General features: G+C 43.4%; 5 protein-coding genes and 2 pseudogenes across 22 annotated transcripts in view; 2 read left to right on the plus strand and 5 right to left on the minus strand.

The window, feature by feature from the left end:
* LOC112631279 overlaps window positions 1–1,143 on the plus strand; it is a 1,629-nt pseudogene extending 486 nt beyond the window's left edge.
* Window positions 1,144–3,931: 2,788 nt separating this feature from the next.
* SNRPE (small nuclear ribonucleoprotein polypeptide E) lies at window positions 3,932–12,123 on the minus strand. 5 transcript variants are annotated; one of them, XM_025390471.1, is made up of 5 exons: window positions 11,965–12,103; window positions 11,482–11,522; window positions 9,943–10,005; window positions 8,561–8,639; window positions 3,936–4,157 (listed from the first exon to the last, which is right to left on the minus strand). In XM_025390471.1, the coding sequence occupies exons 1-5, from the start codon at window positions 11,978–11,980 to the stop codon at window positions 4,102–4,104; spliced, it is 255 nt and encodes an 84-aa protein (XP_025246256.1). In that variant the 5' UTR covers window positions 11,981–12,103; the 3' UTR covers window positions 3,936–4,101. The 5 variants fall into 5 exon arrangements, with proteins under 5 accessions (XP_025246232.1, XP_025246256.1, XP_025246261.1 ...); XM_025390476.1 differs by lacking the exon at window positions 11,965–12,103 and adding an exon at window positions 11,749–11,834; XM_025390464.1 differs by having other exon boundaries at window positions 3,947–4,157; window positions 11,482–11,508; window positions 11,995–12,123.
* An 8,021-nt stretch (window positions 12,124–20,144) lies between these two features.
* On the minus strand, window positions 20,145–80,082 carry ZC3H11A (zinc finger CCCH-type containing 11A). 11 transcript variants are annotated; one of them, XM_025378563.1, is made up of 20 exons: window positions 79,589–80,082; window positions 78,867–79,070; window positions 73,721–73,774; window positions 72,337–72,395; window positions 57,921–58,119; window positions 56,379–56,498; window positions 45,858–45,981; window positions 44,649–44,852; window positions 44,407–44,523; window positions 44,096–44,176; window positions 42,559–42,669; window positions 40,504–40,566; window positions 36,008–36,106; window positions 32,777–32,845; window positions 26,738–27,241; window positions 26,027–26,103; window positions 24,553–24,862; window positions 23,560–23,726; window positions 23,127–23,194; window positions 20,145–22,128 (listed from the first exon to the last, which is right to left on the minus strand). In XM_025378563.1, exons 5-20 carry the CDS (start codon window positions 57,972–57,974, stop codon window positions 21,870–21,872), a joined length of 2,427 nt encoding a protein of 808 aa, XP_025234348.1. In that variant the 5' UTR covers window positions 57,975–58,119; window positions 72,337–72,395; window positions 73,721–73,774; window positions 78,867–79,070; window positions 79,589–80,082; the 3' UTR covers window positions 20,145–21,869. The 11 variants fall into 11 exon arrangements, with proteins under 11 accessions (XP_025234348.1, XP_025234313.1, XP_025234305.1 ...); XM_025378528.1 differs by having other exon boundaries at window positions 24,547–24,862; XM_025378520.1 differs by having other exon boundaries at window positions 24,547–24,862; window positions 78,762–78,912; window positions 79,570–80,082.
* On the minus strand, window positions 56,379–78,768 carry ZBED6 (zinc finger BED-type containing 6). The gene is made up of 3 exons (XM_025378484.1): window positions 72,337–78,768; window positions 57,921–58,119; window positions 56,379–56,498 (listed from the first exon to the last, which is right to left on the minus strand). The coding sequence occupies exon 1, from the start codon at window positions 77,833–77,835 to the stop codon at window positions 74,902–74,904; it is 2,934 nt and encodes a 977-aa protein (XP_025234269.1). The 5' UTR covers window positions 77,836–78,768; the 3' UTR covers window positions 56,379–56,498; window positions 57,921–58,119; window positions 72,337–74,901.
* On the plus strand, window positions 68,884–70,047 carry LOC112631333 (annotated as a pseudogene).
* Window positions 80,083–100,956: 20,874 nt separating the features above from the next.
* Window positions 100,957–112,727, minus strand: LAX1 (lymphocyte transmembrane adaptor 1). 3 transcript variants are annotated; one of them, XM_025405039.1, is made up of 5 exons: window positions 107,468–107,528; window positions 106,260–106,369; window positions 105,689–105,799; window positions 105,021–105,100; window positions 100,957–103,214 (listed from the first exon to the last, which is right to left on the minus strand). In XM_025405039.1, exons 3-5 carry the CDS (start codon window positions 105,768–105,770, stop codon window positions 102,408–102,410), a joined length of 969 nt encoding a protein of 322 aa, XP_025260824.1. In that variant the 5' UTR covers window positions 105,771–105,799; window positions 106,260–106,369; window positions 107,468–107,528; the 3' UTR covers window positions 100,957–102,407. The 3 variants fall into 3 exon arrangements, with proteins under 3 accessions (XP_025260824.1, XP_025260816.1, XP_025260806.1); XM_025405031.1 differs by lacking the exon at window positions 107,468–107,528 and adding an exon at window positions 112,198–112,727 and having other exon boundaries at window positions 101,719–103,214; XM_025405021.1 differs by lacking the exon at window positions 107,468–107,528 and adding an exon at window positions 112,469–112,662 and having other exon boundaries at window positions 102,330–103,214.
* A 19,236-nt stretch (window positions 112,728–131,963) lies between these two features.
* ATP2B4 (ATPase plasma membrane Ca2+ transporting 4) overlaps window positions 131,964–142,793 on the minus strand; it is a 115,362-nt gene continuing 104,532 nt past the window's right edge. Inside the window, exons 22-23 of one of the 2 annotated variants that reach the window (XM_025380539.1) lie at window positions 142,618–142,725; window positions 131,964–136,420 (exon numbers count right to left, since the gene is read on the minus strand). In XM_025380539.1, the coding sequence (XP_025236324.1) occupies window positions 136,112–136,420; window positions 142,618–142,725 (417 nt within the window). In that variant the 3' untranslated portion in view covers window positions 131,964–136,111. The remainder of the gene's footprint in view (window positions 136,421–142,617; window positions 142,726–142,793) is intronic. The other variant, XM_025380547.1, reaches the window with a different exon arrangement.

Genomic DNA, 142,793 nt, shown 5'->3' on the forward strand with positions numbered 1-142,793 from the left:
CAGGAGCAGCTGAAGCTGGAGGCAGAGCTTGGCAACATGGAGGGGCTGCTGGAGGACTTCAAGAATAAGCATGAGGATGAGATCAGTAAGTGTACAGAGATGGACAATGAATTTGTCTTCAAGAAGTTTATGGATAAAGCTTACATGAACAATGTAGAGCTGGAGTCTTGCATGGAAGGGCTGACTGATGAGATCAACTTCATCAGGCAGCTGTATGAAAAGGAGATCCAGGAGCTGCAGTCCCAGATCTTGGACACATCTGTGGTTCTGTCTATGGACAACAGCCACTCCATGGACACAGACAGCATCATCACTGAGGTCAAGGACCAGCACAAGATTGCCAACCGCAGTTGGGCGGAGGCTGAAAACATATACCAGATCAAGTACGAGGAACTGCAGACACTGGCTGGGAAGCATGAGGATGATGTGTCGCACAAAGACGAAAATCTCGGAGATGAACCAGAATATCAGCCGGCTCCAGGCTGAGACTGAAAGCCTCAAAGGCCAGAAGACTTCCCTGGAGGCTGCCATCATGAACGCCAAGCATCATGGGGAGGCTCCATTAAGGACAGCAATGCAGCTGGGTGCAGTGGCTCACATCTGTTAATCCCAGTACTTTGGGAGGCCAAGGCAGATAGACTGATTGAGGCCAGGAGTTTCAGACCAGCCTGGGCAACATAGCGAAGTCCCCTCTCTACCAAAAATACAAAAATTAACTAGTCTTATAACCCAGTCTCAAAAAAATAAATATTTAAAACTAAATTTTTTTTTTTTTAAAAGACACCACCCCCCAAGCTGGCGTACCAGGAGCTGAGGAATGTCAAGCTGGCCCCGGACACAGAGGCTGCCACCTACATGAAGCTGCTGGAGGGCAACAAGAGCAGGCTGGAGTCTGGGATGTAGAACATAAGTATATATATAAAGACCACCAGTGGCTACTCAGGTACACTGAGCTTGGCCTATGGGGCCTCACAAGCCCTGGCCTCAGCTATGGCTAGGTTCCAGCTTTGACTCTGGCAGGGGCTCTAGCTCCTCTAGCCGCACCAGCTTCTCCAGGGTTCCTCCAGTGCTGTGGTTGTGAAGAAAATAGAGATGCAAGATGGGAAGCTGGTGTCCGAGTCCTCTGATGTCCTGTCCAAGTAAATGGCCATGGCAGCCCCTCCCAGCCCATCCCTTCCTGTGGATGCCCCAGAGCCAGTGGAAGAGGCCACTGTGCAAGGGAGCATAGGAAACAGGAGTGAACATAGCCTCGCCTAAGTGAGGCTCAGTCCTAGCCCTCAACCCAGTCATGGAGTTTATTGCCTGGGGTACCCCCCTGGCCCATGACTCCAGCTATAAAACAATTTGTTTTTGTTTTTGTTTTTTTCCAAAATAAAGCCTTAACTACCTCTGCCATTTAAAAAAAAAAATTGCCAGGCTTGGTGGTGTGTGCCTGTGGTCCCAGCTACTCAGGGGGCTGAAGTGGGAGAATTGCTTGAGCCCAGGAGGTCAAGATCACAGTCAACTATGATTGTGGCACTGCACTCCAGCCTGGGCAACACAGCAAGACTCTGTCTCAACAATAAAGTTCAAACAAGCATTTCCTCACAAAAGCATGCATCAGTAGATAGTTAAGGAAAATGCCTGTGTTACCCAGTTAACCTGTGATGCTACTAGGCTTACTTACCCCACCATGACACTTTCCGGCCCATAATGCCTTAATCCAAATTAGAGGTACACTCTCTAATCCTGAAACTGTTGACAAGTGTGATATGACAAGAGTTGGTACCCCAAAGCACAATATCCTATTATTTTCAAACTTTTCCTTCTCCCTACCTGCTACTAATTGACCACCAGGCCCACATCAGCACTTTTCTTTCAGAGCCTGATTCTCTATTCCTCCCACTCCCACTTCAAGAATGCTATGAGGGTTAGGGGTGTCTATCATGACCCCCTCGGCAACCAACAGCCGTTCTAGAAAAGCTGACATAACCCAGGGCTGCCAACAAGAGCAGCTTCCCAGCAGGATGTTTTAGTAACCTTAATGAGGCAGAGAGCAACGCCTCCCGTAAATTCTGGTTGGAAGAAACAATCTAGAGATGGTGGAAAAGTACAACTTAAAAAGCAAACACCACAGGCTCCAGTAGAGCAGGAAAGCAAGCAGGGATTTCTAAATACAGACCTCAATTGTAAGAGTTCGCTGTACCTTAATTCTCACTATCATCATTTGCTCTGTCAAAAATAGAACCTTCCATGTCTTGATCCATTCAGAATAAGCCACAGCAGGCACAGCTCTGCTTCCACAGGGCAGCCAGGTCAGAAAGGCCACACAGGGAAATGGAAAAGGCAGCCAGCAGGTTTTCTTAGAGATTATACTCCTCTGGGCTTTTATCCTTCTTCCCAGCTATTCTGGTGCCAAGAAGGCTGCAGGGAGGTCTTTGCTCTGCTCTGAAAAAGCTTCAACTCCATCTTTTCACCAGCAGGGCTGAAGCAGTCTCAGGGCTGTAACTCCCTCTGCTGCCCAATGTTTTCTTTGCATGTAGTGATCAGTTTAATTAATTTCAAACTCAAACGTTAAAAGAACTAATGCAGCCCTTTATTTCAAAATATAATAGAAAGAGCATGAGTTCAGACAGGAGGAATATAGATGGAATGCACGGTTCAAAGCTGTATACACTTCTGCATTCACCTACAAATCTCCTTTATCTCAGAAAGGATTTCTTTTATTCAGTTTCATGAACTGAAACTACAGTCTCCTTCACAGGCATGTAGAAAAGTAGGAGCCAGACTTCTTGGTCCTTCCTTATCCATCCTTAATAACAGCATTGCCTTTAGCAGAACTTAAGGCAGGCCTTATTCACCTTTCAAGATCCAATTTAAATAGTACTTAGGATGAGGCATTAAAACTACCTGTTTACCAGTCTGTTTCACTGTACTGATTCAACACTGTGTCTAGCTAACAGCATATGCTCACTATCTATCTAACAGAATTCTAACTAGAACCATGTGCAATATTGGGGGAAGGGAAACCTGCCCACGTAAGAATTCAACCAGAAATCACTGGGGGAAGAACCAAAATTCTTAAGAGATAAGAATAAGAGCCGGGCGCGGTGGCTCAAGCCTGTAATCCTAGCACTTTGGGAGGCCGAGACGGGCGGATCACAAGGTCAGGAGATCGAGACCATCCTGGCTAACACGGTGAAACCCCGTCTCTACTAAAAAGTACAAAAAACTAGCCGGGCGAGGTGGCGAGCGCCTGTAGTCCCAGCTACTCGGGAGGCTGAGCCAGGAGAATGGCGTAAACCCGGGAGGCGGAGCTTGCAGTGAGCAGAGATCCGGCCACTGCACTCCAGCCTGGGTGACAGAGCGAGACTCCGTCTCCAAAAAAAAAAAAAAAAAAAGAATAAGAGACAGGTGTGTTTCTCTAATATACCATTATTCTGCCTAACAATTTACCTACCAGCTGTGCTTGTGGTCCTTTTCAGATTACCAATCTCAGTCTCTTTCCTGTAAACTCTTAACTCATTTTTAAAGTACTTGAAAGGCACTTCATTCTTTGCCTATACCCAAATACTTCTCACATTCTGATCTTAGTGATAAAATTCACAAAGACCTCACAGTGACTCAGTTACAGTGTTGAGCAATACTGACCCAATTAAATAACGTACCCAACCTATTTAGGTTAGAAACTCTGGTATTCCAGCATCCAGAACCAGAAGTGATGAAGACAATTATTAGTGCAATAACCCCAATTTATTTTTGTGAACCCTCCCCTTCTCCACCTCCCAATACTGGAAGCTTACCTGTCAGGCAGAATTCCTAATCTGCCTCAAAATCTACAGGTCCAAGCTCTGCGAATACCAAGTGCTCAAGGCAACTGCCACCCTTCAGAAAACTAAAGTAAATACCAACAACGAACGGTGTTAGTGTGTAAAAAGTCTCTACTGATGAATAGGAAGAAGCAATGTAAATTTTTAAATACAAACAATCCCACAGCATTTATTGCCATCTTGTATAACACAAGGGTAATCAAAACAATATGAATAAATGTTCATATTAGACAAAGGACATCTAAAAACAAACTGTATTCTTCTCAACAATTTCTCACTTCATTGATCATTTCTAGTTGGAGACACTTTGTAGCAGAGTAATATTATCTCCTTTCAGCATGATCCGACCTGCAACACAAAAACAACAAAAGGCTATTAATAGCCACACACTCAGATGTTTTACTCTCAGAATTTTGTATCCAGTTTTTGAACAACATTTTGAAAATGCTTTCTTATAAAAACACGTAAACATTTCCAAGTGTCCATATAGTGAAATGTTTTCTGGCTCCATTAGAATACATTTACCTTTTCTACAAACTAACAAAGGTAGATGATATTTCATGACAAGCATCATTTCTATGAACTAAGTCAACTCAATAGGCCTCATACCACATTTCCCAATGCTGAGTTTGTAAAAGTTTGGAAATGAGTCGTATGTCAAGTTTGGGAAATATAGCATATTATAACTCCATTCTTAAAGCTGTTAGTATATTAAAGACTCCACCCTATCTCTACTAAAAATACAAAATTAGTTGGGCGTGGTGCCGTGTGCCTGTAATCCCAGCTACTTGCGAGGCTGAGGCAGGAGAATCGCTTGAACCTGGGAGGTGGTGGTTGCAGTGAGCTGAGATCGCACCATTGCACGCCAGCCTGGGCAACAAGAGCAAAACTCTGTCTCAAAAAAAAAAAAAACCAAAACTCCACCCTACAATAAACAAACCTGTTTAAGTTTTACCCAAACTTTCCTAAGGTTATTTAAGACGATACTTTTCTAAGAAATCTATAAACATCTTCAGGAACACTGGTGTTCACTGGCAGAACAGTTTGAGACATGTTGATCAACTCCAACAGCAATTAAACTGTTCTACTTTCCCAGGCTTCTGCAGGTATTAATAATATTCTATTCTACAGGATGAATACTACCATGAGAATTCAACAGTTGGTAAATAATTTATAAATAATATGACCTCGGTGAGGGTAAGCCTGCCCTTCCTGGCAAGACATCTTAAAATCTGAAAAATCCAGCTGGGTATGGTGGCTTATGCCTATAATCCCAGCACTTTGGGAGGCCAAGGTGGGCGGAATGCCTGAGCTTAGGAGTTTGAGACCAGCCTGGACAACACGGTGAAACCCCGTCTTCTACTAAAATATAAAAAATCAGCCAAGTGTGGCGGCATGCACCTGTAATCCCAGTTACTTAGGAGGCTGAGGCAGGAGAATCACTTGAACCCATGAGGTGGAGGTTGTAGTGAGCCGAGATTGTGCCATGGCACCCAAGCCTGGGAGACAAAGCAAGACTCCGTCTCCAAAAAAAATAAATAAATAAATCTAAAAAACCCAGGTTTTCATAAAAATAGTGTAAGCAGGAAGAAGCTAGCGAAACACCATACTGCTTCTCAGAATCTACTTTCCACATATCTAGTATAGGTTCATGAGAATCCTGAGGGTCTGAGAGACACCTGAAACCCACCACTGATAAAAGTATTAGTGAGCATTTAACAAATGAAGACAAAATGCCTAAATAAACCTCAAGTGAATGGGATGTTAACAGAAATGATTCAGTGTGTCTTGAAACCGTGAATACTAAGACCATTCATTAACTGGGTTAAGAAATACCGTTCATTGCCAGGCTTAGTGGCTCACACATGTAATCCCAGCATTTGGGAGGCCAAGGCAGGTGGACTGCCTGAGCTCAGAAGTTAGAGACCAGCCTGGGCAACACAGTGAAACCCCATCTCTACTAAAACACAAAAAATCAGCCAGGCGCGGTGGTGCACGCCTGTAGTCCCAGCTACTCGGGAGTCTGAGGCAGCAGAATTGCTTAAACCCAGGAGGCAGAGGTTGCAGTGAGCCAAGATCGCGTCATTTCATTCCAGCCTGGGCAACAGAGTGAGACTCCGTCTCCAAAAACAAAAGAAAGAAATACCATTCATTATTCAAGTATTTTTTAGTTTCTATTATGCGCCAGGCATAGAGTTAGGTACTGAGCACACTAGGGATCAAAAAAGGCATGATTCATGCACTTATGGTGAAGCATCTCATAACAGGAGAGACATTAATAAAATAATTTCAATAATAAATGTTTTACTACAAACTCAGGGAGCACATAACCCCGCCTCCCCCATCCCCAGCAAAATCAAATTAAACTCTGAACTTTTTAGAACAGGGCTTCCTAACCCCTGGGCCACAGACCAGTACCAGTTCTGGTCCCTGTTAGAAACCAGGTCACACAGCAAGTGAGCAGTGGGCAAGGTGGCAGAGCTTCATCTGTATTTACAGCCACTCCACATCACTAGTATTCCTGCCTGGGCTCTGCCTCCTGTCAGATCAGCGGAGGCCTTAGATTCTCATAGGAGCATGAAACCTATTGTGAACAGGGCATAGAGGGATCTAGGTTGCGCACTCCTTATGAGAACCTAATGCCTAATGATCTGTCACTGTCTCCCATCACCCCCAGATGGGACTGTCTAGTTGTGGGAAAATAAGCTCAGGGCTCACACTGATTCTACATGATGGTGAGTTGTATCACTATTTTATTAAATATTACAATGTAATAATAATAGAAATAAAGTGCACCATAAATGTAATGTGCTTGAATCATCCGAAAACCATCCCCCACACTCCGGTCCATAGAAAAACTGTCTTCCACAAAACTGGTCTCTGGTGCCAAAATGGTTGGAGACCACTGTCTTAAGAGAACTGATATTTGATCTGAGCTCTAAAGACACAAGGAATATCATATACAAAGATTAATGGTTGGGCAAATGCACAGACTCAAAGAACTGAAATAAGACAAGTGTTGCTAAAGCTCAGAAAGTAAGGCACAGTGATATGAGATGAGCAGAGGGAGATAAGACTAGATCATAAAGATCATTAGATTTGCAGAATCATTAGATTTTTTTTATCCTAAGAGCAACAGGAAGTCACTCAAGAATTTCAAGCAAAGGGATGACATGTTCAGATTGTTTTTAAAAGATGACTGAGGCCTGGAAAGCAAACTGGAGGTAGCTGCAGAGAAATCAATTAGTAAGCTGAATTGGAAACTGGTGCCATTCAATAAGGCGGGAAATAATAATACAATAGCTCTAAACAGTGTGAGTTGGAATTGAGTTTGCTTTCTGATATGCTGACTTTAAGAAGCCTTTGAAACATTCAAGTAGAAATGGTGAATAGGCCCAGACTTGGGAGTCCCAAATTTGGGAGTCAATATACATAGATGGTAATTGAAGCTGTACTCCAGTGCCTAGGCAGACAATACTGAATGACAGGAGGGCCTAGAACCAAGCCTGGAGCAACTCATTTAGTGACTGGGTCCCAAAGAATGAACATACAAGTCTGAAAAATAGCCAGAAATGAAAAATTAAAACCCAAGTATAATATCGTAGAGCCAAGGTGTGATACTGCAAAATATTTATTTGGTCTTCAATCCCATACAACTCCTAAAATCCTCAGAATCTCTAAGGTGTTGCCTTTTTGTATGCTAATGATTGACTGACCACCAGCAGCCCCTGCAAAGTTTCAGCATTGGAGCTGCTCACTGAAAGGACCAAGGCATTAGTGAGGTCAGACTTTCAGCCCCACCCTCCAACCCAGGGAGGAGAAGAGGAGCTGAAGGTTAAGCTGATCACCAATAGCCAATTTATTCAGTCAGGCCTACATAATGAAGCTTACATAAAAACTGAAAACAATGGGTTTCTGACAGCTCAACACATGGAGGTTCCCAGAGAGCAGTGATTCGCATCCCTTCCTATATGCCTTGCCCTGTGCATCTCTTCATCTGTATTCTTTGTAATATCCTTTATAATAAACCAGTAAATATAAGTGTTTCCCTGAGTTCTGTGAGCTGCTCTAGCAAATTAATTAAACCAAAGGAGGGGTTATGGGACCCAGTTTACAGCCAGTCAGTAAGAAGGACAGGTAAAACAATCTGGAGCTGACTATTGGCATCTGGTGGAGCATCGAGGGGCAGGGAAGGCAATCTTGGGGATTGAGCCCTCAACCTCTGGGAACTGACACTATCTCCAGGTAGATAGTGTTAGAACTGAACTGAACTTGACGACTCCAAGCTGACGTCCACTGCCGAACTGACTGCTTGCTTGGTGTGTGGGGAAATACGCCCACACATCTGGTCACAGAAGTCTTCTGTGTTAATTATTGTCAACTGAGGAAATAGAAAAATCTACTTGGGTTTTCCCCCCCACTCAGACAAGGGAACAAAGCGCTTTAAGGAGGGAGTGGCCAATGGTGCCAAATGCTGTTGAGAGTTTAATTAAAATGAGGATTAGTACTGATCATTAGATTTAACACCACTAGTCTTTGGTTCCCTTGGTGAGAGCTCTCTGGGCAGAGAAGCCAAAATGGAGTGTGGTGAGAAGTGAGTGGTAGAGAATAATTTCAAAAGTGTACTACTACTCTGAATAATAACTTCTCAAATGCAAAGTAAAATCAAACATGAACTGAGTTGCAGGTCACTGAATTCTGCAAGTGAACAAAACATTTCTACGATTCTGTAAGACCACTTATATCCTTACCCAGTTGTTTTCTTGACTTTGTTTTAGAATGAATCTCTTCTGCATCATCTAATACAAGGTTCATATATTCATCAAAACCCTAGAAAAATAAACAAACTGTCATCGTCAAAGAAAATCACATCCAACCCATTTTAAATGTGTATACCTATGCAGATACAAAATCCAACTAACTTCAAAGATTCACTCATCTCAAGCCCCGCACTCCACCTTCCACCCAAAGTCTTTTTTCTTTTTTTTGAGAAAGGATCTCACTTTGTCTCCCAGGCTAGAATGCAGTGGTGTGACCTCGGCTCACTGCAGCTCGACCTCCTGGGTTCAAGCAATTCTGCTGCCTCAGCCCCACCAAGTAACTGGGACTACAGGGCGCACCACCGTGCCCGGCTACTTTCTGTATTTCTGGTAGAAACAGGGTTTCATCATGTTGCCCAGGCTGGTCTCGAACTCCGGAGCCAAAGTGATTCATCATGCTCGGCCTCCCAAAGTGCTAGGATTACAGACGTGAGCCACCGTGCCCAGCAAAATATTTAAAAATTAGCTGGACATGGTGGTGCATGCCTATAGTCCCAGCTACTAGAGGCTGAGGTGGAAGAATCACTTGAGCCAAGGAGTTCAAGATTGTAGTGAGCTCTGACAGCACCTGGGTGACAAAGCAAGATCCCAACTTAAAAAAAAAAAATTACTTAAGGTAGCCTGCTATCCCTATTTAACCCCACTGAGCTCTATTCAGGTATCACCTAACCCACAACAAACAATTCCATTAGTCTCCACCCTTCCTAATTTCCTTTCTTTTGTCCCCTCTCTCCATACTAACATCGTTGCTCAAATATTTTTTTTTCAAATAATTTTTAAAAGTTAATTTTCAGCCAGGCATCGTGGCTCATGCCTGTAATCCCAAGACTTTGAGAGGCTGAGGTGGGAGAATCACCTGAGCCCAGGAGACCAGCCTGGACAACAATGTGAGACCTCGTCTCTATAAAAAATAAAAATTTAGCAGGCTGTGATGGTGCACACTTTTGGTCCTAGCTACTTGGAAGGCTGAGGCAGGAGGACTGCTTGAGCCCAGGAGGTCTCAACGAGCCATGACTGTGCCACTGCACTCCAGCCTAAGCAACAGAACAAGGCCCTTTCTCAAAAATAAAATACAAATTTTCTTCTCAACACAGACAGAGGAAAGAAAATGAATTAAAAGTTAATTTTCCCTGTCTATTAAAAATTACCCAATCCTTACCTATCAACAATGAAAAAAGGCTAAATAGCGGCCCCCAAAAAACTTTGCTTAGGTTGGATCTTTCACTTTTTATACACTGTTCTGGCTAGCCACTTTCTGAGAAATCTTTTTCTATGACCAAACTGCTATGAGATAAAATTGCCTGGATACTCACAATGATACAGCCTTCTATCCGCATATTCACTTGCTCATAGAGCCACACCTGAATCCGCGATCTCTGAAATAATCATAAAAGTAGAAACGTTAAAAAAAGAAAAATGGGGCCGGGCGCAGCGACTCATGCCTGTAATCCCAGCACTTGGGGAGGCCCAGGCAGGTGGATCACAAGGTCAAGAGATAGAGAGCATCCTGGCTAACATGGTGAAGCCCCATCTCTACTAAAAATACAAAAAAAATTAGCTGGACATGGTAGCACACGCCTGTAGTACCAGTTATCAGGAGGCTGAAGCAGGGGAATCACTTGAACCCGGGAGGCGGAAACTGCAGTGAGCCGAGATTGAGCCACTACACTCCAGCCTGGGCGACAGAGTAAGACTCCGTCTTAAAAAAAAAAGAAAAAAAAAGAAAAGAAAAAAAAGAAAAAGAAAAACAGGCCAGCTGCCTCGATTCACACCTGTAATTCCAGTACTTTGGGATGCCAAAGCAGAATAATTCGCTTTGTGGCCAGGTGTTCAAGATTAGCCTGTGCAACATTAAGCAAGATCTTGCCCCCTCCCCCGCCCCCCTCCCAAAATTGAAGTACACAAAACCTAACCATTTTGGTCAAACGACAAGAGAAATATGGCTCCTAAAAAAAACTGTAATGAATGTAAGTCAAGAGTTTTAACTAATTAGCCCATATCTAAGAATTATTCACCAGTAATAATAATCTCAAAGAGAATTTTCATTTAATAAGTTCTATATTGGAACTATATAACCTAATAATTTTCCTGTAATCTTGGGACTCAACATTTCTTACTGCTTCTGGTTTCAATCTATTTAAGAGTGAAAGTTTTTGACAGCATAGCACAAAGCAGCAATTTCTAATGACCAAGGGCTTATATCTTGCAGCAAAATCCAGTTCCAAAACAAAGCTTTCTCATGTCACACACCTAACAACCAGGACAGGAGCCCTCAATTCAGGTGGTTAAAAATTATTATCACCTGAAATTAATGTTTTTCAGTTGTGTTGTCACACTATAAAATTTAAGTTGCTAAAGTTCCCCCCAAAGGAAAGCAGCTGCCACCAAATTCCTCTGAAGCTACCCCTTCTTTCTTTTTCCGTCTTTAAGTTTTCCAACAGATATTAAACACATCACCTCTTGACATGGTTTAAGTTGGTTGGGTTTTTCTTCCAATGTGTTTCATCTTAAAGGGGAGAGGTTCCAACGTTCTAGGCATAATCACTACTAACAAAACTACTGATGCCCAAATACCATGCTCAAGTCTGCTGATAATACTTTTTGGAATTAAAAAGTATTTTTGATCTTGCAAAGTAATAATACAATTCTTTGCATGTTGGGAAGTGGCATGGATACACACCACTTCACCACATTAGTGCTTTCTCAGTACTCCTTCCCCTCGATTACCCTTCAATCTCCAGTCACATCTATTTTTAAATTCTAGAACACAGCGATCACTCAGGTTAACACAAAAAACTAAATCAGTTCATCTCTTATTTAAAAAATAGTTACGAAACAAGCAACTTACGTACATTTTGTAAGTATCTGAAGATGAGGTTCTGCACCACAGTGGCTAAGGAAAAAATACAAAAGCAGCATAGACTCTGCTTCCTGAAACAACTGGACGACCCTGTTTCCGTCTCACCTTGGTATACTGAACGCGAGGTCTGGTGCTTACGCAAACAAAAAGTGCCCAGCTGGGCATTCATTAGGGGTCTTCTAAAGATTAAAGAACATCCCTTCTACTTTCATTCCCCTGGAGTTTCCCGAAACCTTTAACTCCCGTTTTCACTCCGCACCTAAAGTTCTCTTCCCTCCTTTCGCCGCCTCCATTCCTGCATTCCCCCACGGCAGAGATCCACCCAAGACCACCTCCCCACCATCACGGTTCTTCAACTACCCGCGCTTTCTTCCAGTCTTGGTCGCCCCGGGGGCTCATGGGATGTGGATTCGTACTCCGCTACCCCAGGCCTGCTCTCAGTGTGCGCCTTCGCACCCCGTATTCTGGCCCGAACCTCCCAGTCCTGACATCCTGCGTAGGATACGATGGGCTGCACCATAACCTTCTGCACTTTCTGGCCCTGGCCACGGTACGCCATGGTGAAATTTCACAAAGAGCACAACCTCACGCTGCCTCTGAGAGCAATTTCCGGAATAAAGAACCGGAAGCGGAAGTATGTGAAGGTTACGCGGCGACATGGGCGTCTCCTAGGAAATGCCCCTCTAGCCACGAAGTCATGTTTCTCCGCTGCATGGCCTCCGAGGGAGGCCAAACTGAGGCGTCTGCGCTGTGGAAGATGGACCGGTCCTATAGCGCCACCTGGAGGCAGACGGGAGGAGGTGCCTTCGGTTGCCATGTCTCCAATTTCTTTTCTTTTCTTTTCTTTTTTTTTTTTTGAGGCGAAGTCTCGCTCTCTCGCCCAGGCTAGAGTGCAGTGGCGCGATCTCAGCTCACTGCAACGTCCGCCTCCCGGGTTCAAGCGATTCTCCTGCCTCAGCCTCCCGAGTAGCTGGGACTACAGGCGCGTGCCACCACGTCCTACTAATTTTTTGTATTGTTGGTAGAGACGGGGTTTCACCATGTTGGCCAGGATGGTCTCGATCTCCTGACCTCAAGATTCGCCCGCCTCGGCCTCCCAAAGTGCTGGGATTACAGGCGTGAGACACTGCGCCCAGCCCGTATCTCCATTTTCTGAGTTAGCTTAAAAAGCCAAAATCGTCCCACTGTGTATCTCTGTGTGTAAAGTGAGTTAATTTCGTGCCTTTCCTAAAAGTTTAGGCTTGATAACAGCGTTGTGGTGGACAGGGTAGGGCGGCAAGAAGCCCAAACTTCAGGCCTCCCGCCTCTGGCAGTCGGCCAGGGGCGGTCTGCATTCCAAAGCCAGACGGCTGGTTCGCTCCAGTTACGGATTCAGCTCAGCCACTTCGTGGACAAGTTTACTGTTCAGGTGGCAACTGAGGGTGGCGATCTACCATGAAGACGCTGAAATCTACATGCTGGGCGCAAATCCAGCTCTTTTAGAGTTGGGTGACAAAGGATAAATTACTCAGGCTCACCGTGTCTTGGCTTAGTTTTCAAAACGGAGATTAAAGTAAAGATTAACTTTACTCAGGGGGTTGAAGATTCAATGAAAGAATTGTCTATGTGTGCACACAGTTAGGCGTCAGCCAGTGTCAGAACATGTCCTTCCCTGGATAACACAGCTACTAAGTGGAGGAGCTGGAATTCGTAGTTGTGCCTGACCCCAAAGCCCAACTACCTTTCCATTGTGTCATAGCTTGTGGCCTGGCAGAGAGTTCATTTAATTGGCATACACGTTATAGAAGAGGAAACTGAAGTTTAGACTTTTGAAAGGACTTGCCTTAAGGGAACACGGATTAGGGCAAATGGCAGAATCAAAATTAGCTTTTCTGAGGGCTTCTGTTTAGTGGGGATAATAGTAATGACGACCTCAGAAAGGGTTTGAGTTGAAAGTGATTTTTAAACTACACAAAGCGGCCAGGCTCATGCATGTAATCCCAGCATTTTGGGAGGCCAAGGCAGGTGGGTCATCTGAGGTCGGGAGTTCGAGACTAGCCTGGGCAACATGGTGAAACCTTGTCTCTACTAAAAATACAAAAATTAGCCATGCATGGTAGCACACGCCTGTAATCCCAGCTACTGTGGGAGACTGAGACAGGAGAATCACTGTCTGCAAATCGCCGGGAGGCAGAGGTTGCAGTGAGCCGAGATCATGCCACTGCACTCCAGCCTTGGCGACAGAGCGAGACTCTGTCTCAAAAAAATGAATAAGAATAAATAAACTACACAAAGCTAGCAAATGCTTGGGATAACTATTTCCTTTAAAAAATTTCAGCCGGGGCTGGGCACAGTGGCTCATGCCTGTAAATCCCAGCACTTTGGGAGGCTGAGGCGGGCGGATCACAAGGTCAGGAGTTTGAGACCAGTCTGGCCAATATGGTGAAACCCCGTCTCTACTAAAAATACAAAAATTAGCCGGGCGTAGTGGCAGGCACCTGTAGTCCCATCTACTCAGGAGGCTGAGGCAGGAGAATTGCTTGAATCTGGGAGGCTGAGGTTGCAGTGAGCCAAGATCGCGCCACCTCACTCCAGCCTGGGTGACAGAGTGAGACTCCACCTCAAAAAAAAAAAAAAAAAATTCAGCCGGGTGCGCTAGCTCATGCCTGTAATCCCAGCATTTTGAGAGGCAGAGGCAGGAGACTTGTTTGAGCCCAGGAGTTCAACACCAGCCTGAGCAACATAATCAGACCTTGGCTCTACAAAAACATTTTAAAATTAGCCAAGCCTGATGGTGCATGCTTGTAATCCCAGCTACTCTGGAGGCTGACGTAGGAGAATCTCTTGAACCCAGGAGGCAGAGGTTGCAGTGAGCAGAGATCATGCCACTGCACTCCAGCCTGAGCAACAGAGCCAGGCCCTGTCAAAAAGAAAAAAAAAAGATTGCCTAGCTGGGTTTGGTGGCATGGCCTGTATTCCCAAGTACTAGGGGAGGCTGAGGTAGTAGGACTGCTTGAGCCTAGGAGTTCAAGAGTGCAGTGAGCTGTAATGGCACCTATAAATAGCCACTACAGTCCAGCCTGGGCAACATAGTGAGACCCAGTCTTTAAAAAATATTCCCCCATCCAAACCCAAAAGAGTGTCACGTTGTCTGACTTCAAGACAGCATGTTTATTTTTCCCCACTACCCTCCCCCCCCTTTTTTTTAGACAGGATCTTCTGATGTGGCACAGGCTGACATGCAGTGGTGCAATCTCGGCTCACTGCAACTTCCCCACCAGGGCTCAAGCGATCCTCCCACCTCAGTCTCTGGAATAGCTCGGACCACAGGTATGCACCACCACACCTGGCTAACTTTTTGTATTTTTAGTACAGACGGGGTTCTGCCATGTTGGCCAGGCTGGTCTTGAACTCCCGGCCTCAAGTGATCTTGCCTCGGCCTCCCAAAGTGCTAGGATTACACGTGTTAGCTGAACCCGGCCAGGATTACTTTTTAAAATCCAAGTACATGATGTCTTCTTATTTGTTCAAACTTTCCTTTGAATCTTTCAAAAGTTTTTGGCTTTCTTCATATAGACCTTGTGATTTCTTAAGTTCAACCTTAGATATTTCATCTCTCTTGTTCTTAAAAATTGTATCTTTTCCTCAATTGTATGCTCTAGTTGGTTTTTGGGGAAAAAAAGAATGATAAATGCAAGTACATAAAAATAAAATTTTGCGTGACTAAAAAGTGAAAACAAAGCCAAAACATCTGGGAAAAATATGTTTGCATTACATCTGAAAAATGACTAATTTTACTAATATGTAGAGTTCCTGAAAAAGAATGCTATTCTGGTTCTTTAATGATGTGTAAGAAATATTCCAAAACTTAGTAGCTTAAAACAACCACCATTTTGTTATAATTCATGACTTCATTGGTCAGGAATTTGGGCAGGTTCTCAGCTGGGTGATTCTTCTGCTCCACAAGACACATCTATGGCTTTGGTGTGTATCTTTGGAAAACTGGCCTTAGCTGGGTCCCTATCTCTATGTAGTCTCAGCTCTCACCACATGGTTTCTCTAGAAGGGTAGTATGCTTTCTTATATGGGGGATTAGGGGCCTAGCAAACCAAGGCTGAAGCTACCAGCACTTTTTTTTCTTTTTTTTTTTTGAGATGGAGTCTCACTCTGTCGCCAGGGTGGAGTGCAGTGGTGCAGTCTTGGCTCGCTGCAACCTCCGATTCCTGGCTTCAAGTGATTCTCCTGTCTCATCCTCCCGTAGTTGGGATTACAGGTACGCACCACCACGTCTAGCTGATTTTTGTATTTTTAGTAGAGACGGGGTTTCACCATGTTGGCCAGGATGGTCTTGATCGCCTGACCTCTTGATCCACCCGCCTTGGCCTCCCAAAGTGCTGGGATTACAGGTGTGAACTACCGCACCCGGCCGCTCTACCAGCACTTTTAAAAGCCACGCCTGGGCCGGGCACTGTAGCTCACTCTTGTAATCCCAGCACTTTGGGAGGCTGAGACCGGCGGATTACCTGAGGTCAGGAGTTCAAGACCAGCCTGGCCAACATGGCGAAACCCCATCTCTACTAAAAATACAAAAATTAACTGGGCATAGTGGCGGGCACCTGTAATCCCAGCTACTCAGGAGGCTGAGGCAGGAGAATTGCTTAAACCCAGGAGGCGGAGGTTGCAGTGAGTGGAGATCGCACCACTGCACTCCAGCCCGGGTGACAGAGCGAGACTCCATCTCAAAAAAAAAAAACAAAAAACAAAAAAAAACCCCAAAATTAAAATTGGCAATGGATGTGAGCAATCAGTTTGTAGCAAAGGAAATAGGAAAGTTCTTTAAACATGAAAAGACGCCCAGCTTCACTCATAAGAGAAAGGTTACAGTCAGAATGTCTGTCATAAAAGAAAAGAAAGAGAAAAGCAAACCAAACTACACTGAAGTGCTATCTCCCTTATTAGTTTGGCAATGATTAAAAAATAGTGGTACTGTTGCCGGGCGCGGTGGCTCAAGCCTGTAATCCCAGCACTTTGGGAGGCCGAGGCGGGTGGATCACGAGGTCAGGAGATCGAGACTATCCTGGCTAACATGGTGAAACCCCGTCTCTACTAAAAATACAAAAAACTAGCCGGGCGTGGTGGTGGGCGCCTGTAGTCTCAGCTACTTGGGAGGCTGAGGCGGGAGAATGGCGTGAACCTGGGAGGCGGAGCTTGCAGTGAGGAGATCACGCCACTGCACTCCAGCCTGGGAGACACAGCGAAACTCCGTCTCAAAAAAAAAAAAAAAAAAAATAGTGGTACTGTAAATTATTAAGCTCTATTTCTAGGTACTTATCCTCCATACAAACTTACATGTGTGGTATAATGTAATCATCACAACATTGTTTAAAATACCCAGATGGGAAGCAACCTAAATGTCTATCAATAGGGACTACTATAAATTACTGCATCTTCATAGGGTGTAATTCTATGCAACTGTTATTAAGATTAAAGTTCTCTGTGCCACGATATGAAATGATATCCAATATACATGATGAAAAAAAAGGAAGGTATAATGTGCTTGAGATTTACTTCAAAATAACTCAGGGGAGCCAGCAGGACCAGATCTCAGATAAGGCAAGCCTAAGGATTTAGCATAATTGTAGGAATCACAATCACTTGTACAAATACAAGCTTTGAAAAGTGAGTGCCTCCTTAAATTGTGCCTAAGTACCTTGCTTGCCTCACCCTCAGCCCAGCTAAGTAGGTCAGAATAGGGGGTGATGGATAGTTAGTATGGTAAAGAAGAAAGAGGATTGGCCATGAATCTGTAATTGTTGAAACTGGGTGACTATGTGGAGTTTATTATACTTTAATTCTAAATACATTTGAAATTTTAATAAAAAAGGCAGGGTTCAAAATGTCATGTGTTTTACGCATGACACTGTATGTAAGTGTATTGCCTTACATGTGGCTAAAGTATCTCTGGAAGAATACCTGAGATACAGATAATGGAAAGTAAGACGAAACATTTGTTTCCTTTTGTTATTACAACTACCCTTAAGGTATCTGCAAAGTGGGCTTGAGAACCACTGGCCCAAATAAACATACCCCTGAGAAAGGAGTCTGCCAAACCTCCCAAATATTTCAGAACATTCTTCCTCTCAGCTTGAAGTTTCTTTCATCCCAATCAGAAGCTTCACAACTTGCTGAATGGCTGTGATTAACTATTCTCTGCCATGCCATAGATTCAGACTCTGCAACATTTTTAGCAGTTAAATCCAACCAAATATAAATAACCGTAGTAACAGACCCTCTCAGTAAATATAAATCCAAAATTACTTTTCTTTTTTTCTTTTTTTTGGGATGGAGTCTTGCCCTGTTGCTCAGGCTGGAGTGCAGTGGTGTGATTGATCTTGGCATCTCGGTTCACTGCAACTTCCGCCTTCCAGGTTCACACAATTCTCCTGCATCAGTCTCCCAAGTAGCTAGGATTACAGGTGTGTGCCACCCCATCTGGCTATTTTTTTTTGTATTTTTAGTAAAGATGGGGTTTTGCCATGTTGGCCAGGCTGGTCTCAAACTTCTGACCTCAGGTGATCCAACCACCTTGGCCTCCCAAAGTGCTGAGATTACAGGCATGAGCCACCGCGCCCAGCCAAAATTACTTTTTTTAATGTAAAATTAAATTCTAGATTGCTGTTCTTATTTAGGGTCATCATTTATTTTTTGCTCACTTTATTGTACAGTGTTAAGAGAATGGTCAAGGATTTTAATTGTGCTCATGCCCCTTAACTAACATCATTTTGCAAATTCAAAATAAATTGCAGTTTGGAGTCTTAATTATTAATGCAGTTAAATGTCTGGGTTGTAGGAACTTTCAAAGATTTATTGAGCAGCTTCATAAAATCAAGATTTTAAAAACACTCTTGAAAAGATCTACTAATCGGCCGGGCGCGGTGGCTCAAGCCTGTAATCCCAGCACTTTGGGAGGCCGAGACGGGCGGATCACGAGGTCACGAGATCGAGACCATCCTGGCTAACACTGTGAAACCCCGTCTCTACTAAAAAATACAAAAAACTAGCCGGGCGTGGTGGCGGGCGCCTGTAGTCCCAGCTACTCCGGAGGCTGAGGCAGGAGAATGGCCTAAACCCGGGAGGCGGAGCTTGCAGTGAGCTGAGATCCGGCCACTGCACTCCAGCCTGGGCGACTGAGCAAGACTCCGTCTCAAAAAAAAAAAAAAAAAAAAAAGAAAAGATCTACTAATCAAACCCAATGGCACATAATATATAAACACACTGACCCTGAAACTACAGTGGGGGAATAGTCATCTTTAATGTCCTGTAGAATTTAGTGTCAAAATGAGTATGTGAATTAATGATACACAGTAAGTACTCAATAAATGTTAGCTAGTTTAGAAGTGTTACCTATTAAGCAGTTACAACTGGAGACCATGTATTTCCTGTTGCTACAGCCAAATTCAAAGCAATCAAATACTTTACAGAACTGCAGAACTGTTGGCTGGGCGTGGTGGCTCTGTAATCCCAGCACTTTGGGAGGCCAAGGCATATCACTTTAGGTCGGGGGTTCCAGACCAGGCTCGCCAACATGGTGAAATCTTGTCTCTACTAAAAATACAAAAATTAGCCAGGTGTGGTGGCACACCCCTGTAATTCCAACTACTGGGGTGGCTGAGGCAGGGGTTGCAGTGAGCCAAGATTGTGCCACTCACTGCATTCTAGCCTGGGCAACAGAGTGAGACTCTGTCTCAAAAAACATACCATGCAGAATTATTCTGGCAAAATAAAGCCACCATTTTAGAAAAGGATCATAGAACTCTGATCAATATATTAATAGATCAAGTTTTGTCACTGCAATTGTAATTATTAGTCTTATCTTTCAAATACTGATCAAGATGAAAACATACTATGTTCTGGCTTTAAAGAGGAACCAGAGATTTAGGGTTAAGGCCAGAACTTTAGGAATTATTATCTTGAGATAAAATATATGAAACATAAAACTATCTTATTTCTGTTATAACCAAACTGGAACATTTGGGCCCTTTTCTTACTGGTAAAATGAAAAACTATCAATCAAAACTAGTCTTTTGCTTTTTGTGAAAAGTTGATTCAACTTGTTGGGACGACTTTAGACTAACAGGAAAAATCTATGTTCTTTGGTAGCTAACAAACATATGCATTCCCACAATTTAAAAAATTGGCACACCTATTAAGAAACCTGGACTTTCATCAATTAAATTTCTTATCTGCCGCACTTTCATGCTTGAAAATTCTGTATCGTTGACTCTAAAGATCACGTTTATTCATTTATTTTTCATCAGCCTCTTGAGGCAGAGTAGGCCCAGAGAGACTCCCTAAGATCACTTTTAAACCCTCCCTCCTTTTAAAAACTTAATGGCATTGCTTGAGTTACAACACTAAGGAGTAAGTATCTGTGTCAGAAAAAAAAATCCTCACATTATAATAATATAAATTCTTACCTAAAGCACATGCAGCTAAAACTGAGCACACTTGTTAATTTGGCAATATATCCAGGTGAAAGATTTCTAAGCCAAATAATAACTGAAATTTGGGCACTTACATGAAAGGCCAATAACATTCTGATTGGGGTCTCTTGTCAAGGTGGATCCTAGGCTGATAGGATGATATGATCTAAGATTACTTAGCTCACAACATCAAGACTTTCCTACATCAGTTTTATTTAAAACACAAACAAGTATTTCTCTTTCTGTAAGGGCAAATGGTTCAAATAATGCGGAACACGAAACATTGACTAATACAAGTGCTTTAAATATGAAACAAAATTATTTTTTAAAAAAGCAAAAGAATAAAGAATATATACAAAAGGGACCTGGAATCTGTAAGCTGATTCCAAAAACGAAATAAGTAGAAAATTTGTGGTGCAACCTGAACATTCTACCCCTGCTTTGGAGAAGGGCTATCATACAACATTCAGTCAGCTGAAGATGGATTGGTAGAGGTGTGTCTATACATAAATTTCAAGTCATTTTTGCTTGTGCAGAATCATCCAAATCTTCCCAAGACTGAATGGGCAGTCCTGTGGCTTTCTTCCTTTTCCATATTCCCAACAAGGCTACATGAAGTTCAACTCTTGATGAGCCGCTTACAACAGCAGTTCCTTAGGAGCCAACATGACAGGTGGGTCAGATTTCCCTATGAGAAACAAAACTGGCCACCTACAGCAAAATATCAAAATGGGAAAGTCCTTCCTTCCTCCTCCTCCTCCTGATTATATACAACGTATCTCCTTTCAAGACTATTATTCCCATCATGCTTATTCCTTCACAAATCTAAACCTTGAGGTGATATGAAGGAAACCAACATCAAGAAAAGAAAACTCAATTCAGAAATGAAGAAAACTGGCAGGTATACAATACACCCCCAGAGCATCTCAATATCCCTGGCACAGTACAGTTCCATGTACTGCTACAGCCCATAGATAAACATTGGCAGCTTGAATAAGCTCATTTTTTCCCTCCGGTGGGTGAAGGCCACCAAATAAATACTGGGCAACAGGGGTTTGTTGGGAGAGTTAGAAATAAAAAATTTACCAGATTTTGTCCCTGTGATAATTCAATGCCAGTAAGGAGGCAAGTACTGAAGAAGAAAAGGGACAATTTTCATACTACAAAAGAATTTCCTCTAATCATGTCACCATTTCATATAATGAATCCAGGGAATCCCAGAAATAGAAAATTAGTTTCAGGGGACCCCCTGAGGCACTTTAAAGCCTTTTAAAAAATTACAGTAATAATAAATTAGATATTGCTCTTCAGAGGCTAATGGAGCAGCAGAAGCATCAAAATCAGGTCCAAAGAGTTATGCCCACATTACAGGCTTCCTGAGCTGCTCAGCCCTCTTTAAAGCTCAGCTGAATCTCTAAATACCTTTAAAAAGACATACAATTTAACACAGACTGGGTATTTTTGTTTAGTGGTAGCACAAAATTTGGTCCTTAATGGTAGCAGCTGTCTTCATCCATTTCAAAGTCAGGTAATATTAAGTACATCAAGACAATACATAAAGAACACAACAAAGGAGAAAAAAGCCAAAACTGACAAACACCTCAAGGAGTCACTAAGTTCGCTTGCACCCTTTCACTTGAAATCCCTCTCAGTCTCTTTTTTGTGGAGAGAAGGGTATGACAGAACTTTTTTCTCAGAAGATGATAAACAATGGCATCAAATGGACAAAATGGTTATAAAGTAACTTTAAAAATCTGACCCCAAGGAATCCAGGACACATACAGATAATTCAGAGGTATACTTCTGATTTGGGGCAAATTCTAGACTAAAGAAATGATCATCTCAGGTAAATGTTACAATAGATGAAACTAAGTCCAGCTTTTTGGCGATTTTTTTTTAAGTGTCCTCACTACCCCCTTCAGCTATCAATCATTTCTGATAGCTCAAGCAGAAGGTCATCTTCATCTTTCCCAGGATCCAGGTCAATCTCAGCTTCCAATTTGCCTCCTGAAATCTCCCATATTAGTTTCTCAAAATCATCCTCCACAGAGAGTGGGGGCTTTCCTGTTGAGGCAGAGCTGAGTCGGCGAGTTTTCATGCTCATTTGGGATGAGGAAGGGCCAGACACCTCTGGGGGTGAGGAATCTGAAGAGGACTGGGTTGGAGGCAGCACAAGACTGTAAGAAAAAAAAGATTATTAGAAAACTGCCCTTTTTTCAATAGTTGGCTGAATCACCTAGTCTCATGGACACAAAGAGTGAGCAAAAATTTGTTTCTAAGAACATACATAAAGAAACAATTCTTTTACTGATTTGGGATCAAGCATTTTTTTTTGCAGGGGGGGGCAGAGTCTCCCTTTGTCACCCAGGCTGGAGTGTAGTGGTACAATCGTGGCTCACTCCAGCCTCGACCTTCTTGGCTCAAGCGATCATTCTGCCTCCACCTCCCAAGTAGCCGGGTCTACAGGTGTGTGTCACCATGCCTGGATAATTTCTTTTTTATTAGAGACAAGACCTCACTACGTTGTCCAGGCTGGTCTTGAACTCCTGAGCTCAAGTGGTCCTCCACCCTCAGTCTCCCAAAGTGTTGGGATTACAGGCATGAGCCGCCCTGCCTGGCCAGCACCAAGCATTTCTATAACTCAAAGTAGGTGTTAAAGACATCTTTCAGAGGCTGGGCATGGTAGCTCATGCCTGTAATCTCAGCCCTTTGGGAGGCCAAGGAAGGTGGCTCACTTGAGGTCAGGACTTTGAGACCACCGAAGATAATGTGGCAAAACCCTGTCACTACTAAAAATACAAAAATTAGCTGGGCCTTGTGGCAGGCATCTGTAATCCCAGCTACTTGGGAGGCTGAGGCAGGAGAATTGTTTGAACCCAGGAAGTGGAGGTTGCAGTGAGCAGAGATTGTGCCACTGTACTCCAGTCTGGGTGACACAGTGAGACCCTGTCTCAAACAAAAAACCAAAAAACATCTTTTAGGTAATATAGCAAAATGTAAATAATGGCACCAAAGGAGAACAGCAACCCTAAATTTTCATACTTTCTTGCATTTAATTTGAAGTGCAGCAGATTTATTTGGATGTTGCTGAAGTTGTTTATCAGTGTTATTCTCTAGAGAGCCTAAACAGTAACAGGGGCCTGGAGTTTGTTTAGAAAGAATTACAAAGCATTACCTGTCTCTAGGATTTTCTGCTTCAGGCACAGTGACTGATTTGTCCTCAGAGACAAGCGGGACAACAGCCTGCAAAAGGAAGAGTCAGGTAATTCAGTGAGAGTTGGCTTTTTAATTTGAGCATATTCATTTTCTTTTGCTGCCTTCTTAGAATTGTGGCTGATTCTTGAAGCCTGTGAATCTAAGAATCGATAATCTAAAGGTTGAGTATATAAATAAGCAAAATATCTTGCCACCTAAAAATTAGCTTTTAAAAAATCCTGTCCTGCTACTTCACAAATATCAAACTGTGAGTATAAAATACAGTAATAACCCAAATTACAGAAATGCCAGGAAGCGATATACACAAGATATAGATAAGAGTGCTAGTAGACAGTCTTTCCTGCTTTCCCACCACACAGAATAAAGCACCACGAAGTGAATATACGTCTTACCACAGCTGCTTTTTTGGCTGGGGGTTCCTGTAGGACACTGCTGGAGCTGAGTGGCTTCACAGCGGCAATGACAGCAGGGTGCATCTCCACTGCCTTACGTTTTGGGGCCAATTTGGGGGATGACACAACTTTAACCACAGATGGCTTCACATTCACTTTGGGTTTAGCTACAAGGGGCAGAAAATATCTGATAAACAGCGAGAATAAACTCTTAAATGGAGAATAACTCAGAATAAAATATCAAAACTCCTTCAGTATTAGAAATATCACAAATAATTTATTTAAAAAGAGACTGAAAATGATCCAAAGGCAATTTGTGGTCACCATGGTGGTCACTATAGGTGGTCACCATGTAGATATAATACCACTTAAATTTGTTACCATTCCTCTATTCCTTTTTATTCAATACCAGAGGGAAGATGCACCATAGAAAGTTTTACACAAAGCTTTTTAAATAGCAATTTTATTTATTTATTTTTTTTTTTATTTTTTTTATTTTTTTTGAGACGGAGTCTCGCTCTGTCACCCAGGCTGGACTGCAGTGGCCGGATCTCAGCTCACTGCAAGCTCCGCCTCCCGGGTTCACGCCATTCTCCGGCCTCAGCCTCCCGAGTAGCTGGGACTACAGGCGCCCGCCACCTCGCCCGGCTAGTTTTTTTTGTATTTCTTAATAGAGACGGGGTTTCACCGTGTTAGCCAGGATGGTCTCGATCTCCTGACCTCGTGATCCACCCGTCTCGGCCTCCCAAAGTGCTGGGATTACAGGCTTGAGCCACCGCGCCCGGCCTAAATAGCAATTTTAAATTCTGAGAAAACAACTCATCTCGTTTTGCCTTTGTATAAAAATATCAGAAATATTACTGTCTACCTGTGGATATAAGGCAAATGAAATTCAACCCAGTTATTGCCAGGAAGTTACTGGCAACAACTGGGTTGAATTTGGTAATTTTGATAACCTGAAGCAATACATAGTATAGAAATACTTGCCTTTACCCCTTTTTTCCAAGGTCTGTGCTGCACATTTCACATTCAATACTGAGTCTCCAATCCCTGAGGTTTCTACCTCCACCTTCTGGGATGACTTTGTGGGAAGCCGCTTGGTCAGGTGCCGTGTGATTCCTGGCACAGCAGTGAGCACTGGTTTCTCTGCCACTTGGGTATTGCAAGAGGCCATATCTCCCCGAAGAGGTGTCAAGACTGATTTTTCCCTCTCCTGCTGTTTCTGCATGTGCTTCTCTCTCATGGTCTCACATCTCTTGACTTGAATTTTAGTGATGTCAACTCCTGTGGTCTCACCTGAAGCCTGTGGATAAATTTAAATGACAGAATTAAAATCTGATACCTCTAATAACCTCTATGATATAAGTACCAGGCTAACATCTAAGTTAAGCAGAGTCTCACATGATCCAGAATCTGAGAGAAAAGCTCTTTATTTGATGTCAAATAGACAATACCCTGTTAGAGATGAAAGATTAGAATTAGACATGTGTGGAATAATAAAAAAACCCAGATTCTACAGGCTGGAAAACCATGACTCTAAGTCAAATACTAATGATTCCTAAATAATCAAATACTTGCACAAAGATTTATGTACAAAGATATTATTTTATTTATGATTGTGTAAAACAAAATCTGAATGTCCAGGAAAAGACTTTATTTGTGTAATGGAGAATCATGTGGTCAGTAAAAACAAACTTCTTGAAGAATTATTAACATGATAAAGTTAAAGTAGGCTGTAAAATGATACACTGTAGAGTTCTCGATTATGTTCTAAATATGGGTTTAACATTAAACAAATTCACATGCATGCATATATAAACAAAAAGGTCGAAGAAGGCCAAGTGTGGTGGCTCATACATGTAATCCCAGCACTTTGGGAGGCCAAGGCAGGCGGGTCACTTGAAGCCAGAAGTTCGAGACCACTCTGGACAACAAGGCAAAACCCTGTCTCTACTAAAAATACAAAAATTAGCCAGACGTGGTGGTGCATGCCTTTGATCCCAGCTATATGGGAGGCAGAGGCACAAGAATCGCTTGAACCCAGGAGGCAAAGGTTGCAGTGAACCAAGATAATGCCACTGCACTCCAGCCTGGGCAACAGAGCAAGACTGAAAAATCTCGAAGAAATCCACGGAAAAGATAATGATGGTTACATCTGAGCTGTATATTTTTAGGGCTTGTTCATTTTTTAAAAAAATTAAATTTCCAACTTTTGTATGATGCATAGCATTAGAAAAAACTCAGTTTAAAAAATATTGATGGCCAATTAAACAAAAAACTTTAAAACAGCAGCAAATACTGATATACACAGAACTATAGGAAATTCTCATAAGAAATTATAAGTAAAAAGAAAGATTGTTTACCTAATATATGAGTGAATTATTGAGAAATTTACTGTAAGGTAAAACTACCAATTATCTAGCCTTTGTTTGCTATGAACAAAACCATACAATGATCTTAAATTTACCTCTTTAGCTTCTGTTCTAATACTGCTCTGAGAATCAACTTCATTTCCTTCCTGAAGGTTCTTCTCTTCTTTCATCCCTGTATTCACATTAAAGACATCATTAGTTATTTTATTTAAGCTGCAACTTCATGATAGATATGTTAAACAAAACTTTATTTAATGAAAGTAGTAAGACAGGACAAATAAAATTACAGTTAAAGTCCATTTGTGCTCCTAAAGTCTCAAAATACACATTAAAATAGCAAAGGTTGGCCAGGCATGGTAGGTCACATCTGTAATCCCAGCACTTTGGGAGACTGAAGTGAGCAGATCACACTTGAGGTGAGGAGTTTGAGACCAGCCTGGCCATGATGCAAACCCATCTCTATTAAAAATACAAAAATTAGCCAGATGTGGTGGCACATGCCTGTAGCTCCAGCTACTCGGGAGGCTGAGGCAAGAGAATCACTTGAACCCAGGAGGTGGAGGCTACAGTGAGCCAAGATCACGCCACTGCACTCCAGCCTGGGTGACAGAGTAAGACTGTCTCAAAAATAAAATAAAACAAAAGCAAAGGTCTACATAGCACTACTGAAAAACTTCATTTAATTCAGTGTTTTCAACGTTATCTGAGTAAAGAAAGGTTGTCAAAGAACTCCTAGGAAGATCCCATGGAACACCCCTCTAGAATATTATGTGGGGACGTGGTACTAGAGACCAAGTTCTCGTTACCTGTTCTTTTGGTGATTCGCAGCAGCCGCCTTGCCCCTGGAGTGGCCTCATGTTGAGACGGAGAGCTGGTGCTGCTCTCAGAGCTCTGCTGCACCCTCAGTGCCTTCTCCAGTTTAATTTCTTCTAGTGTCTTGATGTGCACCTCCTGCATAGACTTTGTTTTACCTGCAGGCTCCTCTGATTGTCCTTTGCTGGCAACAATGGGTGGCAAAACTACTGTTTTTTTAATTTCACTATCAGTCTTTAGCTTGATGCAAGTTGCATCCTTTTTGCTTTTTTGTCTCTCTGCTTCCTGCTGCCGATGTTTTTTTTCAGCCAGGACCTCAGAGAAGGTTTTGATACGGATAGTGGAGGAGCTTCTTGCTCCTGAAGTAGAATCATCAGTTTTTGAAGGTCCTTCTGTCTTGAGTTTAGTTTGCAATTCTCCACGTTTCTGACTGGCTCTTTCAAGAAGAATTTCTTCTAATGTCTTCACATGGATCTCACCAACTTTATTAACTTTCTCTGTTTTCATAGGAGAAAAACATGTCATTATACTTGAAGTTCACCTCTTATTGACTTATGATCTCTCTATTCTTGGATCAAGACAGTCCAATAGAGAGCTATCATTTAAGCAGTCAATTAAAAGGATCAAAAGGGTAACATTTATTTCTTTTCTTTTCTTTTTTTTGAGACAGAGTCTTGCTCTTTTACCCAGGCTGCAGTGCAGTGGTAATAATCTCGGCTCACTGCAACCTCTGCCACCCAGGGTTCAAGTGATTCTCCTGCCTCAGCCTCCCAAGTAGCTGGGACTACAGGTACCCGCCACCAAGCCCGGCTAATTGTTTCTATTTCAATTTTAGATTACTACAAGTTTCAGGCAGTGGTCCTCAAGGAAAACTCTTTGGAGGCAAAAATCGATTTGCATTTCTATTCAGAAGCTTATTCTTCAGAAACTGAAAGCCATTTACTAGTTGGATAAATTTGTCATTATAAACCTTAACAAAAATAGCAATAAATTATTCATTAACTTATGGCTATAAACATGTAATGAACACTGGGCTAGAAATACAATGGTAAGCAAAATAAAATCTCTGTTCACATGTAATTTACAGTCTAATAGATAAATAAACAAGCTATAGCAGAGTATGGTAATGATAACTGCTTTGATAAGGGAGGTATAATGCTATAAAAGGACACAGCAGGAACACCTACCCTTGTCTACAAGAAAGTGATATTAAATGATAAAGGATAAAAAGAAGGTAAAACAAGTGACGAGATAGAAGAAAAATACAAAAGGCCCAGAAATTGGCATGCCACTGAAGAGCTATTTTCAACGATACATTAATCATTCTGTATCTGTCTAAACTGAAGAGCAAATGTCACACTTCACAGATAGAACCATTCTCATTACCGAAGGGCTAAGAAAATAAATAATGAAAAGAGATAGTGCTATGAAATAAATAATTTGGAGATCATACACATATATATGTAATCACTGAATAACAGCTTTTAATGAACCCCCACCCCCACACCTAAAAAAAACATCCTTCCAAAATCTTTTTTTTTTTTTTTGGTAGAGATGAGGTCTTCCTATGTGCCCCAGGCTGGTCTCCAAACTCCAGGCTTCAAGCAATCCTTCTGCCTCAACCAACCAAAGTGCTGGGATTATAGGTGTGAGCCACCATACCCAGTCTGAAATCTTAAATATACTGTGTTCTGTCTCACTTTCTGAACTCTTAAGTATGCTATTCCCTCTACTTGGAGTATTCCCTGCTGATCTCATTTCTCTTGCTACCTGGTTTTTTTTTTTTTTTGAGACAGAGTTTTGCTCTGTTGCCCAGGCTGGAGAGCGCAGTGGTGTCGTCTTGACTCACCACAACCTCCACCTCCTGGGTTCAAGTGATTCTCTGCCTCAGCCTCCCAAGTAGCTGGGCCTAAAGGTACCCGCCACCATGCCTGGCTAATTTTTGTATTTTTTGTAGAGACAGGGTTTTGCCATGTTGGCCAGGCTGGTCTCAAACTCCTGGCCTCAAGAGATTTGCCTGCCTGGCCTCCCAAAGTGCTGGGATTACAGGCGTGAGCCACCACGCTGGGCCTGGTTAGTTTCAAATGAGTTCCACTTAAAACCTGATACCCTCCAATTTACTTTTTCTGATCACAGCACTGAACACTCAGTACACTGTAATTGCCTGTATCTTCAAGTTCTTTAATAAAAAATTGCAAGTTCTTTCAATCCAAGGTAGCAAACATTTCACAATTACCACTCCAAGAAAGTACAATATGAATGGTGACATGGAGGCCCTGTTTCCCTCCCCTACCAAAATTTCACTGAAATGACAAAACATTAAAAATAAATCCACACCAGCAATGAGAAATAAGGATGTCACTGGCAGAGCATACATCTTGAAGAATTTCTAAAACAGAAAGCAGATGTCTGAATTTACAGAAAAATGGAGAAAGAATAGTTAAAACCATAGGCGTGAGTTCTGCTCCTCCCAATAGAGCCAAAGGAAACTGCCAAACTTGGGTTAACTAGTATTAAAAGCAACAGTGGGATCTGACATAACCATTAGGGTAGAATTTAAGGACCACCTATACAACAGATGGGCGAGTCAAGACCTCCTCCTGAGAACTGCTCACTAAAAAGAGGCAAGTTTGCCCACGAAGAGCACATTATGATGTTGGGGCTGGAGAGAAGCAGAGCATGAAAATCCCAGGCTTTTGGCCGGGCGCGGTGGCTCAAGCCTGTAATCCCAGCACTTTGGGAGGCCGAGACGGGCGGATCACGAGGTCAGGAGATCAAGACCATCCTGGCTAACACGGTGAAACCCCGTCTCTACTAAAAAATACAAAAAACTAGCCGGGCGAGGTGGCAGGCGCCTGTAGTCCCAGCTACTCGGGAGGCTGAGGCAGGAGAATGGCGTAAACTCGGGCGGCGGAGCTTGCAGTGAGCTGAGATCCGGCCACTGCACTCCAGCTTGGGCGACAGAGCGAGACTCCGTCTCAAAAAAAAAAAAAAAAAAAAAAAAAAAAGAAAATCCCAGGCTTTCACAATACCAAGCAGAAAAAGGGGAGGGATAAAATAGCAAATCTGAAAAAGGAAAAAAGTTGTTTCCATCAGAAAATAGTCTTATTGCGGCAACTGTATGAGCCCCCAGACTTCCCATCTTCAGTCTACACAAGCTGCCTGTTAGTACACCCTCTCCACTTAGCCAGACGTTAATGAAGTCTCCCAATCAGGAAAGAGGACAACTTGGGGAAAGGGTCTTTAAAATCAAAGGAAACCCAAGCCAGGTACTTACAACTATAGAAAAACAATATGTAAGATAAACCAAAATAAATAAAAAGAAGTGGTTAAGAAGCCAAAATAATACACAAACTTTTTAAAATAAAAAAAGTGGTTAAGAAGCCAAAATAATACACAAACTTTTTAAAATAAAAATAAAGACTTGAATTAGAAATCCCAGAGCAGGCCAGGCACAGTGACTCACACTTGTAATCCCAGCGCTTTGGGAGGCCGAGGTGAGCGGATCACTTGAGGTCAGGAGTTGGAGACTAGCCTAGCCAACATGGTGAAACCCCATCTCTACTATAAATACAAAAGTTAGCCAGGCACGATTGTGCGTGCCTGTAACCCCAGTTACTTGGGAGGCTGACACAGGAGAATCACTTTAACCTGGGAGGCAGAGGTTGCAGTGAGCTGAGATCACGCTGTGCTCCAATCTGGAAAACAGACTGAGACTCTGTCTCCAAAAAAAAAAAAAAAAAAAAATTGGTGGGCACAATGGCTCACGCCTGTAATCCCAGCACTTTGGGAGCCCAAAGTGGACATATCACCTAAGGTTGGGAGTTCGAGACCAGCCTGACCAACATGAAGAGGCCCCGTCTTTACTAAGAATACAAAATTAGCCGGGCGTGGTAGCACATGCCTGTAATACCAGCTACTCGGAGGGCTGAGGCAGGAGAATCACTTGAACCTGGGAGGTAGAAGTTGCGGTGAGCCGAGATCGCACCATTGCACTCTAGCCTGGGCAACAAGAGCGAAACTCCATCTCAAAAAAAAAAAAAAAAAAAAAAAAAAAAAGAATTAGAAATCCCAGCTGAGAAAAAAGAAAAAAAAATAAGACAACAAAGAAAGTTATTGAAAAATAAAATTTTTCAAGTGCCAAAATAAATTCATGTGAAGGACTGGATAATAAAAAAAGATAAGGCTGGCCCCAAATCAGCCATCTAAAAAGGAATAGGCAAACTACATATAGCCTATATGGCAACCACCTAATTTTGTACATGAAATTTTGCTGGAACACACCAGCAGTCATTCATTTACATATTGCATACATATGCATATGGCTGCTTTCACTCTATGGGGTAGCTGCAATACTGTGGACTGCAAAGTTATTTATATCTGACCCTTTACAGAAAAAAATTGTCAATTCCTTATCTAAAAAACAAAGTTGAACAAAGCTCACAGAAGGTTAGCCAAAAACAAAGAAACAAAAAGTATAAAGAGACATGCAGGCATATGTCCCAAAGTTCCAACATCTATCTAATACAAATTTCACAAGAAAACAAAAAGAAATGTGCAGCGGTCATACTCAAAAGAAATTAATGTTTTCTAGAGCTAAAGAAGACAAATGTTTAGATTCAAAGGGCCCACTGAATCAGTATTTATGTATTTACTGAATCAGTATTTATGTATTTATCATAAATACTGATTTAGCAGAATGAACAAAAATGATGCATGTTTGATCCATAACAGTGAACCTGTAGCATACTAGGGAGAGATAAAACCCTAGAAATCTCTGAATAATTCAGGTTGCGTACAATAGAATAAGAATGTCCAACATCGGACTTCCTTGTTATGATGCTAATATAACTTTAACATCCAAATCAGATAAGGATGGGGGATAAAAAGTAACCTAAGGCGGCTAACACCATTCATAAATAGAGATGTAAAAATACAAAATTTTTAAAAGCCTCAAACTGAATCCAGCAAGGTATTAAAAAAAAAAGATGGAAGGTTGAATACATGGATGTTCATTTTATTATTCCTTAAATTGTACATATATATACTTATGTAGTTATATTTCATACTTTATAAAAAATTTAAAAATTATAACACAGGAAGAATATACAGAAAACCCCAATACCCAGATAACACCAAATTTTATTTATATTCTGGTGTATTTTTGAAGATTTTTTTAAAGGCGTATGTTTATATCTTTACAAAATTAGAATAATCTCATATATATGCATGATTCCCTAGAGAATAAGTTTCTATAAGAAGAAAATAAACTTAAAAAAAAAAAAGATTCTTATGTTGCCCTAAATCAGGAGGTCAAAAGTGGTATGTGCTCTTTTGTTATCTTTCTTCACTAATGCAATTTGATTTTTCCGTATCATCATTGTTCAGCATTTGACTTTTCATGACAGCAATTATTTTAGCACATAACTATCATAATTTTATCTAAACCCTTTTTGTTGTATATTTAAGTTGTTTCTAATTTTCTACTATTTAGCCAGGTGCGATGGCTCATGCCTATAATCCCAGGACTTTGGGAGGCTGAGGCAGGTGGATACCTGACGTCAGGAGTTTGAGACCAGCCTGACCAACATGGTGAAATCCCATCTCTACTAAAAATACAAATATTACGAGGCGTGGTGGCATACACCTGTAATCCTAGCTACTGGGGAGGCTGAGGTAGGAGAATCGCTTGAACACAGGAGGTGGAGGTTGCAGTGAGCTGAGACCTCGCCATTGCACTCCAGCCTGGGCAACAAGAGCAAAACTCTGTCTCAAAAATAAATAAATTAAATAAGTAAGTTCCTACTATTAATGCTATGATGAACAATCATTTTACCATCTCTAAGCACAAAAAAGGAATTGATCCCAGTTGAGTTTGAGTTGACTTGATCAATTACTTAAAAAACAAACAGAACTACAAAAAAAACCAAAAATCCAAAGCCCTTAACGAGCAACAGGTAAATGTGAGAAAAAGCAAAGGCTCTTACAGCAAAGAAAAAAATTATCAGAATCTGGTCTTAGGATTTACTTACCTGTTGCATCTTCATTATTTGGACCAGCTGACATGCCTAATCGCTCCTTAAGAGACTTGGAAACTTGAGCTGTGAAAAGAAAGATTTTAAAAAATCAAAAGTTGAACAGAAACTTTTTACAGCTTAAATGTAGGTTTGCTGGGCATGGTGGCACACACCTGTAATCCCAGAACTTTGGGAGGCCGAGGCAGGCTGATCACTTGAGGTCAGGGGTTCAAGGCCAGCCTGGCCAACATGATGAAACCCTGTCTCTACCAAAAAAAATACCAAAAAAAAAAAAAAAAAAATTAGCCAGGCATGGTGGCAGGTGCCTGCAATCCCAGCTACTCAGGAGGCTGAGACAGGAGAATCACTTGAACCTGAGAGGTGGAGGTTGCAGTGAGCTGAGATCATGCCACTGCACTCCAACCTGGGTGACAAGAGTGAGACTCTGTCTCAAAAAAAAAAAAAAAAAAAAAAAAATTTTTTTAAATCAAAAGTTAAACAGAAACTTTTTATAGGTTAAATACAGGTTTGTTGGGCATATTGGCACACATCTGTAATCTCAGCACTTTGGGAGGCCGAGGCGGGTGGATAACCTGAGGTCAGGAGTTTGAGACCAGCCTGGCCAACATGGTAAAACCACATCTCTACTAAAAATACAAAAATTACTCGAGCATGGTGGCGTGTGCTTGTAATTCTAGCTACTAGGGAGGCTGAGGCAGGAGAATCACTTGAACCCGGGAGGCAGAGGTTGCAGTGAGCCAAGATCGCGCCACTGTACTCCAGCCTGGGCCACAGAGAGGGACTCTGTATTTATTTATTTATTTATTTATTTTTATTTTTATTTTTTTTTGAGACGGAGTCTTGCTCGGTAGCCCGGGCTGGAGTGCAGTGGCCGGATCTCAGCTCACTGCAAGCTCCGCCTCCCGGGTTTACGCCATTCTCCTGCCTCAGCCTCCCAAGTAGCTGGGACTACAGGCGCCCGCCACCTCGCCCGGCTAGTTTTTTGTATTTTTAGTAGAGACGGGGTTTCACGGTGTTAGCCAGGATGGTCTCGATCTCCTGACCTCGTGATCCGCCCGTCTCGGCCTCCCAAAGTGCTGGGATTACAGGCTTGAGCCACCGCGCCCGGCCGGGACTCTGTATTTAAAAAAAAAAAAATTAAATTTTTCTTCTCCACAGAACAGATTTATGTCAACCACAGATTCCCTAGAGTACTCTGGAAAGCTTAAAACATGCCAGGCATGGTGGCTCACGCCTATAATCAAACACTTTGGGAGGCTGAGGTGGGCAGATCACCTGAGGTGAGGAGTTCAAGACCAGCCTGGCCAACTTGGTGAAACCCCATCTCTACTAAAAATACAAAAATTAGCCAGGTATGGTGGCACATGCCTGTAATCTCAGCTACTCTGGAGGCTGAGACAGGAGAATTGTCTGAACCCAGGAGGCAGAGGTTGGAGTGAGCTGAGATCGCGCTACTGCATTCCAGCCTGGGTGAGAGAGTGAGACTGTGTCTCAAAAATCAAAAATACCAAAAGAAACAAAGAAAAACTTACTTTATATCTGAAAAGCAAAAACTACTGAATTAAAGAAAATAATTTTGTTATTGTAGAGCCTTCTAAAATCTTATTGTCAGCGAAAGAATTTTTCCTCCAAGTAAATTTAAAATATGCTCCTTAGTTATGAAAATCTTCAATATGATCGATACACAAGGAAGAAAGGAATGTGGCAAAGAAAGCAACTTTAGCTTGCTCTGAGAATACAAGAAAACCTCCAAACAGGAACATCTACTCATCAAAGCCCCCTGGGCAAGGGGAAAAATTAAAGGAAGCTTCTTATTTCAAAGAAAGTTAAAACCAAACACAATGAGAAGAAAAAAAACACTTATTCTTTAATAATTTAATGCCAGTGTTTCACTGCAAGTCATAAAAGGGGAAAAAACATAAATCCAACCTTGGCTTTTTGTTCTCCTTCAACCAGAAAGAATTCTAATTCCCTGAGCGGCGCAATAGTACATTCCTATATTCCCAGCTACTTGGGAGGCTGAAGAAGGAGGATGGCTTGAGGCCAGAAATTTGAATCCAGCCTAGGCAACACAGCGAAATCTTGTCTTTAAACAAACAAAACAAAACAAAAAAATCTAACTCCCAGCCATCTCTTGATTTAGTCCACATGCCTCAAATAAACTTCCAAAATACCAAACCTATGCCACGACCTCGTCTTATCCAGATTATTTTAATAGCCTGCCAACTCATCTCCAGGCCAGTATGTTTGCCCCCTTCTAATCTGTCTCCATATTGCAGGCAAAGTAGTGGTTTTAAAATGCACATTTGAACCTTTGATCCTTGTTTATAACCTTTCTTTTTTTTTTGAGATGGAGTCTCACTCAGTCACCCAGGTTGGAGTGCAGTGGTGCGATCTCGGCTCACTGCAACCTCGCCACCCAGGTTCAAGCGATTCTCTTGCCTCCGAGTAGCTGGGATTACAGGTGCCTGCCACTGCGCCCAGCTCATTTTTGTAGTTTTTAGTAGAGACAGGGTTTCACCATCTTGGCCAGGCTGGTCTTGAACTCCTGACTTAGTGATCCACCCCCCTCGGTCTCCCAAAGTACTGGGATTACAGGCATGACCTACCATGCCCAGCCTGTTTATGACCTTTCAATGGGTTGTTAATATCTTAGAATAAGTCCAAACTTTCTAACATGGCTTAAAGACAACATTATGATCCAGTCACCATGCTCTTCAGCCCACTTCTATGTTTCAGCCATATGCAGTTCCTTGAGCATACCACTCTTAGCTCTGCCTTTGCAGGAGTTATTCTCTCTGCCTGAGACACAGCCCCTGGCTCTCGAACTTCATCTGGCTAATTGCTAACTCATGCCTTAGGTCCAAACTTTAATATAACTTCTTCTGTGAACCTTCCCCTAACAGATGGTAATAACAGGTGCCTCTCCTACATGTTACCATGAACACTGTGTACTTTTCTCTGTTACAAAATTTATCGCATTTCTAAGTATTCCTACCTGCCATTTATCCTATAAGCTCCTGAGGAGTGTGACGGTGTTTTTTTCAATGGTGTCTACCCAGAATCTAGCAGAGTAAGGATTAAATGTTTGTTGAGTGAATAATAAAACAAATACAAAATAACCCATTTACCTGAACAAAAGAATGACAAACTACAGCTGTTAGCATTACAAGAAACAAGTGTCACAATTACATACACACACAAAGTATAGAAGAACACAGGTACCTTTCTTTGGTGTTTTGTCAATGTTAGTTTCTGGAACTTCAACTTTCTTCCCTAGCCTCTGTGCCAGGCTACGCTTTAATGGAGGATCACTGTCACTGCCTATAAAGAGGGAGAACTTAGTTTAAGATTTCAAGTCAATCTTCAGCAAGGTCAAGAAATACAAACAAAAACAGACAACACAGCATAATTCTGTTAAGTGTTCTGCATACATATGGCATGTTTGTTCATCGGCTTCCTTAGAGCTCAATGTGAGAAACATAAAAATGTCCTAGAAAGAAGAGGTAGGAAGGCGAGGTGCAGTGGCTCAGGCCTGTAATCCCAGCACTTTGGGAGGTTAAGGCAGGAGGACCACTTAAGGCCAGGAGTTCGACACCAGCCTGGGCAGCACAGCAAGACCTTGTCTCTAAAAAAATTAAAATAAAAAATAGTCGGGCATGGTGGCACACACCTGTGGTCCCAGCTACTTAGAAGGCTGAAGCAGGAGGATCACTTGAGCCCAGGAGGTAGAAAGGCTACAGTGAGCTATGATCGTAATACTACACTCCAACCTGGGCGATACAGCAAGGCCCCATTCTCAAGAAAAGAAAAAAAAGAGACAAGGAAAAGAGCAAAAAATTAGAATGCACAAACATTTACCATATAAATTAACTGACTAAACTTACAAAGGAAAGGTCATAAACCCTGGTTGAGATTAAAGTTCAGAATTAGAAATGTGAAAAATCTTCATGTACAAAGAATCTGTTTTTTTTTTTTTTTGAGACAGGATCTCACTCTGTCACCCAGGCTGGAGTGCAGTGGTGCAGTCTCAGCTCACTGCAACCTCCACCTCCTGGGCTCAAGCAATCCTCCCAACTCAGCCTCCCAATTAGCTGGACTACAGGCACACGCCATGCCTGGTTAATTTTTGTATTTTTAGTAGAGACAAGGGTTTGCCATGTTGCCCAGGCTGGTCTTGAACTCCTGAGCTCAGGTGATCTGCCCACTTCAGCCTCCAAATGCTAGGATTACAGCACTATGCCAAGCCCCCCCAAAAAATCTTAACTGGTCAGCTGCTGAATTAAGTAAATGCATCCAGGATGAGGAAGACAGGTTAAGAATTATAAAATTTTAAGTTTTTTAGTATGAAGACTTTAAGAGCCACATAACCCCTTTCTCTCCAATTCTACAAAAGAAATCTAAGGTTCTGAAATATTCTGTATCTTACCCAAGTCATCAACTAGTTAGTGATACAGCCAAGACCTAAATCAAGTTTCCTAATTCTAGTTGCTATTTTTTTGAGACGGAGTCTCATTCTTTCGCCCAGGCTGTAGGGCAGTGGCACAATCTCAGCTCACTGCCACCTCTGCCTCCCAGGTTCAAGCGATTCTCCTGCCTCAGCCTCCCAAGTAGCTGGGATTACAGGCGCACGCCACCATGCCCGGCTGATTTTTATATTTTCAGTAGAGACCTTTTTGTAGTAGAGATGTTTGTATTTTCAGTAGTTTCACCATGTTGGTCAGGCCGGTCTTGAACTCCTGACCTTGGGATCCACCCACCTTGGCCTCTCAAAGTGCTGGGATTACAGGCATAAGCTACCACGTTCAGCCTTCTAGTTTTATTACACTGTTCAATACAAGTTGCTTAAAAGTCACCAGTTTTTAAAAATGGTTTTTTAGATTGCTTGACTGAACTTACATTGTTTGCAAGGTACCATTAAAAACTTCAAAAGACCCTACACAGAGTATGATTGTCTTTCTCCCCTCATTTATAATTTAAATAGAAAACAATCACAAAGTTTATATGTATGCTGATGTTAAAACAGCTCATTTCTATATTTTAAAAACTTTTATTATTTTTAGAGACAGGGTCTTGCTATATTGCCCAGGCTGGACTCAAACTCCTGGGCTCAAGGGATCCTCTAACCTCAGCTGCCCAAGTAGCTGGGACTACAGGCACGTACCACCATACCTGGCTTAGTATTATTTTTTTCTACCTAAAATGTCTAGATCAGCTTTATCCAAACTGAAAGTCTTATTAATTTGAAACCCTGGTTTGGTTTGTACTCTAAATACATGCTGAGACATTAAAATACTGCTCTTAGCTCTCCCCACCATCTTGGATCCTGTGGAGGCCTGCTGGGAACAGGACTTCTTAAAGGGAATATGTCTAGAAGGCTGTGGTCCAAGGGCACAGGTCTCCGGGAAAAAAGGGAGCACATAGTTTTTCTTAAAATTGAAGGTGTTTATGTCCCAGAAGAAACAGAATTCTATTTGGGCAAGAGATGTGCTTATGTATACAAACAAAGAACAACACAGTGACTCCTGGTGGCAAACCAAACAAAACCAAAGTAATCTGGAGAAAGGTAACTCAGGCCCATGGAAACAGTGGTGTGGTTCATGCCAAATTCCAAAGCAATCTTCCTGCTAATGCTATTGGACACAGAATCTGAGTGAACACCACAAGGGTTTAAACCAATGAAAAGTCAGTAAAAGTGGATTTGTGCTATTGTAAATAAATAAAAATAAAATACTGCTCTTTAAAACGTAGAACTGGTATTGTTTCTTGATTTACAGCTACAAGAGATTTCTAAAGACTGCCTCATTTCTGTCTCTTCTAAGCTCTTTTTGTAAATGACTGTATAACGTGTAAAGTATTCATTTGACTATAACCTTGGGCAAGTTATTTAACCCTTCCTGAGTTTGAGCTCAGTGCAGAAAATATTTACTGATATCAAGCGCCAAACATTGCGCATGGTTTACTCATGGTTGCCGAGGATTCAATGAGAATTTACATAATGCTCGTTGATATACAGCAAAGCCACAGCAAATATTAATTTCATTCATGGGCATTATCTCATCACTGAAAGTTTTTATTACTTAGAGCGTAAAGTGCATAACTCATTCAACAACACATTCCCATCTCTCACTGTCTGAAACTTCGAAATGTTACTAAGTTCAGAACAGTTCTGAAGATAGGGTAGTGAGAATTGCATCAAAGAAAACACAAAATAAAGGTAAGGTTTCCTTTTTAGGACATTTAAAATAGTATGAAGAAAATTCTGAAGTCAGAAAAAATTCTCAAAATAATTTTTTGAAAGCCAGGCACAGTGGCTCACACGTATAATCCCAGCACTTTGGGAGGCGGAGGTGGGTGGATCACCTGAGTTCATCGAGACCAGCCTGGCCAACATGGTGGAAACCCCATCTCTACTAAAACTACAAAAATTAGCCAGGGGTAGTGCCTGTAATCCCAGCTACTCAGGAGGCTGAGGCAGGAGAATCACTTGAAACTAGGAGGTGGAGGTTGCAGTGAGCTGAGATTGTGCCAGTGCACGCCAGAGTGGGCGACAGAGCAAGACTCTCGTTTCAAAAAATAATAATAATTTTTTGGAGTCAGACACATTAGGGTAGTTATACAACAATTTACTAATATGGTAAAGTACCTCCCCCCAAAAATAAAATAGCAGCCAAGCATGGTAGCTCATGCCTGTAATCGCAATACTTTGGGAGGCCAAGGCCGGCAGATCACTTGAGCCCAGGAGTTGGATACCAGCCTGGGCAACATGGTGAAACCCCATCGCTACAAAAATTACAAAAATTAGCCAGGTATAGTGGTGTATGCCTATGGTCCCAGTTACTTGGGAGGCTGGGGTGGGAGGATCACTTGAGCCCAGGAGATGGTGGTTGCAGTGAGCTGAGATTGCACCACTGCACTCAGTGTGCCTGGGTAACACAACAAGACTGTCTCTAAATAAATAAATAAGCAAGCACCAATAGACTCAAGGACTCAAATTTTATATATACATATTTTCTTCTTTCTTCTTAGGGATTCCTATATTCTAAGAGACACACATTATATTAACCAATGATTTTTTTCACCTCTAAAACACTCACATTTAAATATGTCCAGAGAAATAGAGGTGTTCTTTACCATTTTAAAAATCTAGTTCCTGGCCGGGCGCGGTGGCTCAAGCCTGTAATCCCAGCACTTTGGGAGGCCAAGACGGGCGGATCACGAGGTCAGGAGATCGAGACCATCCTGGCTAACACGGTGAAACCCCGTCTCTACTAAAAAATACAAAAAACTAGCCGGGTGCGGTGGCGGGCGCCTGTAGTCCCAGCTACTCGGGAGGCTGAGGCAGGAGAATGGCGTGAACCCGGGAGGCGGAGCTTGCAGTGAGCCGAGATCCGGCCATTGCACTCCAGCCTGGGCGGCAGAGTGAGACTCCTTCTCAAAAAAAAAAAAAAATAAAAAATAAAAAATAAAAATAAAAATCTAGTTCCGTTCACAATGCTGGTCATGGTCATAATCTAATTCAACTGCAACACTTCAAATCTCTATAACTTCAATAAAAGGTACAAAGCACTCATGAAAACATGAGGAATTTATAAGTGCTTTCAGCCAATACAGGCGCACCAATAACAATGATGTGATGTGTTTAAAGAGAGTTTGGAGAAGCTATCATGTTAATGCACAAACAAGCAGAAAAGAAAAGATAGGCACAAAACTTATCATACCTGCTGAAAATTTTCGTTTCCCCAGTCTCTCAGTAAGACTCAATCTAACCAAGGGTTCTTCTCCTGAAATGGCAAAAGCAGAATTTCTCTATCCTTAGTCAATTTTTCTGTATTCAGTAACTACTAATAGGTACAAAGTATGTTCTGATATTAGCATGAACCCACCCAGAAAAGTCTCTTGAAAATCAGGTCTCAGTCTCAAGGAAGCCCACTACATTAAAAAAAAAACAAAAAACCCAGAACCTATTAATAACAAACAGCCAAACATACAGCCCAAACAGAAGCAACAGCACAGTACTAATTATTATTATTATTATTTTTGATAATAATAATAGAGTCTCGCTCTGTCACTCAGGCTGGAGTGCAGTGGTGCCACCTTGGCTCACTGCAACCTCCACCTCCTGGGTTCAAGCAATTCTCCTGTCTCAGCCTCCCGAGTAGCTGGGACTATGGCACACACTACCACGCCTGGCTTTTTTTTTTTTTTTTTTTGAGACAGAGTCTCACTCTGTCGCCCAGGCTAGAGTGCAGTGGCCCAATCTCAGCTCACTGCAATCTCTACTTCCCGGGTTCAAGCGATTCTCCTGCCTCAGCCTCCTGACTAGCTGGGATTACAGGCGTGCACCACCATGCCCGGCTAAATTTTGTATTTTTAGTAGAGACAGGGATTCACCATGTTAGTCAGGCTGGTCTCGAATTTCCGACCTTGTGATCCGTCCACCTCGGCCTCCCAAAGTGCTGGGATTACAGGCATGAGCCACCACACCCTGTCTAATTTTTGTATTTTTAGTAGAGACGGGGTTTCACCATGTTGGCCAGGCTGGTCTTGAACTCCTGGCCTCAAGCAATCTGCCCACCTTGGCCTCCCAAAGTGCTGGGATTATACATGTAAGCCACTGCACCTGGCCTAGCATAGTACTAATTAGTAATAGCAGTCGAGTATAAGACAGATTGTATTCTCAACCAATTGGTTATAAAACTGAAACTATACTTTTGCTTATGCACTTTGATACATTAAATGAAACTGTACTCTACTCCAATGTTAACTCTCCAATATAACTCTCTTTGATCACCTCAGGAAGAAGTGAGCTCTCTTCTAATTCTTTGTTGTTTGAATTGCACAAACACTTGAATGTATCTATAATTCCTTATTAGACTTAAAATTATTAAATGAAAATACTTTATTACAGGCTGGGTGTGGTGGCTAAAACCTATAATCCCAGCAATTTCGGAGGCCGAGGCGGGCAGATCATTTGAGGTCAGCAGTTCAAGACCAATGTGGCCAACATGGTGAAACCCCATTTCCACCAAAAATACAAAAATTAACCGGGTGTGGTGGCGGGTGCCTATAATCCCAGCTGCTGGGGAGGCTGAGGCAGGAGAATCACTTGAAACCGGGAGGCGGAGGTTGCAATGAGTGGAGGTCGCACCATTGCACTCCAGCCTGGGCGACAGAGCAAGACTCCATTAAAAAAAAAAAAAAAAGAAAAATTAATGGCCGGGCACGGTGGCTCACGCCTGTAATCCCAGCACTTTGGGAGGCCAAGGTGGGCAGATCACCTGAGGTCGGGAGTTTGAGACCAGTCAGACCAACATGGAGAAACCCGGTCTCTGCTAAAAATACACAAAACTCAGCCGGGCGCATGCCAATAATCCCAACTACTCGGGAGGCTGAGGCAGGAAAATCGCTTGAACCCAGAAGACGGAGGTTGCGGTGAGCCAAGATTGTGCCATTGCACTCCAGCCTAGGAAACTCAAAAAAATAAATAAATAAAAAACTTTATTATAGTTCTTTAGTCACACAGGAAGCCAATAAATGTATTGAGTGGGTATCAACAGTAAATGGAAAAATAAATGTGAGGGCTGCTTGAAGGTTGAAGAATTTCAACCTTTTAAATATTAGAGTTGAATGTACCAACTTTTCATCTTTATATCTCATCAACATACTAACAAATTCCTGAAAATTCATCAAAGGTAAAAGATACTCAAGGATTTTACATTCCCAATTATATAAAAGTAGAGGCTTGACAACTCTAAGACCTACCTATACCTTACCTTGTTTGGTGGAGAGAGTTACTGTCCTCACCACAGTCCTGACATTTTCTTTTTCAGGACCTGGAATGGGCTCAGGGTGAAGTAAAAGACTGGAAACTCCTGAAGAACCCTCTGAATAAGGCAAGTCAAAGAACAGCAAATAATTTATGGAAAATAATGCTACTGCAAGTCAAAAGATTTGTTTTTGTAACTAGTTAAGTCCAATACAGACTGATATTATGACTATAAGCCAATCAGCCTTTCTGTATCTGTTTGCCTACAGTCAAACGGGGTAGTGGTGAGGGGAGCCTTGGGCAAGATGTGAAAACAAAATATAAAATTATTTTGAGTGACTTAGGCACCCAAACTACTTTTATTTACCAATAAGGCTAATATTATTCTAAAATTAACCTCAGAGGTATACTAGCCATCAGGTGTATCAATCCAACCTATTCTTTTCAAATTTAATCATCTGAAAACACAACTCCAAGGTTCCTATAAAGCAAGCCTTAAAACAAGGTTCTTAGAACCATTTCTCTCTATATATACACTTCAAACTATAAATTTTAGGGCTGGAAGCTTGGGGCGGTGGATTACCTGAGGTTGGGAGTTTGAGATCAGCCTAACCAACATGGAGAAACCCTCTCTTTACCAAAAATACAAAATTACCCGGGTGTGGTGGTGCATGCCTGTAATCCCAGCTACTCAGGAGGCTGAGGCAGGAGAAGAGCTTGAACCGGGAGGTGGAGGTTGTGGTGAGCAAAGACTGCGCCACTGCACTCCAGCCTGGGCAACAAAAGTAAAACTCTGTCTCAAAAAAAAAAAAAAAAAAATTGGGGGTTGGAAATACAGATCAGTCAGGCTGACGTAAGCTCCAGAAGAAAATCACAGCAGCTCTTCAGGAATAACTCTTCTACTAGAAAATGAAGTTTTTCCTTTTTTCTTTTTTTTTGAGACAGTCTTGCTCTGTTGCCAGGCTAGAATACAGTGGTGCAGTCTCAGCTCACTGCAACCTCCACCTCATGGGTTCAAGTGATTCTCCTGCCTCAGCCTCCCGAGTAGCTGGGACTACAGGCGCATGCCACCACACGTGGTTAATTTTTTGTATTTCAGTAGAGACAGGGTTTCGCCATATTCGTCAGGATGGTCTGGATCTCCTGACCTCATGATTCGCCCTCCTCAGCCTCCCAAAGTACTGGGATTACAGGCGTGAACCACCACGCCCAGGCTTTCCTCTCTTAATATAACTTCTTTTTAACCACTATAAGAACTTACAGAATTAATATAGTTCTTATATGATGTTCTTTAGAGCTATATTTTTCAAGATATACAGGTTCTTTCAGATTCTTTATTGTACCCAGCTCTGAATCATTAGGGACTGAAACACAGCTGCAGTGAATTAAAAGCAACCACAATTTAAATAAGTTTGTGTTTTACTTCAAACAGGCCATGGAAATGAAAATCTATTTTCTCATTTTGGCTGTTGTTTCTAGAAGCGTCCTTAGTATTCTTCCCTAGCAACATAAAACTATCCATGCCAAAACTTGTGATGACTTACCACCTTGCTTCTTAGATTTTTCCTTCATTTTCTTTGACTTAATTTCCTCAAGAGTTTTTATTCCAAAATTCAAACATTCACCTGAAAATCCAAATAGAAATTTTATGAGGAACTAGAGCCTTTTCATCTTTGTGTTTTATCTGAATATAGCAGGCATTTATTTTTTGAATAAATGATCAACAGAAACTAAGTATAGGTATGTATGTGTGTAGCATGGGAAAAGGAAGAGGGAAGCCAATTATTGTGAACTAAATTTCAAAGTTAGTTTCAACAGTGCTGTAAGATTTGGCACCAATATAGCCTCTTCTTACCTTGCTTTATGTTGACTGCAGGTTTCCGGACAGAAGTCACTCGTAATCCATTGTGAACTTCAGGACTTGGTTGCAGGGTAGGTGTTTTGGTTTCATCACCTTCCTCAGAAAACTGATCTGTATGCCAACATTTAAGGCAAATTCACAATTAAAAATAAGCCTATAGCTTTAATCCTGATTCTGCCCAATTTACTATGTGACCCTATTTATTTGCCTTAAAGAAGGAGCCACACAGAACTTACCATCATCATCTTCATCATCATCTGCAGCATTAATTACAACTGGTGGATGCGTGGGACTAGGAACATTTTCGGAACTTTCTACTTTCATAACGCTCCGCAGCTGAGGGGAAGGATTGGACTGCACAGACAATTTGTTCTGCTGAACTGAAAGTTGGCTAGCCTTCACTTCCTCTTCTGGTGACTCAGGCACAGTGGGCAACACAGCTAAACGCACAAAATCAGTCACAAATTAAAAACAGAAGATACAACCCCAATTTACCAAAAATTCCTGACCCCCTATAAAAAGTATGGTGTATTTATCTTATGAGCAGTTACATCTTTTCACTAAATTTCCTCATTTAAGTTCTAAAGTCCTAGGGAGGGAAAAAATGTGCTTTTAGCTAATTAACTCTCCACTGTACATAAACACAAAGTGGGCACTCAAAACAGAATAAACAGAAGACTAGAAGAAGCATAGTACCTGTTCACAAATTCTAGACCTTTAATTTTAATAGTGTAATTCTAGGCTTTTTGCTCAGCAAAGTAGCTTTTAAGACCAAGCATATGACACTTATTTGAACCAAACCAGAAAGGAGTAGGTCTACTTTTTTCCCTTAAATTGAGGTAAAAAGATGTAGCCATCAAATTTTAATCACGTAGCAAATGTGGCTTTTAAATCGCCAATTCCACTTATAAATTATTTTAAAATGGATTTTGGGAATAACTACTAGCTTTTTAGTTTTACTTTATAGTCTAGAGTAGGGTTGGCAAATATTTTTTGCAAAGAGCCAGTTTTTAGGCTTTGTAGGCCATACGGTTTCTGTCTCAACTACTCAATTCTACAGCACTAGCACAAAACTAGTAATAGAAAACATGTAAATGGGCAAGGCTGCATTCCAATAAAACTTATTTTACAAAACAGGCAGAGGACCAGTTTTGCCAACCTTTGGCCTAGAAAATCAAATTTATTTTGAAAATGTTTATGGGTCTGATAAGAATGTGAAAAATGAAGTAAGTATAATAACTTAAATGGCATGCCAAGATATAATGGTTCTATGGCCATGGATAAATCATTTAACCTTAATAAGATTCAGTTCACTCTGTAAAGTGGAAATAATTCTGCTGTTTCACAAGACTGAAAGGAGCCAACGTCTGAAAAGTACTGTTGTACAGTGTGCATAATAGCTGTTCATTTGATAGTATTCTTTTAAAATTAAAAACTGATCTCACTTTTGCTTGGAGGTAGGAAAAGGCCATCAACATATCGTCCTCTATTGTGATGGAAAGCGCAGTTTAATTTTTGACATCCCGTTGGCTGATTTTCCCAATAACAAGGAATTTCACTGCGTTTTTTCTGTAAGAGGGAAAAACACATTGCTTTGAAATAAAACAGTGATACATATATTAAAGTGGTAGTTTGTTTTCCAGGCAAAGTTCATACAGGGTTCAAAAATCCGAGGCATGTGAGATGAGATGATTTTTACAAGGAAGAGAGGTTGCTGAAAATAACATAACTTAGGCATGATGGAGAGCTGAAAAGAGCAGGAGAGTAGTTTATGTTATTCTTTCCCTTTTTACCCTCATCCTGGAACCCCTAAAATGTCTACACTTAAAGAAGCAGGATGATACAGTAGTTTAAGTTTATGAAATCAAAGATAATAGGATCTGAATCTCTATTATGCTACTTATTGGTCAGATAGCCTTGGACAATTTATGCCTCTAAGCCTCACTTTCCTTAGCTATAACGGGAATAAATGGTTTCTTATGAAGAGTACATAAAATAAAGCACTAAGCACATAGTTCAAACTCAATAAACTGCAGTTATTACTTGAAGCTGAGAGTTCAAGGCTTTGAGAAAATTCTTCCCATTCATGAATTCTCCAAGTAAGGCACATGTAACAGCACACTAAGGATGTTAGGTATCCTTCCCAAGTCACCTTACTTTTATAAACAAAAATTGGGAGAAAAAAAAGAATACCTGTACATCTAGAATAAACTGCCGGATCACAGGATATATGTCCAAGAAAAATATATACATTAGTTTTCCAAAAGCTGTGTATAAGCAATGTTCACAGCAATATTATTTTCAATAGCTCTATACTTTTGCAAACCCACGTGTACATCAACACCAGAATGGATAAAGAAACCGTAAAGTATTCATACAACAGAATGTCATCTAGTAATGAGAAGGAATAAACCATTGCTATACTCAATGCCACACATGTGGAATGAAAGAAGCCAGACACAAGAGTGCATACTATATGATTCCGTTTATGAAAAGATCAAAACAGTCAAAACTTCTCCACGGTAGGGTAGGGATGGTGATCAGCTTTGGGGATGTGGTTAGTAACAAGGGGATGAAGGGGAAGATAGATTACTGCTAATACTCTATTTCTTGAACTAGGTGCTGATCAAGTAAGTATATTCACTTTATGAAAATTCTTCAAGTTGTAAGATTACGATTTGTGCACTTTTCTATATACATTTTAATAGTTCAAAAAAGGGGATAAAAAGATATAAGAAGTACTCCGAAAAAGTAACTAACCTCCGATGAACTGCATTATGTTGAATCTCTAATCATCATAAACAGCCTAAGGTTTAAAATTCCAGGAAAAAACACTAGCATTGAAATGTAAGAATATGGAGAAGAGAAACAGAGAAACAATAACCATTACAAAAAGATGCTTAAATGTATCAAAAAGGGCAAATTCCAAAATCTACTATATTGAGAGACTGATAAAATTCAATAATACACTGTTTTTAGGGATGTGGAAGAATCAGGCAGTCTCAAACATATAATGGAAATGTAAATTAGCTCCACATCTCTGAAAGGTGATTTGGCAAAATCAGTTTTTTAAAAATATGTTCTAAGTTTATGTCATATGCATAATTACCTATTAACATTTTTTAAAAGTGTAGGTTACTGTGGGCACACTGCTCCGCAAGGAGCAGTAAAAATAAATAAAGTAAAACTAAAAGTACAGCAAATATTACTTTCAAAGAACTAGACAGAATTTCTTAGTCCTCTGTCACACCCAAAAGATAGACGTAATAGCTACCACTGTTTTTTAGACAGGAAAACAACAATTATTCAATTCTCTCTTTCTCAAGGCAGAACCTAAAGCCAATCTTCCTTGTTCCTAAGCCTGCCTTTGCTTAAATTTTACATCTTTCCTGGAAGCAATTTTCAAATTACTGAATGACTTCTGTAACAGTATCTTCTATATACAGAAGTCACATGACATTTATCTGATCTGTTTAATACATTTACTAGATTTTGTTTCTAATTGAAAAGTAATATATGTGCAACGAAGACAACTTGGAAAATGGAAATAAATGCCAATTATGCTATTACCCAAAGAGAATCACTTATTTTGGTATGAATTCTTTTTACTTGTAAAAAAAAAAAAAAAACACAAGTGACTATATGCATACTAAAAAGAAAGGTATTCCATGTAATTCTGTACATTTTTCCTTAGTAATATCCTCCACATGCCAGGTGTGGTGGCTCACACCTGTAATCCCAACACTTTGGGAGGCCAAGGTGGGTGGATCACCTGAGATCAGGAGTTCAAGACCAGCCGGACCAATATGGTGAAACCCCGTCTCTACTAAAAAATACAAAAATTAGCTAGGCATGGTGGAGGGTGCCTGAAGCCCCAGCTAGGCAGGAGGCTGAGACAGGAGAATCACTTGAACCCGGGAAGTGGAGGTTTCAGTGAGCCAAGATAGAGCCATTGCACTCCAGCCTGGGAGACAGAGTGAAACTCCGTTTCAAAAAAAAAACCAATAAAAAAAAAATCCTCCACAATATTATTTCTCCTACATAATTATGTCTTCACATTTTTAACAGTAATACAGCACATGATCCAAAGTTAAAACAAGTTGATTCTCATTATTTGCAGTAGTTATGCTCTATAAAGTCACTAGGAACACTGAATTAGTAAATACTAAACCATTTTTCCTAAGGGAAATAGAGTTGGGTTCCTGTGAGCCTCTGGTCACATTTTCATCAACTAATCAATACATAACTTGGTTTTGGGTGCATTTAATATTGTTCATTCATTAATACGAAACTCAAGACCAATAGCACTATAACTCACACTTGAACAAAGCTTATCTAACATCTATTTTCTTTTTTTTTTTTTTTGAGATGGAGTCTCGTTCTGTCGCCCAGGTTGGAATGCAGTGGCACAATCTCGGCTCACTGAAACTTCCACCTCCCAGGTTCAAGCAATTCTTCTGCTTCAGCCTCCCCAGTAGCTGGGATTATAGGCACATGCCACCATGCCCAGCTAATTTTTTTGTATTTTTAGTAGAGACAGGGTTTCACTATGTTGGCCAGGCTGGTCTCGAACTCCTGACCTCATGATCTGCCTGCCTCGGCCTCCCAAAATACTAGGATTACAGGCGTAAGCCACCGCGTCTGGCCTAACAATCTGTTTTCTCTGTGAGACACATCACAGCTTTCTTCTACTCAGGAACACTACAAAGCACTTCAGCAATAGGCCCAGGAGCCATTTTAAGCAGCACCACCACCACCAACCAAAAGCCGTGGAACCAAATAGACCATCAAAAGGACACTTGTTTACAGTATCAGAAGAAGGCAGAGCTCTGTTCCACCTCACCTGGAAATGTGACTCAATTTGTGAACCAATGTGACACATGTCAGATGACTCAAATTTTTTGCTGCTCTGAACATGTCTACGAATGACCAAGTACTGATTTGGGGGTTATAAATTTTAGCAAGTAGGCAAATTTGCAAATATGGAACCAATGAATAATGAAAATGAACTGCACGCAGAAGCGGTACACAATAAAAAGACTCCTTCTCATCCCTGTCACCTTCCCATAGTCACTGTTGTTAAGTTTCACCTTTATACTTCCAGAGATTTTTAAAATTCATATGCAAGTGAAAAACAAATATAAACTGTTTTCCCTCTTTTTTTTTTTTTAATTTTGAGATGGGAGTCTCACTGTATAGCCCAGGCTGGAGTACAGTGGTGTAATCTCGACTCACTGCAATCTCTGCCTCCTGGGTTCAAGTGATTCTCCTGCCTCAACCTCCTGAGTGCTGGGACGACGGGGTGTGCCAACACACCCGGCTAATTTTTGCAATTTTAGTAGAGATGGGGTTTCACTGTGTTGGCCAAGTGGTCTCAAACTCCTGACGTCAGGTCATCCAGCCACCTCAGCCTCCCAAAGTGCTGGGATTACAGGCATGAGCCACAGCACCAGGCTTCCCTCTCCTTTTTTAACCCATCTTGCTCTTCACCTTAGGTTTTCCACTTGACAATATATCCTAATTATTTCCATATCAATAAGTTCGTTGCCCCTTTAAAATTTTTTGTTAACAGCTACCTGGCACTCCACTGTATGAATGTAGCAAAACTTTATTTTAGAAGAAGGACAGTTAGGTTATTTCCAGTATTTTACTATTACAAATTACTACAATAAGTAATTCTGCACACATCTTATTTTGCAGGTAAATACCTATGTGTAAAAAGTATAAGCATTTAGTTCTTTCAAGCAATATAGCCAATAAGCCTCTGTGCAGAAAAGAGTTAACATAGCAACTCTGAGACTACTATCTTAGAAATGCCTGCTTGCAAGGCTTGTTCTTGGCTAGCATCTGGGAACTTGGCTTTTAGATGCTCCAAGCTAATTGGTAAGTGGGGGAGGGAGAAGGCTCAGTATGTCTAGACTGTTTGTGCAAACGATATGGTTAATGCTGAACATCTGCCTTCCTTTTGGGAGTCTGGAATTTGGGTACATGTTTGGTAAAGGGTGCTTACTTGGCCAGCACCAGTGAAAATCCTGGATGTTGAGTCTCTAATGGATTTCCCTGGGCAGGAACACCACACATGCACTGCTGCATTTTCATGACTCACAGAAGAGTGTGCTCTGGGTCACCCCTAAAGTGAGTGGGCATAAAAAAACAGGCACATGGATTCTTCCAGATTCCTCCAGTGTCTTTTTCCCTTATGATCTGACAGTGTGTCTTCACTCTATTGCTGTAATAAATCTTAACTCTGAATACATTCTAGAGAATCTCTAAAATGAAGAGGTGCTCCTGGAGACACTGACATACCCTCCGTAGGAGTTGTGCCAATATACGCTCCATTAACAATGTTACAACAAGACTTTTCATGTTGTAACATAAAATATAAAAGCTGCAGAGTACTCCTTTATCAATTTATTTGATATCTGCTGCTATTTGCAAGACAGGTAGCTTAGAATGTAGTTAAGAGACAAGAAATATGAAACCAGACTGGAGTAGCTGACCCCAGGCATATGAACAATATATTTAGTCTCACCCCAACAATTCAGTCCAAAGTTGTTAGATGGGGCTGAGGGAGACAGGCATTCAGATGGGAGGAGGGAAAGACATGGTGGCCCAGAGCAGGGTACTGGAGTCTGACTGAGAATAGGAAGGTATCCACATGACCATGTGGAACTGGCATAGGGTGTTGGAACCCATGGAGAGTTAAGAGGACATGTGCATGAGAAGGTACCCTGACAAGTGTTGAGCCTGAGCAGGGTTAGCAATGTTTCTGTGCAGAAGAGATCCCAATGTAGGATGAAGAATATATACTCATGTAGGGTCAGTTTAGAATGGCATCAAAGACCAAGTGGGGTGAGGAAGGCAGGGTACTCCCAAGGGAACCTCGTACAGAGCTGGAATATGTGCGCAGGGTCAGGACAGCATCTCACATGGGAGAGCCGCTCAGCACAAAGTATCACAGCCCAAGGGTGTGAAAACAGTATCCATTGTAGGGATCGGGTTGGGGGTCAAAAGTAGGATGCCGGGCTCCAAGGAGGGTGAGAAAGAGGTCCCTACGGTGAAGGAAACAGGGAGGCTTAGCACAGGGCACTGGAGTTGAAACATGGTGAGAAAGGTGTCCCTGTGGAGAAGCTTTGTGTGTCATGCCAGAGCCTGAGAGGAAGGAAAAGGCTGTGACACAGTATTGGTTTTCATACTAGGAGACTGATCAAATAAATAAAAGTATTATGAACAATGAAAACCAAGTTTCTCACTTCTGGAGAAGAGTTACAGGTATGGAAAAGGAGAAGCCTACACTAAGTCCTGTGGTAGTGATGAACTGGAAGCACCTATATGAACTATAATTTTTAATACTAAGTATCTATTATTGAATACATAGGGCTGGGCATGGGGGCTCATGCCTGTAAACACAGCACTTTGGGAGGCTGAGGCGGGTGGATCATGAGGTCATTAGATGGAGACCATCCTGGCTAACACGGTGAAACCCCATCTCTACTAAAAGTACAAAAAATTAGCCGGGCGTGGTGGCAGGCACCTGTAATCCCAGCTACTCGGGAGGCTGAGACAGGAGAATGGTGTGAACCCAGGAGGTGGAGCTTGCAGTGAGCCGAGATCGCGTCACTGCACTCCAGCCTGGGCGACAGAGCGAGACTCCGTCTCAAAAAAACAAAACAAAACAAAACAAAAAACAAAAAAAAGTTCTGATGTAAACGTCTGTTAAGTGTATACATTTATATATTCCTTAGCTCTGTCCACTGAGACGACCTGAAAGTGATGACACTCTAGGAGCAGCCCAAATCTTAACTTCTATATACCATTCTTCACTAAAAGAAACCAGGGCACCTTGGATAAATGGCTGAATCCAGGGCTGAAGTAGGAAAAATACAGGATGAGCCTGGAAAATCTTGGCTAGGCCAAAAAGCAGAGATGCTCAAAGAATGATAGAAACATCAAAAGGACACAAAAATCAGCTTGAAAGGCTCCTACTGGCCAAATCTGGGTCAATCTGAGCATAAAGTCAGTAATGATAGTAACAAGAGTATGACACACTGGTTAAAATAGAAAACCACATATATCAGTCCATTTTTACACTGCTATAAAGAATTACCTGAGACTGGGTAATTTATTAAAAAAAAAAAAAAAAGGTTTAACTAACTCACAGCTCTGCATGGCTGGGGAGGGCTCACGAAACTTACAACTATGGCAGGAGGTGAAGAGGACACAAGGCACAAACAAGGCTTACAAAGCAGCAGGAGAGTGCAAGTAAAGGGAGTCCCACACTTTTAAACCATCAGATCTCATGAGAACTCACTCATTATCACAAGAATAGCATGGGGGAAACCACCTCCATGATCCAATCACCTCCCATCAGGTCCCTCCCTTAACACATGGGGATTACAACACAGGTGAGATTGAGGTGGGGATACAGAGCCAAACCGTATCATCACAAGTTTGCATTAACTCACATAAATAATGGGGAAAAAGCTGAAGTCTGATGAGAAATGGGGTAAAGGGTCAAAAAGTACCTCTCCACAAAATATTTATGGGAGGCTGAGGCGGGTGGATCACTTGAGGCCAACAATTCGAGACAAGCCTGGCCAACACGGCGAAACCTCGTGTCTACTAAAAAATACAAAAAATCAGGCCAGGCGAGGTGGCTCATGCCTGTAATCCCAACACTTCGGGAGGCCAAGGCGGGCGGATCACAAGGTCAAGATATTGAGACCTTCCTGGCCAACATGGTGAAACCCCGCCTCTACTAAAAATACAAACATTAGCTGGATGTGGTAGTCCCAGCTACTTGGGAGGCTGAGGCAGGAGAATCGCTTGAACCTGGGAAGCAGAGGTTGCAGTGAGCTGAGACCATGCCACTGCACTCCAGCCTGGCGACAGAGCAAGACTCCGTTTCAAAACAAAACAAAACAAAACAAAAAACCCCCAAAATACAAAAAAATTAGATGGGTGTGGTAATGCAGGCCCACTGTCCCAGCTACTCGAGAGGCTGAGGCACAAGAATCACATGAACTCAGGAGGCAGAGGTCGCAGTGAGCTGAGATCACACCACTGCACTCCAGCCTGGGCAACAGCATGAGACTCTGTCTCAAAATAAATATATATATATAATTTGTGATAGTCCTACTAAAGATACATAATCTTAATTTAATAATGAGGGGGAATACAAACAAACCCAAATTGAAGAACATTCTTAAAAACAATTTCCCTATAGCTACCATAAGTGTTAAGGCCAATGAAACACAAGGCAGGACTGAGCGACTGCTGTCAACAGAAGCAGACAAAAAGAGTCACGACAACTATGCGCAACACTTGAATGTGGACTTGCTCTTTTTTTTTTTGAGATGGAGTCTCGCCCTGTCACCCAGGCTGGAGTGGAGTGGTGCAATCTCGGCTCAATGCAACCTCTGCCTCCCAGGTTCAAGCGATTCTCCTGCCTCAGCCTCCTGAGTAGCTGGGATTACAGGCGCCGGCCACCACACACAGCTAATTTTTGTATTTTTAGTAGAGATGGGCTTTCACCATGTTGGTCAGGCTGGTCTCGATCTCCTGATCTCATGATTCGCCCGCCTCAGACTACCAAAGTGCTGGGATTACAGGCATCAGCCACTGTGCCCAGCCTGGACTTGCTCTTTCTAAAATAAAAGATATTATTGTGAAAACTGGCAAACTTTGAGTGAGATCAAAGGATTAAATAGCGGTAATATTTCAATGTTAATCTTTTTCAAAAAATTATTGGGGTTGGCTGGGTGCAGTGACTCATGCCTACAATACCAAAACTTTGGGAGGCCGAGGTCAAGTGGATCACCAGAGGTCAGGAGTTCGAGACCAGCCTGACCAACATGGCAACACCCCATCTCTACTAAAAATACAGAATTAGCCAGGCATGGTGGTGCATGCCTGTAATTCCAGCTACTAGGGAGGCTGAGGCAGGAGAATTGCTTGAACTAGGGAGGCTGAGGTTGCACTGAGCCAAGATCATACTATTGCACTCCAGCCTGGGCAACAAGAGCAAAACTCCGTCTCAAAAAAAAAAAAAAAAAATTGGAGTCAGCTGGGCACGGTGGCTCATGCTTGCAATCCCAGCACTTTGGGAGGCTGAAGTGGGTACATGACCTGAAGTCAGGAGTTCGAGCCCAGCCTGGCCAACATAGTAAAACCCCGTCTCTACTAAAAATACAAAAATTAGCCAGCCATGGTGGCAGGTGCCTGTAATCCCAGCTACTCAGGAGGCCGAGGCAGAAGAATCGCTTGAACTTGGGAGGCGGAGGTTGCAGTGAGCGGAGATCATGCCATTGCACTCCAACCTGGGCTGCAAGAGTGAAACTCTGCCTCAAAAAAAAAAAAAAAAAAAAAATGTGGGAGTCTTGCTCTGTTGCCCAGGCTGGAGTGCAATGGTGCAGCCCTCACTGCAGCCTTGAACTCTTGGGCTCAAGTATCCTCCCACCTCAGACTCCCGAAAAGGTGGGACTACAAGCACTAGCCAACATGCTCAGCCTAGTTTTCTAATTTTGATAGCTGTATTATGATTATGTAGGAGAATGTCCTACTTGCTTGTAGGAAACACTAATCAAGTATTTGGAGGTAACAGAGAATGTCAGTAATTTACTCCTACACGGCTTTAAACATTTTTATACTGTATTGACAACTTTCCTCTAAGTATGCAATTTTTTAAAAATAAAAAGAAATTAACAGATACTCTCCAAATATGCATATGTATTTTTAAAGCTTAGATAGTACCAAACTATCCTCCAGAAAAATTATATCAATTTATGCTTATATCATTTAGACATTAAGTGAACATTAGTAATGTTGGGAATTTCACTGGATCATTAAAAAAAATAAAAATTGGCTAGACACGATGGCTCACGTCTGTAATCCCAGGACTTTGGGAGGCAGAGGCGTAAGGATAGCTTGAGCCTGGGAGTTTGAGACCAGACTGGGCAACATAGCGAAATCCCGTATCTATAACAAAATATATAAAATTCTTAAGTTTTTTATATACACACACACACGTGTATATATGTATATACACACGCATATGTATGCGTACATATACATATATATACAGATACATATATATACACACACGTGTATATACACATGTATATATGCACATATACACACATATATTCATATACACATACACATATTCACATATGTGTATATATACATATGTATATGTGTGTATATACGTGTGTGTGTATATACACACGTGTTTGTGTGTATATATATACACATATATATATTTTTTTTTCTTTTTTTTTTTTTTTTTTTTTTTTTTTGAGACGGAGTCTCGCTCTGTCTCCCGGGCTGGAGTTGCAGTGGCCGGATCTCAGCTCACTGCAAGCTCCGCCTCCCGGGTTCACGCCATTCTCCTGCCTCAGCCTCCCGAGTAGCTGGGACTACAGGCGCCGCCACCTCGCCCGGCTAGTTTTTTGTATTTTTTTAGTAGAGACGGGGTTTCACCATGTTCACCAGGATGGTCTCGATCTCCTGACCTCGTGATCCACCCGTCTCGGCCTCCCAAAGTGCTGGGATTACAGGCTTGAGCCACCGCGCCCGGCCACACATATATATTTTTTGAGATGGAATGTTGCTCTGTCACCAGGCTGGAGCGCAGTGGTGCAATCTCAGCTCACTGGAACCTCCAACTCCCTGGTTCAACTGATTCTCCTGCCTCAGCCTCTAAGTAGCTGGAATTATAGACACACGCCACCACACCCAGCTAATCTTTGTATTTTTAGTAGAGATGGGGTTTCACCGTGTTGGCTAGGATAGTCTTCATCTCCTGACCTCGTTCTGCCCACCTCGGCCTCCCAAAGTGCTGGAATTACAGGCATGAGCCACCGCACCCAGCCTTAATATATTTTTTAGAAGTCACTTTTGTCCCTATGTTTTTTATTGGCCCACCAGGTCCCCAGACTACTTATTAACAGAAATCAAAAACTTACATCAATCTCCATGTGCCGAAACCTGCACACCTGTCGAAAACAGCGCCCTTCTTGCCATAATGTGCAAACAGTTTCATTTCCTAGTGCAGCTTCACAGTGACGGAATGGGCAGCTGTCGCCCTGTAAACAGAGAACACAGAAAAAAACTGTAGCACTGAAATACACCCTAGGTAAAATACCCATAACAAGAGCTCCTGGAATTTAGATAAGCATAAATGAGTAAGAAAGGATAGGTAAGGTAGAAAACAATGGAGATGGAATGACAGGAACAAACTGAGAGCAACAAATTTATTCTTTCCTATAACCTATTTCTTGACAGTACCCTTCATTTGATCTGGCATGAGTGACACAAGCTGAGACAAAGGGTTGAAAAAGACAAGTAGGAGTGTTAGATACTCTTTAAAAATATATTTTACAGTTCATCTTCAAAACTGACATACTGATTTGTGTAACTCTAGCTTGTGATGTAAATCAGAAAGTAAACAGAATTTAAATATAATTAACATATATACAATATAACTGTGCTTCACTGCATACTTTATGCAATGTAATATCTGAAATAAAATGCTACTGTTGTGCAAACTGCTATAGGTAAGATAAAATTATCATAGCTTTGCTCAAAACTCATCGTTTAAAACATAGTATCACCGGGCATGGTGGCTCATGCCTGTAATTCCAGAACTGTGGGAGACCGAGGCGGGCAGATCACGAGGTCAGGAGTTTGAGACAAGCCTGGCCAACACAGTGAAATCCCATCTTGACTAAAACTACAAAAAGTAGCTGGGCGTGGTGGCAGGCGCCAGTAATCCCAGCTACTTGGGAGGCTGAGACAGGAGAATGGCTTGAACCCGGGAGGCAGAGGTTGCAGTGAGCCAAGATTGTGCCACTGCACTCCAGCCTGGGTGGAGAAGCAGACTCGGTCTCAAAAAAAAAAACAAAAAAAATCAAGATGACTGAAGAACAAACTTTTGTAACATATACATTTATAGAATTAGTCATAAAATCACAGAAAGCAATAGGTATACGTAAACAGAGCTGCAAAAGAATCAAGCAGAAAAACAGAAGTTTTGACAAAGATAAACAGAAGTTTTGTCAAAGATGGCTCTATATTCTCAGTACTCAGCAGGAAATCTGGGAGAAGATAGAAGTCAAATTCAACCCATGACAGTTTCTGGAAGTACAACACAATTCACTCACTCATTTAATATAAAGTATATAAAATCAGTTAGTAAGGCATAGGTCAAAGTGCCCCCATTTCCAAAGCCACCCTGAACAGATTAACTGTGAACACTGAATGATGACTGCATGCCACGCGCCTTTTCACTTTTGTAGAAGATGGGAAAATTAGTTATATATAAAATGAAGAGAAAAAAACAATGAATTATTCTAAATACATTATCCTTTAAAAAACTGACAGCCAATAATAAACAGCTGGGCAAAAAATATATATATACTAAAAACAACTTAAAATGTTGGGAAAATCTTATCCAATTCTATTAAGCAAATTGTAGAAAGAACTAATTTAAAGATGTCAATTCTTACTTTGGTACATGTAGAATAGAAAAAAAAATAGCAGTCTTCTCCTTGATTAGGCATGCTGGGTAGATTCTTAGATCAGAAGTGGCTTCTTGAAACAAGCCACTGCTTCCTCAAAGCAAGGACCAGGCTCCAAGTCCTCGTGAAATGAGTTTAATCTTCCAAATGACAACTCAATCACAGAAACTGTCTTTAAACTGTAAACCTAAAATGAGGAGACAATGAATGAAAATATTTCAGGTAAATTCTTCCTCCTTCAAATCACCATGGCTAATGAGATCACATTGCTAGAATCAAATTTTATTAATACAAACTTGCTTATACAGAGCCTTGTAAACACACTGATTGTGAATACTGTACATTCCCATCTGCAACGTAAAATTTTGGCTAGAAAGGCCATGCTGTTCTTTTATATTCTCTATGATGCTTATTACACGATTACAGCATTGTAAATAAGCATTGTTAACTAAAGATCTACATTTTATTTTTAACTCTTTTTAGAGACAGTGTTTCACTCTGTTGCCCAGGTTGGAGTGCAATGATGTGATCATAGCTCACTGCAACACTGAACTCCTGGGCTCAAGGGATTCTCCCACCTCAGCCTCCCCCAAGTATCTAGGACTATAGGCACATGCCACTACGCCCACCTAATTTTTTAAAAAAATTTTTTTGTAAAGACAGGATCTTGCTATGTTGTTCAGTCTGGTCTTGAACCCCTGCCTCAAGCAATCCTCCTCCCTTGGCCTCCCAAAATGCTGGGAATACATCTGTGAGCCATCCCGCCCAGCCTGATCTACATTATACATATATGTATAATTTGAAAGTCTCAAAACACTACATACATTTTAGATTATTAATGGGACTTAGGTTACTAACACAAGATACTTGCTAACAAAATGTATCAAAGTAGAATGTTTCATCTAAATGAAAAAGTTCAAATATTTTCACAAGCATTTTTATTTCAAAAGTATATAATCATAACTAGGTGAGAAAACCCTGTTTAGCTAGAATAACTGACGAAACAATTACTTCTGAAAGCATTTACAGATCTAGCTTACATTAATGAAGATGACTAGAGCTGTACACCAATTACAAACAAGAAGCAAAAGAAGTCTTCGGGGCTTTCCATAATAGTAAGTCCACAAAACAACAAATATTTTCTCCCCTAGTCCACGGCATACCCTGATCTCCACACTAAAACGTCCAAGCAAGCTTCTGCAAAAGCATATAACAAGAGCACATACAAGAATATGGAAGGGGTTTCCACAAACTTATATACACCATAAGATCAGGTTTCAGAAACAGTGATCTACAACTTGAAATCAATTAGTCAAATTCAATCATATCTCCCACTAATAATTCTTAATGCAAGAATGGTATGCCATGATGAAAAGGCGCCTTGATGTTAACAACCCAGATTAGGAGTAACAGTCTGATACTAAACACGTACCCAAATGTTTAAAGTTTACATACCCTTGGACAAACAATTCAATTTCTAGAATTTATTATAAGGTAAAAGTATTAAAGGTAACAATGCACAAGAAATGTTATCACAATCTTTTTTTTTTTTTTTTTTGAGATGGAGTCTTGCTGTGTCGCCCGGGCTGGAGTGCAGTGGCCGGATCTCAGCTCACTGCAAGCTCCGCCTCCTGGGTTTACGCCATTCTCCTGCCTCAGCCTCCCGAGTAGCTGGGACTACAGGCGCCCGCCACCTCGCCCGGCTAGTTTTTTGTATTTTTAGTAGAGACGGGGTTTCACCGTGTTAGCCAGGATGGTCTCGATCTCCTGACCTCGTGATCCGCCCGTCTCGGCCTCCTAAAGTGCTGGGATTACAGGCTTGAGCCACCGCGCCCGGCCCACAATCTTCTTTTAATAATGAAATAGGCCAGGTGCAGTGGCTCATGCCTATAATCCCAGTACTCTGGGAGGCCGAGGTGGGCAGATCACTTGAGTCCGGAGTTTGAGACCAACCAGCCTGGACAACATGACAAAACCCCACCTCTTAAAAAACAGAAAAAAATTTAGCTGGCTGTGGTGGCGCACACCTGTGATCCCAGTTACTTGGGGGAGCTGAGGCACAAGAATCACTTGAACCCAGGAGGCAGAGGTTGCAGTGAGCCAAGATTGCACCATCGCACTCCAGTTTGGGCAACAGAGCGAGACACTGTCTCAAAAAAAAAAGGAAAGGAAAAAAATAATGAAATAATATCTAGAAACCTAACTGTTCAAAAACTGGAGACTGTTTTTAAAAATTATGATATATGGCCAGGCACGGTGGCTCATGCCTATAATCCCAGCACTTTGGGAGGTAGAAGTTGGTGGATCACTTGAGGTGAGGAGTTTGAGAACAGCCTGGGCAACATGGTGAAACCCCATCTCTACTAAAAATACAAAAATTAGCCAGGTGTGGTGGCACACACCTGTAGTCCCAGCTACTCAGAAGCTTGAGGCAGGGAAACTTCTTGAACCTGGGAGGTGGAGGTTGCAGTGAGCCGAGATCACGCACTGCACTCCAGCCTGGGCAACAGAGTGAGACTCCATTTCAAAAATAAATAATAATAAAAAAAATTACAGTATATTCACATAATGTGACAATATACAGCCATTAGAGTTTCATACCAGAAAGTGAATGCTGCCGTAAAAAAACAAAAACAAAAAAATCTAAAAATATGTAAGTAGCTTTGTTATTGGGTCACAGGTAGAGGCTGGAAGACTTTTGAGGTGCTTGATAAAAGGCCGAGAAGAAACTGCTGCTAAAGCATGTGAGCATTAAAGGTGCTTAAGGTACTTATGGTGAGGTTTCAGTCAGAAATGAGGATCGAGTTATTGGAAAGTGGAGGACAGGCTTTTTTTTTTTTTTTTTTAGATGGAGTCTTGCTCTGTTACCCAGGCTGGAGTGCAATGGCGCCATCTTGGCTCACTGCAACCTCCGCCTCCCAGGTTCAAGCAATTCTCCTGCCTGTCTCCCAAGTAGCTGAAATTACAGGCTTGCACCACCACGTATGGCTAATTTTTTTTTTTTTTTTTTTTTTTTTTGAGACGGAGTCTTGCTCTGTTGCCCAGGCTGGAGTACAGTGGCCGGATCTCAGCTCACTGCAAGCTCCGCCTCCCGGATTCAGGCCATTCTCCTGCCTCAGCCTCCCGAGTAGCTGGGACTACAGGCGCCCGCCGCCTCACCCGGCTAGTTTTTTGTATTTTTTAGTAGAGACGGGGTTTCACCATTTTAGCCAGGATGGTCTCGATCTCCTGACCTCGTGATCCGCCCGTCTCGGCCTCCCAAAGTGCTGGGATTACAGGCTTGAGCCACCGCGCCCGGCCTAATTTTTGTATTTTTAGTAGAGACAGGGTTTCACCATGTTGGCCAGGCTGGTCTCAAACTTCTGACCTCAGGTGATCCACCCACCTCGGCCTCCCAAAGTGCTGGGATTACAGGTGTGAACCACTGTGCCCGGCAGGAAAGGTTATTCTTGTTATAAAGTGACAGAGAACTTAGAATTGTGTTCTGTTGCGCAGAAGGCAGAACTTGGAAGCAATGAACTTGGGTTTTAGCTGAGGAGATTTCTAAGCAAAGTGTGGAAGGAACAGACTGGGCTTTTCCTGCTGCTTATAGTGAAATGCAAGGAGAGAAATATATTGAGGCAAGAACTATCAAGCAAAAAGGAATAAAGAATCTGAACTTGAAAATTTAGAAAATTCTCACTCTATCCATATTGCAAAAAAAAACAAGAATGTATGCTCTGTAGAGAAAAGGGTACGGGTGGGCAACAGTTTGTTGGAGATTAGGTGTGTGACTAGATTCAGGCAACCATCTTAGCAAAAAATGTTGCCAGCTCAAAACGAAAGACAGACATCTACAGAGGGGACGTGATGAGAAGATACACAAGGAGAAGATGACCATGTGGCTGGAGTGATGCATCTACAAACCAAGGAATGCCAAGGATTGCCAACAAACACCAGAAGCCAGAAGGGGTAAGGAAGGATCATTCCTCTACAGGCTTCAGAGGGAGAATGGCCCTGCTGAAATCGTTTTGGACATCTCACCTTCAGAATTGTGAGACAACAAACTTCTGTAGCTACCCAGTTTGTGATACTTTGTTATGGAAGTCCTAGGAACTAATACAGATTACAAGCATAGTCAAATGACCTTTGACAAAGGAGCAAAGGATAGTCTTTTCAACATGTTACTGGAACAAATGGATACCCACATATAAAAAAATAATTCTAGACACAGACTTTACACTTTTCACAAAAATAAAATGGATAACAACTTAAATATAAAAGAAAACCAATAAATTGGATTTCAATAAAAACCATTAAAATTTAGCCGGGCATGGTGACGAATGCCTGTAATCCCAGCTACTGGAGAAGCTGAGGCAAGAGAATCACCTGAATACAGGAGGCGGAGGTTGCAGTGAGCCGAGATCACGCCACTGCACTCCAGCCTGCGCAACAAGAGCGAAACTCCATCTGAAAAAAACAAAAACCCCATTAAATTGGAGTTCACTAAAATTAAAAAAGGTCTGCTCTGTGAAAGGTCTGTTAAGAAGCTTTAAGAAGGAAACAAGGAAAAAGTCATAGGCTGGGAGAAAATATTTGCAAAACATAAGTGATAAGGTCTGATACACAAAATATATAACCCTTGAAACTCGAAAATAAGAAAACAACCCCCCAATTCAAAAAGGCAAAAGATCTGAACAGGTACCTCACCAAAGAAGGTATACAGATGGAAAATAAGCATTTGAAACCTTGCCCAACATCATACGTCATTAGGGACTGCAAATTCCTTTTCTAATGGCTAAAGTCCATTCAGGCACAGTGGCTCACACCTGTAATCCCAGCACTTTGGGAGGCCGAGGCAGGTGGGTCATCTGAGGTCAGGAGTTCAAGATGGGCTTGGCAAACATGGTGAGACTCCGTCTCTACTAAAAATACAAAAATTAGCTGGCCATGGTAGCACACACCTGTAATCCCAGCTACTCAGGATGCAGAGACAGGAGAATCATTTGAACCTGGGAGGCAGAGGCTGCAGTGAGCCAAGATTGTGCCACTATACTCCAGCCTGGACAACAGAGTGAGACTCTGTCTCAAAAAATAATAATAATAAAAAATAAAAATGGCTAAAATCCAAAATACCAAAAGCACTAAATGCTGGTGAGGATGGGAAGCAACAAGACAGAAGTCTGAAAAATCACAAAACATGGAATAGTATGCAGCCAATGAAAAGGAACAAAATCATGTCCTTTGCAGGGACATGAATGGAGCCAGAGGCTATTATCCTTAGCAAACTAACGCAGAAACAGGAAACCAAATACAGCATGTTCTCACTTGTAAGTGGGAGCTAAATGCTGAGAACACATGGACATAGAGGGGAACAACAAATGCTGGAGCCTATCAGAAGGCAGAAGGCGGGAGGAGGAAGAGGACCAGGAAAAATAACTAATGGATACGAGGCTTAAAACCTGGGTGATGAAATAATCTGTACAACAAACCCTCACGACATACATTTACCTGTGTAACACCTGCACATCCTGCACATGCACCCCTGAATTTAAAATAAAAGTTAAGGCCCAGTGTGGTGGCTCACACTTGTAATCCCAACACCTTGGGAGGCCAAGGTGGGTGGATCACTTGAGGTCAGTAGTTCAAGACCAGCCTGGCCAACAAGGTGAAACCGCATCTCTACCAAAAAATACAAAAATTAGCCAGGCATGGTGGCACACAACTGTAGTCCCAGCAAGTCAGGAGGCTGAGGTGGGAGAATCACTTGAACACAGGAGATGGAGGTTGCAATGAACCAAGAACACACTACTGCACTCCAGCCTGGGTGACAGTGAGATCTGTCCAAAAAAAAAAAAAGGCTATCTGAATAATTTGCAGACGTATATGCAACAAAGGAAAAAGTTTAATAATAATAAAAAGTCATTTGAGGTCAGGAGTTCAAGACCAGCCTGGCCAACATGGCGAAACCCCGTCTCTACTGAAAATGCAAAAAATTAGCCAGGCGTGGTAGCCCACACCTGTAGTCCCAGCTACTCGGGAGGCTGAGGCACAAGAACCGCTTGAACCCAGGGGGCAGAGGTTGCAGTGAGCCACCATCTTGCCACTGCACTCCAGACTAAGCAACAGAGCAAGATTCTGTCTCCAAAAAAAAAAAAAAAAAAAAAAAGTTATGAAGGGGAATAAAAGGCTTAGAGGTCAATTTCACTCATGATATCAACATTCCAAAGAACATATTTGAAACTGTTACCGGTTTCAGAAAGACCAGCAACAAAGTAACTGAAACAATAAAATGGTAGCTATGAAATGCAAAGACACAGCAGAATTTACAATTTTTTGGCAATGAATTTTATTTATTTATTTATTTTTTTGGAGATGGAGTTTCAAGTTTTGCTCTTGTTGCCCAGGCTGAAGTACAATGGCACGATCTCAGCTGACTGCAACCTCTGCCTCCTGGGTTCAAGCAATTCTCCTGCCTCAGCCTTCCAAGTAGCTGGAATTACAGGTGCCCACCACCACACCTGGCTAATTTTTTTTCTTTTTTTGAGACAGAGTTTCACTCTTCTACCCAGGCTGCTGGAGCGCAGTGGTGCAACCTCGGCTCACTGCAACCTCCACCTTCTGGTTTCAAGCGATTCTCTTGCCTCAGCCTCCCAAGTTGATGGGATTACAGGTGCCTACCACCACACCCTGATAATTTATTTTTGTATTTTTAGTAGAGATAGGGTTTCACCAAGGTGGCCAGGCTGGTCTGGAACTCCTGACCTCAGGTGATCCACCGGCCTCAGCCTCTCAAAGTGCTGGGATTACAGGCGTGAGCCATCTGGTCCACAACTAATTTTCAAATCAGCTTCTGCAAAGAGCCCCAAAGTTGGGCGGAGTGTGGAGAAATGGAATCCTGAGTAGATAACACTCCCTTACTAATGTTTCAACAGATAAAAACTCCTTCATAAGATCTAAGAGCTGGCCGGGTGTAGTGGCTCACAACTGTAATCCCAGCACTTTGGGAGGCCAAGGTGGGCAGACCACAAGGTCAAGAGCTCAAGACCATCCTGGCTGACCCAGTGAAACCCTGTCTCTACTAAAAATACAAAAAATTAGCCGGGCGCCTGCGGTCCCAGCTACTCGGGAGGCTGAGGCAGGAGAATGGCGTAAACCCCAGAGGTGGAGGTTGCAGTGAGCTGAGATCGTGCCACTGCACTCCAGCCTTGCCTGGGCAAGACTCCATCTCAAAAAAAAAAAAAAAAAAACCAGATCTAAGAGCTACAATGTAAAACAAGAAAAAGTAAGAGATAAAGAAAAAAAGAAAAGTTTCTTTATATATCATCTTCATACACTAAGCTTCTGTAACTTTCACTAGGGAAGAAACAAATATAATTGCTACTCAAGAAAACGGCAAGGCGAGGTGCAGTGGCTCTTGCCTATAACCATAGCACTTTGAGAGGCCAAGGCAAGAGGATCACTAGAGGCCAGGAGTTCAAGAACAGGGCAACAGAGACCTCATCTCTAAAAAAAACAAAAACAAAAAAATCCACTCCAGCTTTTAAATGATGCTCCAATTACTTTATAATAAATACCATCCCATGCAAAAACACAAAACAAAGATGCACATTCATACATTTCTTAAGTTTAAAAGGAAAAAAAAAGTATCCAGGTTGCCAAGAAAAACCCAGTTACTTTTTTTTTTTTTTTTGAGACAAAGTTTCGCTTTGTTGCCCAAGCTGGAGTGCAGTGGCATGATCTTGACTTACTGCAACCTCCACCTCCTGGGTTCAAGCAATTCTCCCGCCTCAGCCTCCTGAGTAGCTGGAATTACAAGCACCTGCCACTACACCTGGCTAATTTTTGTATTTTTAGTAGAGACAGGGTTTCACCATGTTGGCCAGATTGGTCTCGAACTCCTGACCTCAAGTGATCTGCCCGCCTCAGCCTCACAAAGTGCTAGGATTACAGGCATGAGCCACCACACCCAGTTAACCTGGTTACTTTTCAACAGAAAATAACTGCTTGAAAATATGAAGCCAAGAAAAATAACAGGACCTTCTCAACCCACTCTCTAGAAGTTAATGTAGGAAAAAGGAGATATTATTTTAAAATCCTCATGCGCTCAGCAAGTTTTAAAGGATATAGCATTGCTACAAATGAACATACCACTATGAAAAAGGAGTGGGGCTGGGTGCAGTGGCTCAGTAATCCCAGCAACCTGGGATTTCAGAGACGGGCAGATCACGAGGTCAGGAGTTCGAGACCAGTCTGGCCAAAATGGTAAAACACCGTGTCTACTAAAAATATAAAAAATTAGCCGGGCGCGGTGGTGTGCGCCTATTGTCCCAGTTACTCGGGAGGCTGAGGCAAAAGAATCATTTGAACCCTGGAGGTAGAGGTTGCAGTGAACCGAGATCACGCCACTGCACTCCAGCCTGGGAGACAGAGCGAGACTCCGTCTCAAAAAAAAAAAAAAAAAGAGTAAGAAAAAAACAAAGCTTAAAAAATAAGAAAACTCAGGCTGGGTGTGGTGGCTCATGCCTGTAATTCCAGCTACTTGGGAGGCTGAGGCAGGAGAATCACCTGAACCCGGGAGGTGGAAGTTGCAGTGAGCCAAGATTGTGCCATTGCACTCCAGCCTGAGCAACAAGGGAGAAACGCCTTCTCAAAAAAGTAAATAAAATAATAGTAATAATGAAGAAGAAAAAGATGACGACTGCGATGACGACGACGAAGATGAAGACTCAAATTTCTAGCCCCTACCTTCAAAAATAGATTTCAGTAGAGGAAAGAACAGAATACACACTGATGAAAAACATAGTAACTGAATTACAAGAGATTACTGACAGGACATCTCCACGAATCCAAAGCAAAAATGCCAACGTATGTCACTAAGAGGGAAATTGTATATGAAATGAAAATAATTCCAGAAAACTCAATTTCTATAAATAGAAATTCAAAAAAGGAATGGAATTTGTAGAGATTACGAAAGAAACAATATAAGAACATTTCCCTAAATTTGATGGACTTGAGTCTTCACATTAAAGGGGCTCATCAAATGCCAGGCAGAACTTTTCTTTAAAGACATCTCTGCTATACATAGACATGGTGAAATTTTTGAATTCCAATGGTAAAGACAAAATCATACAAACTTCCAGGAAAAATCAGATTGACAACAAAGAAAATCAGACTTGACATTATTAGACTTCTCATCTGAATCTCTACATGCCAAAAGACAAAATGCTATTCATCCAGAATTTAAAGGAGACTATGACCTTTAAGTTTAAAATTTCAAATTACATTTCACAGATAGCTCTATACCACCTATGTACTCATACTTTTGAAAAATAAGAAAGTATTCTAAGAAAAAGAATTTACAAAAATGTACTCAATGAAAGTAGGAAAAAAAAAAACAGGCCAGGCACGGTGGCTCACACCTGTAATGCCAGCACTTTGGGAGGTCGAGACAGGAGGACTGCTTGAACCCAGAAGTTCAAGACCAGCCTGGGCAACATAGTGAGACCCAGTTTCTACAATAAATTTAAAAATTAGCCAGGTATGGCGGCATATGTCTTTACTCCCAGCTACTTGGGAGGCTGAGGCAGAAGGACTGCTTGAGCCCAAGAGGTCGAGGCTGCAGTGAGTTGTGACTGCACCACTGCACTCTGGTCTAGGCAATAGGGCAAGACCCTCTTTCGAAAAATAAATAAATACGCCTGGGCAACATAGTGAGACCATGTCTCCCTCCCAAAAGAAAAAATTTAGCTGGGCGTGGTCCATGCATCTGTGGTCCTAGCTACTCAGGAGGCTGAGCTGGAAGGATTACCTGAGCCCAGGAGTTTAAGACTGCAGTGAGCTATGATCACATCACTGCACTTCAGCAAGACTCTATCTCTTAAAAAAAAAAAAAAAAGCAAGACAAAACAAAACTTTGTGCCACATACATTACAAACTCAAAAAACAGTCATAATATTTTTACCAATAGCCAGGCATAGTGAGTCACGTTTGTAATCCCAGCTACTCAGGGAGCTGATGCTGGAGGAAGACTTGAAGGAGTTTGACGCTGCACTGAGCTATGATCACATCACTGTATTCCAGCCTGGGCAACAGAGCAAGACACTGTCTCTAAATAAATAAAAATTTTAAAAATGTTTAAAACAGCTGCTTTGGACATCTGATTTATGATAGATAAAAAATCCTAAATAAAGCATTAGCAAATTGAACTAGCTGTATATTAAAATAGTAACATGGTCAGGTATGGTAGCTCATGCCTGTAATCCCATAGCTTTGGGAGGATTACTGACTTGAGGCTAGGAGTTTGATACCAGCCTGGGCAACACAGTGAGATCCCATCTCTAAATAAAAATTAAAATAAAATAAATAAAAATAACACTACATAATCAAACAGGTTTATTCTGGGACTAGGAATGGGTTAACATTAGGAAACTCATTATATTTAATAGAGTAAAAGGGGTAAAAAACAAAAAACAAAATTCTGTAGTAATTTTTGAAAGACTTCAAAAAAGAAAAAATGGTTAAAAAGTGAAGAAAAGTATTTGAAGTTGTCTTTTTTAAACTATTAAAATAGCTTTAAAAAAAAAAAAAGGCCGGGCGCGGTGGCTCAAGCCTGTAATCCCAGCACTTTGGGAGGCCGAGACGGGCGGATCACGAGGTCAGGAGATCGAGACCATCCTGGCTAACATGGTGAAACCCCGTCTCTATTAAGAAATACAAAAAACTAGCCGGGCGAGGTGGCGGGCGTCTGTAGTCCCAGCTACTCGGGAGGCTGAGGCCGGAGAATGGCGTGAACCCGGGAGGCGGAGCTTGCAGTGAGCTGAGATCCGGCCACTGCACTCCAGCCCGGGCGACAGAGCGAGACTCCGTCTCAAAAAAAAAAAAAAAAAAAAAAAAAAACACAGAAAGGAACCTGAAGTACAATATCCACTCAATAAAAACTTGGTAAACTATAAGGTACTTCCCAGCATAAATGCACATAATCACCAGAAATCATCAGCATATGCAATATGGTAAAACACTAGAGGTAAACTAACTCAAGATAAATGAAAAAAGGACACCCATTCAACTGTCTTCACCATCTTTCAACACTGTTCCTGATGTTCTAGTATATGCATTAAGAAAAAAAGGTGTTAGGCCGGGCACAGTGGCTCATGCCTATAATCCCAGCACTTTGGGAAGCCCAGGCGGGCTGATCACTTGAGCCCAGGAGTTTGAGACCAACCTGGCCAACATGGTGAAACCTAATCTCTACTAAAAAATACAAAAATTAGCTGGGCATGATGGCAGATGCCTGTAATCCCAGCTACTCAGGAGGCTGAGGCAGGAGAATCACTTAAACCCGGAAGGCAGAGGCTGCAGTGAGCTGAGATCACGCCACTGCACTCCAGCCTGGTGACAGAGCGAGACAAAAAAAAAAAAAAGAAAGAAAAAAAGGTGTTTGGGTTTCTTCACAGCTGCTCAAGATGAACTGATTCTTCAGGAAAGTGAAATTAAAGCTCCGCCGCCCAGCCTGAATGACCGCATTGGCATGGTGGACAGCAGGGCAGAATCCACTGACAAGAAGATTTCTAGATTGGATACTGAGCTAGTGAAGTGTAAGGACCAGATTAAGATGAGAGGGGGTCCTGCAAAGAATACCGTTACGCAGAAAGCCTTGCGAGTTTTAAAACAAAAGCGGATGTATGAGCAGCAGCAGGAGAATCGCACCCAACAGTCATTCAACATGGAACAAGTCAATTACACCATCCAGTCATTGAAGGATACCAAGACCACAGCTGATGCAATGAAACTGGGAGCAGGGGAAATGAAGGCATACAAGTAAGTGAAAACTGACCAGATTGAGAATTTACAAGACCAGGTAGTGGACATGATGGAAGATGCAAATGAAATCCAAGAAGCACTGAGTCGCAGTTATGGTGGCCCAGAATTCAATGAAGATGACCTAGAAGCAGAAGTTGGATACACACTGGGTGATAAGCTTGTGGCTGACAAAGACAGTTCTATTTAGATGAGGCAGTATCTGCACCTGCAATTCCAGAAGGTGTTTCCACTGACACAAAAAACCAACGATGGAGTTCTGGTGGATGAATTTGGATTGCCACAGATCCCTGCTTCATACATTTGCATTATTTAAGTACATCATGTAAAACAAACACATATTATGGGACCATGAAATACTGATCTTTCGAAACTTACCATAAGAGATATGTTTCTGTCCTTTCTTTGAAGGAAAGTTTAATTACATTACTCTTCTATTTTTTTCCTTTGAGACTCATTGCTTGGGAAATGCTTTCTTTGTACTAAAACTTGATTCTGGCCAGGCACGGTGGCTCACGCCTGTAATCCCAGCACTCTGAAAGGCTGAGGCAGGCAGATCACGAGGTCAGAAGTTCGAGACCAACCTGGCCAACATGGTGAAACCCCATCTCTACTAAAAATACAAAAAATTAGCCGAGCGTGGTGGCGGGCACCTGTAGTCCCAGCTACTCAGGAGGCTGAAGCAGCCGGGAGGCAGAGGTTGCAGTGAGCCAAGATCGCCCCAACAGCCTGGGTAACAGAGCGAGACTCTGTCTCAAAAAAAAAAAAAAAAAAAAAAAATTCACTACTGTATCAGAAGTGGGTATTCTGATTCTGTGATTTCCTCAATACTACATCTTGAAATCAGTAATGAATATTTCTTGATATCTGATGAATAGGACATTTACTCAATCTTTTCCAAAGGAAAAAAAGGCATAAATTACAAACATATATTAAAAAGATGAGACAGGCCGGGCACAATGGCTCACGCCTGTAATCCCAGCATTTTAGGAGGCTGAGGTGGGCGGATCACCTGAGGTCAGGAGTTTGAGACCAGCCTGGCCAATATGATGAAACCCCATCGCTACTAAAAATACAAAAATTAGCTGGGCATGGTGGCATGTGCCTGTAATCTCAGCTATTTGGAAGGCTGAGACAGGAGAATCACTTGAACCCAGGAAGCAGAGGTTCCAACGAACCGAGATAGCACCATTGCACTCCAGTCTGGGCAACAAGAGCAACACTCCATCTCAAAAAAAAAAAAAAAAAAAAAAAGATGAGGCAAAAAAAAAAAAAAAATCCAGAACCTGCAGATTACGTGCTTGCAAACTAGAAAATCTATCAACTAAAACAAACTGAAAATAATAAAAATATAAGATCTACAAGAAGCAGTAAATATCCTTCATACCAGCAATAATCATTCAGATGATGACACAGTACCATTCACAGTAAAAAGATATACAGGAAGAGACAATTCACAATAAAAAGATATACAAGAAGAAAATGAAGAAGTATGCAAGACTCACATTAAATTAAAAACAAAACCAAAAAACTATGAAACTACTAAGGCACAGAAGACCTGGAGAATGAATAAATAGAGTAAAGGATTAAACAAATTACTTCTCCCCAAAACAATGCACACATCGAATGTAGTTCAAGACAAAATCCCAATGAGAGTTTATTACTGGAACTTAATTATAAAATCATCTAGAATCGTTATTTAAAAAGGAATGGGAGGCCAGGCGTGGTGGCTCACGCCTTTAATCCCAACACTTTGGTTGGCCAAGGCAGGAAGACTGCTTGAACCTAGGAGTTTGAGACTGGCCTGGGCAACACAAGGAGACTCCATCTCTATAAAAAGTTTTAAAAAGTAGCCAGGTACAGTGGTGCGCACCTGTAGTCCCAGCTACTCAGGAGGCTTCAGCAATAGGATCTCTTGAGCCCAGGAGTTCGACATTGCAGTGAGCTATGATCATGCCACTGCACTCCAGCCTCGGTGACAAGAGCACAAGACCCTGTTTCAAAACGAAACAAAATAACCCAGTGCTTTTCTCCAAGAAGATGGAATTACAGGAGGATTTCACTTTGGCTATACTGTTTTTACCTTTTTTACAATGTACATATATTATCAAAACAAAGAAAGAAAAAATATGGGCCAGGGGCAGTGGCTCAGGCCTGTAATCCCAGCACTTTGGGAGGCTGAGGCTGGTGGATCACCCGAGGTCAGGAATTCCAGATCAGCCTGGCCCAACATGGTGGAACTTCATCTCCACTAACAATACAAAAATTAGTTGAGTGTAGTGGTGCGTGCCTATAATCCCAGCTACTCAGGAGGCTGAGGCAGGAGAACTGCTTGAACCCAGGAGGAGGAGGTTGCAGTGAGCCAAGATTGCGCCATTGCACTCCAGCCTGGGGGACAAGAGTAAAACTCCGTCTCCAAAAAAAAAAAAAAAGAAAGAAAAAAATATGTTTCCATTCAAAAACTAAAAGTTTGTAAACAATTATGTACAAGCAAAAATATCTGAACAATGACCTTTTAATTTCTTACTGATCCATGAAAATTATGCCTTAAATGACAAGAATGTTCACTCCTTTCATGACAAAAATGCCTGCTTCCCCCACTTACATTAGCTGGTTGTTCTCACAGGAACGTCTGTGTCTTCACTGACTTCCAATCTATTACGCCTGTAGGTCGAACCAACACTCAATCCATGAATTAATAATAATGAGGCAGAAAAAATTTTCCTCTTCACACTGCCAAGAAAACCTCTCAGCCACAATTCAAACACAGCATGTGTTTTTAAAACATCTCCCAACTACTGGGAGATAAAGTCCATTCAAATAACCTTTGTCAGACTGGAGACAGCTAGGGTTAGTTATCTCCTCAAAAACAAAAACAAAAAAAGAGTTCATTTAAAGATGAACTTGAGAGTCAAAGGATCATGAAAAAAAAAATCCATCTTCCATAGCTGAACAATGTAATTTAAAAAAAAAACAAAAAAAAACCATCAGTTTTTCAGTAAGATCCAATTTCTGGTCTTCAAGATTTCTTCACCTATTAAGAAAAAAACAGAAACCTTCCCCCATCTTTATTATCTGTATAATAAAAGCATACTTGTATGTAAAAATATAGTGTTTTATGTATATAATATACGTACAGATATATACTAACTGGCTTATACACACACACACATATATACACAAATGTATAGAAATATAACATTTGGGTAAGTTTCCCCTTTTAAAATGCACTATAAAAGACTTTAGATTTGGGTTCATTATAAAAATAAAGAACTTACTCTTATACCAAAGTATCATGAACTTATTGTTACACTAAATTTTGCCCAGCCCACAAAATAAAGACGAAGGTAAATCCTTACACATATATCAATATGTGTAATATGGATGTATGTATATAAATCCATCATCATCATCAGGGAGTGTTTAACCAAAAAAGATAGAAACGTATGGTAATAGAGTAACTACAGAGTGGTGCAGCAAGGTGTAGAAGGCAGAGCAGCATTATAGCCATTCTAAACTGGCACTGTCAAAACACAGAAAGCTTTATCTAAGGGAAAATTTATTTCTTATTTTGTATCAACACCAGTGTCACTGGTTTGCCATTAAATAGTGGCCCTGGAAAGGCTTGCTTACGCAGCCTAGGTCCAAATTCTTTACTACTAATGGCTACACCTAAAGACTTTGTAAGTATATATTTACTCCAGTTAGTAAAAGGGTAAACTTTTGGAGTTGAGATTTCACTTCACAATGGCGTATTTACCATTTAAGAATTTCAAAAAAAAAAAAAAAAAAAAATCAAAAACAAAAACAAAAACCCTTATTTTGATACATAGAAATGAGTTCTAAACTTTGAAACCAGCCCAGTAACAAAGCAATTTTGATTCTCATGTAATAAATACTACATAATTTCTAGGCTAAATCTTGCCAAATACTATCCAAGACAAAACTAAAGTCAAAACTTAAAAAAAAAGTGGACACCTTTTACTCACACTTAATACTAGTCAATTTTCCAGGAATTTTTTGGGCAGGGAATATCCCCAAATCTAAAATGAAAAAAAGGAAAAATTGGGATCTCACATTAGTTATTCAGTCTGAAACTTTTAATAGACTTTTACTAAAGTCATCATTTTCTGGCCTCCTACTCAATCACAGAAACATACTTTCAGAGTAAAAAGGGATCTTAAAATGAGATCAATTCACTCATTTCACCAATGATTCCTAACACATAAAAATACCGACCTGTTAGTTTTCATTAAGAATTCAATGGCCGAAACAACCGCACAGTTAATACAGTATTATGGGTCATTAAGTATGTTTTTAAAAAGATTACCTAAAATTACAGAAACAATTTTGGGGAAATATCTACTGGGTTTTTCCAAGCATGTTCAAAGGGCTCTCATTACAATTCCCATTCAATCTTTTCCAATTCTTGCAAACGTTTTAGTCTGTTTTTACCCATAAATCATTTGAAAGTACCTACACCATCCTTGTTATTTTTATAATATTTTGTAAAGGTTAAAACAGGTATTTCAAAGACTAAAAGTATATTTTCCTAATTGTTTTCTAATATTTCCCTTTTATGTAAGATCCAATTCTAAATATAAAGGGTAACACTATCATACTCGACAATTTGAAATTATAAAGCTGACCAGTATGAGGAGGCAATTAGAAATTTCCAAATATAAAACAATTTCACGGGTTTTCTTTTTGCCAAGTTGTAATTAAGCATCAGGGTTTTTAAGGAAACAGAAAAACAGAGGCAGGAGGAATGCCAGCCTAGAGTACTTCTTTCTCATTTCGTTGGTTTCAGAGCAATACAATTTCCCATGGTGGGGGAAATTTTACTTAAAACCAATTACTAGTTCAATCTACCAGGCAGAAAGCCTAAGGCCTTTCAATGCTGCACTATATTTTTTTTAATTAAAAATATCTTTTCTCTCTCATTGGTATAAGCAAAATTTTCAAGTGCTAGCGACAATGAGTTATAGCTATGAAATTTTTAATCTTCATTTTATCAAAATTATATTGCCTCTGAGGAATTTTCAGCCCTTTTGTGATTTCAGGTTTCCCCAGATGTGTTTATAAAGATAATGATTATATTTAACAACTATAGCTATTAAGATACAGTAACACAGCAAAAAGTTGCCCATTTTAAACGGAGAAAAAGAAATTAAGGCAGTATTTCTTTTTCATTGCTTTGAACAACTTCATTCTCAGGATCCCAGCTCAGAACCAATGTAGAATAATCGTAGTTAACATTTTTCAAGTTCATTTTCAGAAACATTAGTTGTTCTATATTGTCAAAGTCCAGGCTCATGATCTGTTTTGGATGAAAGTGGCTATTTTTAGTAAAGATACATTCAGATTGCCAACTACACATGGGGCAACTTAGATACTGGATGGCAACCTGGGTCAAAGCTGGCCATATGCTTATCTTCCTCTGCCAGTAAATTAAAGGATCATCACCTCCTGAGAGTTCTGAATACTTCTCTTTGAAGTACTCATCCACAACTGCTACAGCAGAAGGGAACATGAAGCTTTTGCTTCCAAGGGCACAACTGTCTACAGCTGAGCTATCGACAGAACCTGAATTGGAGGTGCCTTCTTTTAGAGATGAGGTAAATGAATCAGTTCCTACTGTAACTGAGGGACAAGAAACTTCTGAAGTTGGAATTTGGCAGATCTCTGGTGAAGATTCCATATAATTACAGACCTCTTCTGCAAGGAACTGCTTATAAGTTTCTAAATCAGCACCTTGAGGAAAAAAGTCTTCCAAACTGTTTTTAAAGCAAGGGTCTAACAAAGTAGCCAAGATACAGGGCTTGGATTTAAGCATGGCACTTAGTAGGGTATCCGTTTCAAGTTTCAGAGATAAACTATCCACCAGATTGAGGGCCTGAGTAATACCTCTGACTTGAAAATCTTCTCTGAGTTTCTGCAAGGAAAGGAGTAGATGATGGATTAGGGGTAGCACCTGATTCAATCCTGCGGTCTTCACGCTCACTTTCTGGGTAGCCTCCTCAAATGGTGTAAGAATATCACAAACATAAGTCATTAGAGTCCACTGAAGGGAGGTGAGCACAACTCCACTGGCTCTACCAAGACTATGGTGAACTGAGTAGCAATGCTCCAAGAGCCACTTTAACATATAAAAAGTAGAAATCCAATGGCCAGTTTCATCCTGCTTCAAATTCTTCCATGGAAGTTGGTGATCATTTTGGAACTCTTGCAGTATCTGACGGGCCTTGACCGAATGACTAAAATGATGACAGGTTTTCCTAGCAGCCACTAACATATTCTCAATGCTTTTGTGCTCACAGAAAAAGTCCTGAATGACCATATTTAAACAATGCAGGAAGCATGGCACATGGGTAAAACCACCATCTTTGATTGCATGTACCACATTAGAGGAATTGTCAGAAACAATGAAGCTAGGGATAAGGAAATTTGGAGAAAGCCACAGACCAATCTGGTCATTTAATTCTTGTAAAATATTGGTTATCAAACAGTCTTTAGCCAAACCTGTAACACAAAGCACTGCCCACTTTCTAAAATCGGGGATCCTGCCATTATTGAGAAAAGATGCAGTTTCCAAAGAAACCCAGTGTACAGTCACAATAAAATAGTCAGTGGATGGGTCATGGGTCCATATGTCAACAGTCAGGTGTATTTTTTGGCTTTGAACATTCTCTAAAGTTAAGAAAATTTTTTCTCTGACACAATCATATAACTGAGGTACAGCCTTAGTGAAAAAGTAAGTCTCTGATGGCAACCTATAATCAGGGGCCACAATCTGCATGAACCTCTGAAAGGCTGGTGTTGAGAAGTAGTTGTAAGGATGCATATCCTCCACAATCATTTGGATAATTGCTTGACTTATTTGACTTGAGACTGGATTTCCACATGTTGTTTCTCTATCCTGCGCATGCATCAGAGTGCCTTGCTCTGCAACGGGAATAGGACTTTCAGATCTATTTTCAACCTCTAACATAGGTTCATCTGAATCAGAGTCACTAAGGTCCTCAGCTGTTAAATCTTGGCTGCCTGTAGACTTTTCTCCATGCAAGGCATCACTCAAGAGATCACTTCTCTCAGTCTCAGCTTCATCTAATCCATTTGCAACAGCACCACTGTCTTTGTTGGCAACAGCCCAATGGATAGGATGTGTGGCTTGCAAGTGTCGTTGAAGTGTTGAAGTCCCTAAGTGGGACCCTGGCCTACCCCGGCTCACACTTCTTTTACATATATTACACACAGCTCTTGAGATGTGCTGAGGATCAGTGTAAAAAAAATTCCAAACGGCAGATGTCTTGGCTCTAGTTCCAGGAATTAAAGCATGCTTGACAATGTTACTTTTGATGAGAAATCTCCCTCTTTCTGCCCTTAGGGCATCAGATGCTGATTTATCATGCTTCTTACCCATTCTATTATCATCTAATGGATCAGTAGGAATATATTCAAAGCTTCCATTGCTTCCAGAAGAGGGAGATAAAGATACATCCAAGGTAAAGTCCTCCTCTCCACTAGTAACTCCAAACTTGTTGGCCCTGGTCCAATGAGGTGAATGCCTTGCTTGCAGATGTCGCTGAAGAGTAGATGTACCAAGATGGCTACCTGGTTTACCCCTGCTGACGCTTTTCTCACAGAGGTTACAAATAGCCCGCCAGGTGTACTGGGGGTCAACATGAAAGAAGTGCCACACAATGGAGGTCTTGGCTCTAGTACTAGGCAGATAGATCTGTTTTTCTATATTGCTCTCAAAAAGACTTTCTTCATCCTGCTCAGCGTCATTGGAAGCTAACAAAGCAGGGGCATCTGCAACAGGCCTCCCAGATCCCAAATCCTTACTAAACTTCTTGGCAAGAATCAATTTTTTTCGACGCCTTTTCCCCTTAATTCGCAAACCCTTCTTTCTTTTCTTTTTAGCAGGCTGTTTGGCCTCTTTATTCACTCCTTCCGCTACCATCTTTTCCTCTACCACATCTTCTTCATCTGTATTAGAATTAATAGGAACACATCCCAGAATCCCAGAATCACTAAAAGTGCTGCATCTTCTGCCAGGAGAGAGTGAGGAAACTGGTACACTTAAAGTACATACACTCATTCTCTTTATGTCTCCACAATTCGTACCAGAATCCGTTAGAGGGTTTATAACTCAAGCAGAAATACAGCTGTCCCTCTCTACTTGCATTACCTTTTCTCCAATTTCTATGGGGAATCAAATTCCCACTGGACCAATAACTTCCAAGCCCGGTTATTTTTGGAAGAAAAGTGGCAGCAATGGAGAACATTCCCGAACTCTTTCTTAGAGGGCTTTAAGGTCCCTTCCAATTTTCTAAGTTCTGAATTCAAATAGTCCAGTGTCCTCATGTTACAGAAGTTAAGAACTGAGTCCCCCTTTCCCAGAGTCACAGAGTTGGTTAGTAGCAGCTAGTAGCCAGGTCTTCCAAATCCCAGATCCATGGTCTTTCTGCTTCATCAAGAACTATATCTGCTTGAAATGCCTTCGCCTTTTAAAATATATATTTTTATGATGCCTCATGATAGCGACATCAATTTCCCTTAATTCTGAAATTAACTATTTTCAGGAAATCTCTTTTAAACAAAAACATAGTGCATCATTCAACATTCATCATTTAGGACTGTGATTTGCCAATACAACCCAAAAAGTCAATTCTGGAAAGCCAACACAGACTCCGCATACTGGTCACAGCAAATGCTAGTTGAGCCCTTTCAGTTCTAACTAAAAGTAATACAACCTTTTAAAAATGTAACTGGCTGGAAAAAAATGCTTTGAGAATAAAATTTTAAAACAAGGTTAAATGCTGCATTTTCAAAGTACTATTTGTATCAAGAGTTAATTCAAGTTTAGTTTTCAGATATTTTTAGACTGGAGAAGCTTTTACAGCCTATAAGTAACTCACAAGTTGGACGCTATAGGGATAGCAAAAAGTGAAATATGAACTTTAAACCACTTCCATTTCTTTTCGCTTGATCCCTCCCCTTCCCCCAATACCTACATACATTTACCCTAAAAAGCATCGCTATCTCTAGTTCCACAGCCTCCTTCTCAAGGTCCAGAACCAAGGCCTGGAAGATGTCAACAATATAGGCCTTCCCCATAGGAATCCGCACCGATTATGGGAGTTTAGGGGTGTTCTTCATTACGGTTTCACCAATCCTACAAGGAGAACGGAAGTGTCCCTGTTGCTCTTGACTCCGACGCTGAGGGCCAGGGGTGGGAGTGTAATGAGGGTGGGGAATGGGTGTAGGATACCGGAATAAGGTCGGTGGCTTTCTGTATGTGGAGTTTGAGACAAGCTCCAAAGTAGTGGGACCCTGGAGAGGAATGAGAGTAGGTAAATTCAGCGCCCGGCACTCTGTCTGATTGATTTAGGCAGTGAGGGTCCGCTCAACTCGAGAAACTGTTGCCCTGAAGAAAGCAATCTAGTGTCAGTTCTCTCTTCGGATTCGGGGGAACAGTCGGCTTTCGGGGGCTGCTCCGGGCTCCCCCAGATTAGCGAACACCGGATGTGGGGGAGGGGAGAAAGGTTGGCAGGGAAAGGAGCAGGCGCCGTGGGGGTGGGGTGAAGGGGGGTGGGGGTGGGGAGGATGGGAAAAGTGAGCTGGAGCCTGGGGCTCCCAGCCCGCCCCGGCGAGGGCCGCGGCCGGGAGGTGGGGGGGAGGGGTCGTTACGGCGAAGCTGGAGGATCCGCTCTGACTTCCCGGGATAGGCCGCGACCCAGGGGCGAGGGGAGGCCGCTGCCACTCCCCTCGCCCTCTCCCCCACCTCCCCGGCCCCAAGCCACCCGGGAATCAAAAAAACGGGTCTAGTTACCAGAGAACAGAAACTTTACCGAACCGATGACACTATCCCCGACTCCCGCTTGCTGCCACGTCTTTCTTCTTGCTTGGCCGCTGCCGTCCGTCGTCCTCCCAGCAGCAGCACCAGCAGAAAACCAAGACTGCCAGCGTCAAAGATGGCGCCCGGCTACAGGCTCCGCTCTAAGGCCCGGCCGGTAAAAGTGCCAGCACGACGCAGGGCGCGAGGGTTCTGGAAGATGTAGTTCTTCTATGAGGCGATGCCTAAGATGGCTGCTCCGGGTCACAGGGTCACGTGACGGGGGAGGCGCTGGGTCGGGGAGTCCCTTCCCTTCAAAGGAATGCCTTGAAGCTGGCTTTCATAACGTTTTGTGTTTGTTTTTAAATCAAATGAGGTAATAAGCGGGAGGGCCGCTGGAACTGAGACTACCATTCAGTAAACGCTCAATTTATTCTTACCAAAGTGTTTTCTTAATGAGTAAATCTCCCAAACCATGTATATATTTAATTTAGTAATAAACTGTACTTTTCCTAAGCATGCAATGTAGAAGGATTTGTTAGTTTATTTTTACTTGAAGAAGTGAGATTGAGCTTTGGGGACGTTTCTTTGATTTCTTAAAGCAAATCTGTATATTGGAAAAGTAATTCAAGCTCATGACAAAATTCAGGAGGGTTAGTTGGAGGTCGCAATCAGCAGTCTCATCCCCGCTTCATTATTAACATTGTCCCTTATTTTCCCTTTTGAATGCTTTTACCTTTTCCCCCTGGTTATAAAAGTAATACACGTGGCGGGGCGCGGTGGCTCACGACAGTAATTCCAGCACTTTGGGAGGCCTAGGCAGGGGGATCACAAAGTCAAGAGATCAAAATCATCCTGGCCAACGTGGTGAAACCTCGTCTCTACCAAAAATACAAAAATTAGCTAGGCGTGGTGGCACACGCCTGTAGTCCCAGCTACTCGGGAGGCTGAGGCAGGAGAATCGCTTGAACCCGGGAGGCAGAGGTTGCAGTGAGCTGAAATCGCACAACTGCACTCCAACCTGGTGACACAGTAAGACTCCATCTCAAAAAAAAAAAAAAAAAAAAGGTAATACACGTGTTTTTTTAGAAACTTAATACATAAATATATAGAGTAGAAAGTTAAAATCTCTATTAATCTCATTCTTGAGAAATAGCTCTCATTAACTTACCATATATCCTTTCTGGCTTTTACACTGAAAATATCCTTAAATATATTACATGTATAATAGAAGCCAAAGGTCCCCCTGGAGTAGTGGCTCAGCAGAACTCTAATTAGGTGGCAACATTTTACCTAACTTGGGTAAAGGATATAATGCTACTAAGAAAGAAACACTTGATGATAAAGCAAATGGGACTTCAGGCACCTTTTATTTCCTGGTGTGCTTGTTCTTCCAGCTGCCAGCTTGGTGTTGCTCAAGTCCCAGGCAGCCCAAGACTGGGAATTTATCAGAGCAGAGGGGTCCTGAGCCTCCTCATATCTGGGCTTTTATCTCCGTTCAAAGAAAGAACCACAACTTTAGAATCTTAGCTCCAATCTCTGCCTTACGTGACAATGCTCTGGCATTGCCATGTCAACAGACCTAATAAGCAAGTTCCTGGTAGCCAATTTCTTTTTTTCTTTCTTTTTCTTTTTCTTTTGTTTTGGTCTTTATTTTTTTGGTCTGTGACTCTTACTGGTAACCAATTTCTGTCTGTGCCACAACACCTAGGGTTTTTAAAATTTACCAGAGGGCTCTCCACATAGCTTAAGGGTTTTCCAACCTAGGGCTTTCCAAGATGCAGTCCTGGCCTGACTAGTATTTCATTAAACCTAACGTGTCATTGATTGTAAGATACACTTTTATTTTACAAGCCTCTAAGTGGAAGAAAAAAACCACCAATTGCCAATTAAACTGACAGGCCGGCTGGGCAGGGTGGCTCACTCCTCTAATCCCAGCACTTTGGGAGGTTGAGGCGGGCAAATCACAAGGTCAGGAGTTCAAGACTAGCCTGGCAAACATGGTGAAACCCCACCTCTACTAAAAATACAAAAATTAGCCCAGCACGGTGGCACACATCTGTAATACCAGCTTCTTGGAGGCTGAGGCGAGAGAATTGCTTGAACCTGGGAGGTAGAGGTTGCAGTGAGCCGAGATCACACCATTGCACTCCAGCCTAGGTGACAGGCTAGGAAAGGATGTATACCTTAGAATGAATGAAAATATGAACAGGCTAAAACTCTACATTTTGTTTTGCAATTTGCTTTTTTCACTTTACAGTATATCTTGAATGTATTTTAATGGTCATCAGCACTTAGAGGCCTACTATATTCTTTTTTATTTTTATTTTTTGAGACGGAGTTTCGCTCTTGTTGCCTAAACTGGAGTGCAATGGCACAATCTCGGCTCACCGTAACCTCCGCCTTCCGGATTCAAGCTATTCTTCTGCCTCAGCCTCCTGAGTAGCTGGGATTACAGCCATGCGCCACCATGCCGGGCTAATTTTGTATTTTTAGTAGAGACGGGGTTTCTCCATGTTGGCCAGGCTAGTCTCCTGACCTCAGGTAATCCACCCGCCTCGGCCTACATTCTTTTTAATAGCTCCCATCCCGCTCTCTGTAAGCCTCTTTTTACAATTTATTTCACCAGTCCCTTATTGATAGAAACAATCATGTCACATTTTCCATTAATATCTCTCAAGGGGGGAAACAAAAATAATATGGTAATAAGGACATTGAAGAGGACAAGCTGGGCAGGGTGACTCACGCCTGTAATCTCAGAGCTTTGGGAGGCCCAGGCCAGCAGATCACTAGAGGTCAGGAGTTGAAGATCAGCCTGGCCAACATGGCGAAACCCTGTCTCTACTAAAAACACAAAATTAGCTGGGTATGGTGGCACCCACCTGTAATCCCAGCTACTCAGGAGGCTGAGGCAGGAGAATCACCTGAACCCAGGAGGCAGAGGTTGCAGTGAGCCAAGATTGCGCCACTGCACTCCAACCTGGGCAACAGAGAGAGACCCCGTCTCACCAAAAAAAAAAAAAAGAGGGCAGAAGAAAAAGCCTGAGGCTGTTGGAGAGAGAGAAAACTAGTTGGGAAACCCTCTAAGAGTCAGGAGAGTGCACATGCCAACCTTCCCCACCCCCCATATATACGCACAGTATTCTCAGGGGTGTGTGTATGTAACAAACACTTGTATGTTACAAGTGGGGGTGAAGTATCTAAACCAAGAACACAATGCCAGATTCCCGCTACTCATACTGCACTTCAAATTCTAAATGGATTTTAAACAGTCTCTAGACCTCTTCGGTGAGTGACAAAACCTTTTGGGACATTCAGTGTGTTTTTGCTTTGAGAGCAAAAGTTCGGGAAAAAAATGCAAAATTACTGAGACAAAATTAGGTTCAGGAGAATCTTTATTTAGACTAGAAAAGGAAATCAGAACAAATTACACATAAAAAAAAAAAAACACCGCGCGGTGCCTCATGCCTGTAATCCCAGCACTTTGGGAGGCCCAGGCCAGTGGATCACTTGAGTCCAGGAATTCAAGACCAGTCTGGACAACATGGTAAAACCCCATCTCTACTAAAAATACAATAAATAAATAAATAAATAGCGGACATGGTGGCACGTGCCTGTAATCCCAGCTGCTCAGGAAGCTGAAGTTTAAGGACTGCTTGAGCCCGGGAGGTGGAGGTTGCAGTAAACCGAGATCGTGCCACTGTACTCCTGCCTGGGCAACAGGGCAAGATCGTGTCTCAAAAAAAAAAAAAAAAGAATACTTTGTGCCTGGTGTGGTGGCTCATGCCTATAATCCCAGTGATTTGGGAGACTGAGATCAGAAGATCACTTGAGTCCAGGAGTTTGATACCAGTCTGTGCAAGATAGTGAGACCTCATGTCTGCAAAAATATAAATAAAACTTTGTTCCAGAGACATTAAAAACTAAAAAAAAAAGTCATGATATTTTTACCAATAACTGGGTATGGTGGCGCACACCTGAAATCTCTGCTACTCAGGAGACTACGGTGGGAGGTTACAGTGAGCTCTGATCACAACACTACACTCCAGCCTGGGTGACAGAGTGACACTGTCTTTTAAACAAATAAATAAATTTATGTATCACTATAATCCTCTACAATACTTTTTTTCTCTATATGAGGCTGCACACTCTTTGATTGCCTCTTCATATGACAACAATTTTGTAATATCTTCTGTAAAGAGAATGAAAAGAGGCCAGGAATGGTGGCTCATGCCTTTAATCCCAGCACTTTGGGAGGCCAAGGTGGATGGATCACCTGAGATCAGGAGTTCAAGACTAGCCCGGCCCATATGGCAAAACCCCATGTCTACTAAAAATACAAAAATTATCTGGATGTCATGGTGCGCACCTGTAATCCCAGCTATTTGGGAGGCTGAGGCGGCAGAATCGCTTGAACCTGGGAGGTGGAGATTGCAGTGAGCTGAGATTGTACCACTGCACTTCAGCCTGGGCGACAGAGTGAGACTCAGTCCAAAAAAAAAGAAAATAGATATATATATGATTATTGTCAAATTTGGTACAGCTTCTGTCAACTTTCTTATATATATATATAAGCACTAAGACTTTATTGAATTATTATTGAATTATTTAATACCCTCTTTACCAGGCAAGAGCTACCATTTTTACTAAATCTATTATTTATTGCTATGTAACAAATCACCCCAAAATGTAGTGGCTTAACCAACAAACATTTGTTATTTCACATGTCTGTAGGTCAGGAATTCAGAAGCAGTTTTGCTGGGTGGTTCTGGCTCAGAGTTTCTAATGAGTTTGCAATCAAGTTGGTCAGGAATGCAGTCATCTGAAGGCTTGACTGGGGCTGGAAGATACATTTCCAAGTCAACTCATATAGCTGTTAACAGGAGAGGAGACCTCAGTTTCTCACCCTGAGGGCCTCCCTGTAGGGATGCTCACAATATAGGCAACAAGCTTCCTCTAGAGTGCATGACGAGAGAAATATACTAAGACAGACACTGTAAGCTGCAATGCCTTTTACCTAGCCTTGGAAATTACATACCACCATTTCTTCTGTATTCTATTGATTACACAGATTAACACTGGCATAATGTGGGAGGGGACTAAGCAAGGGCATGATAACAGGAGCCAGAGATCATTGAGGTCTTTCTTGGAGGCTTGCTACCACACCAGCTGTTGGTGATAACTGACTCTTCCATTTAAAGTTTTAGATGTGGCCGGGCACAGTGGCTCACGCCTGTAATCCCAGCACTTTGGGAGGCCGAGGCAGGCAGATCACCTGATCAGAAATTCAAGACCAGCCTGCCAAACATAGTGAAACCCCGTCTCTACTAAAAATACAAAAATTAGCTGGGCATGGTGTTGTGCGCCTGTAATCCCAGCTACCTAGGAGGCTGAGGCAGGAGAATCACTGGAACCTGGGAGGCAGAGACTGCAGCGAGCCAAGATCACACCTCTGCACTCCAGCCTGGGCAACAGAGCAAGGCTCCATCTCAAAAACACGTAAATTTAAAAACTAAATAAAATTTTAGATGTGTGGCCAGGTGCAATGGCTCACACCTGGATTCCCAGCACTTTGGGAGGCCAAAGCACGTGGATCACCTGAGGTCAAGAGTTCAAGACCAGCCTGGCCAACATGGTGAAACCCCTCTCTACTAAAAATACAAAAATCAGCCGGGTGTGGTGGCATGCACCTGTAGTCCCAGCTACTTGGGAGGGTGAGGCAGGAGAATCGCTTGAACCCGGGAGGCAGAGGTTGCAGTAAGCCCAAGTCACACCACTGCACTCCAGCCTGGGTGACAGAGCGAGACTCCGTCTCAAAAAAAAAAAAAAAAAAAAAAAAATTTAGACGTAGGAAGAATATTCCACAGACTAGCTTCTGATGCCATATGATTCAAACCTTGTCTCTCCTCAGTGATTTACATTCTTCCAGTGCCAGATGCTGTAGGGCAGGTTTAAAACAAAATGTGACCTCTGGCCCTACAACTTTGGGTCATAATGCTAGGTGAGTCACTACAGTGGGCAATAGGGGTATTCTTGAAAACTGTTTCGGCCGGGTGCGGTGGCTCAAGCCTGTAATCCCAGCACTTTGGGAGGCCGAGACGGGCGGATCACGAGGTCAGGAGATCGAGACCATCCTGGCTAACACGGTGAAACCCCGTCTCTACTAAAAAATACAAAAAACTAGCCGGGCGAGGTGTCGGGCGCCTGTAGTCCCAGCTACTTGGGAGGCTGAGGCAGGAGAATGGCGTGAACCCGGGAGGTGGAGCTTGCAGTGAGCTGAGATCGGCCACAGCACTCCAGCCTGGGTGACAGACCCAGACTCCGTCTCAAAAAAAAAAAAAAGAAAAAAAGAAAACTGTTTCTAGCCCCATAAAAGTGACTATAAATTACATAAATATAACCCAAAATAATTGCATCCCAACCCCCTTTTAGCCAGATCCCAAAATGCCCAATAAGAGGAAAGTACTAGAAAGAACAGCTGAGTGAAAAGAAACAGGGCTTTTAACCATTGCCATTAAAATCTTACTTTTGCAAGTTTTAGAATGACTGCATTGTTAAGGCGCTGCCCAGAGCCTTGAAGGGAGCTTGTGAAAGAAAGGGTACCTGAAGGTTAAGCTTCATTATTTGCATATCAGGTCTTCTCTCTTTGGGTGGTGGTAGGATGTGTTGACTCTCATATAATCTGGATTCAAATCCTGACCTAGCATTCACCCTGAGGCTCTAATCAACCCTGCGGGCTTCACAAACTGAGGGTAGCCCTGTGTTTGTACTACCCGGCATGAGAGATCGGAGTGGGTGAGGAACTACCATGTGAGTAGCTAGTCCCTTCCCCCACAGTGTTCATCGCTACTATCCATCAGCTTGCTTTTTTGTTGTTGTTACTGTTGTTGTTTTGAGACAGAGTTTCGCTTTTCTTGCCCAGGCTGGAGCGCAATAGCGCACTCTCAGCTCACTGCAACCTCCGCCTCGTGGGTACAAGCGATTCTCCTGCCTCAGCCTCCCGAGTAGTTGAGATTATAGGCGCCTGCCAATACACCCGGCTAATTTTTTTGTATTTTTAGTAGAGATGGGGTTCTCCATCTTGGTCACCATGTTGGCCAGGCTGGTCTTGAACTCCTGACCTCAGGTGATCCACCCACGTCCATCTCCCAAAGTGCTGGGATTACAGGTGTGAGCTGCCGCGCCCAGTGTCATCTTGCCTCTTTTTATCCCTGCCTTTGGGTCTCAGCTGTCTGACTTGTGTGAGAAGATAGTGACTAACAGAGCATTCTAGCAAGAAGCTTTAGACAGGAGTCACAAATAACCTACTAACTACGGATGACACAATGTAAGCTTCTTTCTCTGACTGTGGGATCTGAAAACCAACCCTTCTAGGCCTGCCTTCCCCTTCCAATGCTTCCAGTGCATCCTTTTGCTGTTTTATTTCCTCATAGAGGATTTTTTGTTTGGTCCTCAAATAACATTGTTTCATTCAATGTCATTTCATTAAAATGATGATGAGAAAAAAATAAATCAATTCCTGGCCGAGTACACTGTCTGTGTGAAGTTTACACATTTCCCTCGTGTCTGTGTGAGTTTTCTCCAGGTACTCCAGTTTCCTCCCACATCCCAAAGATGTGCAAGTTAGGTGGACTGGTGTGTCTAAATGATCCCAGTCTTTGTGAGCCTGGATGTGTGTGAGTGTACCCTGTGATGGAACAGCAGCCTGCCCAGGTTTGGTTTCTGCTCTTCTCCCTGAGCTGCTGGGATAAGCTGCAGCCACCAAGACCCTGAACTGGAATAATTGTGTACATCATTAGCTTGTTCTTACTAATTCTTTTTTTTTTTTTTTTAAGACAGAGTCTTGCTCTGTTACCCAGGCTGGAGTGCGGTGACACAGTCTCAGCTCACTCAACCTCTACCTCCTGGGTTCAAGCGTTTCTCCTGCCTCAGCCTCCTGAGTAGCTGGGATTATGCGTGCCCACCACCATGCCCAGCTAATTTTTATAGTTTTAGTAAAGATGGGTGTGATGGTTAATACTAAGCGTCAACTTGATTGGATTGAAGGATGCAAACTATTGATCCTGGGCGTGTCTGTGAAGGTGTTGCCAAAGGAGATTAACATTTGAGTCAGTGGGCTGGGAAAGGCAGACCCACCCTTAATCTGGGTGGGCCCAATCTAATCTGCTGCTAGCGTGGCTAGAATATAAGCAAGCAGAAAAATGTGAAAAGAGAGACTGACCTAGCCTCTCAGCCTATACTTTTCTCCCATGCTGGATGCTTCCTGCCCTCAAATATCGGACTTTTTTGTTTTGGGGCTTCAGTTTTGGGACTCAGACTGGTTCTCCTTGCTCTTCAGCCTGCGAGCCTGTTGTGGGACCTTGTGATGGTGTGAGTTAATACTCAATAAACTCCCCTTTATATGTGTAGCTATTCCATTAGTTCTGTCCCTCTAGAGAACCCTGACTAATACAACGGCGTGTCACCATGTTGGCCAAGGCTGGTCTCAAACTCCTGACCTCAAGTGATCCACTGGCCTGAGCCTCCCAAAGTACTGGGATTACAGGCATGAGCCACTGCTCCCAGCCTACTGACCTTTCTTAAATGTATCTATAACTCACATTTATTTCAATGTTAAATATTGAATGTTTAATGTTCAATGTTTTGGTCTTTATTTAGAAGTTTGAGCCTGGACAACACAGCAAGACCCTGTCTTTAAATAAACAAAAAAATACAAAATTTAGTGGGGCATGATGATGCACACCTGTCACCTCAGATATTTGGGAGGGTGAGGCAAGATGATCACTTGAGCCCAGGAATTTGAGGGTGCAATCAGCTATGATCATGATACTACACTCCAGCGTTGGTGACAGAGTGAGACTCCATCTCTAAAAAAATTAAAATTAAAAGAAATATGTTTGAGGACATTTCTATGACCAGAAGTATGCTGTAGGAACTCAAATTTTGTTTATATCAGTTAGCCTATAGTAAAACTGGTTTTGCTATCACTGTTTCACTTAAAGTTGAAGTTGAAGTTTCCAAGAACATATTGATAATATTAAATGAGAACCTTACTGTGGTGGTGGTGGTGGTGGTAGTGGTTGTTGTTGTTGTTTTGATACAGAGTCTTGCTCTGTCACCCAGGCTGGAATGCAGTGGCGTGATCTTGGCTTACTCCAACCTCCTCCCAGGTTCAAGCGATTCTCCTGCCTCAGCCTCTCAAGTAGCTGGGATTACAGGCCCCTGCAACCACGCCTGGCTAATTTTTGTATATTTAGTAGAGATGAGGTTTCACCATGTTGGCCAGGCTGGTTTTGAACTCCTGACCTCAAGTGATCTGCCCACCTCAGTCTCCCAAAGTGCTGGGATTACAGGCGTGAGCCAGTCACTGAGCCCGGTCTGTATTTAGTTTTTTTTTGAGATGGAGTTTCGCTCTTGTTGCCCAGGCTGGAGTGCAATGGCAGGATCTCAGCTCACCACAACCTCTGCCTCCCAGGTTCAAGCAATCCTCCTGCTTTGGCCTCCCAAGTAGCTGGGATTACAGGCATGAGCCACCATGCCCGGCTAATTTTGTATTTTTAGTAGAGACGGGTTCTCCATCTTGGTCAGGCTGGTTTTGAACACCTGACCTCAGGTGATCCACCTGCCTTAGCCTTCCAAAGTGCTGGGATTACAGGCGTGAACCACAGCTGAGGCAGCTGGCGTGACCCCAGGCTGTGGCAGCTGGACCATTTGAGGTCAGGAATTTGAGACCATCCTGGCCAACATGATGAAACCCCGTCTCTACTAAAAAAAAAAAAAAAAAAAAAATTAACTGGGCTTGGTGGCATGTGCCTGTAGTCCCAGCTACTCAGGAGGCTGAGGCAGGGGAATCACTTGAATCCGGGAGGCAGAGGTTGCAGTGAGCTGAGATGGAGCACTGCACTCCAGCCTGGATGACAGAGCAAAACTCTATCTCAAAGAAAAAAACAAAAAAAGAGGTAATGCAGTCCCTGTGTTGCTTCATCTTCTGATTTTTCAGGAAAAGCTAAGAATTCAGATTTTTAGTGAAAGTTTCTGATTTGTAAATTTAGCAGCTAATTCAAACAGAACAACAAAATAATCATTTTATGGGCATATGCACCGTTTACTTCAGTTCTAGCCGGCTTAGAAAGGAGGAGGTGGTCATTGGAAACTGGTGTTTCAGGAAGTACTTCCTGAAGCAGGTGAGATTTGAGCTTAACCTTAACCTGGGCAGAGGTGAGAGGTAAGTGAAGAGGAGTGTATTAGTGTCTTCACACTGCTGATAAAGGCATACCTGAGACTGGGCACTTTAAAAGAAAGAAAGAGGTTTATTGGACTTACATTTCCAATACAAGGCAATTGTGGCTGGGGGGCCTCACAATCACGGCAGAAGGTGAAAGGCATGTCTCACATGGCCAGAGACAAGAGAAGAGAGCTTGTGCAGGGAAACTCCCCTTCTTAAAACTATCAGATCCCTTTAAAACTTTGCTATTACGAGAACATCACAGGAAAGACCTGCCCCCATGATTCAATTACCTCCTACAGAGTTCTCCCACAACACGTGGAAATACAAGATGAGATTTGGGTTGGATGATTCAATTACCTCCTACAGAGTCCTCCCACAACATGTGGAAATACAAGATGAGATTAGGGTTGGACACAGCCAAACCATTTCAAGGAAGAAAGAAATTATATCGGCGGGGCGTGGTGGCTCACGCCTGTAATCCCAGCACTTTGGGAGGCCGAGGTGGGCGGATCACAAGGTCAGGAGTTCAAGACCAGCCTGGCCAATATGGTGAAATCCCATCTCTACTAAAAATACAAAAATTAGCCAGGGGTGGTGGTGGACGCCTGTAGTCCCAGCTACTCAGGAGGCTGAGGCAGGAGAATCGCTTGAACCCGGGAGGTGGAGGTTGTAGTGAGCCAAGATCGGGCCACTGCACTCCAGCCTGGGAGAAAGAGTGAGACACCGTCTCAAAAAAAAAAAAAAAAAGAAAGAAATCATATTACAGAGATCAGAGATCCCTGAAGGGATGATGGAGAAGAGCTCACAGGTTACAGAAAGAGAGGACATTGTAAAAGTAGGTTGGAGTTAGATTGTAGAGGGTTTTGAATGTTGAGAAGGCATCGGAATCATACTCCATTGGCAACAGGAATTCCTGGAAGACTTTGAACTGGAGACAAAATGGTAGAAGATGTGACATTAGCAAAGTTGTGTTTCAGAAAGGCTGAACTAGTGGTGATGTTAGGCAGAAGTGACAGCAATAGTCAGTGAAAACATCAATGAGTGGTCCCTCTTGGTCCTATCTGTTATCCCCTTTTTCTTTTACAGTTTAATTTATCCCTCTCTAGTTGTTCCCCAAAGCCTAGTAACATACATGCATCCTATTCTATTATGCTCAATCTTTCCTTTCCCTCTGGCACTGCTAATTTCTTATCTTATCTTCCTGCCAATTTCCTTGACTGCTTTGTTGGCTCTCATACACTCTTTAATCTGTTTCATTTGGGTCTACGTTCTCATGGATTCCCTGAAATTACTGTGGTAAGGTCATTAGTTTTAAATTGAATAAATCCTTTTCGGTTTTTATTTTTCTTCATGTTATTAGCATTTATTGACAGTTTATTATGTGCCAGCACTGTTAATAGCTTTATTTACATTATCTAATTTAATCCACACAATAACTTTATAAAATAGGTGTTATGATTGTTAACCCCTTTTTACAAATGTTTATAAACTTCTAGTGACCTCTTAAAAGTGTCATTACTGATAAGTGGCAAAGGCAAGTTTTAAACCCAGGTCTGTCCAACTACAAAGCAATATGCAAAAGTTTGACCTCATCCACCATTTTCTTTAAATTCCCCTTCCTTCTTTTAAAAGACAAAATTCTTTCATTCTTTTTTTTTTTTTTTTTTTTTTTTTGAGACAGAGCATCACTCTGTCACCCAGGCTGGAGTTCAGTGGCATGATCTCAGCTCACTACAGTCTCCATCTCCCAGATTCAAGTGATTCTCATGCCTCAGCCCCCGAATAGATGGGACCACAAGGGCCCGCCATCGCACCTGGTTAATTTTTGTATGTTTTGTAGAGACAGGGTTTTGCTGTGTTGGCTAGGCTGGTCTCAAACTCCTGGCCTCAAGTAATCTGCCTGCCTCAGCCTCCCAAAGTGCTGGGATTACAGGTGTGAGCCACTGTGCCTGGCCAAGACAAAATTCTATCCTGTTTTTTTTCCCCAAACTCTCTGGCTGCTCATTCTCTAGTTCCTTGGCAGTTTCCTCTTTCTCCCCTCATTTAACTGTGTGTTGTTGTTGTTGTTGTTGTTGTTGAGACAGGATCTTGCTCTGTTGCCTAGGCTGGGGTGCAGTGGCGTGATCTCAGCTCACTGCAGCCTCAACCTCTTGCACTCAAGTGATCCTCCCACTTCAGCCTCCTGAGTAGCTGGGACTACAGGTGCACACCACCATGTCTGGCTAATTTTTGTATTTTTTTGTAGAGATGGGGTTACACCATGTTGCTCAGGCTTTTCTCAAACCCCTGGCCTCAAGCGATCCACCTGCTTTGGCCTCCCAAAGTGCTGGGATTACAAGGGTGAGCTACCGTGCCTGGCCCTTTGAAACATTTTCTAAGTCAAAGCAAGCAAGCAAGCAGGAGAGGCTATATTAATATCAGATAAATTGACTTCAGAACAAGGAATATTAGCAGCAATAAAGAGGGGCGTTAAATAATGACAAAGGAGTCAATTCACCAATAAGGCATTAGCAATCCGAAATATGCATGCAACTAACAATAGAGCTTCAAAACCCATGAAGGCTTTACGTAGGGATAACTGAAAGGAAAAACAGAGAAATCCGCAATTATATTTGAATCCATCAGCACTCTTCTCTGAAAAATTGATGGAACAAGTAGATGGAACATCGGTAAGGATATAGATGACCTGAACAACAAACACTGTCAACCAACTTGAGTTCACTGATGTGTTCAAAGCATTTTGCTCAACAGCAGTTGAATACACATTCTTTTCATGTGAAATCCCACAACAAACTTGAAGAATTATGTCTTGACCTGAGATTGTCAAGAATGGGCTTCCCCCTCTTACAGAGTCAGAGTTTTCCAGGACACCTCGGGCAAACTCAAACTTTGTCAGAGATTCTCTGCTTCTGAATACAGCTTACTTATGGACCTAGCATTTATTTAGCCGTGGAGACCTCCCCTGATGTGTCTGCCTGGTGTCTCCCTAAGCACTGATGGCTTTACATGGCTGGTTTCTGCTTTGATGTTTGCTATCAGCTACAGGGAAGAAACATCTTCCTTAAATGAATGCCATATCTGATACATAATATAAATCAGTTTATCTGCGGTGGCTCATACCTGTAATCCCAGCACTTTCAGAGGCTGACTCGAGCGAATTACATGAGGCCAGGAGTTTGAGACCAGCCTGGCCAACATGATAAAACCCCATCTCTACTACAAATACAAAGTGAGCTCGGTGTGGTGGCAGGCACCTGTAATCCCAGCTACCTGGGAGGCTGAGATGGGAGAATCGCTTGAACCTGGGAGGTGGAGGTTGCAGTGAGATGAGATTGCACCATTGCACTCCAGACTGGGCAAAGAGAGCGAGACCCTGTCTCAAAAAAAAAAAAAAAAGAAATTAATTTATCAAGAAACCAGCAAATGTTTCAGGCCCAACAGCCTTTTTTCCCACTTCCTCATTTCTTCTTTTTCTTGTTTGTTTGTTTTTTTTTTTTTTTTTGAGATGGAGTCTCGCTCTGTCGCCCAGGCTGGAGTGCAGTGGTGCAATCTCAGCTCACTGCAACCTCCACCTCCCAGGTTCAAGTGATTCTCCTGCCTTAGCCTCCCAAGTAGCTGGGACTACAGGCGCCTGCTGCCATCATGCCCAGCTATTTTTTTTGTATTTCTAGTAGAGACGGGGTTTCACTGTGTTTGCCAGGATGGTCTCGATCTCCTGACCTTGTGGTCCATCTGGCTTGGCCTCCCAAAGTGCTGGGGTTACAGGCGTGAACCACTGTCCCCGGCCCTTGTTTCTTCTTTAGAAACCTAGATTTGTGTGCATGCCTACGTATGCTCGTATCTTTTTACTTCTCTGAATCTTACAACAGGGCTTCAGATATTATCACGTTCTTCTATCATCAGGCATGGTAAATTACGTCATTGTAGTAGATAAAATAATGCCCCCCCTCAACAAAGATGTTCACATCCTAATCCTTGAAACCTGTGACTATGTTACGATGCATGGTAAAAAGGATTTTGTAAGACCAGGCGCAGTGGCTCACGCCTGTAATCCTGGACTTTGGGAGGCCTAGGCGGGCTGCTCATCTGAGGTCAGGAGCTCGATACCAGCTTGGCCAACATGGTGAAACTCTGTCTCCACTAAAAATAAAAAGTTAGCCGGGCATGGTGGCACATGCCTGTAATCCCAGCTACTTGGGAGGCTAAGGTGGGAGAATCCCTTGAACCCGGGAGGTGGAGGTTGCAGTGAGCTGAGATCACACCACTGCACTCCAGCCTGAGTGAGCTTCCATATTAAAAAAAAAAAAAAAAAGGACTTTGTAGATATGAATAAAGGTCTTGAGATGAGGAGATTATCCTGGATATCAGAGTGGACCCAATGTAATTAGAAGGGTCCTTACAAGAAGAGAGTAAGAGAGTGAGTGTCAAAAAGGAGGTGTCATAACAGAAGCAGAGGTTGGACTGTGTGCTCTGAAGATGGAAGGGACCGTAAGCCATGGAATGCAGGCACCCTCTAGAAGCTGGTAAAGGCAAGAAAATGGATTCTCCTCTGGAACCTTCAGAAGGGAACTAAGTTCCCTAAGAACTTAGTTTTAGCTCCATTGAACTCATTTTCAGACTTCTGACTTCCAAAACTGTAAGCTAATAAGTTTGTGGGGTTTTTTGTTTGTTTGTTTGAGATGGAGTCTTGCTCTGTTGCCCAGGCTGGAGTGCAGTGGTGTGATTTCAGTTCACTGCAACCTATGCCTTTCAGGTTCAAGTCATTCTCCTGCCTCAGCCTCCCAAGTAGCTGGGATTCTAGGCATGCGTCACCACGCCAAACTAATTTTTTTATTTTTAGTAGAGATGGGGTTTTACCATGTTGGGCAGGCTGGTCTCAAACTCCTGACCTCAAGTGATCTGCCTGCCTCGGCCTCCCAAAGGGCTGGATTACAGGCATGAGTCACTGCGCCTGGCCAATTTGTACTGTTTTAAGCCACCAAGTTTGGGCAATTTATTACAGCAGCAGTAGAAAACTAATTACAGCAGTCAAATTTATCCATCTTTCTTTTTTTTTTTTTTTTTTGAGACAGAGTCTTACTCTGTCACCCAGGATGTAGTGCATGGTGAGATCATGGCTCACTGCAACTTCTACCTCCCCAGATCAAGTGATCCTTCCACCTCAGCCTCCAGAGTATCTGGGACCACAGGTGCCTACCACCAGGCCCAGAAATTTTTTGTAGAGATGAGGTTTCGCCATGTTGCCCAGGCTGGTCTCAAACTCCTGGACCAAGGTGATCCTTCAGCCTTGGTCTCCCAAAGTACTGGGATTACAGGAGTGAGCCATCGCACCTGGCCCCATCTTTCTTTTTATAGTTGTCTAGGTTTGAGTACTTGTATACAAAGACCTTTACCACTCTGAGATTATGAAACTTTTTCCCCAGTCTCTTTTTGGAACTGCCATGGTTTTAGATTGTATTACTTTAATATATTTACTAATTAAAGGAATTAGTACACATCTTGCACTGATAGCGTAACAAAAAGGACACACGGTTGGCAAAATTATTGTCCATTTGACCTTTGGACTGGGGCCTGTCTTTCCCTGCAGGAGTCTGCTAGCATAGGTGGCGATGGCTGTTTACTGTCTATGCAGCTGACATTCAAGACTGCAAAACTTAGGCTTGGGGCACAGTGTTCTTGGGAGAGTGAAGGAAAGAGAGCAGGAACTCTTTTTGTGAGAAAGGATGTGTTTTCCTCAGTTGGAGTAGAGAGGTGGGACGTCCACATTCCTGAGAAAAGACTCAGATAAGTACATAAGCCTGAGGGCTGGCTACATAATGTGTGGGGCCCACTGCAAAATGAAAATGTGGAAACACTTGTTCACAAAATAGAAAAAAAATACTGTCGACTGGGCATGGGGGCTCACGCCTGTAATCCCAGCACTGTGGGAGGCTAAGGCCAGCAGATCACCTGAGGTCAGGCATTTGAGACCAGCCCGACCAACATGGAGAAACCCCACCTCTACTAAAAATACAAACATTAGCTGGACGTGGTGGCACATGCCTGTAATCCCAACTACTCAAGAGGCTGAGGCAGGAGAACCGCTTGAACCCAGGAGGCAGAGGTTGCAGTGAGCCGAAATCGCGCCATTGCTCTCCAGTCTGGGTGACAGAGCAAGACTCCTCTCAAAAAAAAACAACAACAAAAAACCATACTGTTAAAGGTGTTAAAGTATAAAGCTTTGCCCTTTCTTCTAGTCCAAACTTGTTCAACCCACAGCCTGCAGGCTGCATGCAGCCCAGGACAGCTTTGAAAGTAGCCCAACACAAATTCAAATTCATATTAACTTTCTTAAAACATGGGATTTTTTGGAGTTTTTTTTTTTTTTTTTTTCCAACTTATCAGCTATCATTGGTGTTAGTATATTTTATGTGTAGCCCAAGACAATTCTTCTTATTTCAATGTGGCCCAGGGAAGCCAAAAGATTGGACATCCCTATATCTAGTCTTTCTTGACGTGGCATTTTAAATTTACTATTTAATGCCATTCTTAGTAAAGAAAATTAATTCTTTTTTTTTTTTTTGAGACGGAGTTTCCCTCTTGTTGCCCAGGCTAGAGTGCAATGGCGAGATCTTGGCTCACTGCAACCTCCGCCTCCTGGGTTCAAGCAATTCTCCTGCCTCAGTCTCCTCAGTAGCTGGGATTACAGGTGCATGCCACCACACCAAGCTAATTTTTGTGTTTTTAGTAGAGACGGAGTTTCACCTTGTTGGTCAGGCTGGTCTCGAACTCCTGACCTCAGGTGATCCACCCGCCTCAGCCTCCCAAAGTGCTGGGGTTACAGGCATGAGCCACCACGCCCAGTCAAGAAAATTAACATTTAACATAGTTAGCATGACTTCATCTTTATATTGTGCAATGCCGGCTTTATGGTTTATTTATTTATTTATTTATTTATTTGAGACAGTTTCACTCTTGTTACCAAGGCTAGAGTGCAATGGAGCAATCTCGGTTCACTGCAATCTCCACCTCCTGGGTTCAAGCAATTCTCCTGCCTCAGCCTCCCAAGGAGCTGAGATTACAGGTGCTCGCGACAAAGCCCGGCTAATTTTTGTGTTTTTAGTAGAGATGGGGTTTTACCATGTTGTCCAGACTGGTCTTGAACTCCTGACCTCAGGTGATCTGCCTCTGCCTCCCAAAGTGCTGGGATTACAGGCATGAGTCACAGTGCCCGGCCTAATGCCAGCTTCTTTTTTTACTTATTTTTTTATTGAGATAGAGTCTTGCTCTGTCTCCCAGGCTAGAGTGCAGTGGCACAATCTCACTGAAACCTCTGCCTCCCAGGTTCAAGTGATTCTCCTGCCTCAGCCTCCCGAGTAGCTGGGATTACAGGTGTGCACCACCACACCTGGTTGATTTTTCTATTTTTAGTAGAGATTATTTTTAGTAAACTAAAAATTTTCTATTTTTAGTTTAACCATGCTGGCCAGGCTGGTCTCAAACTCCTGACCTCAAGTGATCTGCCTGCCTCGGCCTCCCAAAGTGCTGGGATTACAGGCATGAGACAGCACGCCTGGCCTTTCATGGTTATTTCTTGATCATATGCTAAACAAGGGGCAGACTATTCATTAGTTTACTGGGAAAGGGGTGAAGATTTCCCAAAACTAAAGGTTCATCTTCCTTTCAGACCATAGAAGGTAACTTCTAGACACTGCCGTGGATTTGTAAACTGTCATGGTGCCGGTAGGAGTGTCTTTTAGCATGCTAATACATTCTAATGAGCATATAATGAGCAGTGAGGTTGACTAGGGGTCACTCTCATCGCCATCTTGGTTTTGATAGGTTTTGACTGGCTTCTTTATCACATTCTGTTTTATCAGTGAGGTCTTTGTGACCTGTATCTTGTGCTGACCTCCTATCTCATTCTGTGACTAAGAATGCCTAACCTTCCGGGAATGCAGCCCAGCAGGTCTCAGCCTCTTTTTACCCAGCTGCCATTCAAGATGGAGTCGCTCTGGTTCCAATGCCTCTGACATACCCACTCTGAATCATGCTGAACTTCCATGAAATGCGGGTCTGCTAGAATTCTCTACTCATAAGGCACTGCAAACCTATATATAAATGGGAGGCAGTGAATGATGGACATGCATATTATGAGTATCTTCTCTTCCCATGTGCATTCTCCATTGTCCCAACAGACTTCATTTACAAAACACGAGTTCAAAGATAAGAATTTCTTTTTTTTTTTTTTGAGACGGAGTCTCGCTCTGTCGCCCAGGCTGGAGTGCAGTGGCCGGATCTCAGCTCACTGCAAGCTCCGCCTCCCGGGTTTACGACATTCTCCTGCCTCAGCCTCCCGAGTAGCTGGGACTACAGGCGCCCGCCACCTCGCCCGGCTAGTTTTTTGTAATTTTTAGTAGAGACGGGGTTTCACCATGATAGCCAGGATGGTCTCGATCTCCTGACCTCGTGATCCGCCCGTCTCGGCCTCCCAAAGTGCTGGGATTACAGGCTTGAGCCACTGCGCCCGGCCAACAAAGGTAAGAATTTCAAGATGGCAACAGCACAACATTAAACCAAGTGCAGGGCCCTTCTGAGTGCCAGGCCCCATGCAACTGCTCGGCCAGCGTGCCCAGGAAGCTGGCCCTGCATGGGAAATCGCGCTCTTGTGAAGGGCTCCAGGTTCCTTTCATTTCTCCTGGAGAGTCAAAGAAGCACTGGAGATAAAAAGAAAAGGTTAGAGTTTTCTGGCTATGTTGTCATATTCTTCTGAAATGATCCTAACCCTTCGGGTAGAGACAGACATCTACCTTCCCAGTCTGGAGCTGGGAATGCTGAAGGAAACGATTGGCAAGAGGAAAGGGAGGCCTGTTTACTTCCATTTCCCTCTAACTTCAGGGGAGCAGGACACTGGGTTATTGACCGAGAGTTTCTGGAAATATTTGCAAGTCAGTATAGGCCCTCAGCCCACAGGAAACCCAGAATTGACGATAAAGCCTGTCATAGTAAGGGGGTGCTGAAGGAGGACAGATGCCAGATGGACAGCAAGACCTCATCTTCCGTTCACCATTAGAGGGTAGGAGTTTCTAGAGGGAAGGAGGGAACTTAGTAAACCTCTGTATTTTGTACTAAACAGTATCCCGAATGAAGACACACAATCAACATAATATGGGTTTGAATAATTAGTTCACTTTATTTAACTAATTAAGGAATCAAAATGGGTTAGTTATCTTTGTTTGTTTGAGGCAGAGTCTTGCTATCACCCAGGCTGGAATGCAGAGGCAAGAATACAACTCACTGCAGCCTCGACCTCTTGGGCTCAAGCGATCCTCCCACCTCAGCCTCCCGAGTAACTGGAACTACAGGCAAGCACCACAATGTCTAGCTAATTTTTGTATTTTTTTGTAGAGTTGAGGTTTTACCATGTTGCCCAGGCCAGTCTTGAACCCCTGGGCTCAAGCCATTTGCCTGCCGTGGCCTCCCACAGAGCTGGGATTACAGGCGTGGACCACTGTGCCTGGCCTTGGTTATCTTTATATCTACTTTTACATCCTATCCTAATCTTGAAAAGATTTCCTCATATTTAGCATTATCGAGTGTATGAGATAAGACAATTAGTCAAAATTCCCTGGCAACCAATGTGAGAAAACAAAACCATAAATTGAAAGAAACAAATTAACATTCAATAAAAAATTTTTCATTGATTCATTTGCAAAAAATTCTTAAAACAAGAAATAAACAGAAAAGTTACCTATCTAATAGGAGACAATCTACAGTGCATTAATCATTCTTGATTTGGAAGAGTATGTAAGTGTGATTGGCTGATCGCGGTATCCAGCTTGTTGGTGTGTAAACAAGCAAGAGCTGCCTTAGGGCCCAGCGTGGTGGCTCACGCCTGTAATCACAGTACTTTGGGAGGCCACAGCAGGTGGATCACCTGAGATCAGGAGTTCGAGACCAGCCTGACCAACATGGTGAAACCCCATCTCTACTAAAAACACAAAATTAGCCAGGCCTGGTGGTGGGCACCTGTAATCTCAGCTACTTGGGAGGCGGAGGCAGGAGAATTGCTTCAAGTTGGGAGGTGGAAGTTGCAGTGAGCCGAGATCATGCCATTGCACTCCAGCCTGGGTGACAAGACCAAAACTCCGTCTCAAAAAATAAAAAAGAGCTGGCTTAGTTTATTCCAGGACCTGCCCCCAACTGATACGTTGTCCCTCCCACCCTTAATGGGTGACAGCTGTCTTCATAACTTCTAATTTAGATCCCATAACTTTTCATCCCCTCTTAGTTATGAGAATTCTCTCATGCCAACGTTTAAGATTTTGTTCAGTCCATTTAAGCTTCATTCTCACATAGGATACAAACTTCTCCTTACTTGACTATGGGGTTGTCCTTTCTCTACCCTTGCTGCTGCCCTGGCTAACCCTGCTTGGTCTAACCCTGCTTGGTCATCAGTACCAGACTGTCATGGTTCCCTCTGTGTGGCATGAATTTAAATGCTGGCCACTTGGTGGAGTAATGGTCTGTTTTCACTCACAACACTTCTGACACCAAATGTGTGGGGTTTTTCCCCAACAGCCGACCAATTTTCCAGCTTTCTGGACACCAGTTGGGTGTCCTGCAATTCAATTCTTACACTAACCTGCCTGTCCTTATCTACAATAGTTTGACTTATTTAACCCAAATATATATATATAAGTAGTTACAGAATTGCTAAGCCATGCCTCTGTGAGATACAAATTTACCAACCAGAGTGCAGTTTTTGTATGTAGTTCTTTGTGTCCTTATCTACAGTTACAAGTCAAAACATTGCTTTCCAATTTTAATTGTCAGTTCTTTTTTTCTCCATCCCTTTCAGTTAGTTGATATCATACATTTATAATACAATTAGATTCCTTTGCCACAATTTGACATCCTGGGTTCCCTTGACAGTCTGTTCATTTTTTTAAAATTTAAAATTTGCATATAAAGCCCCTTTGTCTAGTGTATAGTTTTTTTTTGTTTTTTTTTTTTAAAGACAGTCTTGCTCTGTCGTCCAGGCTGGAGTGCAGTGATGCGATCTCGGCTCACTGCAACCTCTGCCTCCCAGGTTCAAGTGATTCTCCTGCCTCAGCCTCCTGAGTAACTGGGACTACAGGCGCACACCACCATGCCAGGATAATTTTTCTATTTTTAGTAGAGACAGGGTTTCACCATGTTGTCCAGGACAGTCTCGATCTCCTGACCTAATGTTTCACCTGCCTCGGCCCCCCAGAGTGCTGGGATTACAGGTGTGAGCCACCGCACCCAGCCATGTGTATAGTTCTTGTGTTTGCAAATGGATATAGTCATGTATCCACCACACGGTACCATACAGAACAGCTCCATCAGCCTAAAAATTCCCTTTGCAGCCCATTTGTAGCAAACTTCCCTCCTTTTCCCAGACCTGGCAACAACTGATCTGTTCTTCATCCCTATAGTTTTGCCTTTTCCAGAATGTCATATAAATAGAATTGCAAATAGAAAAGCATGTAGACTTTTAGGCCTGGCTTCTTTCACTTAGCAAAATGGATTTAAGATACGTCTATATTATTGTGTGAACCAAGAGTTCATTTTTTTCTGTTGAGTATGGATAAACTCAAGGAATGGATATCAACAGTTTATTCAATCACCCATTGAAGGATATCTGGATTACTTCTAGTTTTTGGTAATTATGAATGAAGCTGCTATAAACAGTCATGTGTGAGTTTTTGTGTGAACTTAAGTTTTCAGTTCACTTGGGTCAATTTCTAGTAGTGAAATGGCTGGGCCATATGATAAGTTATGCTTATAAGAAAAGGCTTAACAGTTTTTCAAAGTGGCCCTGATGCTTTGCAATCCCATCAGCGACCAGTGAGGGTTCCTATTCTTCTGCATCCTCACCTACATTTGGTTGCCCACACTTTTTTTTTTGAGAGCGACTCTTGCTCTGTCACCAGGCTGGAGTACAGTGGCACAATCTCAGCTTGCTGCAATCTCAACCTCCCCAGCTCAAGTGATTCTCCTGCTTCAGCCTCCTGAGTAGCTGGGATTGCAGAGGCACACCACCACACCCGGCTAATTTTTGTATTTTTTGTAGAGAAGGGTTGTCCAGGCTGGTCTAGAACTCCTGGCATCAAGTGATCTGCCCTCCTCGGCCTACCAAAGTGCTGGGATTACAGGCATGAGCCACTGCACCTGGCCTGCCTATACTCTTTAAAATGTAAATTGTCCACCCCACTCCACTCCAACTTCTTCCTTCCTTTTGACCTCTACCTGGATTATACAATAATCGATACTCCTGCTTTGCAGCCTGTTGGTATTAATGAAGGTAATAATCTTAGAGTACTGTGCACGACTTTCCTGCTTTCCTCACAGTTCTAGGAAGCAGTTTCAGCAAACGTTCTTAGGCTGGCGCAGGAGATAACTACACACTGCTTGAGAAGAATTCCCTTCTGGAATTCCCAAACCTCTGCTTTTGTGTGGCCTCTTAGTTCCCTGCTCATCTCAGCCTCTTTTTAATCTAACCAGTGAATCCACTGAAGCACTAAGGTGATCACGGGTCTGCACCAGTCTATCCCATAAGATAGACTACTTGATGTGGCTTTACGGCTGGGTATCTGGGTCTTCATTCATCAGGAAGGAGCTGAGTGCCAGGCCCCTGCTCAGAGTCCCTGCCTCCTAACTGGGCAGTTAGCACATTCTCATAATCATTGGAGTCCTCATTTGACATCTCTTCTCTATGTTTCATCTGACTGTTCTCACTCTGTGTGAATGGCTGAAAGTCTGCATAATCCCCTGAAGCAAGGGATGTCCTTTTGACACATCGGACGGGGGTCCCTGGATCATCTGTCTTGTCCTCAACATGACCTATGTTTGAGGATGGCACATCTTTCTCAGCCTGCTGCTGGCTTCCACTGGGATCTGCTGCTGGAACATTTTCATAGTCTCTGCAGCACTGAAAAGTCACCCAGAGCTGCCTCTCCTGGATGGCACCGAGATCCAACCCTGTCATGTTGACATAGTCATTTGAGGTCTGAGAAGAACCTTCTCCATTGCTGAGTGAATCACTGTCCTCAGTTTCTGGAGAATACAAACTGGTGCAGTCACCAGCAGCTGCACAGCCCTCATCTCTTTCCTCAGTAAACTCCAGCTTCTGGGCACTGGGAAGAACAAAGAGATTTCTGGAAGGGCTTTTGGTAGAAGCTAGAGTCTCAGCAATCTCTTCTGCTGTGGGGACATTGACATACTCATGCGAATCCTCTGAAGAAATGCTTGTGCAGTCTCTGGAAGCTCTGACATTGATGCAGCGTGCTGAGGGAGTGAGGCTCTCACACATCTGGGGGACCATGGCATTATCATAGATACCCACTGCGTACTCCACGGCATGGACGTGGGCTCTATGCTCCTGGAAGGCATTGCCTGCTTGGGAGGGCTATGAGGAAGAAAAGGAAGCCAGCAATCAGATGCAAGCAGAAATATGGACAAAGCCTTTCTTCTTGGCAGATACCACTGGTATAGTTCACTTGGCTCTCCACCTCGAAGAAAATCTCTAAATCAGGGTCCCGAACTGCAAGGCTCTACATGCCAGGTAGGTATAAGGGAAGAGGGATGAGTTTAAGAAGAGCAACAGTGCAAATGTGATGATAAATTGCAACTGGTTTTTGGCCACAGTATGGGAATCAATTTTAGGGGTGGGGAGCGGGTGGGACAAAAGTATTATCAACCAAAGAGCCCATTGAGAGGCAGTGCAACGTAGTGGCTAAAGGTGAGGCTTAGACTAAAGGTACAAATCCTAGCCTCACCACTTTGTGCCAAGTGAGTATGAGCACCTGACCTAGTCTCTCGGTGTTTTCATTTCCCAATTTATAAAATGAAGATTATCATAATATTTACATCGTAAGTTTGTTTTTATTTTTGTTTTTGAGAGGGAGTTTCGCTCTTGTTGCCCAAGCTGGAGTTCAGTGGAGCGATCTCAGCTCACTGCAATCTCTGCCTCCCATGTTCAATCGATTCTCCGGCCTCAGCCTCCTGAGTAGCTGGAATTACAGGTGCCTCCTACCACCGCCTGGCTAATTCTTTTGTATTTTTAGTAGAGACAGTGTATGTTGTGTTACCAGGCAGCAGACACACAAACCTGTTGGTCCTGTAACAACCTCATTTGATCAAACACTTTCTACATCAGCTACAGTGCTGAATGACTTACAGATATTTCTGCTCCTGAGGGTAATTGAAATAATTGACATAAGCCCTGGAAGTAATATCCAAAGCAGGGTCGTAAGTGTGTTTTGAGCACCAATGGCATTCTTGGAATATTTGCATACCCTCCTGAGATGATTACTTTGAAGGGAGCGACATTCATTTGAATAAGCATGTTGTCATGTCTTTGTTAAAATAATCAATTGGCAGGGCATGGTGGCTCACACCTGTAATCTCAGCACTTTGGGAGGCCAAGGTGGGCAGATTGCTTGAGCTCAGGTGTTTGAGACCAGCCTGGGCAATATGGTGAAACCCCATCGCTACACAAAATACGAAAGCTGGCCAGGCGTGGTGGTGTGTGCGTGTGGTCCCAGCTACTTGGGGGACTGGAGTAGGAGGATCGCTTGAGCCCAGGAAGCAGAGGTTGGAGTGAGGAAAAAAAAAAAAAAAAAAAAAAAATGGCTGGGCACGGTGACTCATGCCTGTAATCCCAGCACTTTGGGAAGCCAACGTGGGCAGATCACAAGGTCAAGAGATCGAGACCATCCTGGCCAACATAGTGAAAACCTATCTCTACTAAAAATACAGAAATCAGCTGGACGTGGTGGCACAAGCCTATAATCCCAGCTACTTGGGAGGCTGAAGCAGGAGAACCGCTTGAACCTGGGAAGCAGAAGTTGCAGTGAGCCAAGATCACACCACTGCACTCCAGCCTGGGTGGGAGAGCAAGACTCCATCTAAAAAAAAAAAAAAAACTACATCTATACATACCAATTAATTTCAGTTCTGACATTGTGCACTTGAATATCTGTACCCTGGTGCCCTTTTTAAAATTCCAAGCACTTGCCTCTGTCCTTAATTTTTCTTTTTGGGTATAGGGAGGCCCTGAGGCTAGTCTTCCCAATTTATTAATAGGACCGCAGGGCGAGCGCCAAAGGACATGCTGTTTGTTTGCAGTGAGACCAGATCCAAGCCCTATAACTCTTTCCCCTCAGTTCTTCTGCCAGAGACATGTCATTCTCCCAAGAAGCATGACTCTTACCACATGCTCAGGGCTCTCAGAATTTCTGGAGAGGAGGCTCTCAGTACTGAAAATGCGCATACTCCTTGACTCATGTCTCCCTGAAAGGACAGAGAACAAATTCTGAAGATAGCGAGTCCTCTGAGTGCTTCAGCCCAAATAATCCCTGCATCATGGATGAACTGGGTTTATATGGTGTCTGGAATTTCCAGCCTTGGGTCCTGTGTTCTCCTGTGTTCTGAGGTCAGAGCTATGGGGATGACACTCTGAGAACCGGAAGCCCCTCAGCTTCTGTGGCATTGGCGGATGCTATCACGGGGATTGGGAGACTGAGAAACACGGTCCTGTGGGAGAACCTCCTCCCCGCCCCTCCTCTGCCTGTGATGCTGGCACTGAGTTCTCCTCCTTTGTGTCTCCCCATGCCTGGACACACTTGGCTTTCTTCTGTTGCCTTAATATTAAGAAAAAACAAAACTCCCAGCTCAGATGACCCTCTGCTCCCTCTTTGGAGCCCTCCAGGTTCCCCCGGAGTTGCAGCTGACGGTCTGTCTATCCCATTCTCCCTGATACTCTCTGAAGGGCAAACAGGTTTGAGAACTTAGAGAAAGTTGCTTCTGGAGGGTGAGAGGCACATTCTGGGAGTGGAAGTTTGAACATCTGGACTCCATAGATTAGAAGGAAAAACCTACCTAGGTCTTCCTGTCGCCAAGGCAAGATGTCATAAATATTTTTGGCTCTTTGTCTGGTTTGTGGCAGAGTCAGCAAGGGCATGACGGTAACTCGGAGGTAAGGAACTTGCCCTGCAAGGCAATGAGAGAGATGGGAGTCAAGGCAGGGGTCAGCTACACAGAGTGAAGGAACTCATGGGAATGAGATGGCCCCTGGATATGCTCCCCATCCTTGCCAGTTCTCAGAAAAATACACTTTCAGATTTGAGTTTTCATTTGAGTGAGAGGAATAGGGGATTCCTATTTGAATTTTCATTTGAGTGAGAGGAATAGGGGACTTGATGGACAGAAAGTAAAGAGGAAACTGGACACAGGGGCACCAGGGCAATGACTTTCCCAGGGGAACTCCATCAGCACTGGGCCTTTGGAGCCACAGTTCAGGATCTTGAGTGAGGCAATGACCAGTGTATCAGGTAAGAACTGAGGACTCCCCAGGCCAATAGTTTATCCCTGGTAAATAAGCTGGGCTTTACATTCCAGGCTAGATTATTAATTCTACTATGTCTCAACTCAGGACAAACAAGAGACTCACGCTTCTTCCGTTTATTCCAGTTCCACAGGATGCAGAAAACTGCAACGACCAGGAGGATGGCAAGGAGTCCCGCGAACCCAGAAAAGATGTTGCTGATCTGGTCTTTATTTCTAGAAAAACAATCAAATGCCATGTGCTAGCTGTAGGAGGGTGGGGGGGCTGGAGGAGACATTTCCTTCAGGAGTTAGAGCCTGAAGATTTGGAATTGGAGCCGAGTGAAAGAAAGCCCAGGTGGGGTGTGGTGGAAGAGAGGGTTATCTCTGAATATTGACTTTATGAAGAGAGGGAACTTGGACAGGGGAGAAGGGAACTGTTCTTTTCAAATGCCTACCGGGTGCCAGGGGTTCGCATGTGAAATTTAACCTCCTTTCTTCCTTTCTTCCTTTCTTCCTTCCTTTCTTCCTTTCTTCCTTCCTTCCTTCCTTCCTTCCTTCCTTCCTTCCTTCCTTCCTTCCTTCCTTCCTTCCTTCCTTCCTTCCTTTCTTCCTTTCTTTCTTTCTTTTATTTTTTATTTTAGGTGGAGTCTTTCTCTGTCACTCAGGCTGGAGTGCAGTGGCACGATCTCAGCTCACTGCAACCTCCGCCTCCTGGGTTCAAGTGATTTTCCTAACTCAGCCTCCAGAGTAGCTGGGATTACAGGCACGTGCCACGACGCCCAGCTAATTTTTGTCTTTTTAGTAGAGACGGGGTTTCACCACATTGGCCAGGATGGTCCCTGTCGCTTGACCTTGTGATCCGCCTGCTTTGGCCTCCCAAAGTGCTGGGATTACAGGCATGAGCCACCGCGCCCGGCCCGTGAAACTTATTTAATCTTTACAACAATCCTATCTCACTTTGTGTCCAAGTAACCTGAGCTTTAGATTCAGAAAGGTAAAGTAACAAGTCAGAGATCACCTAGGTAGGAAGGAGCAGAGAAGAAATGTGAATCTAGGTCTGTTTGCGTCCAAAGACTGTGCTCTTTCCACTCTGCCACACTGTCCTCCAAACCTGCAAAGTCAAAGTCATTTGGCCTTGCCCTTTCTCATTCCCTACTCGTGGCCTTCCTGGCTTGCTTGGAGGAGAGGATTAGTCAATTTACAATTAGGGAGTGGCTCTGTGACAGAGTCCATCTTGCATGAACTTGAATAACCCCCGGCACCAATTTGTGGAGCTGGTCTCCAAGCAACACGCTGTTGTGTGGAGTTTAACCAATTCACGTTCTGTGCTACCTTGCAATTCCCTGGCAGGGCTGGCGTCACTGCTCAGTTTTGCTTGGGTGTTGAAATGCGTCCAGATGATTACAACTCCAGATGGCTATGCCTAATGCAATAGAAAGCTGCCAACTGAAGTTACAGCAGGACTCAGGAACTGACGTGCTACCCCCAATTATTAGAAACCAGGGCATTTAACAGGGAAGGTTTTTGTCCCCTTGAGTTTTAGGGTTATTTATACAACTTTCTTTCTTTCCTTCTTTCTTTCTTTCTTTCTTTCTTTCTTTCTTTCTTTCTTTCTTTCTTTCTTTCTTTCTTTCTTTCAGACAGAGTCTCGCTCTGTTGCTCAGGCTGGAGTGCAGTGGCATGATCTTGGCTCACTGCAACCTCTGCCTCCCAGGTTCAAGCGATTCTCCTGCCTCAGTCTCCTGAGTAGCCAGGATTATAGACACCCGCCACCACGCCAGGCTAATTTTTTTTTTTTTTTTGTATTTTTAGTAGAGATAGGATTTCACCATGTTAGCCAGGCTGGTCTTGAACTCCTGACATCAAATGATCTGCCCGCCTCAGGCTCCCAAAGTTCTGGGTACAGGCGTGAGCCACCGCACCCAGCCTATCCAAGTTTCTAGTGGGCATTTCTAACTAGCTGCCTAACAGACATCTCAAACCAAAACATCTCCCCACATAAACCTGCTACTCCCCACATGTTTCCCATCATCTAGTGACTTAGTCAAAAACCTTGGAGCCATTCTTGACTTGGAGCTCTTTTTCTTTCATGCCCCACTTCCAGTCAACCAATAGATTCTGTCTGCATTACCCTGGGCATTTACCCCAAACCCAACCACCTCTTGCTCCTCTGTTGCCACCACTTGGGTCTAAGCCACTGTGTTTCACAGGAATCTTTGTAATAACGTTCCTGGTTGGTTTCCTTGCTTTAACTCTTGGCCCCAACATACTATCTTCACGCAAAAACCAGTGTGATAATTCTAAACAGTAAGTCAGATCACATCCCTCCACTGCTCGTCACTCTCCGTGGCTTCGAGTAACTTAGAATAAAGTCTATAGTCCTTCCTCAGTGACGACTTTATGGCACAATATGATCTGGCCTCTGCCTACCTCTGACCTTATTTCCTACCACGTTCCCTCTGACTTTGACTACCAGGATCCCTTGCCCATGCAAAGCACAGTTCTGTGTCAGACCTGCCACTCCCTCTCCCAGGAACCCTCCTCTCCCAGCTGTCTGCATGACTGAGTCCCTCTCATTCAGGTCTCTTCTGAAATGTCAAATGTCATCTCCTCAGACAGGTCTTCCATGGCCACACCCTATTACTTGCAGTCCCCTTGCTGTGCTCCATTTTTTCTTCATATCACTGATGACTGATTGATGTATCTTTTTTTTGAGACGGAATTTCGCTTTTGTTTCCCAGACTGGAGTGCAGTGGCACAATCTTGGCTCACCGCAACCTTCCCCTCCCGGGTTCAAGCAATTCTTCTGCCTCAGCCTCCCGAGCAGCTGGGACTACAGGTGTGCACCACCACGCCTGGCTACTTTTTGTATTTTTAGTAGAGATGGGGTTTCATCATATTGGTCAGGCTGGTCTCGAACTCCTGACCTCAGGTGATCTGCCTGCCTCGGCCTCCCAAAGTGCTGGGATTACAGGCATGAGCCACCACGCCCAGCCTGATTGATTGATATTATACATTCATATGCTTACCTGTTTATCATTTTTTTATTAAAAAAAACAAAAAACCAAACAACAACAACAACAACAACAACATTGAGACAGGGTCTCTATGTGTTGCCCAGGCTGGGTTTTGAACTCCTGGGCTCAACTGATCCTCCTGCCTTGGCCTACCAAAGTGCTTGGATTATAGGCATGAGCCACCACATTCAGCTCTGTTCTTTATTTGACTCTCCCCTTTGACTATAAGCTTCCGGTAGTTATGGACTTGTTTATCCTGTTCACCTAGTGCCTTAAATAGTGCTTGGTACTTTGTAGGGCCCTGATGAATATTTGTTAAATGAATGAATGACTGAATTAATAAATAAATGAACTAACATAGAAATAGTTTTAAGTGTAGTACAGCCGTTATGGAAAACACTATGGAGGTTCTTCAAAAATTAAAAATAGAACTACCAAGGCAGGGCGTGGTGGCTCACGTCTGTAATCCCAGCACTTTGGGAGGCCGAGGCAGGCAGATCACCTGAGGTCAGGAGTTCGAGACCAGCCTGGCCGACATGGTGAAACCCTGTCTTTACTGAAAATACAGAAAAAAATTAGCTGGGCGTGGTAGCACACGCATGTTTTCCCAGCTACTCAGGACGCTGAGACAGGAGAATCTCTTGAACCCGGGAGGCGGAGGTTGCAGTGAGCCGAGATTGTGCCATTGCACTCCAGCCTGGGCGACAGAGTGAGACTTTCTCTCAAAAAAAAAAAAGAACTACCATACGAGCCATATAATCCAATAATCTCACCACTGGGTATATATCTGAAGGAAATGAAATCATATTTGAAAGACATGTCTACACTCCCATGTTCATTGCAGCATTATTCACAATAGTCAAAATATGGAATTAACCTAAGTGTCCATCAATGGATGAATGGATGAAAAAATGTGGTATATATACTCAATGGAATACTAGTCAGCCTTTAAGAAAGAAGGGAATCCTGTCATTTTTGACAACATGAGTGAACCTAGAGGTCATTATGTTAAATGAAATAAACCAGGGAACAAAAAGACAAAACCAGGTGATCTCACTCATGTGGAGTGGAAAGCTAAACTCATAGAAGTGGAGAGTAGAGGCCGGGCACAGTGGCTCACAGCTGTAATCCCAGCACTTTGGGAGGCCAAGGCAGGCAGATCACCTGAGGTCGGAGTTCGAGACCTGCCTGACCAACATGGAGAAACCCCGACTCTACTGAAAATACAAAATTAGCCAGGTGTGGTGACTCATGCCTGTAAGCCCAGCTACTGGGGAGGCTGAGGCAGGAGAATCGCTTGAACCTGGGAGGTGGAGGTTGCAGTGAGCCAAGACTGTGCCATTGCACTCTAGCCTGGGCAACAAGAGTGAAACTTTGTCTCAAAAAAAAAGGTGGAGAGTAGAATGGTGGTTATCAGGGAGGGGTTGCATAGAGGTTGGTCAAAGGATACAAAATATCAGAGAGAAAGAATAAATTAAAGGGATCTGTTGTGTAACTTGATGCCTATAGTCAATAAAAATGTATTGATGGACCAGACGGGGTGGCTCATGCCTGTAATCCCAGCACTTTGGGAGGCCAAGATGGGTGGATTACCTGAGGTAGGGAGTTCGAGACCAGCCTGACCAACATGGAGAAACCCTGTCTCTACCAAAAATACAAAAAAGTTAGCCGGGGGTGGTGGTGCATGCCTGTAATCCCAGCTACTGGGGAGTCTGAGGCAGGAGAATAGCTTGAACCTGGGAGGCAGAGGTTGCAGTGAGCAGAGATCACACCACTGCACTCCAGCCTGGGCGACAGAGCAAGACTCCGTCTAAAAAAAAAAAAAAAAAAAATCAAAAAACAAAACAAAACAAAAAAAGTGTTGATGACTATAGTTAATAAAAATGTGTCATATTCTTGAAAATTGCTGAGAAATTTTAAGTATTCTCACCACAAAAGAAAATTGTGAAGTAATGTGTATCTTAATTAGTTTAATGTAGCTATTGTACAATGTATACATATTTCAAAACAACAGGCTATCATGATAAATATATACAATTTTGATTTGCCAATTAGAAATAAATAAAAATGAAGAAATAGTTTTGGAGGGATGCTTCAGGCTTCTGATTTTTGTGAATTCATTGCTCATCAATACACATGTCTACCTGCAAGTGACATGTGTTTGCCATGGTAATAACATTTATTTTCCCAGACAACTGCAATTTTATTTTATTTTTTGAGACAGAGTTTCGCTTTTGTTGCCCAGGCTGGAGTGCAATGGCATGATGTCGGCTCACTGCAACCTCTTTCCCGGGTTCAAGCAATTCTCCTGCATCAGCCTCCCGAGTAGCTGGGACTATAGGAGCGCGCTACCACCCCTGGCTAATTTTTGTATTTTTAGTAGGGACGAGGTTTCACCATGTTGGCCAGGCTGGTCTTGAACTCCTGACCTCAGGTGATCCGCCCCAGCCGCCCCCGGCCTCCCAAAGCGCTGGGGTTACAGGAGTGAGCCACTGCACCTGGTCAGCTACCAATGTTTTTAAAGTTTCAACTGTGGGTGGATTTTTAATTTTGTTTGTATGAGATTGAAAGTAGTAGCAGTAATTTATACCCACGATTAGTCCTGTAAGATTTTACATCCTAAAGACATATCTGTATTATATTTATCACTCCATTTTTTATTCATGACAAGTTTTTGGATCTCAAAACACATCCTTGGAAAACTCAGCCTTTTGTTTCTGTCATGGTGACACCTAGGAAAGACTGACAATAGGGTTCAGGGCCTCTGAGAGGTGAGAAATCCAACCAGTCTAAGCAACTAGCTTTAAGGACCAGCGTTACCACAGTTTTTCCTCTACCAAATATCTTCTTTCTTTCCTCAATACCTTCCTTTCCCCCTAGCACCCCTGAGCAAATGCCTCCAAGCCTAGAGTTTGGTGGTCTTAGTAGACCCGAGCCTGGGTGTTGAGAGGAGACAGCACTGCTGTGTAAGAAGCTCCTAAGTGTGGACTAGGACCTTCTGCCTAAATCAGGGCAGGGTGGAGCTCACCACCCTGAGTCACTCACCTGTCCAGGCTGCGGGGAGTCACATGCAGAGTGCTGGACTCCAAGGTCCTCCCTCTGATTGTCGAAAGGGTTGGAGTGACACCATCCATTGTATCAGGAACCTTTGAGATGCTCTCTGGTTTCAGCTTCTAAGTTTCTCTTAATCATAATCAGTTAGCCAGCATGTCTGCCACTTCTCCCCACCCCCACAACAAACTGCCTATCTTGTGTCTACCTCTGAAATGTCAGGCCAAGTTGACCCAACATACAAAAGCAACATGTTTGGTTCTACCTGGACGTGGCTAATGCCCGCTGCAGGAGGTGCAATCTCATCCGGACGTGGTGCTTCCAAGTGAGGTGGCTCAGGGAGAATCTATGGCTTCTGCCTTCTGGTGGAAACATGAGGGGCACAGAGGGGGAAACTGCCAAGAGGCTCAGGAGAGGCTCCGTGAGAAGCTCATCTTCCTTCAACACCCAAAGCAGAGTGAAAAGAGCAAACCACTTTGCCAGAATGGAAACAGAGAGTCAGTCACCGGAAACGACACCACCAATGTGCTAATGAAGCACAGGGCACAGGAAACGCTGCTCAGCTCTTAATCTGCTAGAAGAAAACATATCTTCAACCCACCGTTCCCTGGGTTTGCCAGGTGCTCTGTGGTCTGTGATGAGTGTGATTAAAAATGGGGCAGGGTAGTAGAGAACTTGTGATTCTTCACCCTGGGTTTCTGAGACACTTAGAGTTTTACAAGTCTTCAGTTTTACAGTGTTTTCTAAGCAAGTTAAGGAGCACTGGAGGTTGCCTTTGAGAGTCAAATGCAGATCTCCGGGACCCTCTTCTGATTCAGTGGGTGGAGGGTGCAGAGGGGCCAGGCTTTGGATGTCAATGCTTTGCAGGTGAATTTGATGGAGCTTTCAGGTGATTTTGATGGAGCTGGTCTGTTTCATGTTTTGGGAACCTCTGCTCTGGGTACTACCTTAAGAATAGAGGTTATGCTGGGTTTGCAGGACCCCTGCTCCCCAAAGGCGACCTTTCACAGCTCCTGGCTGCTGGTGATCTCCTGTTCTCAGGGCTCTTCTGAAGATCAGTCACAGTCTTACTTGTCACACACCTGTCTCAGAAGCTGAACAAGTTCATCCCTAAGAGCTACCCAAAGTGTTCCAAACTTTGAAGATCATTCAAAATTTGTTGCTAACTCCCCTCCCTTCTTGAGCCTACTAATCTCCAGAAACGCTCTTTGCATCTTGGGAGAGTCCAAAGAGAAGGGGCCACTAAGACTGTTGTGAGGATGTAAAGAAGAACTTCTCTGATTGCACTTTCCACGGTGAAATGAATTCCCAGATGAATGGAAGGGCAGACCAGCAGTACCCTCCTAGAACCATGCCTCCCTCCCATCTCTTCCCAGTGGACATTGAGGTCCTCAGCTTTCCTGAGGTGACAGCCCCTGGCTTGTCTGCATCCAGACTCTCACAGAGTCCCCAGGGGCTGCAGAAAGTGGCTGCAGACTTTCCACAGAGCTTCATCATCCAGGTCCTGGACCCCTTCCCTCCTAGGAGCTTCACCTGGTAGGAAGCAGAAATAGCACAGAGGCAGCTGGTGCTGGAGCTGGAACCTGGGTCTCTGCCCACTTCTCCTTTGGATCAGGTCTGAGTAGGAACTAGGACTACTCACAAGATCCATCATGCTGGTGGCAGGGACTGGGGTCCTGGGCCATTGGAACCAATAAGGGACTGTGTGTGAATCAGGACCTTGGAAGGCAGTACAAGGAAAGGGCATATAGAACCAAACCTCAGAACCATGAATGCTACTCAAAAAAAAAAAAAAAAAAATTCTTTCTTTTTGAAAGAACTTTTCCATTGCATGTGATCATTTCAGGGCCTCACTTATCTTATCTACCCAATCTGCTGCAGTTAGACCAATCTTCCCTCTGATTGTCCGATTCTCTCCTGCCCCCACATCTGAGGGGAATCACCACCTCAGAGGCAGCTGCACACGTTACCTGCCCCAGGCTGCAGGTGAGTGCCAGGTTTTCAGGCCCCGGCTGTGCCCCTCATCCTGCTCTCCTTTCCTTCCCCATGGGGCAAAATCCAATCAAACTGACAAACTAAAACAAAATGTCGGTAGCTGAAATGATTCATCATAATAGTGGGGAAAAAACAAAACACTGGGAAATGGGGTGTTTTTTTTTTTTGTTTGTTTGTTTGTTTTTGAGGTGGAGTTTTGCTCTTGTTGCCCAGGCTGGAGTGCAATGGCGTGATCTTGACTCACTGCAACCTCTGCCTCCCTGGTTCAAGCGATTCTCCTGTCTCAGCCTCTAGAGTAGCTGGGATTACACGCATGCACCACCACACCCAGCTAATTTTGTATTTTTAGTAGAGACGGGGTTTCTCCATGCTGGTCATGCTGGTCTCTAACTCCTGACCTTGGGTGATCTGCCCAACTCGGCCTCCCAAAGTGCTGGGATTACAGGCATGAACCATCGCTCCCGGCTAAGCAGTGTATGTTTTAAATCCGATTGCTCTAGTGGTGTTGATGGTGTTGTTTTTTTCTGAGACAGGGTTTCACTCCTGTTGCCCAGGCTGGAGTGCAGGGGCATGCTCTTGCTCACTACAACCTCCGCCTCCCAGGCTCAAGCCATTCTCCTGCCTCAGCCTCCCAAGTAGCTGGGACTACAGGCACATGCCACCATACATGGTTAATTTTTGTATTTTTAGTAGAAATGAGGTTTCAACATGTTAGCCAGGCTGGTCCAAACTCCCGGGCTCGAGTGATCTGCCCACCTCGGCCTCCCAAAATTCTGGGATTACAGGTGTGAGCCACTGCACCCAGCCTGCTCTAGTGTTTTAACCACTTTTCATGATTTTCTGGGGTCGGATGTTACATATGATTGTTACCAGACCCCAACGCTTACCCAAAGTTAGCCGTTGGGTTGCGGGTTTCTGCGTTATAGTCCCTTCAGTGGTTGCCAGAAAGGTGTTACAGGAAAGGGGTCCTGATGCAGACCCCAAGAGAGGGTTCTTGGATCTTGCCCAAGGAAGTATTCAGGGTGAGTCCATAGAGTAAAGTGAAAGTAACTTTATTAGGAAAGTAAAGGAATAAAAGAATGTCTACTCTATAGACAGAGCAGCCTCAAGGGCTACTGGTTGCTCATTTTTATGGTTATTTCTTGATGATATGCTAAATGAGGGCTGGATTATTCATGCCTCCCCTTTTTAGACCATGTAGGGTAACTTCCTGTTGTAGCCATGGCGTTTGTAAACTGTCATGGTGCTGGTGGGAGTGTGGCAGTGAGGATGACCAGAGGTCACTCTCATGGCCATGTTGGTTTTGGTGGGTTTCAGCTGGCTTCTTTACTGCAACCTGTTTTATCAGCAAAGTCTTTATGTCCTATATCTTGTGCCAACCTCCTATCTCATTCTGTGACTTAGAATGCCTTAGCTGTGTGGGAATGCAGCCCAATAGGTCTCAGCCTCATTTTACCCAGCCCCTATTCAAGATGGAGTTGCTCTGGTTCACATGCCTCTGACAGGATTCTAAAGTGTTAAGACTGGTTTTTGGCCAGGCACTGTGGCTCACACCTGTAATCCCTGCAAGTTGGGAGGCTGAGGCAGGTGAATCACCTGAGGTCAGGAGTTTGAGACCAGCCTGACCAACATGGAGAAACCCCATCTCTACTAAAAATACAAAAAATTAGTTGGCCGTGGTGGCACATGACTGTAATCCCAGCTACTCAGGAGGCTGAAGTAGAAGAATTGCTTGAACCAGGGAGGCAGAGGTTGCGGTGAGCTGAGGTCATGCCATTGCACTCCAGCCTGGGCAACAAGAACAAAACTCTGCTAAAAAAAAAAAATATATATATATATATAATATATATATTTTTGAGGGGAGTTTTATATATATTATATATATATTTTTTTTTCTTCTTTTTGAGAAGGTGTCTTGCTGTCTTGCCCAAGCTAGAGTGCAGTGGCGTGATCTTGGCTCACTGTAACTTCTGCCTCCCAGGTTCAAGTGATTCTTCTGCCTCAGCCTCCCGAGTAGCTGGGACTACGGGCGTGCACCACCACATTCGGCTAATTTTTGTATTTTTTTTTAGTAGAGACGGGGTTTTACCATATTGACCAGGCTGGTCTCCAACTCCTGACCTTGTGATACACCTGCCTCGGCCTCCCAAAGTGTTGGGATTACAGGTGTGAGCTACGCGCCCGGCCTATTTATTTACTTTTTAAGACAGTCTTGCTCTTGTCACCCAGGCCAGAGTGCAATGGCACAATCTTGGCTCACTGCAACCTCCATCTCCTGGGTTCAAGTGATTCTCCTGCCTCAACCTCCCGAGTAGCTGGGATTACAAGTACTCACCACCACGCCTGGCTAAATTTTTTATTTTTAGTAGAGATGGGGTTTTGCCATGTTGGCCAGGCTAGTCTCAAACTCCTGACCTCGTAATCCACCTGCCTTGGCCTCCCAGCTTGCTGGAATTACAGGCGTGAGCCACCGTGCCTGGCCTAGACTGTTATTTTTGTGTGTGTGTGTGTGTTTTGTTTTTTGTTTTTTTTTTGCGATGGAGTCTTGCTCTATCAATCAGGCTGGAGTGCAATGGCGCGATCTCAGTTCACTGCAACCTCCATCTCCCAGATTCAAGTGATTTTCCTGCCTCAGCCTCCTAAGTAGCTGGGATTACAGTCAAGTGCCACCACACTCAGTTAATTTTGTATTTTTAGTAGAGATGGAGTTTCACCATGTTTGCCAGGCTGGTCTCAAACTCCCAACCTCAGGTGATCCGCCTGCTTCAGCCTCCCAAAGTGCTGGGATTACAGGTGTGAGCCACCGTGCCCAGCCCTAAACTGGTTTTATTTATTTATTTGTTTGAGACAGAGTCTCGTTGTGTCGCCCAGGCTAGAATGCAGTGGCATGATCTAGACTCCCTGCAAACTCCACTTTCCGGATTCCAGCGATTCTTCTTCTTCAGTCTCCTAAGTAGCTGGGATTACAGGCCATGCCACCATGCCCAGCTAATTTTTGTATTTTTTGTAGAGACAGGGTTTCGCCTTGTTGGCTAGGCTAGTCTTCAACTCCTGAGCTCAAGTGATCCAGCTGCCTAGGCCTCCCAAAGTGCTGAGATTACAGGCATGAGCCACAGTACTTGGCTTAAGATTGGTTTTAAATAGAAATAATTTATGTATCTAAGTCCACAAAGTCCCTTGGTGGGGATGGGGGAACTACATGTTATTTTCATGATGTTCCTAACACCAGAAACTTTGCAGAAGTTCTCCTTGTGAAGGCAGAAAGCACATGTTAAAAGCATCAACCTGAGTTCAGGTTCTAAATTACTTCCTGGCTGACCTTAGCAGTTCATTTAATCTTTTTGGGTGTTTCCTTGAATGTAAAATGACAATAATACTACTACTTATGTAATGCTGTTGTGAGAATTAATTGGGCCAACAACGAAAAATGCTTGGTGTAGGACTAGGCGTATTTAAGAGCTCATTCAATGGGGCTACTATTATGACACTAGCTCATTTCTTTATTCTTAATGGATCCCTTTGGCCTTTCTCTTTTTTTTTCTTGATGTTTACTTGCCTGCCTTTCAGGTGTTACTTTATGCTTTAAATACATATTGATGGGACATCTCCCACGGCATTGCACTAGGCATTGGATTTGTACATAAAACAGACAGTCCTTACGGCAAAGTGGCCAGTCTGGCATACTGCCGTCTTGCAGCTGCACACTGCATTCCAAGCAGACCCAGTTCATTGTCACTTTTGTATTCTGGGCCTTTACATGAGTTCCTTCTGTTTTCTTCCTTTCTTTCCTTTCCTTTCTTTTCCTTTCTTTTCCTTTCTTTTCCTTTCTTTTCCTTTCCTTTCCTTTCCTTTCCTTTCCTTTCCTTTCCTTTCCTTCCCTTCCCTTCCCTTCCCTTCTCTTCTCTTTCTCTTCTCTTTCTCTTTCTCTCTCCCTTTCTTCCTTCCTTCCTCCTTTCTTTCTTTCTCTTTCTTTCTTTCTTTCTTTCTTTCTTTCTTTCTTTCTTTCTCTCTCTCTCTCTCTCTCTTTCTTTCTTTCTTTCTTTCTCTCTCTCTCTCTTCTTTCTTTCCTCTCTCTCTCTCTCTCTTTTTTTCAGAGTCTCACTGTGTCACCCAGGCTGGAGTGCAGTGGAGCAGTCACCACAGCCTCCTAAATAGCTAGGACTACAGGCATGCACCATCATGCCTGGCTAATTTTTGTATTTTTTTGGAGAGACAAGGTTTCGTCATGTTGCCCAGGTTGGTCTCGAACTCCTGGGCTCAAGCAATCTACCCACTTTGTTATTGGAAAGGAGTCCTGATCCAGACCCCAAGAGAGGGTTCTTGGATCTCACACAACAAAGTATTCAGGACAGGCCTGGCGCAGTGGCTCATGCCTATAATCCCAGCCCTTTGGGAGGCTGAGGCAGGCGGATCATTTGAGGTCAGGAGTTCCAGACCACCGTGGCCAACATGGTGAAACCCCATCTCTACCAAAAATACAAAGCTGGGTATAATGGCGTGTGCCTGTAATTCCCGCTACTTGGGAGGCTGAGGCAGGAGAATCACTTGAACCCAGGAGATGGAGATTGCAGTGAGCCTAGATTGCACCACTGCACTCCAGCCTGGGTAACAAGAGCAAAACTCTGTCTCAAGAAAAAAAAAAGGAAAGAAAAAAAGTATTCAGGGAGAGTCCATAGAGTAAAGTGAAAGTAAAGGAATAAAGAATGGCTACTCAATAGACAGAGCATCCCTGAGGGCTACTGGTTGCCCATTTTTATAATCATTTCTTGATTATATGCTAAACAAGGGGTGGATTATTCATGCCTCCCCTTTTAGACCATACAGGGTGACTTCCTGACATTGCCATGACATTGGTAAACTGTCGTGGCACTGGTGGGAGTATAGCAGTGAAGACGACCAGAGGTCACTCTTGTCACCATCTTGTTTTGGTGGGTTTTGGCTGGCTTCTTTACTGCAGCCTCTTTTATCAGCAAGATCGTTATGACGTGTGTCTGCTGCTGATCTCCTATCTCATCCTGTGACTTAGTGTCTTAACTGACTCGGAATGCAGCCCAATAGGTCTCAGCCTCATTTTACCCAGCTCCTATTCAAGATGGAGTTGCCCTGGTTCAAATGCGTCAGCCTCCCAAAGTGCTGGGGTTACAGGCATGAGCCACCACACCCGACTGAGTTCCTTAATTTAATTTAGTTAATTTTTTTTTTTTTGAGATGGAGTTTCACTCTTGTTGCCCAGGCTGGAGTGCAATGGCATTGTCTCAGCTCACCACAATCTCTGCCTACCAGGTTCAAGTGATTCTCCTGCCTCAGCCTCCCAAGTAGCTGGGATTACAAGAATGTGCCACCATGCCTGACTAATTTTTGTATTTTTAGTAGAGACGGGGTTTCTCCATGTTAGTCAGGCTGGTCTCAAACTCCTGGCCACAGGTGTTCCACCCACCTCGGTCTTCCAAAGTGCTGGGATTATAGGCGTGAGCCACCCCACCTGGCCCGTTAATTTTTTTTTTTGAGACGGAGTCTCACTCTGTCACACAGGCTAGAATGCAGTGGCATGATCTCGGCTCAGTGCAACCTCTGCCTCTAGGGTTAAAGCAATTCTCATGCCTGAGCCTACCAAGTAGCTGGGATTGCAGGTGTGTGCCACCATACCTGGCTATATTTTTTGTATATTTTAGTAGAGACGGGGTTTCGCTATCTTGGCCAGGCTGGTCTCGAACTCCTGAATTAAAGTGATCTGCTCGCCTTGGCCTTCCAAAGTGTTGAGATTACAGGCGTGAGCCACTGTGCTGGGCCTGAGTTCCTTCATTTTAACAGCAGCTTCTTTTTCTCGTGTAAAATTCCAGTAAAGTCACACTTTAAAACTTTATACTGGCTGTTTCTTAGTTATGTGGCTGAGGTGTTTTGTTACTTTCTTCTTTGGACTCTTACTGCTTGAATTTTTACAAAGTTGTTTTTTTTTCTTTTTTTTTTTTTTTTTGAGACGGAGTTTCCCTCTTGCTGCCCAAGCTGGAATGCAATGGCATAATCTCGGCTCACCGCAACCTCCGCCTCCTGGGTTAAAGTGATTCTCTTTCCTCAGTCTCCCGTGTAGCCGAGATTACAGGGATGTGCCACCATGCCCAGCTAATTTTGTCTTTTTAGTAGAGACAGGGTTTCTCCATGTTGGCCAGCCTGGTCTCGAACTCCTGACCTCAGGTGATTCGCCCACCTCCGCCTCCCAAAGTGCTGGGATTACAGGTGTGAGCCACTGCACCCAGCCGAGTGTCATTTTTATAGACAAAAACTATTGCACCTAGACAACATGGTAAGACCCTTGCCCTAAAAAAATTTTTTTTTTCTTTTTTTTTGAGATGGAGTCTTGCTCTGTCCCCCAGGCTGGAGAGCAGTGGCACAACCTCGGCTCACTGCAACTTCCGCCTCCTGGGTTCAAGCGATTCTCCTGCCTCAGCCCCCTGAGTAGCTGGGATTACAGGTGCACACCACCACGCCCAGCTAACTTTATTTATTTATTTTTTTTGTATTTTTAGTAGAGATGGGGTTTCACCATGTTGACCAGGCTGGTCTTGAACTCCTGACCTTGTGATCCGCCCGCCTCGGCCTCCCAAAGTGCTGGGATTACAGGCGTGAGTCACCATGTTTGGCCTAAAAAATTTTTTTTTTAAATTTAGCCAGGCATGGTGGCAAATATCTATAGTCTCAGCCACTGGGGAGGCTAAGGCAAGAGGTTTGTTCAAATCCAGGAGTTTGAGGCTGTGGTGAGCTATGATTGCACCACTGCACTCCAGCCTGGGTGACAGAGCAAGACTCTGTCTCTGAAACAACAACAAAAATAAACCAAAATTATTATTTAAAAAAAATGTGCCCCAAGTGCCACCAGCTCTGTGAGCCTTTCCCTTCCGAGACCTGGGTTTCCTCTTCTGTGCCCCCATTGCACTATGCATGAATCTTTGTGAAAGCATCTCTCAAGCCGCTGGGGTTATTTGTTGAAATGTTTGTCTCCCCAAGTAGCCTTTGAGAACCTGAGGGCAGCGGCTATGTTTTATTTATTGCATCTCTGGCATTTAGCACAGTGCCTGACCACAGGAGTTGATTGGGCCATCTGAAAAGGTCTCTTAGGTGCTTCTTGCTGCTGTGAATTTGGGACATAAGTGTGTGATGGTGTCAGAGGTGTTAGAACCACAGCCACTCCATCTTGACTAGGGGAGGGGTAAAATAAGGCTGAGACCTACTGGGCTACATTTTTAGGAGGTTAAGCCATTCTTAGTCACAGGATGAGATAGGAGGTCAGCACAAGATACAGGTCACAAAGACCTTGCTGATAAAACAGCATGTAGCTGGGCACGGCGGTTCACACCTGTAATCCCAGTACTTTGGGAGGCTGAGATGGGCAGATCATGAGGTCAGGAGATCGAGATCATCCTGGCTAACACGGTGAAACCCCATCTATACTAAAAACACAAAAAAATTAGCTGGGCGTGGTGGTGCGTGCCTGTAGTCCCAGCTACTCAAGAGGCTGAGGCAAGAGAATCGCTTGAACCTGGGAGGCGGAGGTCACAGTGAGCTGAGATCATGCCACTGCACTCCAGGCTGGCAACAGAGCGAGACTCCGTCTCAAAAAAGAAAACAAACAAATAAACAAAAAAAACAGCAACAACCAACAACAACAAAAAACACAAACAGCATGTGATAAAGAAGCCAGCCAAATCCCACCAAAACCAAGGTGGCAACATCTGGTCATCCTCACTGTTTATTATACACTAATTATAATTCATAAGCATGCTAAAAGACTCTCCTACAAGTGCCATGACAGTTTACAAATGCCATGGCAACATCAGACCCTATTTGGTTTAAAAAGGAGAGGAACCCTCAGTTCTGGGGATTGGCCATCCCTTTCCCAGAAAACTCATGAATAATCCACACCTTGTTTAGCACATAATCAAGAAATAATCATAAAAAAAATAGCCAACCAGCAGCCCTCGGAGGCTGCTCTGCCTATGGAGTAGCCATTCTTTATTCCTTTACTTTCTTAATAAACTTACTTTCACTTTATGGACTCAGCCCGCATTTTTTCTTGTGCGAGATCCAAGAACCCTCTTCTTGGGTCTGGATCGGGACCCCTTTCCAGTAACAATAGGGTGGGCCATGGAGGAAAAAATCAGCAGCTAGTGTTTTTTCCTGCTGTGCGCTCGTTAGCCAAAGAAAAAAGACTGTTCTCTCTATTCTCATAGGAAGGGTAACCTGTGCCCTGTGTTGGGTCTCCTTTGCCCTACCAAAGTGTTAACAGTAAGTAGCTTTTGAGGCCGGGCATGGTGGTCCATGCCTGTAATCCCAGCAATTTGGGAGATCGAGGTGGGAGGATCACTTTGAGCCTGAGTTCAAGATCAGCCTGGGCAACAGAGCAAGACCCTGCCTCAAAAAACAAAAAAACCTAGTAGCTTTTGTATTTCTGTGCTTCCTTTTTTTTTTTTTTTTTGAGACCGAGTTTTGCTCTTGTTGCCCAAGCTGGAATGCAATGGCGTGATCTCAGCTCACTGCAGCCTTCTGCTTACTGGGTTCAAGTGATTCTCCTGCCTCAGCCTCCTGAGTAGCTGGGATTACTGGCATGAGCCACCATGCCTGGCTAATTTTTGCATTTTTAGTAGAGACGGGGTTTCACCATGTTATCCAGGATGGTCTCCATCTCCTGACCTCGTGATCCTCCTGCCTCGGCCTCCCAAAGTGCTGGGATTACAGGCATGAGCCACCACGCCTGGCATTTCTGTGCTTCCAAATACCAAAATTGGGCCAGGCGTGGTAGCTCACGCCTGTAATCCCAGCACTGTGGGAAGCCGAGGCAGGTGGATCACAAGGTCAAGAGTTGGCGACTAGCCTGGCCAACATGGTGAAACCCTGTCTCTACCAAAAATACAAAAATTAGCCAGGCATGGTGGTGCGTGCCTGTAGTCCCAGCTACTTGGGAGGCTGAGGCAGGAGAACTGCTTGAACCTGGGAGGCAGAGGTTGCAGTGAGCTGAAATCACGCCATTGCACTCCAGCCTGGGCAATAGAGCAAGACTCTGTCTTGAAAAAAAAAAAAAAGAAGAACAAATGCCAAAATTGTCCTGTATGAAAGACAATCCCAATTAGGCTTTGTTTTTGGTTTGAGGGCTGGGACAACCATGGTACGAAGACACAGGAAGCCTTAATGGTGGCAACCCCCACCCACCCTTCCTCATGTATTTGCATATATCCTGGAGGCCTCTCCAGTCCAGACAAGTCTGAAACAGAAAACAAAGGCAGCAAATGCCTCCTTTTGAAGTTAAAGTTGTGAGAGACTGGGGTTAGGAAAGAAAGATTTAGAAAAGTACAGAAACATGTCTCTGCTCCCTGTCTCCACTCTATCCGAGACCCTTGAGAAGAGTGAGGAGTATGTATTTGCAAGCAGCGTGTGTGAGCAGACTCGGGGAAGTTTCTGTTCCCCTGCTTAGGCCAAACTCTAATGGAAGAGGTGGGTTGGTACTGCTAATGGGTAAGATAACCCTTTTCCTTTTCTTTTTCTTTTTTTTTTTGAGATGGAGTCTCACTTTTTTGCCCAGGCTGGAGTGCAGCGATGCGATCTCAGCTCACTGCAACCTCCACCTCCCAGATTCCAGCGATTCTCCTGCCTCAGCCTCCCAAGGAGATGGGACAGGCATGTACCACCATGTCCGGCTAATTTTTGTACTTTAGGTAGAGACAGGGTTTCACCATGTTGGCCAGGCTGGTCTTGAAGTCCTGACCTCGGGTGATCCGCCTGCTTCAGCCTCCCAAAGTGCTGAGATTACAGACATGAGCCACCGCGCCCGGCCTGAGAACCCTTTTCTTTTTTTTTTTGAGATGGAGTTTTGCTGTTGTTGCCCAGGGTGGAGTGCAATGGCGCGATCTCGGCTCACCACAACCTCTGCCTCCTGGGTTCAGGTGATTCTCCTGCCTCAGCCTCCCATGTAGCTGGGATTACAAGCGCCTGCCACCAAGCCCGGCTAACTTTTGTATTTTTAGTAGAGATGGGGTTTCGCCATCTTGGCCAGGCTGGTCTCGAACTCCCATTCTCAGGTGATCTGCCCTCCTCGGCCTCCCAAAGTGCTGGGATTACAGGTGTGAGCCGCTGCACTCAGCCTAGAACCTTTTTCTTAAGTCTGGTGCCCTGAGAGCAAAGCAGGCCTCTGCCTCCTTGTTCCTTCTGGGGTTCTCTATTTGGCAGCCTCCTCAGTGTCCCTTGAGACCTACCAGCTGCACAGCCACAAAGCAGAGGTAGCTGTGAGGCGGGTAGGGGTGAGCAAATACCTGCAAACAGCCCCACACCGTCCCTTAGCCCAGAGGAAGTGAGTGCAAACAGCCCATTGTGAGTGAGCCGGCCTCTCTCTTTCAAGCGCACACACAGAAAGATTCTGACCCAGAGCTGTGCAGAAAGGGGGCACTCCTCAGCAGAGGGGGCAGGGTCACTAGTCACATCAGGAATTAGATGAGGTCACAGTGTGTCTCCGTGGAGGTGAGGAGGGTGGAGGGCCTGCCTGGAAACCAGGCAGTGAATGTGACAACAGGAGTAGGGAACCAGAACAGGGAAGGCACAGGTAAAGGCGTTCTTTTTGGTGCCCGTCTTGAGTGAGTAGAACCCGTCTTGAGTGAGTAGAACATTTCACTTACTAACCAGGGTGTTATTTATTTATTTATTTATTTATTTTTTTGAGATGGAGTCTCGCTCTGTTGCCCAGACTTGAGTGCAGTTGCGTGATCTCGGCTCACTGCAACTCCACCTCCTGGGTTTAAGTGATTCTCCCGCCTCAGCCTCCCGAGTAGCTGGGATTACAGGCACCTGCCACCATGCCCGGCTAATTTTTGTATTTTTAGTAGAGATGGGGTTTCACCATGTTGGCCAGGTGGGTCTCGAACTCCTGACCTCAGGTGATCCACCCACCTTGGCCTCCCAAAGTGCTGGGATTACAGGCATGAGCCACCGCGCCTGGCCTGCTCCCTGGTTCTTATCACCACTTGACATGCTATATATTTACTTGTTTCTTTAAATTTTAAAATTTAGTTTATTTTAATTTTTTAGCAATAGGGTCTCATTCTGTCACTCAGGCTGGAGTGCAGTGATGTGATCATAGCTCACTGCAGCCTCAAACTCCTGGGCTCAAGTGATCTTCCTGCCTCAGCCTCCTGAGTAGCTGGGACAGCAGGTACGCACCACCATGCCTGGCTTACTTGTTTGTTTCTCCTCCACAAGACTACATTCTCAGAGGTAAGGGACTTTATTTTGTTTATCTGCAGTGCCTGGCACTATCAATACTTGTTAAATGAGTGAGTGAGTAAATCAATATCCAAGGGAGAGGAGACAAGATGACAAACAATGACTAAAGAGAGACCCCTCACTGATCTTGGTGACTGCAGGATAGTTCAGTGCTAGATTTGATTTAGAAAAAAATAAGGAGGCTCAGTGTGGTGGCTCACACCTGTAATCCCAGCACTTTGGGAGGCTGAGGTGGGTAGATCACCTGAGGTCAGGAGTTCAAGACCAGCCTAACCAACATGGTGAACTCGTCTCTACTAAAAATACAAAAAAAAAAAAAAAAAAAGAAAAGAAAAAAGAAAAAAATTAGCTGGGCTTGGTAGCCCACACCTGTAATCCCAGCTACTCGGGAGGCTGAGACAGGAGAATTGCTTGAACCTGGGAGGTGGAGGTTGCAGTGAGCCAAGATGACGCCATTGCACTCCAGCCTGGGCAACAAGTGTGAAACACCATCTCAAAAAAAAAAAAAAAAAGGGGGCCGGGCACTGTGGCTCATGTTTGTAATTCCAGCACATTGGGAGGCCAAGGTGGGTGGACCACCTGAGGTCAGAAGTTCAAGACCAGCCTGACCAACATGGAGAAATTCCATCTCTGCTAAAAGTACAAAAATTAGCTGGGTGTGGAGGTGCATGCCTGTAATGCCAGTTACTCAGGAGGCTGAGGCAGGAGAATCATGTGAACCAGGGAGGCAGAGGTTGCAGTGAGCTGAGACTGAGCCATTGCACTCCAGCCTGAGCAACAAGAGCGAACCTCCCCTCCCTAGGGAAAAAAAAAAAAAAGAAACATAGAAAAAGAAACATATTCGCACTTTAGGGGTGTGGATAAGTTTGTCTTTATTGCAGTTACAAGCGACTGAGCCTGATGTGAAGCCTGCCTGCACATGCCCGGTATGCAGTACGTGTTCAATACACACACAATAATGCTACATTCCAGGGAGATAAAGCAATGAAAGAGAAATTCCATGTAGACATTCTCCAGTGGTTATTAATGGCAATTAGATGTGAGAGCAAGAATGGAAAGAGTGTCAGAGTTGGAAAGACCCTTAGGTTCCCGAGCAAACGAGGTTCAGGGTCAGCATTACAACACAGGCCTTCTAGTTCCCAGACCAAGTTCTTTCCACCACGCCTTGGATGAGACATCTCACTTCTCCTCTCTAATTTTATGCCATTCCACCGCGTTAGATCTCTGCATTCCCAAAAAACTGCTCTTTCCATCATAAATTTCAAAGCAGAAGGTTATCATTCCACTGCAGAATCAGCTAGATAATAGTCTCAGTAGGCTAGACTACAGTCATTAAGATTTGCTGAATTTTACTTGTGCATGCATTGATAATTGTAATGGGAGATAATTTGAGACAGGATCCAAGTTAGGCTTGCTTGTTTGTTTAAACACAATTTGTTACATTACCACCCAACTTTGGACTATTTGTTTTGTTAATTAATATCATAGCATTTCAGAGTTGGCAGGGACCTTAAGGATGAACTAGGTCAGTATTTTTTGTTTTAGTTTTTTTGAAATGGGATCTTGTTCTGTTACCCTGGCTGGAGTGGCATCATCACAGCTCACTGCTGCCTCAACCTTCTGGGTTCAAGTGATCCTCCCACCTCAGCCTACTGAGTAGCTGGAACTGTAGGTGTGCACCACCATGCTTGGCTAATTTTTTAAAATTAATTAATTTTTTTTGAGATGGAGTCTCACTTTGTAACCCAGGCTGGAGTTCAGTGGCATGATCTCAGCTCACTACAGGTTTTGCTTTCAGGTTCAAGCAATTCTCCTGCTCAACCTCCTGAGTAGCTGGGATTATAGGCATCCACCACCATGCCCGGCTAATTTTTGTATTTTTAGCAGAGACGGGGTTTCACCATATTGGCCAGGGTGGTCTTGAACTCCTGACCTCAGGTGATCTGCCCACCTTGGCCTCCCAAAGTGCTGGGATTATAGGCGTGAGCCACAATGCCTGGCCAAAATTTTTAATAGAGATGAGATTTCACTATGTTGCCTAGGCTGGTCTCGAACTTCTGGCCTAAAGCCATGTTCCTGCTTTGACCTCTCAAAGTGCTGGGATGATAGGCCTGAGCCATTGCGCCCAGCTGGTCAGTGTTTTAAAGTCATCTTTTAAAAGCTACAGCTGACCTGGAAGCCAATAACATTTTTTTTCTTTTCTTTTTTTTTTTTTTTTTTTTTTTGAGATGGAGTCTCATTCTGTCTCCCAGGCTGGGGTGCAGTGATGCAATCTCAGCTCACTGCAACCTCTGCCTCCTGGGTTCAAGCAATCATCCAGCCTCAGCCTCCCAAGTAGCTGGGACTGCAGGCATGTGCCACCACGCCTGGCTAATTTTTTGTATTTTTAGTAGAGACAGGGTTCTGCCATGTTGGCCAGGCTGGTCTCGAACTCCTGACCTCAAGTGATCCACCCGCCTCGGCCTCCCAGAGAGCTGGGATTATAGGTGTGAGCCACCGTGCTTGGCCCAAAAACATTTTAAAAACGTGCTATTTTTGTTGAATGCCTGTCGACCCTAAATTATCTCTCAGGAGTTCCTTTCTGATATTCAAAATGTAATTTGAAAATCACTGATGCACTTTAATGATCTCCTTGTACAGATGGGAAACCAAGCTGGTTAAGAAGCAGAGTTGAGGTCAGGGCATGTGTCTCCTGCCTTCCAATCAGCTGCACATCAGAATCTTACTCTTGATTTTGCCATTTTAGCTCCTCCATCAAAGAGTAAGCAGAAAAACATTCAAACCCCATTCCCTTTCCTACTTGGTCAGCAGCAGCAGCTCAATTCAAAAGGTTTGATAGAAAGACATAGGAATTTTTGTTTTGTTTTGTTTTTGTTTTTTTTTGAGTCAGAGTCTTGCTGTGTCGCCCAGGCTGTAGTGCAGTGGCACGATCTCAGCTCACTGCAACCTCCACCTCCCGCGTTCAACTGATTCTGCTGCCTCAGCCTCCTGAGTAGCTGAGATTACAGGCGCCCGTCACCAAGACTGGCTAATTTTTTGTATTTTTAGTAGATACGGGGTTTCTCCACGTTGCCCAGGCTGGTTTGGACCTTCTGAGCTCAGGCAATCTGCCTGCCTCTGCCTCCAAAATTGCTATGATTACAGGCGTGAGCCTTTGCGCCCAGCAGGAATTCTTCTTTTTTTTTTTTTTTTTTGAGACAGGATCTATCTCTGTAACCTAGGCTGGAGTGCAGTTGTGCAATCTCAGCTCGCTGCAACCTCCCCCTCCTGGATTCAAGTGATCCTGTCACCTCAGCCTTCAGAGAAGTTGGGATTACAGGCATGAGCCATCATGCCCAGCTGATTTTTGTATTTTTAGTAGAGATGAGGTTTCACCATGTTGGCCAGACTGGTTAGATGCAGGAATTCTTTACTCAAACGGTTTTGGATGGTCATGGATATATTTGTTCTTCCTCTTAAGCATGGTTGAAGGCAATCTCTAGGTACCAGTTCAGCTCTTCCCAGCCGTACTCCCTCTTTCAAATGAGTTATCATATATACTTGCTTTAAATAGGCCAAGACATGAAGATCTGGAGTTATAAAACACAAATCAGTCTTTCAATGCAGTGTTCCTGGGTCTAGCATAGCAAGAAAGCTTAAATCAATTGTGCTGTGTTTGGAAAAAGAATGTGCTAAAAGGAGATGGTCTATATGTCCTCTGTGATAGGAGACACCAGAGGAACCAAGTGATGCTTAAGCTTGAACACAGGGCCCAGTTCTATTCTAGAGTAGAGACAGGCCAGGCATGGTGGCTCATGCCTGTAATTCCAACATTTGGGAGGCTGAGGTGGGAGGATAGTTTGGGCCAGATGTTTGACACCAGCTTGGGCAACATAGTGAGACACCATGTCTTAAAAAAATTACAGGCATGGTGGTGCATGCCTGTAGTCTCAGTTACTTGCGAGGCTGAGATGGAAAGATAACTTGAGCCAAGTCTAAGGCTGCAGTGAGCCTTGGTCATGCCACTGCTCTCCAGCCTGGGTGACAGAGCAAGACCCTGTCTCAAAAACAAAAAAAAAAGAGTAGGGACAGATATATCCCCTGTGAGTGTAACAGCACTAGCCACTCAGACAGTTCTATTATTTTCCCTTGCTTAGAGTTCATGAGCAGAGGTTAAATTTCTGACTGTAATCTGGCTTTCCAAATATGTAGATCATTTCAATTCTTCTTCTTCTTTCTTTCTTTTTTTTTTGAGATGGAGTCTTGCTCTGTCACCTATGCTGGAAGACTGGAGTGCAGGATCTTGGCTCAACCTCCGCCTCCCAGGTTCAAGCGCTTCTCCTGCCTCAGCCTCCCGAGTAGCTGGGACTACAGGTGCATGGCACCACGCTCAGCTAATTTTTGTATTCTTAGTAGAGACAGGGTTTCACCATGTTGGCCAGGATGGTCTCAATCTCTTGAGTTTGTGATCCACCCACCTCAGCCTCCCAAAATGCTGGATTACAGATGTGAGTCACCACACCCAGCCAATTTTCATTTTTGTTTGTTATTATTTATTCTCCATCCCCTATTTTAAAGAAACTAAGTGGGCAATGTGTTCATGCCTGTGGAGAGCAACCTAGGACAGAAGAGAAAAGTGGGGATAAGATCTCAGATCATGTAAGTAGTTTCCTTTTCTTGAGATGGAGTTTCGCTCTTGTTGTCCAGGCTGGAGTGCAATGACGCTACTTCGGTTCACCGCAACCTCCTCCTCCCAGGTTCAAGTGATTCTCCTGCTTCAGCCTCCTGAGTAGTTGGAATTACAGGCATTCCCCACCATGCCTGGCTAAGTTTTGTATTTTTTTGTTTGTTTGCTTGTTTTGTTTTTTGAGATGGAGTCTTGCTCTGTCCTCCAGGCTGGAGTGCGGTGGTGCAGTCTCGGCTCACTGCAAGCTCCACCTCCTGGGTTCATGCCATTCTCCTGCCTCAGCCTCCCAAGTAGCTGGGACTACAGGTGCCTGCCAGCATGCCCGGCTACTTTTTTGTATTTTTTAGTGGAGACGGGGTTTCACCGTGTTAGCCAGGATGGTCTCGATCTCCTGACCTCGTGATCTGCCCACCTTGGCCTCCCAAAGTGCTGGGATTACAGGCGTGAGCCACCATGCTTGGCCCAAAAACATTTTAAAAACATGCTATTTTTTTTAGTAGAGACAGGGTTTCTTCATGTTGGTCAGGGTGGTCTCAAACTCCTGACCTCAGGTGATCCGCGTGCCTCAGCCTCCCGAAGTGCTGGGATTACAGGCATGAGCCACCGCGCCCGGACATTTTTTTTTTTTTGAAATGGAGTTTCGCTTTTGTTGCCCAGGCTGAAGCGCAATGGCGTGATCTTAGCTCACCGCAACCTGTGCCTACCAGGTTCAAGTGATTCTCCTGCCTCAGCCTCCGAGTAGCTGGGATTACAGGCATGCACAACCACGCCTGGCTAATTTTTGTATTTTTAGTAGAGATGGGGTTTACCCAGGTTGGTCAGGCTGGTCTTGAACTCCCGACCTCAGGTGATCTGCCCGCCTTGGCCTCCCAAACTGTTGGGATTATAGGCATGAGCCACTGCACCCGGCCATAAGTCCTTTTCAACCAGGGCTAGCTCCTCCTTCAGAAGCAGCCTATTAGAATAGCCAGGAGAGTTTGGGATGTTCTTCAATGTGTGTGACACTTTTCCTAAAGGAATTTGGGGAGTGGACAAGGTTCTTTCTTCCCTACGATGTGTATTTTGTGTGTGTGTGTGTGTGTGTGTGTGTGTGTGTGTGTTTGGAGATGGTGTCTTGCTATGTTGCCCAGGCTGGACTTGAACTCCTGGGCTCAAGCGATCTTCCCGCCTCAGCCCCTTCACCTCCCCAGTAGGTGGGACAACAGGTGTGCACCACTGTGCCTGGCTCCACCCTGTGATATTTTAAAAGAGGGTTGGGGAACTTCGTTGTGCACCTGGATGAGAGCTGCAGGAAGGAGTTGACTCAGATATGAAAGCTCAGAATGTAAATGACCTGCCAGGAAGCTGTTTTGACCTGAAACTGGGCTTAATATGAGTCTCTAGCAAGACTGAATTAATGGAAGACATTTTTTAAACTATAGGGAAGGGAGGGGGAGGGTGGAAAACCCGAGGGAAAGGCAGCTAATATAAGGGAAACTACTTCTCCTAAAAGACATTTCATATAAAACAAATCAAAAACAAAACCAAAAAAAAAAAAAAAAAAAAAAGGAAAGAAAAAAAGCAAGGACTGCCAAGACTGCCTCTTATTCTTCCAAAAGCTCCAGCTCCTGAATTGTGGATTCTAACCAAGGTGGGTGGAGCAAAGCTTGTACTACAAGGGAATGAAGCCAATGCAAGGGCCCAGAGGTAAGGGAAGTGTTGTCAGAGTCTGGTGGTAAGCTGAATTCTGTGCCTGTTTAAATGGGGTTGTCCTTGTGGTTGTGGCATTTCCCTTCTCAACTTCAACAGACAATCAGCAGCATTACTCAAAAGTGGAGACGCATGGAGGACAGCACAGTTACAAGTGGGCATGAGTTTTTATTCTCAGTGCACAGCAGTATTGGTTTCTGTTCATCAGCAAAAAGCTTTATTGGTTCCAAAAAATTATCCCTTTTAAAACTCCCCTTCTTCTTCTGGTCTCAGTGGAACAACACATTTGAATTTTAGATTTGACAGTTTATAGCATTTTTTTTTCCATAAATACATGCAAAACTTTGTACATAGAGCTTAAATCATATCAAAATGCAAATATAGATTGGGTGCGCTGTTAAGCTGAATTGCAAATTATGGCAACACACACTGGGGTATACATTGCTTTGATATCACCATTTGTTTGTTTATGTCATGCAGACCACAATAGTCAATCTTGTTTTGTTTTTCTTTTTTGTACAAAAATACCAGTGCTTGTTATACTAGTTACTAAAAGAAGAAGAAACTCAAAATTCCTATCTGCGTGCTAATTTGAAAAGAACAACATAGATAGATTTGTTGGCACATATATATGGCATATTCACATATGGCATATATACATATGGGGAGAAAACATGAACCAAAGGCCAATTCAGTTATGGGAGCTCATCTCCTTCCATCTCTCCTAATCAAGAGCAAAGGGAACAGCAGGCCTAACAGCAGGGTTGGGAAGGCAAAAGGACTGGCACTGAACTAAGTGAAAGGGCATCTGGTCTATTCAGAGGAAGAGGTTGGAATGGCTTAACAATAGCAGGCATTTATAAGTGACCACCCTCACCAATGCAGTGGGGGTGGTCCCTAGATAAGAAAGGTGAGGAAGTCTCTGCATATTGTGATGGTACCACAGGCTGCTTCAATTGTAAGGCAATGAAGCAGGAAAGAAAGGAAGGGATGCATTTAGAGGCTTTTCCGCACAATCGAGTGTGCCATGTCCCTCTGGGTTTTCAGCAGTGAGGTAACCCATTCAGATTTAACCGTGCTAATTCTCCTCTCTGAAGCTCAAGGGGAAAAAGAAACTCAAACCCTGAAGAACCCACAAGTGTCCAGTGGGATTTCTAGGTGATCTCTCTCTTAACCCCTTTAGGGATAGGAGAGTCATTCCAGAGGACAGATGATACTATGGGAGGGACCTAGCTTTAAGACTGTCACTCAGAGCTAGAACCAGCCATTGTTTTATCATTTAGAATTCTGTCCCCATTTAATATATTGCACAAAATCTTTCTAGGGGAGAAAAGCCATCATAAATAAGATCCTTGCACAAAAACTCACTAATGGAAAACCCCAGGGGGAACTGGAAATGAAAACTATGAAAAATGCAAACCCCAAATCAGAGTATCCTTACAGACCAGGAGAGATTCGTGTCTTTGGTACCACTCTGACAGCTATTCTTCAAGAAACACAAATCCAACGGAGGCCCCTAATCCTCATGACAAGTCAGGAAAGAGTCTGTCTATCCGTCTGCGTGGGGAGGGGGGCGCGGTGGGGAGGATTCCTTTCCTAACAGCTGTGTCCCTTGCTGGGTGTTTTCCTGACTATCCACGGTTTACTACCCGTTTTTCTAGGTTTATTAAGAGAGGAAGCTAGGATGATACGTTCTCCTTCTCCCCATCAGACCCTTTTCAAATCCGAAGCACCATTTTGGGGAAAAGGGTTATTAACTTATGCCGTATTTACCCACTGCCAGTTGGATCAGTGAAACTGAATAGAAAAAACTTATATAAAAAACATATGCACATAGACACTTAAACTTACTTAATTCCATTATCAACAAAATTTATATTAAAAAAGTCTAGAACCCAACAATTTTTTTCCCTAAGTATAAAGATGGCTGTTTGCAGAAAGAAAGTACGGTGTATTGGTTTTAAAACCAATTACAAATATACTAAGTCACCTGTCATGCCAAACAGCTGGTTATGTGCTCCCTTCCACAGAGCTACATGACGGCACTTTATTTTAAATCCTTTAAACAAAATACATATGGCTGACTCAAAAATATCAGTTTCTGATCTAAAGAAAACTATATATTTTTGCATATATTTCTATATTTTCTCTCCTATTATGGAAACTAGAACACAAGAAAAAAACCATTGACTTTTAAAAAGTAGACACAAGCCCTCAAGAGTAACCTGTCAGGCACCATGAGAGTCTTTTGCAAACAGGAATGGTAAAATAGCCTTCAAACCTCGTTATTGGCTTGCTATTTAAAATGATCTGAGGTAATACAAGACTTGATAGAATTAAATCTTCTAAAATAGTTGATGAATATATATGTGAACACCTAACACCTTGGGTGAGCTGTTTTTTTCCCTATGAGTATTTAAGACACAAAGAAGAATTATTGAAGCATGTACGTTTTACAAAACCAGAATCAAATTTGTTTTCCTATTTCCTACGATGATGGATTATGTAGTCATGGGGATATGCAGGGGGTATTGTTTCTCTATGTTTCCGACTGTGGACAGCTCAGGTGAAAGGGGTGAGGGAGGATAGATCCGGAAGAAAAGGCTAGGTGGATCAGGTCATCTTCCTCTCGCATGGGAATTTGGCTGTTCATATGTCCCCTCTTCTTGACTCTCATCACTCTAGAAAGAGGCGGGTGGGCTTAATTTATCTAACGAGAGGTGAGAGTCAGGAACATGAACTGGCCCCTGCACAGAAGTCAACACCAGCAGGGATACAAATGGAGCTCCTGCAAATGTGGCTCCACCTTGTCCCAGTAAGGAACACTTAAAAAATCTCCTAGCAAAGTCCCCAACTCCTGAGAGGCAGAGGGGAAGGGGATGCTTTGGGCAGTATTCAGGGAAAAAAAGGCACAGGGCTTTACTGGGCAGCAGCTGCAGCATGTGGCTGAAGAGGGGCTGGAGGAAGGGGCAGTGTGCTGGGGGGGTCTTTTGCTCCTTTACGTCAGCAAAATGTCACAGGGGCCTCCCACTTTGGATATATATTTTCAAAATCAGAATATTTGAGAAAGGCTGGGACCTTCTCAGATACTGGGAAAGTTGTGACACATGCAAAAACTAGAATTAGAAACTGGAGAGAATGTCGAAGCTGGTCCCCAGGCACCACAGCTCAAGGTTTCCGGCCCCTGCAGGAAGGTTTTCTCAGATCATACTAGAATGGCTCTTTGGCCTCTCCCAAAGCTTCTGAACACTCATTCCCCACCTGTCAGGTCCTGCCCTGGAGAGCCTTGGCAGATGGCTTTGAAAGCAGTGGTCACCCCAAAGAGGAGCCCACCAAAGTCTGCTTTGATGGTCTGTCTTGTCCTCGATTTGGCAGTGGCCGGTCCTCAATATTCAAGCCCAGTAAGGAGGCGGGGTTGAATATATACCACACATATGCAACCTCCATGGGCAAGGCTGATCTCCCTGGCACTTAAGAACCACATACACCTGACAAGATGGCAGTTTAAAAGCAGAAGGTAACCTGGCAACAACTGAGAAATATTCTTACCAGCACTTAATTGCTTCAAAGGGACCCTTTTAACAAAGAAACTGGTTGGATTCTAGAACTAAATCAAGGGTTCTTTTGGGCCAAAAGGGAGAAGGATCAAAGTTTATGCAATTCACCCATATCCTTTCCATTTTCTTAATCATCATTTAAAAAAAAAAAAAAAGGAAAGGAAGGGAAGATAAAGACAAAAAAGAACCTTGGAGAGGTTTGACTGGAAGGGCAGAAAGAGTTAGAGGCCTACAGGCCTTTAGGTGTAAGTTTTCAAAGTGGGAGAATTGAAAAACAATCATACTACTGGCGGATTTTAGACATTCCATCTCTACCTCAACATATTTCACTTGGGGATATTTGTCTCCCTCTGAACCCTCAACTTAGCTTATAAATGGCACAGACTTATAGGACAAAATCCAGAATTCAGGAGATGAACATCAGGGGAGAATGTGGGGTGGGGTGATGCCAAGAGGATTGTCATCATTTCTTTAAAAATGACAAGTGACTATCAAGGAGTAAATTCTACCATGACCTGCCTGGGGTTTGACTGGGCCCCGCTGCAAACCCCAAGTCAAACTTAAGTTGAAATCCTTGTAAGTCTGTGCTCTTGCCTCTTCGTGGTCAGGTGGGGGTTCACACACACTGCTGTTTACACAGCAGTTGACATGACGATGAAAAGTCCCATCATCACCTCATAGATGCGACAGGCGAAAATGGAAATAGGGAAAATAGGGATGAGAGTCAGAGAAAGAAAATTCAAACCGATGTCTCTAGGCTCTGTAGAGAGCTGTCCGACTGTGGGAGCTGCGCTTGGTTGCAGTCCACCGCATTGTTGTTTGTATTGGCGTATGGAGTGACCTCACCATCCAACAGGAGCACCCCAGTCCCAAACTTAGAAGCCTTGTCAGGATTTTCCTCCTCTTCCTCATCCAGGAGTGGTGTTCGCGGCAACTCCTCATCTATGGCGAATTCAGGGTGGGTCATGAAGTTGTGGATGGAGTGTTGGCTGTAGGGTTTCTGAATGGTTTCGTGGAGGGAACTATGGAACGCTTTGACCACTTTGATCTATACCAGGGGAAGGAAAAGGAGGATGAGAAAATAGGGAGGTGAGAATTGGCTGGCAGAACAAGGAGATGGTGGTTTTAGGAGAGAAACAAAACCCAAACTATAGAACATGACTGCTCAGCAACCAAAACCAAACACACATCAGAGGAGATCATGGGGCACTAGAAACATCACACGGCTCAACTTTCAAGCAGTGGGGTGGGCTGGGGTGAGTGATGGCAAACAACTAGGACGTTTTGAAAGCTGCATTTAAAGAAGTAGAAAACCCAAAGCAACGTTAGCATTCCCAAACAATCTACTTTTAAAATGAAACAGAAAACAAGAAGTTTCATTAGTTCTTTTAGATGGAGGGCAAGGGCATGGGAACTAGATGCAAATTGATAGCCAAACTTAAAAAGATGATTCAGACATGTGGATTTCTGTGCTGAGGCCAAACATTTTGTGAATGGGGAATGAAAAAATTATGCATTGAGGTTTAGTTATCTGTTTAAGGACCTCAAAGAGCCAGCATACACCAATCTGCACATAATACACGTTGGGTGACGAGTGACCACGAATACTGTGCAGCCAGGCAGACGAACCAATCTTCATTTGTGTCAGCAGCATGCAGGAACTTAAAACTCTCCAGTAATAATTTGCCCTTTCAGCCAGGAAACATGCATATTTTTACATCCCACGACCACCACTGTGTCCCCTCCCAGCAAATAACACAGAACTTCACTCCTTCAGCCCCTTCCCTAGGAGAAGTGGATAAAATACAGGTGTCAAAAGATGCTTTCCTCCTGCCTATTGAGAAAAGACCTGGCTCTCATGATTCAAATGCACGATCATGTCTCTGATACACAGCAACGGTGCCCAATCATGCTGCTTTCTCCAGCTGTTTCCAAATTGTGAAGAGGAGCATAGTCTTATGTGGAGAAGGAAATGAAAGGGACCAGTGAGAGAAACCTAACTCAGGAGGTGGTGCTACAAACAAGTGGCCTTTCTGATGGGGTGGATGAAGAGGATGATGGAAAGGAAACCATGTGCAGTTTGTGTGGTTTTACTGGGCAAAAGGAGATGCATTGCCCAGTGTCATAGCCTCTGTCCTACTGTGCAAAAAGGAAGGGATTCGGTCAGTTCAGAGTCATGAAGAAAAAACTGACAATAATTGATTCCTGTGAACAGCTTTTGCTTGTCCACAGGCACCAGCAATTTTGGCAGCTCTGCTTTTCTGAACTGTAGGTCTCTCTGAGGCGTGGCTTAGAATCAGTGTTGGTAGAATTGGGGTAGAGGGAGAGGGTTGGAGCTCCAAGAAGTTAGAGAGAGGGGCCAGGGGAAAGGTAAATGGTTATAGGACAGTTTTAGTTGTTGGAAGGTGGCTGATCCTAGTCTTGTCCCAAAAATCTTCACTCAGAAAAGAAATGGGAGTAATGTGGGGGAAATTGTTGAGGTTGCGGGGGTAGGAGTGATGAAGGTGGGAGTAAGGTACCTCTTTCATTCCTCTGCTGTTTAAGCAAAAAGTATATCCCAGGAGAATAGGCAAGAATTTGGAGACAGCAGAGGATACAAAGAGTCAGCCAAATAAACTGTTTGGATCACCTGTTTCAGTGCTTCCTACCACCATACAGAACTTTCATAAATACCACTCAAAGGCGGCTCACTATCAATACTGTTGGTCTATTTTCTCTGGAGGAGAATGTGTCTCTGCTGGCTAAGGCTTTCTTTATCTTGCCCCACTCTACTACAGCCCACCCGGGACTGAGGGTGCCCAAAGCTCAGAAGGCAAAGGACTCCTTGCCACTCAATAGCATCAGCTCGGTACCTCAGCTAAGAAGAATCAGGGAGCATAGGCACACACTCACCATGCTGAACAGAAAGTGAGGACCACATTTTTATTATCTGATTCCTATTTGACCATCTGATGGGGGAATTTTACCTGTCATGTTGCCTTTGCTCCAAATCTAGGTGAGATCAGATGGAATGGGGGCTCCATCTGGTCTTCAGGAAGTCTCAAGTTTTCATTGATCTACATAAAATCTCAGAGCAAGGCAATTTGGATTAAGTGAGTCCAAACCCAATGCCTTCTCCTTTGGCCCTGGCACAGATACACTGGCCAAGAGATGGGTCCAAAGCCATCCCACCCCATCAAAGCCGTCACTGTCAGGAGTGATGACATTTTCCATATGCTTTCAAGATCTCAAAATTTCTACCAGCTATCACAGGAGGGCAGGTGCCTTTATCCACCAGCACATTATCTTCAATATCAGTGAATTTCAACTTCCTGCTTCCATTCAATTGAATACTTTATTGAAAAAAATTACATGTGAAGTCCACTATAGAAAATAAATTTGCAACAACTGGGGTTGGAGTGAGGGTCTGGAGCCCTGTTTGTTGGCTTTTCCTCTCACCTGTTGCGGTGACCAATAATACTGTTACAGGTAAACAATGAGGGAGATAAAAGTGAATTGGGGATGGGTAGATGGAAAAAATACGGGAAACATCTTTTGGGGAGCAAGAAACAGTCATCCAGCTAGACTGCAGGACTTCTGGAATCTAAAGGGAAACCAGCCACCTGTAAGGAAGCTCATGTGAAGAGGGGTCAGAGAGCTAGGGGTGACCAGCTGGCTTGCTGGGTGGAGAGAAGGGGGAGGGAGGAGAGGGCATGGGGCTGTGCCAGGATGCCCCAACTCCGGCACTGGCCTCAGAGAACACATGCTGATGAACAACCACACACCATATCACCACCAATCCACCCAGGGCTGGCATCTCCCTTTCCTGGAGCATGATGCCTGGTGCATGAGCAGTGTATGGGGACAAGACAGGGCTAGTGAAGTAGGTGCAGGGAAAGCTTTGAGCACTCTCCACACAGCCAGTCAACCCTTCCTTCCCTGGGCATTATTTCTCAAAACCTTGGGGAAATGTCTCTTCTAGGGCGCTGGCCTACAGGTGGAAGTGGCTGGTTGAAGGGCAACTCTTTTCATGACTCAGGAGACTGGGTATGAGTGCTGAGGGCTACTCTCTGCAGCTCAACGAGTGGGCGGGTGAAGACTCCATTTCCTCAGCCAGAATATTGCGTAGTTTTCTGCTCTTGTTTTTTTTGAGATGGAGTTTTGCTCTTGTTGCCCAAGCCGGAGTGCAATGGTGTGATCTCAGCTCACTGCAACCTCTGCCTCCCGAGTTCAAGCGATTCTCCTGCCTCAGCCTCCAGAGTAGCTGGGATTACAGGCGCCTGCCACCATGCCCAGCTATATTTTTTGTATTTTTAGTAGAAACGGGGTTTCACCATGTCAATGTTGGCCAGGCTGGTCTCGAACTCCTGATCTCAAGTGATCCACCAGCCTTGGCCTCCCAAAGTGCTGGAATTACAGGCGTGAGCCACCACACCGGGCAGTTTTCTGCTCTTATCAGAAACCAGGAGAAAAGGATTAGGGCCTCCCTATGCAGGGAAATCTTAGAGATCTATCTAAAGAAGGTTGGACAAACAGTTGGTTTCATTTGGAGATCTGGAATGGGAAAGAGGGTTTTAAAATGTATGGCTATAACTTTTAGGAGCGCCAACTAAAAAAGGACAGCTGGAGAAAGAGCAGGTGTGGCCCGTCTCTCCTCTGATCTTCTGGTCTTTGAGGGTTTGGAGCACACCCTCTACCAGCTCCTCTACAAGATCCCAGTAGGCTCAGTCTTCTGCTTAGTCTCCTTCCACCATCAAACCATCAGGATATCTGACACTAACTCTTCCTACCAGAAAGGGATGATTAAAACAGAACAGAAGCTAGTTAGAAGGGGATGGCAGAACTAGAAGGAAAAAAGGAATTAAGAGAGGAATATGAAAGAACGGTTGCCAGAGGTTCCTGGATATTTGCAGGGCAAGACTTCGTTAGTTCTTTCTTGCCTGTTTTTTTGACCTAAAGAAATTGTATGTATCTCTATCAAGTCCCACCCCCATGAGAACACTTTGGCTAAAGAGACAAAACAAATCTAAGTCTGGTCAACCCGCATAGTCCGTGATCATGTGAACCACAGACAAGGCGACTGTTCTTTCTTCAGCCCCTTCCCAGAGGTGGGAGTGGGTGAGGTTGGGAATGGGGGAGGAAGGAACAGACTGACCACTCAGATATTTGAAACCCACATTATATTTAATACAGATAAACTCCTTCCCACATTATCAGCAAAGAGTTGGCTACCTTCTCTCTCCTCTCTGAGTCCCATTTGGGGAAGGGAAAATGACCAAGAATAGGAGGGCATAAGCATTAGCAAGAATCCAAGAATCTACCAATGGGAACACCAGCTCTTAGGTTGTGAGTTGATAACATTCCAATGGAAAGTCGGGCTGAGAAAGGGGTTCCTGAAACTTTATGCGCAAAAAAAGTGCCGGCTATTGGTGAAACAATCAAACTAGAGAAAAGGAGAAGCAAAATAAAAGGGACTCCTCTTCAGAAACTCCTAAAAGTTTAGTAAATGAAGAAAAAACGTTATTTTGACTCTTCTATATATTTCTCCCACCTTGATGTGAATTAATTGATTTTTTTTTCTTGAGACAGAGTCTTGCTTTGTCACCCAGGCTGGAGTGCAATGGTATGATCTTGGCTCACTGCAACCTCTGCCTCCCGGGTTCAAGTGATTCTCCCGCCTCAGCCTCCCAAGTAGCTGGGATTACAGGCACACATCATATTGCCCGGCTAATTTTTGCATTTTTGTAGAGACAGGGTTTCACCATGTTGGCCAGGTTGGTCTTGAACTCCTGACCTCAGGCGATCTGCCCACCTTGGCCTCCCAAAGTGCTGGGATTACAGGCAGGAGCCACCGCACCCAGCCAAGATTAACTGATTTTTAAACCGGAGTCCCTGAAAAGTAAAAAAATGGGGATATTCAACCATATACGTTTTGAACTGACCTACCTTCTTTTCTTCACCTATAGCTACAATTTTTTTTTTTTTTTGAGACAGAGTCTTGCTCTGTTGCCCAGGTTGGAGTGCAGTGGCACAATCTCGGCTCACTGCAACCTCTGCATCCTGAGTTCAAGTTGATTCTCCTGTCTCAGCCTCGTGAGTAGTTGGGACTACAGGCACCTGCCACCACGCCTGGTTAATTTTTTGTATTTTTAGTAGAGATGGGGTTTCACCGTGTTAACCAGGATGGTCTTGATTTCCTGACCTCATGATCCGCTTTGGCCTCCCAAAGTGCTGGGATTACAGGCGTGAGCTACCGTGCCCGGCCAGCTACAACTTTTATGCTAAAATTGCCAGTTCGCAATACAGTGGTAGCCAAATGGACTATTATTATTGACCAAGTTTAATATTGGCTCAATTATGACAGGTCCACTAGTCAAAACACACCCACGGGCACATTAGTTCCCTTCCTTCCTTTCCTCAAAAGATCCCAAACTTGGCCGGGTGCGGTGGCTCAAGCCTGTAATCCCAGCACTTTGGGAGGCCGAGGCGGGTGGATCACGAGGTCAGGAGATCGAGACCATCCTGGCTAACATGGTGAAACCCCGTCTCTACTAAAAATACAAAAAACTAGCCGGGCGCGGTGGCAGGCGCCTGTAGTCCCAGCTACTCGGAGGCTGAGGCAGGAGAATGGCGTGAACCTGGGAGGCGGAGCTTGCAGTGAGCCGAGATCGCGCCACTGCACTCCAGCCTGGGTGACACAGCGCGAGACTCCGTCTCAAAAAAAAAAAAAAAAAAAAAAAAAAAAAGATCCCAAACTTGTAAAGAAAGTTCCTGGGTTTTCATTTGGCCTAATCTCACATCTAAGCTTAGGAGGTAGAGTTCAGACTCAAAGGAGCAGGAGGAGAGGAGAGAAACAACAACATATCCCAGCAAAGCAACAAACAAACAGACAAACCAAAAAGGCAACACAAAACAAAACTCAAGAAAAGGAAGAAACGAGCAATGCAGGGGAACAATCAGAAAACAGAATTGTCTTTAAAACAGTTAAGGTTTAATAGCTTTTCTACATTACAAAAATAAAATACAAGGGCACACAGGCTGGTTTTAGAGTGGGATTTTTGTCTTTTCTTCCCTTAAATCAAAATATCAAAGGGAAAACCCAAAAGAAAAGATAACCATGGTTGGTTAAAGTGGATGCCACGTGCTGTCTTGTGGTCATTTTAGCAAATCATGCATCATAATAGACTATCACTCACTGCCCATAGGAGGAGATGAAACAGCAGGAACAGAAGTGGTGGGGGAAGATTTGACTGGTGCAACTGCTACATAGGATGAACTAGGAACAAGTTTTACATCAAGGTGTTGACCCATGTTCTGTCGCCTTAGGACTCCCTTAAAAGAGGCTCCCGTCTGGAATGTGTTAATTACGTCGATCTGCAAAGAATCAGAGAGTGAGACAGCTTTGCTCCACAGAGAGGTGAAGAAATAGGAAGGGAGGGTCA

Source organism: Theropithecus gelada, chromosome 1 (genome assembly GCF_003255815.1).
Source record: "Theropithecus gelada isolate Dixy chromosome 1, Tgel_1.0, whole genome shotgun sequence".
Classification (NCBI taxonomy): domain Eukaryota; kingdom Metazoa; phylum Chordata; class Mammalia; order Primates; family Cercopithecidae; genus Theropithecus; species Theropithecus gelada.

What these genes read in the sequence shown, in the direction of transcription:
- SNRPE (XM_025390447.1), bottom strand. Translation starts at nt 11,658, where the DNA reads ATGAATGCCCAGCTGGGCACTTTTTGTTTGCGTAAGCACCAGACCTCG. An exon ending in TCTTCAGATACTTACAAAAT is followed by an intron (nt 10,006 to 11,481) that starts GTACGTAAGTTG and finishes TGATTATTTCAG; the next exon opens with AGATCGCGGATTCAGGTGTG. An exon ending in AAAGTCAAGAAAACAACTGG is followed by an intron (nt 4,158 to 8,560) that starts GTAAGGATATAA and finishes TTTGTGTTGCAG; the next exon opens with GTCGGATCATGCTGAAAGGA.
- LAX1 (XM_025405021.1), bottom strand. Translation starts at nt 112,578, where the DNA reads ATGTTTCCACCAGAAGGCAGAAGCCATAGATTCTCCCTGAGCCACCTC. An exon ending in CTGGAATAAACGGAAGAAGC is followed by an intron (nt 105,800 to 106,259) that starts GTGAGTCTCTTG and finishes ATTGCCTTGCAG; the next exon opens with GGCAAGTTCCTTACCTCCGA. An exon ending in TTGGCGACAGGAAGACCTAG is followed by an intron (nt 105,101 to 105,688) that starts GTAGGTTTTTCC and finishes CTGTCCTTTCAG; the next exon opens with GGAGACATGAGTCAAGGAGT.
- ZBED6 (XM_025378484.1), bottom strand. Translation starts at nt 77,835, where the DNA reads ATGAGTGTATGTACTTTAAGTGTACCAGTTTCCTCACTCTCTCCTGGC.
- ZC3H11A (XM_025378528.1), bottom strand. Translation starts at nt 57,974, where the DNA reads ATGCCTAATCAAGGAGAAGACTGCTATTTTTTTTTCTATTCTACATGT. An exon ending in TTAGAACAGAAGCTAAAGAG is followed by an intron (nt 24,863 to 26,026) that starts GTAAATTTAAGA and finishes ATTTATCCACAG; the next exon opens with GCTTCAGGTGAGACCACAGG. An exon ending in GCAGAAAATCCTAGAGACAG is followed by an intron (nt 22,129 to 23,126) that starts GTAATGCTTTGT and finishes TTTTTCTTACAG; the next exon opens with TCTTGTGCTGCCTCCAACCC.